This window comes from Thalassophryne amazonica, chromosome 15 (genome assembly GCF_902500255.1).
Source record: "Thalassophryne amazonica chromosome 15, fThaAma1.1, whole genome shotgun sequence".
Lineage (NCBI taxonomy): Eukaryota > Metazoa > Chordata > Actinopteri > Batrachoidiformes > Batrachoididae > Thalassophryne > Thalassophryne amazonica.
The window spans coordinates 60,217,454-60,339,670 of NC_047117.1; the positions used below are offsets into that span (position 1 = coordinate 60,217,454).

The window sequence follows — 122,217 nt, forward strand, 5'->3', positions numbered from 1 at the left end:
CACTCTCCACCACCTCATCTAACACACTCCAGAAATCTTCTTTCTCCTTCATCTCACAACCTACCTGTGGGGCATATGCACTGATGATATTCATCATCACCCCTTCAATTTCCAACTTCACACTCATCACCCTGTCAGACACTCGCTTAACCTCCAACACACTTTTAACATACTCTTCCTTTAAAATGACCCCAACACCATTTCTCTTCCTGTCCTCACCATGGTACAACAACTTGTACCCACCGCCGATGCTCCTGCTCTTACTTCCCTTCCACTTGATCTCTTGCACACACAATATGTCTACCTTTCTCCTCTCCATCATATCAGCCAGCTCTCTCCCTTTACCAGTCATACTACCAACATTCAAAGTCCCCACTCTCATTTCCACCCTTCTAGTTTTCTTCTTCTCCCGCTGTTCGTGGCAATGTTTTCCTCCTCTTCTTCGTCGTCTTCGCCCAGCAGTAGCCCAATTTCCACCGGCACCCTGTTGGGCAATAGCACCGGTGGCAGACGTTGTTAACCCGGGCCGCGACCGATCCGGTATGGGAATTCGATTCTGAGTCTGCATAGTTGGGTTGGCTTGTTTTACGCCGGATGCCCTTCCTGACGCAACCCTCCTCATTTATCCGGGCTTGGGACCGGCACTCAGAATGTACTGGCTGCACACCCCATGTGGCTGAGTTGTGTGGGTAACCGTGCTGTGGAGCAATAAATCACCACTGCTGGAGTCTTTTGACAATTTTTCTCGTGAGCTTCGTTTGGTTTTTGATCATCCAGTTGAAACGAAAACCAAGATCCAACGATTGCTGAATCTCCGACAGGGGCGACGAAGTGCAGCTGATTATTCCGTGGACTTTCGAATCTTTTCAGCACAGTCCGGTTGGAACGCGATTGCTTTAAAAGGGGTGTTCGTAGATGGGTTAAATGAATCTTTGAAGGACGAGCTGGCGGTCCGTGACGAACCCAAGGAGTTAGATGATCTAATATCCTTGGTTATTCATCTGGATGATCGGATTAGGGAGCGTGGACGTGAGAGAGGGCGTGGGTCTGAGTGGGGTTTTGTGTCTTGGGGCTTTTCCCAACACAGGTCCGGACCGCCTCTTCTTCGTTCCACTGAATCTCCTCCGACGGGACCTCTAGCTCCTCCTGCGGACGAACCAATGCAACTAGGCAGAGTTAGAGCAGCCACAGTGCCCCGGTCAGGTGAGCGACGGGAGACATGATTGGTCACTGTCCAGGTGTTTTTTGGAGAATAGTGTGGGAATTTTTTAGGTGGTTGTTGTTTGTGAAAGGTTTAAATTGTAGCACTTGAAGTGGTCTGGTGGAATGAATGGCTGGCTGATCGGAGTACGTTTTTGGACTCAGGTAAGCGTGAGTCTTATTGTTTGTAGTTGTTTATTTTTTGTTTTGTTTTTTTTTTGTTCACTCCTCTAACCCCATCCTCACTCACTTTTGGCTGTTTGTCTTAGGTGGAGTTGGGGGTGCAGGTTGGTTTTGCAGGGTGTCCCGAGAAACCTCTGCATCTAGGGGGGGGGGGGGGGGGGTTGTTGGGTTTTTATGTAGATTTAGTTAATTCCCGGTTCCATTCCAGCCTCGGTGAGCCTCTGACCGTTTGCCAGGGGCGTCACTGAGGTGTAGGGCTGTGGGAATGTACTTCAGTCAGAGCGGTGGGGCCGATCAGAGCCGTACGCCTTTTCCGCTGTCCACCTCTCCCGGTTGGCTGGAGTACAGTCGGAGGGACGACACCGACTGTGTTGCCGGTTTTCCCCTGCCCTTGGGGGGTGGAGCTGGGTTATGTTTTTTCCTGTTTTCTTCCCCGGCTCTGGAGTCCTGAGCCGATTGCCGCGGCGTTTTTGCCGTTGGACTCTGGGGGAGTGTTGGGTCTTTTTTGGGGTTGGGTTTTTGTTTTGTTGCCGCCTGGCCTTCCAGCCGTGTCTTCCTGCCCTGTCTTCTGTTGTGGCCTTTGGTTGGTGCGGTCGCCGGGAGGCTTCCCGTTGACGGGGGGGTACTGTTCTGTGTTGGGGGGTGGGGTTGGATATTGTGTTGGTGTTTGTGTGTTTGTTTTCCTTTCCAGGTGGTTTGGGACTGTTCTCTGGGTAAATTGTGCTGCAGAAGAGTCTCTCACCTCTGATACAAGGATTTGCTGCACCTGTGGCATTCACGTGCAGCGCTTACTCAGGACAATCTGCTGCACCTGTGGCATTCACGTGCAGAGTAAGGACTTTCAGCTGGTGTCAATAGAGAAATGAGGAGCTGCATTTAAGCCAGCGGTGATGAGTGCTGGCTGCCGGAGAATTCAACTTTTCACAGCTCAAAACAACGTTGTGTCGACCGTTTGGGGACGCTGAGGGTCGCTCCAGAGCCTGACCATACGTCTGTGAAGGAGGACGAGGGTGAGAGGCAAATGCTGTCAGCACACGTCAGAGGTGACTTTCTTTGAATGTTTATCTATGAAAATAATGTGGCAATTTTGCGTAGCTAAATTTAAATACTAAAAGTCAGTGTCTTGTTTGCTCCTCGCGGCGGTGGCGCGTGGAGGGATAATCCTCCACCGGCTGCGAGCAGCTGTTCTTTTAAATAACGCTGAGATCAAACTGAACGTGTTGCTGATAAGTAAGCCTCTAATAGTTTTCTGATATTTATATTAAAGGTTATCACCTTTGTTTCCTCCTCACAGAGTATAGTCCAGGAAAGGCCACCTGGGGGGGTGTCGGCGGAGATCCTGAGTCCTAAACGTTCGGGCTCCGGTCAGTCCAGGCGCAGAGAGAGCGCGCCTCCTGTTTAGCCACCACCAGTGGTATTTTATTTTGACGTTTATGTACAGCACGACAGGGTGATAAATAAATTTGTTTCTTTGGAACTGCTTCTAGTTATTTTATGCTGGGTTCCGTCAGGCCTTGGATCGCCCTTTTAACTTTTAACCCCCACATAATACTTTTCTGCAGTATGAATAATGGCTGTGTTGTACATTTATAATTATTGCCCCAGACCTCTGCACAATAGCGTAAATATGGTAAGATCAGTAAGCAATAGAGAATGCGGAGTGAGTTGTGGTCCAGAATGTATTTAACTTTGTTCAGAACTGAAATGCTTCTTGACAGTTTGCTCTGTATATGTTTTATATGAGACTTCCAGTTTATTTTATCATCAGTTATCACCCCAAGAAACTTAGTTTCATATACTCTTTCAATATCCACCCCCGTACTTGTAACTGTACTTATATGTCTTTATTACAATTGCCAAATAACATATATTTTGTTTTACTTAAGTTTAATGATCATTTATTTCCAGTGTTGCCACAGTTACTTTGATAAAGTAATCCAATTACTGATTACTGATTACTCCTTGAAAAAGTAACTTAGTTACTTTACTGATTACTCAATTGTAAAAGTAACTAAGTTAGATTACTAGTTACTTTTTAGTTACTTTTCCCAGCTGCCGACAACAACCCTCTGCCACCTCAACATGACAATGATACCTGTTTTGCCAAAACTTACTTTATAGTCACCCTTTCTTGACTTCAATGAAAATAAATACTTGTTTTATAAAAAGTAAAATAAAGACCTCTTTCTTGACCTCATATTTAACTGTTGACAGCACTGTAACAGTAAAACTTGCAATTTCAAACCTACATTGTTTATAAATGTAACTATTAAATTAATTCTAGCATTTTTCTAACATTTAAATTCTCTCTAAATATTTTACTTGTCGAAATTAATATTATTTTAAGTAGTATTAGTAGTTGTAGTAAAAAAAGGCTTCAAAACTGGACCTTTAATCTAGGGGTGTTGTGAGGGGGGCACATCCCTCCCCCACGCCCCCATTCCATCTGGATTCGCCCCTGCTTTGGCGTTTGAGCACAAAGAATGGATAACATTTATTTATGCAGAAAACAGGACCAGATTTACAGGTAAGAAAGTTTTATTGTGTTTTCACATCATGTGGTCCTCAGAAAGAGAGTTTAGGTGCATTTGAGTGGAAAATAGTGTTAGTTGTTGACGCGTCGCGGAGTATCAGCTGTTTTAACGTGCAGATACAGAGCGGCTCAGCTCAGCTCTAAATAAAGGAGGAAAAAAAGTATAAAAATGTCTTTGTAAAGCTCAGTGCAGGTGTGCTGATCACCGCGCTTTAAGAGGAGACGACGAGTCGAGCAGCTGCAAAAAACCGTGGATGAAAAGCTCACAGCTCACTGAAAGTGGGCAGTTCAGTCGAACCCCGACCTCCTGCCCACAGACCAAGTTTAATGCTGCTATCGACCCACAATGAAAAATAATAGTAACGCACAGTGACATGGAGAAGTAACTTTAATCTGATTACTGATTTGGAAAGATTAACGCGTTAGATTACTCGTTACTAAAAAAAAGTGGTCAGATTAGAGTAACGCGTTACTAAGTAACGCATTACCAGCATCACTGTTTATTTCTGTCAAACAACATTTTCCGCTTTCCCATTTGTGTAGTGATGTTCCTTAGTAGTTTCTGCAAATCCCCCCAGAACAAAAAATACTTGTGTCATCTGCAAATAATGCTAATTTTAATATCTTGGACACATTAAAAATATTCATATAAAGTAAAAAGAGTTTCAGACCCAATACTGACCCCTGTGGGACACCACAAGCAATGGCCAAGCATGATAATGTATATTCCCCCAACTTCACAAATTGTTTTCTGTTACTCAAATAACTTTTCACCCAGTGCAACACTAATCCCCTGATCCCATACCGTTCAAGTTTATTGATTAATATATCATGAGTGATTGTGTCAAAAGCTTTTTTAAGGTCTATGAATATTCCAACTGAATGTAAATTATGATCTATGGCGTTTGTGATCTCCTCAACTGATTCTATTAATGCCAGTGATGTTGAACTATTTGCTCTAAATCCATATTGACTGTCAATAAGTAATTTATGTTTGTTTATAAATTTATCTAATCTATTGTTGAATAATTTTTCTAATATTTTGGAAAATTGTGGAAGCAAAGAAACAGGCCTATAATTTGTGAAGTGGTGTCTATCCCCAGTCTTATACAGCGGTACAACTTTGGCTATTTTCATTTCATTGGGAAATTTACCGGTTTGAAATGACAAATTACAAATATATGTTAATGGTTCTGAAATTCCTTCAGTGACCTGTTTTACAATTATCATGTCAATTTCATTTAAATCAGTAGATGTTTTGTATTTGCAATTATTAACAATATCTATGATTTATTTTTCTTCCACTGCTGTGAGGAACATTGATTTCAGTCTGACTTCATAGACAGATCTTCATAGATCTTCCAGCTAGATGCTTGGTTGTTGAAATATATATAAAACATTTTGGACAGTGTTTTCCTTGATCTTGAGGTTTGATCTTTGACCCAAGTACTCAAAAATCTAATCACCTCTAGATATCTTTCCAAGTAATATCCCCACCAAATTTGATCCAAGTAGGCTTCTTAACTGTTGATATGCAGCGATTAAAATAAGTATTGAACACATCACCATTTTGGCCATTAAATATATTTCTAAAGGTGCTACTGACATGAAATTTCCATCAGATGTTGGTAACAACCCAAGTAATACATACATACATACATACAAAGAAATCAAAACAAATAAGTACAGAAATTAAGTTATGTTTAATAATGTGAAATGACAGGAAAAAAGTGTTGAATGCCTGAAGAAAGAGATGTGCAAAAAGAGTAATTAGAAAGCAGTCCTGTTCCTTCTCAGTGCAAATTAATATCAACTGGTTCGGTCCCAACTAATGGCCTATAAAAAGATCTCATTAGCAAGGTGACACACAAGAAACATCTGATGATGGGTAGATGCAAAGAGCGCTCTCAAGATCTTCACAACCTTATTGTTGCAAAACATACTAATGGTATGTATTACAGAAGGCACTGTTGGAACCCTAATCGGAAAGTGGTAAGAACATGATTTTACCATAAACCGGCCATGACCAGGTGTCCCTCGTAAAACTTCTGACAGAGGACTGAAAAGAATTATTAGAATAGTTGTCCAAGAGCCAAGGACCACTTCAGAAAGACCTGAAATTAGCAGGTACCATTGTTTCAAAGAAAACAATAAGTAATGCATTCAACCAGGTGATGGTCTCTTGGTTAAGCAGTGGGCTTGAAACCAGAGGGTCCTTGGTCAGGGTATCTGCTGGAGCCACACATCACCACATTCATCACATGTTCTCTCTCTCTGGCTCTCTCGCTCTCTGTGCCACTCCATGAAGCTATGACAAAAGTTGCACACCCATGACAACTTTAGTCTGTTACATCACAGGTAATAAAGCTTTATGGCATTTTGGTGGTTTCCCTCACTCATTTTCTTGTACTTGTGAACTGCCTACAGCAGGCAGATCCATACAGAAAAGTGATTGCAAATGTACTAATTTTCACAAACTATTTCTATTTGAAAATAATCCTTAGTTTGTCCAAATGCTTATGGCCTCTTGTAATGGAGACACAACATGTGACAGTAACAACAACGCATGCACCTGAAGGAATGGAAGCAAATGAAAGTGTGGATTTTGATCTTTTTGGAATGCAAACCTGCATATTTGCAGCTTTAATTAACTGGATCATCTCACTGCGAGCGTGATCTCAGTGCTGACTCACTGTGGTATCAACAAATAAACTAAGGAGCCTGGACATACTAATCCACCCTTTTGGTAGTGAGTCATGGACTTCAGCTGTCTGCGCGAGTGTTTTTGCTCTCCGACTCCCACGCTAAGTGTGGCCGTGTTTGAACCGAATACGACATAAAACAGACAAACGTTTGATACCGATCATCAAATTCGGATGGATTTTTGATTGTGAGCTCAGATTTGTCTCATTACACTGACATTCAGTTCAGCTTCATCTCCCTTTTATTTCACTTTTGAGTGGAACATCACAAACATCTGACCTCTGCAATTGCAAACAAAGGTTTCTGTACCAAATAAGGTCTGTTTCCCATTATATCAAATACTTATTTATGCAATAAAATGCAAATTAATGATTTAAAAAATCATAAAATGTGACTTTCTGAATTTTTTTCGATTCTGTCTCTCACAGTTGAAGTGTAACAAAAAAAAATTACAGACCTTTCCATTCTATGTAGGTGGGAAAACCTGCAAAATCGACAGAGGATCAAATACTTATTTGCCTCACGTGTAAGTGGTAAATGGACTGCATTCATATAACACTTTTCCATCTGCATCAGAAGCTCAAAAGGCTTTATAGTTATGCCTCACATTCACCCATACACACAGACACACACACACACCGAAGAAGAATACGGAGAAGTATATTGTGACTGTCCAGAACCAAGAAGATCCAGGCTTTTCTGGACTCAGCTATTACGTTTTATATTTCCAAAACACATGCTACATTCAGCTCTGTAAAAACACACACACACACACACCAACTGGCAGATTCCAACAACTTTTTGTCTATTGCATCAATGAATGGAAAACCAGCTTTTAGAGTTCTCTAGAGCACCTCAAGAGGAAGCCAAACTGCAAAAATACAGATGTACCATTTCTCAACCATTCACTCTCTGTATTCAAAAATGACATACTTAATGTAACAACTCAAATTCGGTTATCTTAAATGGTAAATGTAAATGAATCGCTTTTACATCTGCATCAGACACACAAAGTGTGTCTGATGTGTGTCAAATAATGCCTCACATTCACCCCGATGTGAGGGTGCTGCCATGCAAGGTACTCACTACACAGCAGAAGGAACTAGGGGATTAAGAACCTTGCCCAAGAGCCCTTAGTGATTTTCCAGTCAGGCTGGGATTTGAACCGAGGATCCTCTGGTCTCAAGCCCAACGCTCTAACCACAAGACCATCACCTCCCCAAAATCTTATTAAATCAAATAAATCCTCCATATCTTATTAATAGTACTACTGAGACAACAATGACAATTCTAATTACATTTGTTCCGCAAATCTAATAGGTTCATCGTATGAGATTTCAGACCATAAAATATCAAGTAGACTGTGGCAAAATATTTGACTGTTTCACATTTGATGTATAACTCCGCGCCTTAACCGCGTGGCTGTGCAGGTGTCGCTAATGGCGCTGTCAGATGAGAGCAACAGAAACTAGTGCAGCGATGACAATGCTAAAATAAGTGGATTTAATGGATTTAACTGGATTGATTGATGGATTTACCGTGGATTTAATTCAATGCAGCTGACGAGATGGAGAAATCTGTGGGTCTGCTCACAGAATTTCCAGTTTGGCATGAAGACGCTGTTGCTACGGTAAGCTTTGACGAATCGACCACACCCTTTCACAATTCGCTGACCGAATTGCTTACAGAAAAATAAACAGTGCCAACGATGAAATTGGATTAGAATGGGAATAACCCTGTTGTTTCTGATAATTTGCAATTGTTTATGCTGGATTACGGTCGCAAATATCCGTTTTACAAAACTCAATTTGCAACTGTAAAATCCAGCATGAACGTCCGCAAATTCTCAGACATAACAGGGTTATTCCCTAATTATAATGCACCGGTGTATAGCCCTAGTCGGGCACCCTATACGGCGAATGTTCTGGTAAATTAATTATTTGTATGCGATGTGATTTTACTATAAATAATGATTTCAAAAAATAATAACTGTTGTGGGCTGCCTGCTGTGTTCCTGCTGCTTCTGCTGCTGCTGTTTCTCTCTCTCCTCTGCACAGGTGGTGCGCCTCAAGCTGATCGACACACCTGTTCCACATCTCATCAGCGTCTGCATATCAACCCCGGCTCTCATACTCAGCATACCTTCCACGGTAACTGGCTTCTCATGTATATTCTTACAGAGTATCTCTCGTAATTCTGAGCTTCCATGCTCTCTGTAGTGCGTTCCTACGCAGCATAATTCCAGTTTATTCTGACCTTCCAGGCGCACTGTAGTTATCTGTATTTTTCTGCAAACCAGTCAGAAGACCTTTTTCCAGCCCTGGGTTTTTGCTGCCCTTTTCAGCCACAGCTCTCTCCAGCACGCAGGATTCAGCTAAGACTATCTGTTGCATTTTGAGGCTTTCTGGACACTTAATCAGCGCAGCTCTGACTCACCTGTGTGTCTCCTTCCTCGACAGCGTCGACAGCTTGCAGGTGGCCACCTGGCTCCAAGATCCAACTGCCGGGATTGAAGTCATCTGGGCTGCGGTTCCCCTGATTCCACCGCAGAGTGGGCTGGTCTCCACATGGCTACGCAGTTTGCACATTTCTCCCTCGTAAATACTCCTTTGTAAATAAATCCTCGTTTTGACCTCTGATTTTCTGCTCCCTGCTTTTGGGTTCGTCCTCCACTCACGCCTGAACCACAACAATAACAGTATTATTACTATAATTATTTGAGAAATAAAAGAAGTAAGTCAAGCCTGTTTCCAGTGCCTCCGCCAGGACTGCCCTTTGTCACCGGTTCTGTTCATTACTTTTATGGACAGAACTTCTAGGCGCAGTCAGGGTGTAGAGGGGGTCCGGTTTGGGAACCACAGAATCTCGTCTCTGCTGTTTGCGGACGATGTGGTTCTGTTGGCTTCATCAAATCAGGACCTTCAGCGTGCACTGGAGCGGTTTGCAGCCGAGTGTGAAGCGTCCGGGATGAAGATCAGCACCTCCAAATCCGAGGCCATGGTTCTCAACTGGAAGAAGGTGCTTTGCCCTCTTCAGGTCGGTGGAGTGTCCTTGCCTCAAGTGGAGGAGTTTAAGTATCTCAGGGTCTTGTTCACAAGAGAGGGATGGATGGAGCGTGAGATTGACAGACGGATTGGTGCAGCGTCTACAGTGATGCGGTCACTGTATCGGACCGTCGTGGTGAAGAGAGAGCTGAGCAGGGGGGCAAAGTTCTCGATTTACCAATCAATCTACGTTCCGACCCTCACCTATGGTCATGAGATTTGGCTCATGACTGAAAGAACAAGATCGCGAGTACAAGCGGCCGAGATGAGTTTCCTCCGCAGGGTGGCTGGGCGCTCCCTTAGAGATAGAGTGAGGAGCTCGGTCACTCGGGAGGAGCTCGGAGTCGAGCCGCTGCTCCTCCACATCGAAAGGAGCCAGCTGAGGTGGCTCGGGCATCTTTTCCGGATGCCCCCTGGACGCCTCGCTGGAGAGGTGTTCCGGGCACGTCCCATCAGGAGGAGGCCCCGGGAAAGACCCAGGACACACTGGAGGGACTACATCTCTCTGCTGGCTTGGGAACACCTTGGGGTTCCCCCGGAGGAGCTGGGGGAGGTGTGTGTGGATCGGGAGGTCTGGGCGGCTTTGCTTGAGCTGCTGCCCCCGCGACCTGACTCCGGATAAAGCAGAAGAAAATGAATGAATGAATGAAATAAAAGATTTGAACTACTGTAAAAAGTCATTGTGTTTCTGTTAAAGGTGTTAATATTTGGAATAAGTGCCCTGAAAACATGAAACCATTTGGTAACTTGGTTGACTTTAAAAGGCTCTATAAAAGTTATTTAATTACTAGTTATAGCATGATGAATTAGGTTTATCGATTTTGTTTTGGGGTTTGTGCATGGTGCACTAATGTTTGCATGTTTGTGTTTTGAAATTTTAGTTCAGTAATTAATTTATATTTTGTATTTGTTATCATGGGTAAATGTGTATATTTTTATATACACTCAACAAAAATATAAACACAACACTTTTGGTTTTGCTCCCATTTTGTATGAGATGAACTCAAAGATCTAAAACTTTTTCCACATACACAATATCACCATTTCCCTCAAATATTGTTCACAAACCAGTCTAAATCTGTGATAGTGAGCACTTCTCCTTTGCTGAGATAATCCATCCCACCTCATAGGTGTGCCATATTAAGATGCTGATTAGACACCATGATTAGTGCACAGGTGTGCCTTAGACTGCCCACAATAAAAGGCCACTCTGAAAGGTGCAGTTTTATCACACAGCACAATGCCACAGATGTCGCAAGATTTGAGGGAGCGTGCAATTGGCATGCTGACAGCAGGAATGTCAACCAGAGCTGTTGCTCGTGTATTGAATGTTCATGTCTCTACCATAAGCCGTCTCCAAAGGCGTTTCAGAGAATTTGGCAGTACATCCAACCAGCCTCACAACCGCAGACCACGTGTAACCACACCAGCCCAGGACTTCCACATCCAGCATGTTCACCTCCAAGATCGTCTGAGACCAGCCACTCGGACAGCTGCTGAAACAATCGGTTTGCATAACCAAAGAATTTCTGCACAAACTGTCAGAAACCGTCTCAGGGAAGCTCATCTGCATGCTCGTCGTCCTCATCGGGGTCTCGACCTGACTCCAGTTCGTCGTCGTAACCGACTTGAGTGGGCAAATGCTCACATTCGCTGGCGTTTGGCACATTGGAGAGGTGTTCTCTTCACGGATGAATCCCGGTTCACACTGTTCAGGGCAGATGGCAGACAGCGTGTGTGGCGTTGTGTGGGTGAGCGGTTTTCTGATGTCAGTGTTGTGGATCGAGTGGCCCATGGTGGCGGTGGGGTTATGGTATGGGCAGGCGTCTGTTATGGACGAAGAACACAGGTGCATTTTATTGATGGCATTTTGAATGCACAGAGATACCGTGACGAGATCCTGAGGCCCATTGTTGTGCCATACATCCAAGAACATCACCTCATGTTGCAGCAGGATAATACACGGCCCCATGTTGCAAGGATCTGTACACAATTCTTGGAAGCTGAAAATGTCCCAGTTCTTGCATGGCCGGCATACTCACCAGACATGTCACCCATTGAGCATGTTTGGGATGCTCTGGACCGGCGTATACGACAGCGTGTACCAGTTCCTGCCAATATCCAGCAACTTCGCACAGCCATTGAAGAGGAGTGGACCAACATTCCACAGGCCACAATTGACAACCTGATCAACTCTATGCGAAGGAGATGTGTTGCACTGCATGAGGCAAATGGTCACACCAGATACTGACTGGTATCCCCCCCCCAATAAAACAAAACTGCACCTTTCAGAGTGGCCTTTTATTGTGGACAGTCTAAGGCACACCTGTGCACTAATCATGGTGTCTAATCAGCATCTTGATATGGCACACCTGTGAGGTGGGATGGATTATCTCAGCAAAGGAGAAGTGCTCACTATCACAGATTTAGACTGATTTGTGAACAATATTTGAGGGAAATGGTGATATTGTGTATGTGGAAAAAGTTTTAGATCTTTGAGTTCATCTCATACAAAATGGGAGGAAAGTGTTGCGTTTATATTTTTGTTGAGCGTACATATGTATCCATCTTTTTTTTTTTTTAAGGGGGAGCATTTATAAGCTTTTGTTTCTGCCTCCACCCTTTCGGGCACATGGCTACGTTGTTAAATTGTTTTATTTCTGAGTTTTATTTGCTATTTTGAGTCTGTGTGGTCCGAATAAATTCATTCATTCATCATAATACCATCATAATACCATACCATCATCATACCATCGCACAGCACCAAAGCTCTTCTTCAGTAACACACAAGAGGCTCACAGGATATTCAAGTTGTATTATTGCTCAGTTTCTTTATTTGTAGGCCAGAATTAATGAGTAGGGTTTTTTTTTTTATTACGTTGTCTGAGAAGTGCAGATGACTCCATTAGAAACACAAGTGAAGAACCAGTTTGAAGGAGAACTGGAAGTCATGTTGTGAGTAGATTTTCTATTATTTCAAGGGTGGCAGTAATGAGTACGGCACACACATCGGTGCTGTTTGTATGAGCTCATGATTTGGTGCTGAAGAGATGCTACTAAAATTAAGTTTCATTGTGTCCACAATGACAATAAAGTTCTATTCTATTTTTGTTTTTTTGTTTTTTTATTAAATGTCACAATTTCAAACACAATGCCACACAGATATATCCAATACCATACAAATACAACACGAAGCTAACAAATGCTGCAGGAATCTGGCCTTAAAAGAAGTGCACCAAGTAGATCCAATTAAAACAGCTTCTTCTGTTCAGACAAGATAAGTTCACTTTGGTGTAACCTCTGTGATATTAAAATACTGTAAACATTAAAGTAAGAAATCAGTTTTTGAATAAAACATCTTGGTGATTGACGCGCGATGCTGCCGCCAGCTGATTTTCCAAATTCGTCGAATGTGATACATCAGAAAACACATTTTTTATCCAACCTGATGGAGCTTGAGAGGTGCTCCAAAGAGGAATGATAAAACTGCCCAAAGACAGGTGCACCATGCTTGTGGTATCATATCCAAGAAGTCTTGAGGCTGTAATTTCTGGCAAAGGTGCATCAACAAAGTATTGAGCAAAGGGTGTGAATACTTATGTACGTGTAGATTCTTAGTTTTTTTTTTTCATAAATTTGCAAAAATTAAAAAAAAAAATCATGTTGTCATTATGGGGTATTGTAAGTAGAATTTTGAAGGGAAAAAATGAATTTACTCCATTGTGAAATAAGGTTGCAACATAACAAAATATGGAAAAAGTGAAGCGCAGTGAATACTTTCCAGATGCACCATACTGACTCCAGACAGAGTTGGTAGTTCTCAATGATTGCAGTCCAAGACATATTTGGCAACTTGGAAATTGCGTACACATACATTTCATGTCTATCTTTTTATTTTTCATGATATGACAGCATTTTGTTTTGTTGATGTTCAATAACTGTGGACACTTTAAAAAAAATCTGATGATACAGCAGGAGGAGGTGTTTCATTTCTGGGGACACTCTAAATATCATCTAGTGGAATTGTAGTGCACGGCTTAATAGAATTCTTAGGATGTACACGGAACTGAGAAAGTGGGCTGTGATGGCCCTGAAAGTGGACAAGGAGGCATTTGTTCGAAGAATCTGTGGTCTAGTGACCCTCGACCTGTTTACAGAGGGATCAAAACGCTTTGTTCCTCCAGACCTACACTTTGTCCCACCTCAGTATTGGCAGACGCCTCTGCTGTACTGTCACACTGGGCTGGGTACTTTGAGCAGTTGTGTAAGGCTGATCCTCCTGCTAAGATGTTAGACATTTCTGGCACCGTGGTTCTCAAAGGCATCAAAACAACTGAAGGCGTGGAAAGCTCTGTGGATTGATGGCACTGGAGCTGAGATGAGATGTTGTTCTCCTGGCATTGCAAACAATTTTTGTTTCAATCCGGGAAACAGGTATCATCCATACAGATTGGAAGAAAGGACTTGTTGTACCAAAGGAAAGGAAAGTGTGATTATATAGCCCATAACAACTATATTACACTGCTCTCTGTGTCAGGGAAAGTACTTGCAAGGATCATTCTGAACAGGATTAATTTTCAGCTACTTGCTGCTCCTGACCCGCTGAGCAGTCTGGCTTCACACCCAAGAAGACAACTGTTAACCACATCTCAAACCCACACACTCCAATTTCGCATTCAGCTTCTCAAGTCCTATAATCAGAGTATTCCTAGACTATGCAAAGATCACAGCAAGTCAAGGTCAGTAAACTTTCCTTGCCTAAAAAACACCCGTCACTGGTTTCCACAACCCTACCCAACACCCAATCCATGTAATATTGAACAGTGTAGTAGCCAGAACACACCCCTGACAAACACCAGTTTTTACTAAAAGGAGTGAGCTATTCCTTGAAGCTGAAGGCTAATCCACCAAGTGCACTTTATAATTCTTTATAAAGCACAAATTATGTCCATCATGCCAGTACACCAGCTTTGTGCTGTGAATGTCTTGAAATGAAAGAGCAATAAAAATGGAAATGACAAGAGAAAGGTTGTATCTTGTCATATTATTATGCTATAGGTTACATTATAATGAGCTCTAGCTCCATTGTTTTTAATATGAACTGGCCTCAATTATATTAATTATATTGTTGTTAGTAACCTTAAGGGACTACAGTCATGATTTCAAGGGCATCATTAAAAGCCCCAAATTACCATGACATTGATGCCCATGATGAATGTATCTAAATGTTCAACCACAACTGTAAAAGGATTAATTTTAATATTAATCATCAATTTTACAGCCCTTCTTTTTTGGGGAGGGATTTTTACAAGTCAGTGGATGGATATGGGAACATTTCCAAGTAACTAGATCAGATAGAATTTTATTAATCCCTTGGAAAGACTCCCTCAGGGAAACTGAGGTTCCAGCAGCATTGTATAGCAGCACACGGGGTAAGAAGCACACAGAGTATCAAAAGTGAAAGTAAAAAAGAAAAACAGTTTGCAATATAAATACCAAACATACGGACTGGTTTGCTGGCTATTACTGATCCTCTCATTCCTGTCTTCTGTCTTCCTGATACTCCTGTGAATATCTTTGGCTTTATTTACATCAGTTATTAACCAATAAATAATAATCACAAATAAATAAAATGGTAAATCTGTATGCAGTAAGTGGTACTTCATAGGTGACTGGCCCTGCCGTTAAGGAGACTGATGACAGAAGCCATCAAGACACCCATAACAACTCTGAAGGAGTTACAGACTGTTCATGGCTGTGATTGTAGAACCTGTGCACAGTCTGACTTCTGCCTGCCACAGCACCAGTTCTTAAAAAGAGGACACTAAATTACAATCCGTTTAAAAATAAAAATCCGTTCCATGCTGCACTCCACCATGAAGCTGTGACTGGTGATGCAGCTGGCCATCTGGCTGAAGTTAAATGTAGCGTTAAATTATGTTATTTTCCAGTTTCTTTCATTTCGAAAGCCTCATGTTGGTGTCCACCCAGGCCACGTAAATGATTAAATCATTAGAATAACCAAAGGTGCCATTATTTACAGAATAAAAGAGTTCAGAAAAAGAACAAACAGCTGAAACCTGAAGACGTGTTCTGACAGATGTCTCTGTTTCTCCTACATAATGGAGACAAGCACATGAGGAGCAGATGGGACGTGTTATTTTTCCTCCAATGTTCTCTCTGTAACTGCCTGGAATGATAATCAGGACGCTACTCAAACAGTATTTTCCACGCTCCACTCACAGATTATTTACTTATCACCTCCTTTCCCCTCCTGATTTTGTTCCATACTCTGATTTGCATGCACTGCCCCCACTGGCTGTGCGGGGATTACGTCTCGATAGGCTGCTGGCTGATGATTGGTTGCCGGTGACATTCTCACCCAAGTGGGGATTAAAAGGCAGCGTGCATCAGAGGCAGAGCTGAGTTTTAGAAGCTGAGAAACTAGACAGAGCAGAGTCTGATCACTATTGCCAGACCCGTTCTAATCCTACAGGGAACAGTTCCTGGGACTTTTGGTTTTTATACCCCTATTAATCGAGGCAATTCTTTTAAAAAGTCATGTCTCTTGAGGTGAAGGAGAAGACTCAGGTGCGCCTTGTGTTCCTGGGTGCAGCAGGAGTGGGCAAGACTGCCTTGATCCTCCGCTTCCTGCAAGACACATTTGAAGCCAAACACCGGCGCACCGTGGAGGAGCTACACAGCAAAGTATACGACATCGGTGGCGTCAAGGTCACCGTGGAGATCCTAGACACCAGCGGCAGCTATTCCTTCCCGGCCATGCGCAAGCTCTCCATCCAAAACAGCGACGCCTTCGCGCTGGTGTACGCCGTGGACGACCCGGAGTCGCTGGAGGCCGTGAAAAGTCTGCGAGATGAGATCCTGGAAATCAAGGAGGACAAATACACACCGATTGTGGTGGTGGGCAACAAGGCGGACCGGGAAGACGAGCGGCAAGTGTCGAGCGAGGACGTGCTGTCGACCGTGAAGATGGACTGGAACAACAGCTACCTGGAAGCTTCGGCGAAGGAGAACGCCAACGTGGTGGAGGTGTTCAAGGAGCTCCTGCGACAAGCCAACCTGCCGAGCCACCTCAGCCCGGCGCTGCGCAGGCGCAGGGAGACCTTCCCAAAAGATATCAACTTCAGGCCGCCCATGAACAAAACCAACAGCTGTATTCTGTCGTAACAGGAGAGAGGAGCAAGAGGTGGCGGATGTGTGGTCTAATGGACAGAAAGCACGAAGAGTCGGTGAAAAGACGCTCCAGTTCACAACACTGAAGATCCTGAAGCGGAAGATGATACAGGCTGAACTGACATTAACCATGTCTACGTTAAAGCCTTGATTATTGTTGTTTACGTGATGTTGTTGCTGCTTATTTGGTGACATGCTGCTGGTGTTAGATCATTGCTTAACTATTGTGATTTTAAGATGTTTGGACTTAACTGATTCAGCAAAAGAAAAGTATGTATACATGTGTCGTGCTCAGTGCATCTTTTCTCTTTTGTACATTTATTTTGAAGTACTATTTCTCCTGTAGCATATCCAAAAGTTTACATTTTTGTATTTAATGTCTGTGACTATGTCGTTGCGTATGTTTAAAATTTCAGAAAAACTAAACTTGTAATTGCAAATGCACTTTATGTTAAGAAATGCTGTTGAAATTGTTTGGGTTTTTTTTCTTAATATTGGTAAATCTTTTTGGGGGAGAAAAACTTGACAATTTCACAAGTTTTTATTTTACAAATGTCAGTGGACTGTGGATCAAAATAGTACTATAACATAAAAGTGAAGAAAAAAATATAGAGAGACATATCCCTGTGGTCAATTGTATTTCTTTTTTACACACACACACACACACATACATATACATATATGCAATTATTACTTGAATTTTAAGGGAAATATAAAGCAATGACTTTTTTAAACCAATTTTAAATATTGATTTATTTAAAATATTATCAATATTTTGTAAGTAGGTATTTTAAAGTAGTTCATGTAAATGCAAACCAAACATTGAAAATACAAAACAATAAAACTGATGAAAGAAAATATATAAATGGTATAAAATGGTGTAGCTTTTATGCTGCATCCTACCATCATCATCAAAAAAAAAAACCTAATAAAATTTAATTTAGAAATACATAAAGTCCATGAATCTGCTTGTCTCCTGTTTATATTTTTAAGGTATTCATGGCTACAGTAGTTAGTATTTACAGCTGTTGTGTAGTTGAGTCTTTACATTTGGTGTGCAATCAGCCCAGGTCACATGTGACATCTTTCCTGGTCGACATTTTCAAAGCCACTTAGCCAGAAATGATGTAAACACAGCTTTGATTGTGAAACCTAAAACGATAAAGAAAAAAAAAATAGTCATCAGTCCTCCTTGGTGGCGTAAAGGCGAGGCAGAGACACACGTCTGTTGAATGCTGTGAGGTTTTCACCAGACGTCTAACAACTCAAGTCTTAAAAACCCACATACTAAACAACAAACGAGTCCTCCTTCCTATTGCTATTCATTATAAAGAACTATTATAATTAATTTCAACTCACCAACTGCTGAACGTGTCAAATTAGCTGAAAACTAGAAAACACGAGTGTTTTGTCGCCATCTGTTGTCCAAATAGACACACTACACTCGGTTTGTTGTCATTTTTGACAGCGGTGTTTGAGCAAAGCTTGTCCATATCACAGTTTAAAATTAATTGTGTTAATAACTCTAAAGGGCCATTTAAATGTGTTCTAACTAACAAAAAGTCAGACAGCCCCCCCCCCCACCCAAATCTAAAATGGCCGTCATTATGAAAATATTGCAAAAATGTTCCCTCAATATTGACAATGATTTCAGCAGTGATGCCGGTAACGCGTTACTCTAATCTGACCACTTTTTTTAGTAACGAGTAATCTAACGCGTTAATCTTTCCAAATCAGTAATCAGATTAAAGTTACTTCTCCATGTCACTGTGCGTTACTATTATTTTTCATTGTGGGTCGATAACAGCATTAAACTTGATCTGTGGGCAGGAGGTCGGGGTTCGACTGAACTGCCCACTTTAAGTGAGCTGTGAGCTTTTAATCCGCGGTTTTTGCAGCTGCTCGACTCGTCCTCACCTCTTAAAGCGCGGTGATCAGCACACCTGCACTGAACTTTACAAAGACATTTTTATACTTTTTTTCCTCCTTTATTTAGAATTCTGAGCTGAGCCGCTCTGTATCTGGTCGTTAAAAACAGCTGATCCTCCGCCACGCGTCAACAACTAACACTATTTTCCACTCAAATGCACCTAAACTTTCTTTCTGAGGACCACATGATGTGAAAGCGCAATAAAACTTTCTTACCTGTAAATCTGGTCATGTTTTCTGCATAAATAAATGTTATCCATTCTTTGTGCTCAAACGCCAAAGCAGAGGCGAATCCAGATGGAATGGGGGCGTGAGGCAAGGATGTGCCCCCCCACAACACCCCTAGATTAAAGGTGCCATTTTGAAGCCGTTTTTTACTACAACTAATATTGCTTAAAATAATAATAATTTCGACAAGTAAAATGTTTAGAGAGAATTTAAATGTTAGAAAAATGTTAGAATTTAATAGTTACCTTTATAAACAATGTAGGCTCGAAATTGCAAGTTTTACTGTTACAGTGCTGTCAACAGTTAAATATGAGGTCAAGAAAGACGTCTTTATTTTACTTTTTATAAAACAAGTATTTATTTTCATTGAAGTCAAGAAAGGGTGACTATAAAGTGAGTTTTGGCAAAACAGGTATCATTGTCATGTTGAGGTGGCAGAGGGTTGTTGTCGGCAGCTGGGAAAAGTAACTAAAAAAGTAACTAGTAATCTAACTTAGTTACTTTTACAATTGAGTAATCAGTAAAGTAACTAAGTTACTTTTACAATTGAGTAATCAGTAAAGTAACTAAGTTACTTTTTCAAAGTAACTGTGGCAACACTGGATTTCAGTTTGGTCTGCTGTTGATATCGCAAGTGTTTTTCAAGATATGTGCAGCTAATTTAGTACTACTGAATCAGTGTCACTCAAAGGCAGTGTTGTATAAAGTACCGGAAAATCACACTAAGTAAAAGTGCAGATACCCATTAAAAAATGACTTTGGTAGAAGTTCAAGTCACTGATTGAAATGCTACTCAAGTAAAAGTGTTAAAGTATCTAGTATTTATTGTACTTAAGTATGACAAGTAATGTACAACTAAATGTACTCAAGTATTGAAAGTAAAAGTACAAGTAAATGTTAATAATCAAAAACGGACTGATTTTTTTTTAATAAAAGTTTATCTAGGCTTGTAAATGACTGGTAGTATTAGTCAAAATACTGAAAATTGTGCACATCACACAAAAACACTTCAGAAACAAGGTTTCAAAACCTAAACGAGAGTAGGCTACTCACTCGGTGTTCACAGGAAACAGTTATTTATTTCTATATGTAGTATGTATTTATTTTCATTGTTACATGGTTTTATCTTTTCTGTTGTGTTTTGTTTCATTAGGTTCTTTTTGTCTCTTTCTTTGAAATTGTATTGTAACATTCTTATTATTATTGACTATTATTGTCTATTATGTAGACCATTGTTGTTGTTGCTATAATATATGAATAATAATAAATTTCAAAAATTACAATTTGACTCTTTTACAACAACGAACGCTGAGCCATTAATTATACAGAAAACAAATCAACACAAACATGCAGATGCGAACAGCTTAATGCTAACTTTAACATTGAAAATGCCACAGACATGTTAACGCGTTAGCATCAGTCCCGTTTTTAAGTTATAAAATACATCTATCACCTGTTTCAGAAGACCATAACAGGTCGGTTTAACATTAAAAATATTAAATATTACTCACAGACATATGCTCTTCAGGGTTTTAGCGGGAAAAAATTAGGACAAAGCGAAATAAAATCCATGAATCGTAGATCAAAGCACTGCTTCAACCTTTTATTTTTCGTGTGTGTGTGTGTTTGTGTGTGGGTTTTTTTTGTAACAAGTAACGGCATGGCACATAGAGAATGTATCGGAGTAGAAGTATGCAATTAAGGTCGGAAATGTAGTGAAGTAAAAGTGAAAGTAAACTGAATTTAAAAAACTCAAGTAAAGTACAAAGTCTCCCAAAACCACTAGATGACACTAAATTGTACACACTGCGTCTTTGACCTTCATTCACTCATTCATTTTCTATGCCTGCTTATTCCAACCAAGGGTCATAGGCGGGCTGGAGCTTATCCCAGCAGTCATACGGTGTGAGGTGGGGTACACCCTGGACAGGACACCAGTCTATTACAGGTCCACACACAGACAGACAAAAACATTCACACATACACCTACAGTGAATCCAGAGTCACCAATTCACCTAATCTGCATATCTCTGCTTCCAGAGATATGCAGATTAGGTGAACTCCGAAACGGAGGTGTTCCTTTGTCTCGCTTCATCAGCGAATCGGTTGTGACGCGCGAACCCTCCACGCGGCTTTCCATGACAAAATCTCTTGTTAAAAGTGAAATCTGCCAGAAAATGGCTGATGTCCAGCTCTTGTGATAACCAGAGAAATTGCACACGACGGTCCCGGCTCCACACAGCCATCCGTTTAGAAATTATGTGGTGGTTTCTGCCTCTCGATGGCGGCGCGCCGTGCGCCATTGTGGGCCGTCCTTAAAGCTGTAGTAACACTCCTTATTCTCTGTGAAGCCCATAAAATTTTCACTGAAAGCCAGATACATTTTTCGAATGGTTTCCAGCTGCTTGTCTCTAACAGTTTCTGAAAAAATTCTGATGGAAAAAAAGCCCAAATCATTCCGCCATTTCCTCGCAATGAAATAACGACGAGAGGGGTGGACCAGTGCTCACTCAAAGCCTGCCCACAGGCGAATGACGCAACCGACATGCGTGGAAAAACTCACGCATACACACGAAGGTTCAAGCTTGGCTGACGTAAAAACATATGAATCAAATCCATATAGTTTTTGAAAAAAATAAAATGGTCTGTTACTTTTCTAACAGACCTCGTATTTCATTCTACAAGTGGGTGAGCACCCTCTTCAGTTTTCTTCATGTTGTATTTGTTTCTCCTCTGCTAGGCTGTGTTATTATTATTTATTATTATTTATGTTATTATTATTTACAGGGCTGTTCCTAACTGGCTACAGTCGGAAGAATTTCCACAGCATCTACTCACATAGTAGGATAGCAGCAGGATAATACCAGCTGAGCACTTTGTGCACACAAATCATCATTTCACCCATGAGTGGCGCGAGACATCTGTGAGAGTGCTGGATGGCATTGCAGTGCAAATTAACAGATTATTGCATTTGTAATGGTTGTGCTCGACATTCATGAGAGTATCCCACAGCATTTGAGCAGCACTCAAGTGATGTGTATAGTGCATCCAGGAAATATTCACAGCACTTCATGTTTTACACATTTTGTTATGTTACAGCTTATTACAAAATGGAGTACATTCATTTTCCCCTTCAAAATTCTACTCACAAAACCCCATAATGACCACATCATTTTTTTTATTTTTGCAAATTTATGAAAAAACAAACAAACAAAGAAATCACATCTACATAAGTCGTCACACCCCTTGCTCAATACTTTGTTGATGGCAGCAATTACAGCTTCAAGTCTTCATGAATATGATGCACCTATCTTTGGGTAGTTTTGTCCATTCCTCTTTGCAGCACCTCTCAAGATCCATTAGGTTGGATGGGGAGTGTTGGTGCACAGCTATTTTCAGATCTCTCCAGAGATGTTCAATCAGTTTCAGGTCTGGGCTCTGGCTGAACCACTCAAGGACATTCACAGAGTTGTCCTGAAGCCACTCCTTTGATATCTTGGCTGTGTGCTTAGGGTCATTGTCCTGCTGAAAGATAAATTGTCGCCTCAGTCTGAGGTTGCTCTGGAGCAGGTTTTCATCCAGGATGTGTCTGTACACTGCTGCATTCATCTTTCCCTCAATCCTCACTGGTCTCCCAGTTCCTGCCACTGAAAAACATCCCCACAGCATGATGCTACCACCACCATGCTTCACTGTGGGGATGGTGCCTGGTTTCCTCCAAACATGACGCCTGGAAACAGGATGTACTTGGGCTTAATTTTGATTTCATGGAAAAGGCTGTGAATTCTTATGTACGTGTAATTTCTTTTTATTTATTTATTTTATTTTGCAAAAAGCTAAAAAAAAAATATATATATATATATTTTTCACATTGTCATTATGGGGTATTGTATGTAGAATTTTGAGGTAAAAAACAAACAAACCTTAATTTCATCCATCTGTCTGTGCCCTGCAGAAGTCCAGCCCTATTACAGCCAGAGTGTTGAAATTCACAGGGAACATTCATGGGACACAGACCTCAAACAAGTTCAAAGATGGCTAACCTTGACCTATTTTAAGAGGTATTTTAAGAGGTTTAAAAAGTTGCATTCTGTTATAATATGATCCGTGTAGTTTTTGAGTGAAGTGGGTGACAGCCAGTCAGAGTAGAGATTGCTCTGTGACATCAAAACCACTTCATTTTGTGTGTTTATGTACATGTTTCTCATATATTATGTAAAAGCTAGCGAGAAATGAGCACTTCTAAAACTTTCGCTAACTCAATGCCATCTTTGTATGGAGTTAAATATGTCTCAATACGTGCAAATGCACAGAGGGTGATTTACAAATATTCACTGATTTGCACAACATGAACAAATGATTTGATTTGAACATATACAAATTATACAATTTGTATAAATTATTAACCTCGCTTGCTCGGTCTGTATGGGAATATTAGAACTCGGTGTTTTTCGTATGGACCTTGCTAAGGTTTGGCCCGTACTTACACCTCGGTCTTATATTTTCCCGCTTAGTTAATAATAATATTGTGAATTTCTTTGATCACTTTGTAGACCAAAGCAGAGGGTAAATCCATCATCCTTCATTTGTCTTTGGATGTTTCAGTCCAGCATCATTTCAGGACGGCTTTCCTTCTGTTCTTTGTAACTGTACTAACTTGCTGTCTGTTCGTCCGTGTAGGATGGTTCTGTCCGAGAGCTTCATCCTTCATGTTCTGGTGCAGTTGCCTTCAGCACTGAAGTGCTGTCACAGTCGGCCAGACAAAAGTGTTGTGCTGCACCAGGATTTGAAGCCAGCAAGTGTTTTCCTGGACAAGAACCTGAACATGAAGATGGGCGATTTTGTTCTGGTTGAGGTCCTCCCCAGTAAGGTGCATGTCAGCAGGACTCGAGCTGGGACTCCTCTTTACATGAGTCCGATAAGTCACTTTTCTTGTCCAGAGAAATACCAGAGATTTACAAGTACGGGTCAATGTGGAACATAAAGGGATCTTCCTAAGGAACAGTGGTCTTTTCTCCATCAGTGGATCGTCTGTCTACACCTTTAAACATGGTTGTGGGTGTGGAGGTTTTAGGTTCATTCAGCAGATGTTGAAGGTCCAGTTGTGTTCTGCATGAACGCATTACTGGAGTTAGTGAGTCCAGACAGAGAGTTCAGACTGACTGCTCCTATTAGACAGGGATATTTCTAGAACAATTCGATTTAGGTGCCAAATGTTTCTTTATTGTTCTTAGACCAGTTTTTTTTCCATAGAATCGATTTTCAGTTAGGCAATTTTTGCATATTTAATGAGATAATTTGCATATTTGCAAAGGTGTTTGCCGTATCCGGCAAAATATCCACTGCCTTTCCTTAATTATTCTGAGGAATTTTGCATACAGAAAGAATAAAATGCTTGATCAATATACAAATGAATCTAAGTCCAAATAATCACTAATGTAGTCATAGCTTGTTTTTAACCTTGCGTAACTTGCATAAATTATGCAAATGTAATAAATGTTCAACGTTCATGTATCAATGTCAGATTCCTCGGCTAAAATCATAGAGTTATATTAATGAAATTTCATACAATTCAATTTATTTTGCAGTATATTTCGGAATTTGTGCAAGTATAACTCGTGGAAGTGTTTTTATGCTGATTTGCATATACAAAAATAACACGCTAATGAGCTTGTCAGGATCAGCCAAGGAAACTGCTTTGATAGTAAGAAACACAAGAAAACAAAAATTGTTCAGCAGACTTCAACATTTATATGTTCGCTTACATGACTTTATTATAGTACTATTGCATGCAAATTAATACATTAGACCTGAGATAGTACTTTAATGGCACTCGATGTACTGGTCGTATGACAAAGCATAAATTGACAAAACATTATCATTTGAGAATCTAAGAAATGAAATAACTCCTAAATCTGGCATCAGCTTGAAATGATCAGCTTGAATTGTTCAATAAGTATTTCACTTAGATAACTACAGTTATAGTCTACAGTGTCCAACTATGTCAGCTTTTACTCAGAGTCTTCAGAATAGTCACTCAGTCATTGTTTCTGTGTCACTGAGCATAAGGTCACTGCTGCTGCTGCACTAAAAAAAGAGAATGTTTGAACCAACTTAAAAAGTGTTACAATTTGTAAAAACCTGAATGAATTAAGTTGTTTGAACTTAAGTTTGAAAGTTAAATCAACTCTGACTTAAAAACGTAAGTTCAAACAACTTAATTCATTCAAGTTTTTCAAATTGTAACACTTTTTTAAGTTGGTTCAAACATTCTCTTTTTTTCAGTGTGCTCTCTGATGCTGATGAAACGTCTTCAGCTGACACATGGAACACTGTCGACAGACTGCGTTTTGCAGTTTCCTTTTGTGGCTTTTTCTTTGGTGGTTCTGAAGGAGGATGTTGCTCATTTTCATCATCAGCCTAGAGTGTCTCCTCACTGTGCTTGTGTCCACGAGGCTTTACTACCAGTGAGTACACATCCCTTTTCATTTTTTTGCTGCATGTGAGTTGATTGACCTTGCTATGGTATTGTAGATAACATCCGTTGGGCCGCGGTTCTCTAGTCTGTCGATGAGCTCTTCTGCACTCACAGGCCACTCCTACAAGGGCACAATTTAGAACTAGAAATTTGGAGGGACAAAGTGCGAGTCCTGCAGGGCCGAAGCCCATAGGCCGGGGGTCTGGGGGCCGCTTTAGGCCCCCAGAAGCCAACGGTTTCTAGATAAGCTCAGATGCATTCTGAGCATCCAGACCAGTAATTTTAATGTTTTGAGAAGACCATAAAGTGGACACCATTTGACTTATACAATTTGAAAATGTGGATATAAGTACTTTATTCTGAGAATAGCCAGCATTGATTTTATTAGCATCCTGGTGTAAATAAGGTATCACCACATGTGTAGAACTCAAAAAGAATGATAGGTTGAGTTTTCATTAAAAAACAACAACAACTGCAATGTGGTAAAATGTATTCATAAATATGAAAGAACAGGCTCTTAATAATTAATAACTATTGCATACTGTATTTTTTTTCTCAAGATTTGTTTTTGCATAAGTTTGAAAAAACAACAGATCATAAGTTTAGGATAAATTACTTATCATGAATTTAATTTTCGAAGTGGCACTAATGACAACACTCATACTGAACATCATTTCGCTTGCATAAACTGATTTTGGAGATCAAGCAATAATTGCAGTTGGGCTTTCTGAGGTCCCAGATAGCTTTTCTGATTTCCTTTTCTAACTTTCAGAATTTAGTAAATTAGCATATGGTCCATTGATACTTATGTGTAGACACTAGTCCCTAGAGGCAACTATTTTTGGTTTCAAATCTGGGCAAATGCAGTCCCAGAAAATTCCGAATGTGACAAACAAGTTTCTTGTTTGATTTTATCCAGTGGAAATTCAGTAGGTTTTGAGAAAAACACAATACACACAATAATTAATTGCACTTTTCTACATCTCCAACATTTTATGCAGGACATTTATTCATAAAACATCTTGCAAAGTTAAAATGAAATTTTTAAGTTTCTACCAGTTTTCTTCAGCACCATGAGTCTGTGTGCAGCACCATGAGCCTTTGAACACTTTGCTGTTTGTACATAAGAATGAATATATTTTTTAAAAATCAATGTGTACATTTGATATTTTGTGTTTTGTTGTATTTTCTAGTGGCATCACAGTGGCGTACTGCTTAGCACTGTTGCCTCACAGCAAGATGGTTGTGGCTTTGCTTCCCAACTGATCTTTCCTGTGTGGAGGTTACATGTTCTCCCCGGGTTTGTGTGCATTCTCTCTGGGTGTTCTGGTTTTCTCCCAGTTTCAAAGACATGCAGGTTGGGTGAACTGGTGACTCTAAACTGACTGTAGGTGTGTGTGTGTGCGTGTAACAGTGTTTTACAATTTTAATTTATTTGTCAATAAAATGTAAATAACTAGACAAAATTTCCAAGAGTAATGCAAAAACATAAAGTCTTGTTTTCCACTGTGGATGGAGGTGTGTATGTGATTAACTCCAAAAAAATATCATAAACTACATACTATATGACATAGTGTACAACCAAATACTAAATACTACCATCGGAGCAAAGATATTCATGGCTGCTTCTGCCGTTCTGTGGATTTGTGTCTTTGTGCACAATTACTCGAAAAATGAGAAAGAAGCAGCTCAGTGTATGTTCTTTTATCCTCTTATATACAGAGTATTTTGAAAGATACTTTGTCGCCCCTGTGTGGTTGTTGAGGAGCTCTTCAGATATTTTGAGCAGGATGAAAAATATATCAAATTTTCTTCGGCCATCTGAAAGCCGCTGTGCTTTACACTTGAATGACATGCGGCGCGTTCGTGTATCTCATGTTTGGACTGAAACGGGAAAGAAGGCTTTTAGTTTTACTCCCTCTGGAATGTCCTTCAAACTGAACTGCAACTGTTAGGGTTGATTTTGCTGAACGCATCCAGGGTTTTCATGTATCCCATAATTCCTTGCATGTCAGAGAGTCGCTGCAGTCAAAACAACATAGAGAATCCACATGATGACAATTGTAAATGAATATTATACTACAAAAATGTGATTTTTTATGCTTTTCATCACATTAATAAGAGACTACATGCATGATACCCTGAAAACTTGCTAAAACAATTATAATAATATATAATAATCCGTGTCTGCTACGTTTAATCTGCGTGGAATTTAATAAGCGCAAACTGAATTTCAGACATATTATATACACTCAACAAAAATATAAACACAACACTTTTGGTTTTGCTCCCATTTTGTATGAGATGAAGTCAAAGATCTAAAACTTTTTCCACATACACAATATCACCATTTCCCTCAAATATTGTTCACAAACCAGTCTAAATCTGTGATAGTGAGCACTTCTCCTTTGCTGAGATAATCCATCCCACCTCACAGGTGTGCCATATAAAGATGCTGATTAGACACCATGATTAGTGCACAGGTGTGCCTTAGACTGTCCACAATAAAAGGCCACTCTGAAAGGTGCAGTTTTGTTTTATTGGGGGGGGGATACCAGTCAGTATCTGGTGTGACCACCATTTGCCTCATGCAGTGCAACACATCTCCTTCGCATAGAGTTGATCAGGTTGTCAATTGTGGCCTGTGGAAAGTTGGTCCACTCCTCTTCAATGGCTGTGCGAAGTTGCTGGATATTGGCAGGAACTGGTACACGCTGTCGTATACGCCGGTCCAGAGCATCCCAAACATGCTCAATGGGTGACATGTCCAGTGAGTATGCCGGCCATGCAAGAACTGGGACATTTTCAGCTTCCAAGAATCGTGTACAGATCCTTGCAACATGGGGCCGTGCATTATCCTGCTGCAACATGAGGTGATGTTCTTGGATGTATGGCACAACAATGGGCCTCAGGATCTCGTCACGGTATCTCTGTGCATTCAAAATGCCTTCATTAAAATGCACCTGTGTTCTTCGTCCATAACAGACGTCTGCCCATACCATAACCCCACCGCCACCATGGGCCACTCGATCCACAACACTGACATCAGAAAACCGCTCACCCACGACGCCACACACGCTGTCTGCCATCTGCCCTGGACAGTGTGAACCGGGATTCATCCGTGAAGAGAACACCTCTCCAACGTGTCAAACGCCAGTGAATGTGAGCATTTGCCCACTCAAGTCGGTTACGACGACGAACTGGAGTCAGGTCGAGACCCCGATGAGGACGACGAGCATGCAGATGAGCTTCCCTGAGATGGTTTCTGACAGTTTGTGCAGAAATTCTTTGGTTATGCAAACCGATTGTTTCAGCAGCTGTCCGAGTGGCTGGTCTCAGACGATCTTGGAGGTGAACATGCTGGATGTGGAGGTCCTGGGCTGGTGTGGTTACACGTGGTCTGCGGTTGGATGTACTGCCAAATTCTCTGAAACGCCTTTGGAGACGGCTTATGGTAGAGAAATGAACATTCAATACACGAGCAACAGCTCTGGTTGACATTCCTGCTGTCAGCATGCCAATTGCACGCTCCCTCAAATCTTGCGACATCTGTGGCATTGTGCTATGTGATAAAACTGCACCTTTCAGAGTGGCCTTTTATTGTGGGCAGTCTAAGGCACACCTGTGCACTAATCATGGTGTCTAATCAGCATCTTGATATGGCACACCTGTGAGGTGGGATGGATTATCTCAGCAAAGGAGAAGTGCTCACTATCACAGATTTAGACTGGTTTGTGAACAATATTTGAGGGAAATGGTGATATTGTGTATGTAGAAAAAGTTTTAGATCTTTGAGTTCATCTCATACAAAATGGGAACAAAACCAAAAGTGTTGTGTTTATATTTTTGTTGAGTGTATATATATATATATATATATTAGTCTGGAACAAAGAGGACAAACAGTGTTGTACAGAACAATAATCAAGACGTTAAAGAGCAAACTTCACTTTCCCCCAGAACGACATGATCAGGAAGCGATTGTAGCTCACAGCAGCTCCCATTGAAAATAACGGAGAGACAGCCTGTGATTCTCGCATGTTTACATAAAACAAACGCAATAACGTCTATAAACCCAGAGAATATATTCATGAGAGTTTTAGGCACAATATAAAAATAGTTTTATGTTGCGATGTTAATGCTGTTGTCCGTGTGCAGCGGTTAAAGTGCAGCGTGATCAGAGCGTCTCAATGCAGTTCTCAATGTTACTGAGATCTCGCAGCGCTGCGACCTCTCCGAGGTTTTGCGGGATTTGAAACCTGAAAAGGGTGGATTCCAAACTATTTCAAGTAACAGAGTGGAAATCTTTTAAACAATGCTTGTATTTTTAAGTTTTAAACTGTTTTTACCCCGAGGCCATCGGGTATTGCAAGGGCTTTTGATCTGTCTGTTTGTCTGTGCTCAGCATAAGTCCAGTCCTATGACTGCCAGAGTCTTCAAATTCACAGGGAATATTCTTGGGACACAGACCTTGCATAAGTTTAAAGCTGGCTAACCTTGACGTGTTTTAAGAGGTATTTTAAAAGGTTAAAAAGTCACATAATGTTCCTATTTCTATGATATGATCTTGCAGACATTGACATGGTGATGTCACTTCCTGGTATTGCTAACAATTGTTTGATTATTTGACTGATAGAGGGGTTTTATTGAACATGTACAAATTGTATGTAAGACAATAGGATCTTAATAATTAATTAAACAACTGCAAATTATAAAGCAGACAATGCTCATTCACCTGAGGGTATTTTAGCATTGCGTTATTTTAGGGTTTACAAACATTGTTGACCGTTAAACTTTACTCACTTTGCCAGCAAAAAAAAAAAAAAAAAGTTAGCGGACTGAAAGTTAGTGGCACTAAATTTAAATTTAGTGGATTTAATTGGTCCGCTGATGGTTTTCATAGTTAGCTGAAAAGCTAAGCAGCTGACGAAGAACTTAGATTTGCTAATTAGTGGTTAGCGGAACTGTGCCCACCACGACAAATAACACCTCTGGAGTGATTTATAAGACATTTCATGGACATCAGCATGCACACTAACTTCTGCTAATTCAAAGCTAACTTTCTACAGAGTTAAATTTGTTTCATTAGTATCTGCAAGTGCACAGAGGGTGATCTACAAATATTCCTTAATTTGCACAACTTCTGCTCTTGTTAAAAGCTCATGTACACAGTAAATTTTGCAGAGTAAAATATGCTCTGTCATGATAGCAAATCTGCTTTACCATCTTGTCAAATCACATTTTTCAACTCCAATAAGAGTCAATCACAGCATCTTAGAGTTGATTTTACCCTGCAATAGAAATGATTTAGCACTGTGATACAGTACATTTAACTCTGTTTGGACTGGGACCAAATGTTATCCTGGCAGAGTATATTTTACTCTGCAAAATTTACTGTGTACATGCACACGTAAAGCCTCCTGCAGCAGACGTCAATAAAACTTCAATATTGTTTTTGATTGATTGATTGAGGGGCTTCATTGAACATGTACAAATTGTAAGTAAGACAGTAGGATCTTAATAAACAACTGCAAATTATAAAGAACACAATGCTCAAACAGCTGTGTATTTTAACATTGCGTTATAGTTTTACATTACATAATTTAGAAAGGCACACACCTGAGGTCCCACAGTTGACAGTGCATGTCAAAGCTCAAACCAAACATGAAGTTCAAGGAATTGTCCGTAGGGTTGTCTCGAGGGACAAATCTGGGTTTAGGGTATAGAAACATTTTTGCTGCTTTGAAGGTCCCAGTGAACACAGTGGCTTCAATCATCCATAAATGGAAGTTGTGATAGACAGAACTCTTCCTATAGCTGGCTGCCTGTCTAAACTGAGCAATCTGAGGAGAAGAGCCTTAGTCAAGGAGGTGTCCATGAACCTGATGGTCATACTGTCAGAACCCCAGCATTCCTCTGTGGAGAGACGAGAACCTTCCAGAAGGATAACCATCTCTGCAGAGATCCACCATTCAGGTCTGTATGATATGTCCAGACGGAACCCACTCCTTCTTAAAAGGCACGTGTCAGCCCACCTGGAGTTTGACAAAAGGCTCCTGAAAGACTCTCAGACCATGAGAAACAAAATTCTCTGGTCTGATGAGACAAAGATTGAACTCTTTTGTGTGAATGTCATGCATCACATTTGGAGGAAACTACGTAGGCACCATCCCCGCAGTGAAGCATGGTGGAGGCAGCATCATGCTGTGGGGATGTTTTTCAGCAGCAGGAACTATGAGACTAGTCAGGATTGAGGGAAAGATGAATGCAGCAATGTACAGAAGCATCCTGGATAAAAACCTGCTCCAGAGCGGTTCATCTTTTAGCAGGACAATGACTCTCAGCACACAGCCAAGATATCAAAGGAGTAACTTCAGGACAACTCTGTGAATGTCCATGAGCAGCCCAGCCAGAGCCCAAACCTGAATCCAATTGAACATCTCTAGAGATATCTGAAATTGGCTGTGCACTGAAACTCCCCCATCCAACCTGATGGAGCTTGAGAGATGCTGCAAAGAGGATAAGTGCACCAAGCTTGTGGCATCATATTCAAGAAGACTTGATATTGCAATTTCTGCTAAAGGTGCATCCACAAAGTAATGAGCAAAGGGTGAAAATACTTTTTTGTTGTTTTTTAATACATTTGCAAAAATTTAAAACAACCCACCTTTTTCATGTTGTCATTATGGGGTGTTGTGAGTAGAATTTTGAGGGAAAAATGAATTTACTCCATTTTGGAATAAGGCTGTGACTTCACAAAATGTGGAAAAGTTGAAGCGCTGTGAATACCTTCCAGATGCACTGTATCAAGGCTATCATGGACAGCTATTGTAGCAATTGTAAGGGCTCAAATAAAAGTGATGTGAAAGGAGTGCATTTGCAATGTCCAGTATTGTCTTACAACTTATCACTCTTTTCAGAACAATTTATGCTTCAGTAGGGCAGAATTTTATAAGAAATTCATGGGAACATCCCACTAGCCTGAAGGTTCAGTAGTCAAAAGGTTCAGGCCAATAAATTAATACATTTTGATGGCAAGTTTCAGTTGGCTGCAGTAATAGCTGTGTGTTATGATCTGGCAGTCCGTTTCACCTGGGGTAGCCTGTCAGTGTGCGTAGCGTGCACGCGCTCAATGCAGCCCATTGCAACAGTGATATATGTTTTTATGTATGTCAACGTGATGACAGCAGCAGACACACGCACATCAGAGTGGACAGCTGTGTCCAGAACCACAGATACCCAGAATGTCAGTTCAGTGCACACACCGTGTCGCTCTGTCTGTTTGCAAAGCCACACTCGTGGGGACACAGACAAATTTCACATCCAGCTCGACAGTGATTGTTGTCATGTAAACAGTACGAATGGCCACACATTTTCTAAGTGCCAAGCGAGCGGTGTTAGATGTTTGTGCGTGTCACCTGGAATTTGGCCGACACCTGCCACGACAGGGTTCAATGGGCTCTCACAGAGCACTCTGTCTTTCAGCCACTGGTGTGCACAAATATTTGCAGCAACAGGTGTATGAGGCGTTAGAGACAGCTACAATTTTACATATTGCATACAATTCCTGCTTCATGCGTAATTCAACCAAATTCGCACTGTGTGAAGGGGCCCTAAGGTTTTTGTTTCATATGGTTGCAGATATACCAGTTAACACAACTACTGTGGCCACTGTAGATGAGAGAGAGAGAGAGAGAGAAAACAAAACTGATGATCCACTTTGATGAAGGACTGGAACAGCGGCTGACTTTCTAAACTTTAGCACCACCAACAGCTCTGGTATTGAAATGCAGTCTGTGCAGTCATCAAAGAACGCATGGATTCTGTATTTCCAGGCACACCTATGGACCTTGACAGGTACTCATGATGCATGAACGTGACGATATTTTAACCACCATCAGCAAACATATGAGGTTGCTAACATACTGCTGGTAGATATGAATCCAGAAATCAGGCTTATGGAAACACAGGAATCAGGCTGGAACAATCTGGAAAATGATTCCCAACTGAAGAACAAATTAGAAATACATGACAATTAATTCAGTAAACACTCCTAACTGGATCCAAGCCAGTTGGGTCAAAAGACAAACAAAGAGCACTGCTGTCGAGTGTCACAACTCTTGAATTGTAAATAATACAGAAGTTATCCTGTTTCACACTTTGGACCATTGTGCCTTAATAGACAGTTGTTGTTCTGCTAATACAAACTGAACAAAAATTCCCCCCTCCATCAGATTACTTGTAGATTTAACTAAGTTTCCTGTTTTAATTTAAAGGAAGTGGCTGGGTAAACGTTTGCTGCCTAGTTCCTCTTTTGGTGTCACTTTTAAAGATTCTTCCGCACTGAGCTCTTGTTCATTTTTGAGGGGAAGGAGACACGACAGCTTCCACCACGCACGTGTGTGTGTGTGAATTTCTCTTTCCAAGATGACATCCGAGGAGGACTTAAGCCGACGCTGACATCATTTTTGGTTTTTAGCATCGAGGGAGGCCAGACGTGTGTTCGTAAGGACTCGGGCAGTCAGACGTCTTTGCCTCTGGACTTGGTCAAAGCTCCTCAGCAGATTAACACAACTCTGAGGCGTTTAGAACAAGTTCAGCGTCCTAGACAGAAAACAGCAACGTGATGAGTTACAGATGAATTACTGCCTCCACCTCAAACACACGAGTGCTGCGTGCTATCATCAAATCAAAAACAGTGAAGCAGAAGAAAGTGTCACCTCTGCAGCGATGTAAAACGGGGCATTTCTTAGTTTTGATGAGCTTTTGTCACAATGTATGTCACATCCCTTAAAATTTAATCCACACTGTGAAAACAACACACCTTATTAAATATAGTCGTCTAATTTCCAGTCAGATTGTCTAATTTGTACTTAATATAAGACACAAATGCTTACATTTCAGTAAGATCTAAGAACTGGTTTGTTAGTTAATAAATCTTAAAATATGTTAAGTGAAAGAGTCTTGGAAACATCTTTCTTTGAGTCATATCTGAGAAAATACAAGCTATTTCTTTTCTTTTTTTTTTTTTACTGTGCTGCCGCTCTATTTGTAAAAGATGTCACGCTTCCTAATAGTAGTATGTTAAAAATCAAATTGTTTTCTCAGCTAATTTGAAGACTTTATGAGGTGAAATCTTTGGCAGATTTTCACTTTCATTTATTAGAAGGGTTTTTTTGTTGTTGTTTTTTTGTTTTTTACCTTGAAACAAGTAAATCAAAAGAAAATCTGTCAATGCAACAAATGAAAATTCTCTTAGCTTTTTTTGCTCAATAAGGGGTTGAAATTAGCCAAGAACACTCACTTTCAGCTTTATTTGATGAGTAACAGGACGTGTTACATATTTTACAAATAACGCAACAGTTTAAAAATCTTATGGAGAGTAAAAAGCTTGTTTCATCTCAGACACAAGGTGTTTCCAAAACTCCTTCACTTAAGATTTTTAAGCTGTATAATTTTAAAACAATGTTAAGTGATTATGCAGATAGTCTGACTACAAAGACAAATATAGTTGGTAAGATTTTGTATGTTTGCAGTGAGAAGTTTAGATTTTGCAGGGAGTAAGAGATCAAGAGAAACACCTAATAAAAATCCTTTGAAAACCTCAAATCAACAGAATGAAGGAATCAACCAGCAATACAATCAATAAAATCAGTGAGAATGAGAAACCAAATTCATATGAAACTAGAAAGCAATCAGAGCACACACCCCATCAAGGCCACATATTGCTTAAAACTTATTTTATATAATCCAGATCAAATTCAGAATAAAACCCCTCATTTTCTAGGACATTAACCATCTGCTCACCAAATTTTATCAACATTATCTCTCCACTTTTTTTTAAATGTTACTCTGTGCCCAACACTCATCTGGATCTCAGTTCTAGAATATATTCCAGATCATCTCCAAAATGTAAATCACATAATTCCCAGAAAATTGTCTGATCTGATCATCAAATTTCACTCAACTAAATCCATGACTTTAATTATCTTTCTAACAGACAAACCAGTGCCAGTGAAAAAATATGTTTTTGGCGGCAGTCACACTTCTCTTTTGTGTGTGCAGTCAAAGACAAAACAAATCACCCTGGAAAGATATTTTTAAAAATGATCTTTAAGGTTTTATATGTGCTGTGTGCTAATCTGGTGTGGGCGACCTCAAGTGAATAAGGGAGGACTTACTTTCGCTTACTTTACTATCTTCAACATTTTATAGTTGACAATGCCAAATACAATATACAACATTCAAAGAACACATAGGACTAAAACAACAAAAAAATGACAGTGAATACCCTCCTCTTCATTATCTACCTATGTATCAATATACGTCTGAAAAGCAGAATATAACAGCTGATGGGATCTAAAGCACATAAATAGCCTTGTGAGTATTTTAGTTGAACTTCGCTGTGTGACATTTTAAGACCTTGTTTGAAAAAGTGACCGAAACTGAGACTGAAAGTTTGTGTTCAGGTGTGAAGCACTGAAATGTGTATTTCTGGCACTTCTACTATAACTGTACAAGTTAACTTATAAACGCACACGGTTTGAGATAATCACCTATTTTCCTCCAACTACTCAAATGCTCCTGAGCTTTGATCATTTAAATGTCACAAATCAAATAAGAACAGAAACCTTCTTAACTGGAGAATTGGTTTATTCCACACACCGAGAGGGAACACAGATTTTATTGTACAAAGCTAAGAACTGTGTCATAAGATATCAGAGGAGTTAAACAGATTTCATTAGTAACAGCCTGTTTTGTGGAATATGTTCATTCACCGAAGCACACAGGATGAAATGTGACATCTTGGTCCTTGGTTTGGCAGCATGTATTTGTTCTGAACAGGAATGTATTTGTATTTAAACACACGTGTTTACATGTGTGTTTGTTTGTTTGTTTTTGCCTCAGTCGTCCACGGCAATGTTTCGGAACAGGTAAGCCATGGACTCTCCATTGTGGATTCGCCTGATGGCCTCAGCCAGGATCATACTGACATCCACAGTTTTGATTTTTGGACACTGAAGCTTCTGTACCTCGTGAGGAACAGTGTTGGTAACCACCACCTGGGGGCGCAATACAACAGGAAGTTTCAGTCTTTGTTACAAGCAGCTGGTATTTTTCTTTTTTTTTTTTTTTTTACTTCAGCTTTTCAAGCAATACTCAAACCTGTTATCGAAAATGAATAAATAAAAATCTAAGGTTACAGTTAAATAAACACTTTTATACCTTTATTTTAAGTAATCTCAATACAACCAACATACAGAGGTGGCTTGTTGGGATTGTACAGTAATTACTGCACTAAAAGCTCAATTCCACAGAGAAAACCCCTAACATCTTTTCCACAACAGATTTAAAATAACTTAATTAAATTAAAAGTATAATACTAATTCATACAACACTGCCGTATGTGGCATATTACTCATTTTACTTTATAAATATGAGGAACTACTGTATGTTGCAAGCTGCGGCTGCTGTGCTTTATGTGAGCCTGATTCCATCAAATCTCAGAAACTAAGCAGAGTAGGTCCTGATTAGTAACTGGATGGGAGGCCTCTTAGGAAGACCGGGGCCATGCGTGTTTCTCACGGAACAACCAGAGAAGAGTCAGGAAGGGGATCCGGTGTTATAATCCCAATGCGGATCTGTACTGGGTCCACTGCGGAGACCCTGAATACCTAGGTGCAGCTGAACGACAAACTACAACTCTATGTTGCAAGCCGGGGCTGGTCTAGCATGGTTCCAGTGTGGGATGGTTCATCCTTCAGTGTTTGCTGTAGTTCAAATTACTGAAAAAATGCCAGGATTTTTGTAATGGAGCAACTACAACCTCCCCTTTGCATGCCTCCCCATGAGCAGTAACTACAAACCATACTTTTGGACGTTCCTTGCATGACCCCAAAACACAACCAAATAAAAAAAAAAAAAAAAAGGTATTGTGTCATATTAAAGATGGCGTCCAAAATGATTAATTGTTCAACATTTAATTTGTTGTAATGGCACATTTTAGGGCATTTTAATGGAAAATGGTCATTAAACATTGGCGAATGAAATTATGTAGGCAAAAAAAGTACTTATATTGTGAGCTGAAACTTTTTACATTTTTACATTTGTAGGGGTGGTGGCCAAGTGGTTAGTGTGCTTGGTTTCAGGGCGGAAGGTTCCCAGTTCAAATATTTCTCCATGTAATGTGACGTTGTGTCAGGAATGGCATCCGGTGTAAAACTTGTGCCAAATTAACATGAAGATCCACCTTGGATCTGCTGTGGTGACCCCATGTGAAAATAAGGGAGCAGACAAAGGGTCTTATATTTCAAATTTTGTCTTTTACCAATTAAAGAGAAATCATCACCAGGTTGCTTAAGACCTCATCTGTTTCACACTCACACAGGCTGCAATTTATAACCCCACAAATTGGCAACTCAAATATTTGTTTAAAAATATTTTTTTCTTAAAATCATTCAGTCCTACTGATAACTACATTTCACTTTCAATTAAACATTTAGTGACAGAACTGAATGAAACACAACAGAGCGGACCACATGGTTTTCACCTCGTCAATAGCAGACTCCTCTATTCGCCTCGGTGCTTCAGCAGACAGCAGACCATGTGTAGCCATGATGTAGATTTTGTACGCTCCCCTCTCCTTCAGGATTTCTGCCGCTGCAACAAAGCCCTCCACGTCATCTATAATGTCATCCTGAGAAAGTAGCCACATGGAAAAGAATTAAAGGGGACACCAACAAGGTTAAGAAAATCTTCAAGCAGGTTGAACAGGTGAAATACTCTCATGTCCATGGAACGAACATGTGTGCTTTAAGCCTGAAACCTGAAACATATTCACCGGCCACTTTATTAGGTACACCTGCCGGGTTGGACCCTCTTTTGCCTTCAGAACTGCCTTAATTCTTCATGGCATGGATTCAACAAGGTGTTGAAAACATTCCTCAGAGATGTTGGACCATATTGACATGGCGGCATCACACAGTCATCCATTCAACCAGTCTGCCTATTCTCCTCTGACCTCTGACATCAACAAGGCATTTTCGTCCACACACCTGACACTCATTGGATATCTTCTCTTTTTCAGATCATTCTCTGTAAACCTTAGAGATGGTTGTGTGTGAAAATACCAGTAGACCAACAGTTTATGAAAAACTCAGACCAGCCTGTCTGGTACCAACAACCATGCCATGTTCAAAGTCATAAATCCTATTTCTTCACCATTCTGATGCTCGGTTTGAACTTCAGTGAGTCGACTTCACTACATCTCAATGTCTGCATGCATTGAATTGCTGGCATGTGATTGGCTGATTTGCTATTTGTGTTAACCAGCATTTGACCAGGTGTACCTAATAAAGTGGCCAGTAAGTGTATATACAACCCCTGGCAAAAATTATGGAATCGCCGGCCTCAGAGGATGTTCATTCAGTTGTTTAATTTTGTAGAAAAAAGCAGATCACAGACATGACACAAAACTAAAGTCATTTCAAATGGCAACTTTCTGGCTTTAAGAAACACTATAAGAAATCAAGAAAAAAAGATTGTGGCAGTCAGTAACGGTTACTTTTTTAGACCAAGCAGAGGAAAAAAATATGGAATCACTCAATTCTGAGGAAAAAATTATGGAATCACCCTGTAAATTTTCATCCCCCAAATTAACACCTGCATCAAATCAGATCTGCTCGACATTGACCCTATTTGTCTTTTTGCAAGGAATGTTTTTGCAGTTTTTGCTCTGTGGCAAGATGCATTATCATCTTGAAAAATGATTTCATCATCCCCAAACATCCTTTCAATTGTCCAAAATATCAACATAAACTTGTGCATTTATTGATGATGTAATGACAGCCATCTCCCCAGTGCCTTTACCTGACATGCAGCCCCATATCATCAATGACTGTGGAAATTTACATGTTTTCTTCAGGCAGTCATCTTTATAAATCTCATTGGAAAGGCACCAAACAAAAGTTCCAGCATCATCACCTTGCCCAATGCAGATTCGAGATTCATCACTGAATATGACTTTCATCCAGTCATCCACAGTCCACAATTGCTTTTCCTTAGCCCATTGTAACCTTGTTTTTTTCTCTTTAGGTGTTAATGATGGCTTTCGTTTAGCTTTTCTGTATGTAAATCCCATTTCCTTTAGGCGGTTTCTTACAGTTCGGTCACAGACGTTGACTCCAGTTTCCTCCCATTCGTTCCTCATTTGTTTTGTTGTACATTTTTCGATTTTTGAGACATATTGCTTTAAGTTTTCTGTCTTGACGCTTTGATGTCTTCCTTGGTCTACCAGTATGTTTGCCTTTAACAACCTTCCTATGTTGTTTGCATTTGGTCCAGAGTTTAGACACAGCTGACTGTGAACAACCAACATCTTTTGCAACATTGCGTGATGATTTACTCTCTTTTAAGAGTTTGATAATCCTCTCCTTTGTTTCAACTGACATCTCTCGTGTTGGAGCCATGATTCATGTCAGTCCACTTGGTGCAACAGCTCTCCAAGGTGTGTTCACTCCTTTTTAGATGCAGACTAACGAACAGATCTGATATGATGCAGGTGTTAGTTTTGGGGATGAAAATTTACAGGGTGATTCCATAATTTTTTCCTCAGAATTGAGTGATTCCATATTTTTTTCCTCTGCTTGGTCTAAAAAAGTAACCGTTACTGACTGCAACAATCTTTTTTTCTTGATTTCTTATAGTGTTTCTTAAAGCCAGAAAGTTGCCATTTGTAATGACTTTAGTTTTGTGTCATGTCTGTGATCTGCTTTTTTTCTACAAAATTAAACAACTGAATGAACATCCTCCGAGGCCGGTGATTCCATAATTTTTGCCAGGGGTTGTAGATGCCATGTAGCTGATATCACTTAGACCATGTAATCATCATCTTGGTGGGCAAGAAAATGTCACTCTGGCTGCCATGCTTACCAAATCATTAACTGCATCCTTCAACAGTCTCTCACACTGAAAAGAATTTGGAGTAATATTTACTTTAAAAAACCTAGGAAAGTTTTTTCACTTAGAAATTCCAAGTAAATTTTACAAGGGGAATTCTTAAGTAAATTTTACTTGCATACATTAGTTTTTTCTAAAAGAATAACTCGTGTAACATTTACTAGCAATTATCAATTGAATATTTTCATTGAATTTTACTCTGTCTTTATTCATAAAAAGTTAAATTTTTCAGCTGTTCCCCTTGTTTTCACTCAAGGTTGCCACAGTAGATCCATTTTGGATCTGTGTGTTGATTTGGCACAAATTCTACACTGGATGCCCTTCCTGATGGACCTCCACATTACATGGAGACATGTGGCAGGGGTGGGGTTTGAACCGGGAACCTTCTGCACTGAAACCATGTGCACTAACCGCTTGTCCACCACCCCTGCACTGAGTTTTAAGTCCTTTTGGCTCCTCCCTTGTTTTCACTCGGAGTCGCCACAGCAGATCTTGGATCATTAGTTCATGAATGTGTTCATTATAAAACAACCATCAATGCATCTTGATGTATCTTTTTTCTAAACAGAATTTCTTTTGTCTCACTGTCTGACAAATTTAAGTATTCCATAGTAGGCAGAGGTGTGGCCAGAGGTGTTGCTCAAGATTTGTTGTTATTCCTATCTGATTTTTGCTTGAATTGCATCAGACAAAACTGGACAAAGTCATGTCAATAAGTCTTCATATATATTCATTTGTCCTCTCTCAACAATATTCACCCAGGTTTATGAGTCAGAGAAATCTGGAATTACAATCAATATAATGTCAGACTGCTTCTTGTTAAGGAGCTCTGCATTTATGCATCTCCATGATTCTTTTCTGCGTTTTAAAGTGGGTGCATTTAGCCTCAGATTATTTTGGACCAGATTTCAGTAAAGCCAGGTTACCTTTGGACTGGGCATCTAGTTTTATTAATTAATGAGATGAGATTAGATTAGATTAAATTAGATAGAACTATACTGAACCCTTGGGAAGACTCCCTCAGCGAAATTGAGGTTCCAGCAGCATTGTTTTGCAGCACATACGGTAAGAAGCACACAGACTATCAAAAGTGAAAATAAAAAAGAAAAACAGTTTGTAAATATAAATATTAATACAATATAATTGATTATAAATACAATATATAATATAATGTATCCTCTTTTGGGTTTGGATAGTGTAGACATTAAAATCACCACAAGTGGGACCATATGTACACTGGCAATGTTGATTTAACACTGTCAGTGCTAGTTTTACACTGGTGATTTTACTGTCTATCTACAGGTTAATGTCAACTTGTTTGGAATCTTGACTGTTTTGTTTTATCTTTTTAAGTGATCAGTCAGAATACACGTGGTGACATGCAGAACTGGTTTTACTTGATAATTGTGCATTCTGTTAAATTATCCATGCAGACTGTATGGATCCTGCACTCTGAGCTGCAAACATTTTGCCACATGTTCCTTTGCCTCGTAAGTGTCCAACATATTTAGATGGACAGATGTGAGTTTGTGCTCTGCATGTGGAAAACATGGTGAGACGAGGAAAGATGTGAAAGCATCAGGATGGAAAAGTCAAAGCAATGCGCCTTGAACACAGAAAATCCACAATTAAACAAATGAACATGATGTGAGGGAAACCTGAGATGTGCAATATCACTCTTCACTGATATCACTGTTAAATGAACAAACACTTATGAACCAACATCATTTCTGGCTCTACCATTTGCCCAGACATAACTCAGTTTGACTAAAAACACAAATGTTGAACTTTTTCTGCTGGCGTCACTCTGTGAACAGTTGACCCCAAGAATCATCTACCTTCACCATCTCTACTACTTGTAACCTCAGGTTACCAGCATGTTCCATCTCACTCCTGCTTAGTTTTACTCCCCTTCTCTCCCATGCGTATCTCTGCCTCTCCGGGCTAGTCTCAACTTGTTTAGAAATCTCACTACAAATTGCAATATCATCTGCAAACATCATAGTCCACAGAAGCTGATTTTGCGCACCATCACTGCAAAGAAGAAAGGGCTCGAAGCCGGTAACCCCACCCCCACCTTGAACGCATCTGTCACTAATAAGGAATGGGCAAAAGGAACTAAGGATGAAAAGGGGAAATATTTAAACTATGACAGAAATCATTTAAAGGCGCTATAAATAACTTAGTGCCAAAAGATGTCAACCTAAAACGTGAGCACCTCAGACCAAAACACAGACTTCCCTTTGACCACTCCTTCCATTCTCTTCTGTCCATTAAGAAGGAATTCCCCTTACAACTCAAATTATAGCCCTTTTAAGTAGCTCCAAGAGTTCCACATCTGTGAAAAGCCAGACCTTTGTTGATTCTAGTCTGACCACATTTTTAGCCAGAGGCTTTTTAGCCTCTGAACATACTTTCGTGGAGGGACAAATTTCTTCAAACGTTGGTTCTCTCTGCCATCTTCCATGAACAGTGGTATGTGACCATTAACTCCTGTCTCTTTTATAATTACAGGGAGGGTAAAAGTTTCACATGCACTACATGTGCAAACATGGGTGGCCCAGCTATGAAAAAACTCTGACTGCAACTCTTGTTTTTTGTTTGTTTATTTAAGTGAAAAGGTCTTACAATAAGGATGGCAATTCTGCCTCCTACATCTCCGACAACAGTGATAGGTGGTTTCTCCTTCGCCATCATAACTGGAAAACAGATTAAAAAAAGGACCACATGTTTAGATAAGGAAAAGTTAAATAAATTTAGGCAAAAATCTAATTAAAATCTTTAAATACCATGCAAGATTGCTCTACCTCAACAAGTATCCAGCTACCACAGCTTTATCCAATAGACTGACACAACTGGTGACACTTGAGGGATCTGCACAAGCTTAATGAGGTACTTGGATGTTACTGAGTGGTAGATGGACATTTGAGTGTAGAACTGAGAATCCTAGAAATGACCATACCAGGGTTGATTATCATTTGCAATCTGACCAAATACCAACATTAATAAATAATTCTAATTATGGCAAAAGATCTATGTTTAAAAATGAAATTATCCAATTAGCAGTCTTTAACCATCATTAATCTCACTTAAGTAACAGAATGGAACAGTGGACTCCAAATAATAATCGACCCTGGTCTAAATCCCAGCACATCTGAATTATAGGGTTACCACACAGAAGCCCAGATCATGCCAACAACCTTCCAAATAGCAGCAAGAGCAGGTTCAGATGTCAGTTCTCAAATCCATCTCAGTTCATCCAACAAGGTCTCAGTGCTTTTAACAAGTGTGAGTGATTCTACTCATCTGAGTAAGAAAAGAAGCTGGAAATAAAAGCCATTTTCATGGGTTAAATAAAAGATACTCAGACTCTGCACCCAAACTTCAAAGAGAAAATGAGGAGGAAAATATGCACAGAAAAAACTGCATTCATAATAACAACAACAACAATAACAGTAAAATCCCAGCATGGTTATTCTGTCTGAACCAATGAGTTGATGGTGTTCATTTTAAAGAATTAATTAAAATCTTAAATTATTAGTCACCTGCAGACTAAATAATAAAAATTTCAAGAATTCAATAAAAAAAGCTTTTTTTTTTGCTCAAAATTAAATATAAGTGCATCTCTCAGCTCACGAGTTTCCCCTTTTTCCTTTCCTAAAAGTGGAAAAACTAAAGAAGCAATTCATTACATTAAAAAGCCAACTGCTCAAATGTAAAAGCACATATCTAGTTTCTACTTCAGAGTTCAGACCATCTTAATTTGAATTAGAACAAAAATAGCCTGTGTGACCCAAAAGTTAAGTTGTGAGACATATTTAACAAAGAACACATCTGAAAAACTACAAGGGAACGAATGATGTCGTAGCTCAACACTGCAGCACTGAGGTCAGGATCCGCATTTGACACAAATCAGCTTTGCTTCAGCTCTAGGATGAGACCAGTGAACAAGCAGAAAGCTCAGCACAGTGAAATAAAACTGAAACATGAAGATGCAGTATGAAGATACTGCATTTCCTTCCTCTGTGGCACTCGCTTTCTGAAACGGCAACCATATGCAAGAATCAGTTTTCCTGATTGCTGCACTTGTCCCAGATACAAGTATCCACCAGGCTGAATGGTTTCAGGTCTTTATACAGACTATCACAAGAGGGAGGAAAAAGCTTCTGTCTGCATCCCATTTCAGACTTACTGCACCTAAGTGTGAGATGACACGCAGAAAGAATGGTATGAGGAAACTGACAAACCAGTTTGGATTTTTTTCCCCCCACCATGACACTGATGGAGTGTGTGAATTGGCAGAAGAAACAGCATGAACACAGTTCAATACCATCCTGGGAAGGGGAAGAGAAAAGAAACCTTATTCTGCACCAACCAGCTGAGTAATCAGAAGATGAGAACAGCACATCTGCTGAAATGTCAGTTTGTTTGGGTGCAACCTGTGCAGGCTTTAAAATAGACTTGGGCTGCATCCACATGCTCGGGGTTGCCACAGCTAGATCCAGGACAGCTCTGCATTAGGATTTGGAAAATGTTTTACATGGGATGGCCTTCCTGATGCCACTGTAGATGTTTTTGGAAAAACATGTGCAGCTCTTGGTGTTCCGAGGAAATAAAAAGTTTAGGAACCACTGGTCTATGGCACAATCACTGTCTTCTGAATCTAAACGTTAAGTAATGTACAGTATTTTCCAGACTATATGTCACACCATAGTATTAGTCACATCTGTCCAAAATGCATTATGAAGGAGGGGAACACATATAAGTTGCACCAGTCTATAAGTCACTTTTATTTATGAAACATGGTCTTACTAAACAAAATTAATTTAATCGGTGTATTATTTATTGATAACACAAACTACATGACCGAAAGCTAATGGCCTAGTTAATGTTACTGGATCAAGCACAAACAACTCAAAGCAAATTTTTCTTCTGGCCACTCAAGAGATAACATCTTTTCTGAAATTGTGCATGTTTACCACAATAAATGTAAGTAAATGTAGTAAAAGTCCAATACCTTTTAAAACACAATCATTAGCCTTATCATAGCATAGCTGTCTTGCTCGCTAGTGTTCCAGCTGTCCCACACAATTCATACAAGTTGAATGCTGAGCAGAATGAAGGTTATATTCCCTCTTTTTTCAATGGTGTAGTCATTCAGTTTGAGACCATGATTTATTAATTTCCCTTGTTTTCTAAGACCCCAGCATGTTCCTTTTCAATCAGATCTTGTTTTATAGCAGTTAACATCTACCTCTTTCAGATCTGTTTAGAGCTTATCACATATGCAGATGATGTTGTCTTGTGGCCATAGATGATAAATTTCTTCATATACTGTGTAAGTCACAGGACCAATAAATTAAGTGAAAAACTCACAAACAACATAAAAAACATAAAATATGGTCTGGAAAATACTGCAGCAATTCACCAGCACTGCAACACACCATATCTTTAAGATGCACACTCCCACAGGCAAGTGGAGGAGTGCAAATATATGCGGCATTTAAAAAAAAAAAAAAACATGGATCTGGAGTGTGTCAGGTGGAACTATCAATGACACGTGCACTGTGCGCTGTTTGAACTGGGTGAAAGATGGGTCATGTTGACTCTTTTCTGGGTCTCTCTGTTTGACAAATTTTATAAAGACGATTATGCTGGTTGAAGTGGGGCTTGTGATGCAGATAGGAGTTAATATTTCTCTGAGGATTATTGCATATATCAAGAAACATGAGCTGTTATGGCTGACAGTGAAAATGTCCGCAATGGCTTTTCCTTATGTTTTCTCTCATTGCATTCTGACAGACTGCTCACAACAAACATTTCGAACTTTCATAATATTTTACCTATCTAATGCTATCAAATCAAATCAATTTTATTTATATAGCGCCAAATCACAACAAACAGTTGCCCCAAGGCGCTTTATATTGTAAGGCAAAAGCCAAACAATAATTACAGAAAAACCCCAACAGTCAAAACGACCCCCTGTGAGGAAGGAAAAACTCCCTTTTAACAGGAAGAAACCTCCAGCAGAACCAGACTCAGGGGGGGCAGTCTTCTGCTGGGACTGGTTGGGGCTGAGGGCTCTTAAGGAATAAACACTAAGTTGTATCACCTAAGCAATGCATCTGTGTGTGAATATACTATTTCATACAAAAAAAAAAAAAAATTAACAGTTGGTCTGGCTGACTGCATCAGCTCTGATCTTACATGTTCACCCCTAAAAAAGCAAAACCATTTCATGTAGTTTTCTGTGCAAGTCCCACATCCCTATTTAAAATAAACTGAAAGGCCTCAGATATTCATTCTGTCAATTCATGCACGCGGCACAAACAACCCACAAGAAGCAGAAATGCATTCAAGCAATATGATCATACTTGGGAGCTCGATCCCAGGGAACGGAGTTTGATGTCTGCTGCCTGCATTCGCAAAACAGAAGGTGGTACAAAATAAAAGAAAATAAAAAGTCAGCCATGCGCAGACAGAAATAACATGCAACATATTACACAGGTTTTAAACTCTTCTTTCATGCTTCCTTTCATGAAACTGGGTCCATGAGTAACCGAGTAGCTGTTAGGAAGGAAGAAGTGTGTGTGAGCCATCAATTTGACAGGAAGCTATATTGAGTGTGATCCAGTTCCTGCTGGGAGGAGAAAGGAGGACATGAATATACATCCATGTCAAATGGGAGAGGTGGATGAAAAGTGGCATCACGGTGAGGAGGCAGAAGGTAAAATAAGTAAATCAGACTGAGGAAGAAGCAGGGCAGATGCTCGTCACTGTCTGCAGTAAACAAACCATGACTGGTAAAGAGCTGAGCTGAAAATCAGCTCCGTCATTAATGTGTATGTGATAACACAGCATATGGACACAGTATAGATGAGTTTTTCATGACAAATCACACAATATGCATTATTGAATTTATACACTGTCATAAATCACTCCCGTCTACAACAGACCATAAACTGGAGGATTTCAGTGTTTTCCCAAGAAATATTTTTTAAAAAGTGAAGTACTCAGAAATTAAAAAGCTAAACTTAATTGATGTGCTCATTACTTCAAAATCCTACCATCATCCTGCAAAGCTTGATCATGTGTTAAAAAAAGCCTTGCATTACACAAAAAATGATCACTTTTACAAATGAGTGAGTATATTAGGGCTGGGTATCGATTCAAATTTCAAGAACTGATTCGATTCCGATTTTTAAGACTCAGAATTGATTATTTTGATTCGATTCAAAACAATCCGATAGGTGGGGTTCTTCACTTCCTGTCTTTTGCTCTGCAGCCAGCGCTTCGTTCACAGGTATTATAAACTCCAATATTCTGCTGGGATTCGACAATATCAAGCATCACAAAATAAGGTTAAAGGTTTTGATCAATTAATCTGAATAATTTAAAGAGCTTTACATTGTGTAGCTGCCCTAATTATCGCTCACAAAGTTACTCTGTTCTCAAAATGAAAATGCTTTGTGCCGCACTGTTATTGCAGCGAAGGTTGGAGGAAAGATCAAGATATAACCCAAATATCCCACACATCGGAAATTATTCAGATAAAATATATCTTATTTAAAATTTGAGGTAATAATAAGTTGATTAGCAAAAACGCAAGTGTCAGGCTCTGTACCGGCTCAGGGTTTATGTCTGAGTTCATTCCTTAATTTCCACTGTGGATCCCGGCTTTACTTTTTGGATGTTTATACTTTGTCTTTTAAGTCTCAGTTTGGTTCTGTTTATTGTTTTTCTTTGTGTATGCTTTAGTCACAGGTTTCATTCTTTGGTTATCATTTAGTTTTGCAGTCATTTATTCATGGTCTTCTGTAGTAGTTATGTATTTTCTGGTTTTGCTTTTATCTTCAGTGTCTAATTGTCAGGGTGTATTCTGTTGGTCTGGGTTTTATTTTCTGTTGTCATTTATTGAGTTTCAGCCATTCATTGCATATTCTGTTGTCTCCAGTTTTTTTTTTTTATTCTCTGTTTAACTAATAATTTGTTTTGCCATTTCTATCATCATTTATTGTATTCACTTTTATGTTTCAGCCAGTATCAGTTCCATTCTAGTTTTGGTTACTTATTAGTTTTCTTGTTTTTCCACTTTTTAGACTAGTCACGTTATTTCTTAGTTTTGCAACTTTTGTTTGCTCACGTTATTTCATTTGTCTTGAGCACATTACGTTTTCCACCATTAGTTTTTCCTGTCACGTAGTTCTCTTGGTCCTGTTTGCTTTGTTTTCATTTTCTTTCACAATCTTGCACCTGCTTTAGTGTTTGTCAGTCACGCCCCTTCCAGAATCTTCTCCACACCTGTACCTCATTTCACATCCTGATTAGTCCACCAGTATTTAAGCCCTCACAGTCTCAGTCCCTCACCTGATTGTTGACTCTGTTCACTCTTTTTCATACTAGTCCGGTTTACCCTGTAGTTTTTGAAATTGCTTGTGTGCTCCAAACTCCGCCTTTCCATATCCTGAACTCAGCTTGTTTTTGATTCTGCCTCTGTCTTTGCCTGCTGTATTCCTAGATGCTGTGTGTATGACCCTAGCTCGTCTTTGGACCACGTCCCTGCCTGATACCTCTGCCTCTGTATCTGAATCTCTGTGTACCGAATCCACTGCCTGGTTGCCAGATAAAGCCTTTTATTCATCACCAGTGTTGCCACAGTTACTTTGAAAAAGTAATCCAATTACTGATTACTCCTTGAAAAAGTAACTTAGTTACTTTACTGATTACTCAGTTGGAAAAGTAACTAAGTTAGATTACTAGTTACTTTTTTAGTTACTTTCCCCAGCTGCCGACAACAACCCCCTGCCATCTCAACATGACAATACTTGTTTTGCCAAAACTCACTTTATAGTCATGCTTTCTTGACTTCAATTAAAATGAATACTTGTTTTATAAAAAGTAAAATAAAGACCTCTTTCTTGACCTCATATTTAACTGTTGACATCACTGTAACAGTAAAACTTGAAATTTCTAACCTACATTGTTTATAAATGTAACTATTAATTTTTTTCTAGCATTTAAATTCTCTCTAAACATTTTACTTGTTGAAATTATTATTTTAAGTAGTAGTAATAGTAGTTGTAGTAAAAAAAAAAAAAAAAAACGGCTTCAAAACTGGACCTTTAATCTAAGGGTGTTGTGGGGAGGCACATCCTTGCCCCACGCCCCCATTCCATCTGGATTCGCCCCTGCCTTGGCGTTTGAGCACAAAGAATGGATAACATTTATTTACGCAGGAAACATGACCAGATTTACAGGTAAGAAAGTTTTATTGTGTTTTCACATCATGTGGTCCTCAGAAAGAGAGTTTAGGTGTATTTGAGTGGAAAATAGTGTTAGTCGTTGACGTGCCTGACGCGTGGCGGAGGACCAGCTGTTTTTAGCAGCAGATACGGAGCGCCTCAGAGAAAAAAAAAAAGCATAAAAATGTCTTTGTAAAGCTCAGTGCATTTGTGCTGTTGTCACTGCTTTAAGAGGTGAGGACAAGTTGTAGCTGCTGCAAAAAACCGTGGATGAAAAGCTCGCAGCTCACTTAAAGTGGGCAGTTCAGTCTTCCTGCCCACGGACCACGTTTAATGCTGCTATCGACCCACAATGCAAAAATAATAGTAACGCACAGTGACTTGGAGAAGTAACTTTAATCTGATTACTGATTTGGAAAGATTAACGCGTTAGATTACTCGTTACTAAAAAAAAGTGGTCAGATGAGAGTAACGCATCACTGTTCATCACAACCACCCATGTCTGAGTCTACATGTGTCTCCTACTGCTTCCTGTGTCAAGCCACCATGAGCCCTGACAGCAAGTTTTAAAAGACAGTTTAAGTCAATTTCATTCAGTCAGCTAAGGGAAGAGGAACGCCACACTTTTAACTGAATTTATTTTTTTGTGTGATTTCTGATCCAAAAGACTATACCTTCTAGTCCATTATTTTCTTGTCTGAAACTTGGTGCTAAATTTGCTGTCATTTACACTTCTACAAGGATAAAATTGCTATTTATTGTAATTTATTAAGATCTTATTGCTCCCTGTTCAATTTGTACTTATTTGGTATCCCAGTGTAAATGATTTTATATATATTCTTATTGCTACATGCATTAATTGATGAGATTATAATGTCTTTGCAATATGTACGTTTAAATCAAGCTCCACAATGTTGTCAAGTTTTAGCCTCACATGGACCACAATGGAAAGAAGCTTTTGTTTTATTGTTTCATCTGTGTAACATTGATATATTCACCTTTCTGTGTTTATATTGATTTTACAAAATTAACTCAATCAATTCTGTAAATACTGATGATTTCTGTTTTACTCTAAATACTATTTTATCTGAGGGGAAAACAGTGTGGCTTGAGATCCGCCCAACAAGGCTGTCTACGTTGCCAGACTGGGAACTCATCGACTCGGCATCCAACAGTTTGGTGAACACCCGCAGTGCCAGCCACATGGTCAGCTGGTGGTCTCCAGTGACAGCGGTCACCTGCATCATTCTGTCAGCCGCCGTCTGGTTTGAATGCCGCCTGTGAGGCCTCATGCTTGATCCAGATATCCTGGATGTCTCGATGATCCAAGGAGTCAGATGCTTCTCTAGCAATGTGCACAGTTCTGAAACTACAAAACTTTTATGTCAGTTTAAATAATGTAATATCATACAAAACCATTGGGCTTGCTGGTGATTTTTCCACAGTTTTGGCAGCTTGATAGAAACTGAAGGCAGGTGTCAGGTCCATCATGGTGCCTCTCATATTTTCTTTGATTTGTGTGGACTGAAATAAATGATGCATATTTCATCGTTCTGACTGTGTGATCCTCAGTGATATCGAAATAATTTATGACTGAAAATAAAATGTGAATTGTTCTTAACAGTGAGTTTTGTTGTTCAGCAAAAGAATGTGGTTCTTCAGGATAATATCAGGATCTCCAAGACTGATGCCAGCCAATATTTTTTTGAAATCCTGGGGAAAAAATAAAATAAAAAATTGCTGCAGTGAGGCCTGCAACCTTCTGATATTGCGCACACATCTCTGCATGTTGCTGTTGGACTGACTCAAATCCCCAACCCCGCATAAATAAATAAATATATATATATATATATATTTTTCAGGCCAGAATTTTCTTTTTCCAAAATAGAATTTTTTCAGGTTTGAGAGGTCACTCACATTTTTGAGGTGCAAAAATGCTGATATGACTCAAGAAAAAATTTTTTCAAATAGAGTTGTAACTTTGTTGAACAGCCTCCTTCATCGTGTGGTAAATGCACCAAGTGTTATTACTTTAAAGAAATACTATGATTATTTTTACAGTGTTTGATTTTTTTAATGTGATTGACGATTTTATTATGGAGTTGATATATTTTACTGTGCTATTTTCCAGTTTTATGCTGTTATATTTATGAGTTTTACAAAGATGCTTTTTTTAAATGATGTGTGCTTTAATTGGATTTTTATACACGTTTTATGAATAATTACACGCACGTTTAATGAATAAAAACATGCAGAAACCGTTCTTTACAAGTGTATCTAGTGTTATTGCTGGCAGATGACCAGAAGTAAATTACCCCAACTCTCGCGGCTGAGTGGCTGAAATCTCGAGATCGCAAGCTCACAAACAGAACTCAATGGAACGAGATCATGAGTTGGAATTCCATCTCACTACTTCTATGCTGAGACTGAAATGAATGATGATAAAAGGTGATAGCATGTCATATCACTGCAATGCTCTGGCACGCCGTACACAGCAGGTACATTTTAATTGAAAAAGGGTGGGCCTTAACTCACACCCAGCACACGCTGGCCTGTTCGGATTGTAATTAAAGTGCAAACTAGCCAGCCGCTACTACGTAGTAAGTGTAGTGTGACACTTGCTACCTGACCTGAGTACCACGTGAACTGAAAATTAAGGACTCCAGTGAGTGGGTCGTGATTTAATATATAAGACTCAGGGTTCTTGCCAGCACAGTTGATGATTTGGATCCCTTACGCTGTTTTTCTGTTTTGTTTTTTTCTTTTTTAAAGGACATGTCACATATTATTTAATGTCCGATTTAGCAACACAAAGTTGCCCTCAAAATGCAGGAAATATTGTTTTAAAGGGTTATAAATTAAAAAAAATTTTTCAGGGGGATGCCCCTGGACCCCCCTACAATACTCGCACCTGCAACGCTCATCATGCGGCTATGGCCCACTTACTTCCCCCTATGCTGTGAAAAAATCCTGGTGAGAACCTTGAGGCTGACTGTGCGTGTGTTTACACATGTACGCTTTCAACCTAAGGGCCACAGTGACCTCCCCTTTGTGCTCACAGTCACCATAGCAAATTTGGTGTCGACTGCTTAATTACTGTGGCTGTGCATAGTAGCAAACACAGACACACACACACATGGTCAGCTTTATATATTAGATCATCTATATTGGAAATTTGGACAAATTGTAATCATAATAGCCTGTGATTTTATTTATTTATTTTATTTTTGTGGTTGGTGGGTGACTGACAGGCTCATCCATCCAGGGTGGGTCCAACTGCCTCCATGACACCGGGACTGGTTACAACCCTTGTCATTGTTTCTGTGTAGGCTCTCAGTTGTCCAGGTGGTTTCCATAGTAGAGTAGGTTGAATCTTCGACTGGACTGGGTTGCTTGACACGAGGACGTTTCGCTTCAAATCGCAGAAGCTTCTCTACTAACCCTTGTCATTACTCATCTTCAGTGTGTCATTATTGTTGTCATAACTGAAGAAAAAGACTGCAACTATAAGAGTAAATCACCCATTCTAATTTTCTACAACCAGCTAACAAAAGTGACACTGAGCAAAAAAAAAGAAAAAAAAATGGACAGGGAGTAGAGACAGAGATATGCATTAATGTGCATGGTGTTGTCTTACACGGTAGCTCCAGACCAGTGTGTTCTGCAGCAGCACGGGACCACGGAGGAGAAGTTAGACCATCACTCGTGTCGTACTCTGATTGTTGTGCCTGTCCATGAATGACAGCAAGTCCGAGCCGCAGCCTCTCAGCGTAGGACTGAGCTCTGACACGGACACATGCAAAGATCAAATAAATGGAAAAACACAACAAACGTTCGCAAAATTTTACTTTCAAAGTACTTTCCAGCAGCTTAATCTAAGCAAAGAAACTGGAAAAAAAAACACACAGAAAAGAGCACTGTGTAAAGTCACTTTTACACTTGGCCGAGTATTCCTGAACGGCGCCGGGGGGAAAGTCAGCACGATGCTTGTCGCACATCAGCACAAGACGGGAAAAATAAGTTAAACATGCTGGTTTTCAACTAGCTCAAAATTTCTGCAAGCAAAAGCTCGACACCCAGCAACCACATCAAATTGGTGTCAATCACCCCGAGACATCAAGAGTTTAGGAGGGAATGTATCCCAGCTTCGACAGTTAATCCTGAGGTGAGTCCAGGCAGGGCTGGAGTAAGTAGGAGTCCACGAACAATGTAAGAAAAAAAAAGTATTTCTTACATTTGTCGAGTGGTGTTCCTACTGGTGGTGACTTTCACTGACAGCTGCTTGAGGAAATCAGCTGAGCAGCTCTGAGTTGTAACTGGCTGTGTTAAGGCGAAAAACGGCACAAAACTCGGCCATGTGCAAGAGACGCTCTGGTAACAGGTACGGGTGTAATATTTAACACCGACAAATTAGAAATTGATTTTAAAGTAATGTATACGACGACAGCAATACATCTCTGAAATCATTGACTAGTGAATCAATCTAAATGTATTAGAAATCTGTAAATAGCCCAATTTTAACATCAGAAATCGGTTGGGTTATGCTGCTACTTCTGCATCTTCAAGCTCTCTTAAAAGTTCTCACAAGATTGGTCACAGGAATGGTCATTTTGCAGGGTAAAAATAAATTGTGAATGTAAGAATATAAGCACTTGTAGCTCCTGATAGTTTAAGGTGGTTACCTCTTGGCAGCTGATGGAGACGTTGCAACAATTATAGCATTCCTGTAGTCTGGGATCTGTCGGAAAGAAGGAGATTCTTTTCATGGCGGAAATATTAAGTGCTGCCAAAATAAAACTAATAAAGTTGCTTAACAGTTAAAATTATCCTTGAAATGTTTACATAAATTGCTTTTGTGTTTGTGCTGCAGGAACACTGCACTATGACCTTTTACCCCATGTGCACGTATTGTCAGGAAGCCAAAATGTGGTTCAGCATGTACAACATACAGCAGCCTCACCTCCTCCTGTATGTACTGGATGAGGAAGGGAGAAGCTCTCAGGTTGTCCATTGGGAAGGTGAAAAATCCCTGGATTTCTTTCTGGTGGAGATCCATGGTAATGATGTGCGTCAGTCCTGCAACATCGAAGTAAGACAGACCTTTGATGTGGCCTCAGACTTAACTGGAGAAGGAAACTCGTAAAGTCAGCATGTAGCTAAACCCTCCAAACATACAGAGGTTTGCAAATGTATTCAGCCCCTTGGTATTTCACACATTTTAATTTGTTTATGCTGTTTCAAATACAAAAAGTACGCCAGGATTCTCAGTATAAAAATTTCTAAAATTATCTTCATTAAAATCAAACTCAAAGTAAATCTCTGCAACTTGATATGAATTCATTAAAACTATAAAAGCCAAGATGATGGATAAGTAATGGACCCCTCTGGTAAATTACCTGCAAACCAGAGCAATCTGAGATTTTTGATGTCCCCCAATCCGGATCACCTCCATATACTAATATCTATCTGTGGTGCAAATTTGGTAAGAATTTGTGTAGTAGTTTTGACGTAATCCTGCTAACAGTAATCCTTCAAATCCTATATAAAGTGAAACTTGATCCAGAATAGGGATCTTGATCCAGATCACCTCCAAAGTTGCATGAAGTCTTCATTGGCCTAATATCTATCTGTGGTGAAACTATCGTCAAAATCTGTGCAGTAGTTTTGATGTAATCTTGCTAACAGACAGAAAAAATAAATAAATAAACAAACAAAGATGATTTTATTACGTCCTTGGCAGACGTAATAATCAGTTTTATTGCCAGTTTTATTCAGACAAGTCAGGGATGGATACATGAACATTTCCAAGTCACTGAATATGTCTTGAACTTTATTTACATCAGTTATGAACAAATACAAACAGCATGGCACTCTATGGTAAATCTGTGTGGAGTAGACAGTTCTCAAAAACTGAGTGACTGTGCAAGAAGGAGAAGAGTGAGGAAAGACACCAAGACACCCAGAAGAAGTTATAGGCTTCTGTGGCTGAGAATGGAGAAATTGTGCATCGTGCATGTTTTGCATTTTTGTATCCCCAGTTATACAGCTTCATTTTTTAAATTTAACCCCCCCACCCTGCATATATGGTAATGGTACATGCCAGATTGGCAGAACCACATATATACAATTTGTTCTTGCAAGACAGATAGTATATACAACCCCAATTCCAGTGAAGTTGGGATGTTGTGTAAAATGACATTAAATGTTCAAACTGATAAACTTTGTTGTTTTTGTTCAAATATAGGCTCATTTTGAAATGGATGACTGCAACACATTTCAAAAAAGTTGGGACGGGGCAACAAAAGACTGGGAAAGTTGATGAATGCTCAAAGAACACCTGTTTGGAAACAGGTGAGTGTCATGATTGGGCATAAAAGGAGCATCCCCAAAAGGCTCAGTAGTTCACAAGCAAAGATGGGGCGAGGATCACCACTTTGTGAACAACTGCATGAAAAAATACTCCAACAGTTTAAGAACCATGTTTCTCAACGTTCAATTGCAAGGAATTTAGGGATTCCATCATCTACAGTCCATAATATAATCAGAAGAGTTAGAGAATCTGGAGAACTTTCTACACATAAGAGGCAAGGCCAAAAACCAACACTGAATGCCTGTGACCTTTAATCCCTCAGGTGGCACTGCATTAAAAACCAACATCATTGTGTAAAGGATCTTACCGCATGGGCTCAGGAACACCAGAAAACAATTGTCAGTTAACAGTTTGTCATTACATCTACAAGTGCAAGTTAAAACTCTACCATGGAATGTGAAAGCCATACATCAGCAACATCCAGAAATGCTGCCGCCTTCTCTGGGCCCAAGCTCATTTGAAATGGACAGACGAAAAGTGGAAAAGTGTGCTGTGGTCTGATGAGTCCACGCTTCAAATTGTTTTTGGAAATCATGGACGTTGTGTTCTCAGGACAAAAGAGGAAAATGATGATCCAGATTGTTACCAGCACAAAGTTCCCCTCATGGAGGCACAGGAAGCAACCCCACACACCAGGGGGAGCACAGAGGGCAACGGCGTAGGCCCACAAAAGGGGGAACCCCAGAATCACACCACACGGGCCACGGCCCCACAAGGGAGGAGCGAGCGGCGGTGGGGACGAGGGGCCAAGCAGCCAGCAAGACCGAACCCAAAGCCAGGGCAGGGACCACCGAGGTAACAAGGGCGGGATCTGGCCCCCAGACAAGGCTCAGGACCAAAACCCCTGAGCCGGGAAACATATGACACTCCCCCAACACCCGAGACTCCCCCCAACACAGCCTGCACGACTCCCCCAAGACCCCACCCCAGCCTCTCATCTACTCCTCCCACCCCAAACACCAAACCCCAAGATCAGGAGACCACCCAAGCGAGAGCAGGCCAACACCCTCCCCCGCAGAGATCATGGTCTCCATCCCCCCAGCAGCCGTCCACCCCCCACTATCATCACACGCACAACACCGCACACCTAGGGCTGAAACGATTAGTCGAGTAACTCGAATAATTCGATTACAAAAAATATTCAAGGGAAATTCTGTGCCTCAAAGCTTCGTTTAATGTTGTAGTACATATGCCAGGCCTGTGTGTGGCGCTGCAGCGTCCGTAGAAAAGAAAGAAGAAGACTGGAGGATAACAGCTAATCAAATTAGCAACGATAGCTACCGCTTTCCAACGTGACACATAGGGTAAAATAAAGCCTTTAAGAGAAAGATGGTCCGTGCTGATCATCTGAAATAGGACTTACTGTACATTTAAAGTGAAGCAGTGTGTTTGTCTCTTTTAAAAAACACACGGTCTGCTCTACGTGGGGAGGGACTATTGACCCGGTGGCCGGCTGCTGTCTCCTCTCTGCCCAGTGTGAGGGGCTCTCAGGACCGGGCGAGTCACAGCTCTGTCCCCGGCCACTTTCTTCTGTGTTTCCCTCAGACTCACACTGTTTGACTTTTTAATTTTTGCTTTTTTGGGCAACACACAACACCTAACAAACACAGTAACTTAAATAAAATAATAATAAAAAAAAAAAAAACTGACTGCGGGGCTTGCATGTTCAACCTACAGCTGAAATGCATCTGCTGAATTGCAGAGAAAGAGGGATTAAAAAAAAAAAATCACGCAGGGACCCAGTCCATCAACCTTTATAATAATAATAAAAAACCTTAAAAATGGTTAACTTATACAAGTTGGAGAAAACAAAACAGAAAGCCACATCCCATCGCGATTTCAGCAAAATGCCAACACTTTGGCGCAGGGACATTGTGCCATTGTTTAAGGAGAGCCATGGACTATTGATGTTGTTTAAAAACGCAAAAGTACTTTTATCCGATTACTCGATTAATCGCCAGAATAATCGATAGAATACTCGATTAGTAAAATAATCGAAAGCTGCAGCCCTACGTACCCCCCCCCCCCCCAACATCCCGCGGCACCCTGGGCCCTACAAGCCCCAGAGTAGGGCCCCAAGACCACAGCAGAACAGGACAGACCTCGGCAGGCTGCTAAATGTGAAACGGACCGTAAGATCACACAGCAGGCGATCTGAATGCCACACATGTTCTACCAGACATGCATGTCCAACAGAACACGTGTGTCCAGCATGCGTGTCCTTTGAGCGGCATGCCGCAGGACTATCACAATATGACAAGCCAACAGTGCCACAATTACACCACTTTCAGTCACGTATCACCAAAAATACACCATAGCAAACGCCGTTTGTCAGTTATTATGGCGCTTTTGTTGCCGTAATAAAAGACAATGAAAACTTCCTCTTCCAAACACTGTCTAATTTCTGTTTTTTAAATACATTTATCTCCTTGTTGATTTTAGGCATTTTACGCTCCTGTTATAAGACAGTGATTGTAGCAGAGTGGTAAAATTTCCATCTGTTAATCACAACTTTTGTAAATTGCAGGTTTGAATCCTGCAAGTGGCATTTATTTTTTTATTTAAACAGGGTTATTTGGCAGTAGGGTTCTGTATTGCGTCCCCTTTTATTTATTATGTCTATCAACCCAGTGATTTTAACGAATTATACAGTTGGTTTTATTTTAGTGTTCTCCATATCACAGGTGCAATGTGGTTCCACACGTTCCAGCTGCTCACACTTTGTTCCATCGCAGCGAGATCGTTCATGCCTGCCCGACCCTGTGTCCCGCCCGACGTCGGCTCAGTGTTCGCAAATTCAGACTGTTTCGCTGTGATTCACCCTGATTTCTACTTATTTGTGCTGTGTGTGAAGGGGCCCTAAATAAAGTTCAAGACATATTCAGTGACTTGGAAATGTTCATTCCCTGTCTGAAGAAAACTGGCAATAAAATGTATTATTTATTTATTTAAGTATTATACCAAAAGGCCCATTACTTATGCAATTTTTAACTAATTTATATCAAGTTGTAGAGATGTACTTTCAGTTTGAGTTTAAGGAAGATAATTTTAGAAATTTTTAAATTGAGAAGTCTGATTTACCTTTTGTACGTGAAATGGCACAAACAAATTAAAATGTGTGAAATACCAAGGGGCTGAATACTTTTGCAAGCCAATGTACAGTGTGCACCAAAATGCTGCTGTGATGTGTGATTTTGGAAAACAAGTTTAAGTACAATGACAGAGACCTACCTGCTTTAGCTAACATAGAAGCTAGCAGCTTGCAGACAATGGAGCCTCTCTTCCTCATCTTGCACTGCCTGCTGTACGGGAAGTAGGGAATGACCCCGATGATGTTGTTGGCACAGGACATCTTCAGGGCATAAGCCATCACCAGCAGCTCCATGATGGCAGTGTTGACATCTCTGAACAATGACAGAAATTAAAATAAAGTGAAAACAAGACACAATATGACTGCAGAGAAAGACATCAGCGATGAGCTAATACCAACAAGAATGATGATTCTCACTGGATGTTCAACAAGTAGAAGATCTGACCAAGGTGGTAAACGATCTTCTGCTTGCAATGGATTGCGATACCACTACGGTTCTGTTATTGTTAGATCTTGGCGCAGTATTTGATATGGTGGATCACCATATTCTACTTAATAGGCTGGAGAATCATGTTGTGATTACTGGGAATGCCCTTGCATGGTTGACATCATACCTAACCAGTCATTCTCACTGTGTTTAGTACAACAACACTACCTATAACCTTGGTGACATGAAATATGGGGTTCCACAGGGGTGCGTCTTATGCCCCCTGCTGTTTTCTATTTATATAGCACCCCTTGGGCACATATTGCAGCATTTTGGGATTATCTTTCATTGTTATGCTGATGATACTCAGTTGTATATGCCAATAACTGCTGGTAATCTCATACACATCAAATCTTTAGAGGATTTCCTTGCATCAGTACAAAGCTGGATGTCCAGCAATTTCTTACTTTTAAACTCAGACAAGACTGAACTGATGGTCCTTGGTCCAGACAGACATCTACATCAGTTTGATCAGCTAAGCTAACCTAGGCTCATGTGTCATACATCACAATGACAAAGTGAGGAACCTTGAAGTGATTCTTGATCCCACGTTTCCCTTTGACCTACACATTAGAGATATTACAAGGACTGCTTTTTTTCCACTTGCAAAATATAGCGAAGATTTGTCCCATCCCCTCTATGTCTGATGCAGAGACCCTGCTTCATGCATTTGTCTCTTCTAGACTGAACTACTGCAATTTTATTTTCTGGTCTCCCGCAGTCCAGCATTAGGGGTCTCCATTTAGTTTAAAATGCTACTGCCAGACTCTTGACAGGAAGTAGAAAGCTTGACCACATTACACTCATTTTGGCATCTCTTAACTGGCTTCCTGTCTCTGTGAGGTCGGATGTTAAAGTTCTGCTATTAACATATAAAATTATTCAGAGACTAGCACCTCCCTACGTAGCTGACCTAATTAAACCCAACATACCAGCCTGGGCTCTGCATTCTCAGGGTGCAGGACTACTTTGTGTCCCTGAGGTGAATAAAAAGTCTGCGGGCCACAGAGCATTTCTTATCGTGCACCTGTTGTGTGGAATGATCTCCCTATGGAGATAAAACAGTATGATTCTGTAGAGACATTCAAGTTTATTCTCCTTTTCGTATGGCTTGCACATTGGCATAACATGGAACAATGCGTCCTAACCTTTTAAATTTATTTTATTAGTAATGGAACAGGTCTTGGCCTCAACTGTATCTAAATTCTGGGTCTGTTAGTGAAGCTTAGGGCTAGCGGCTGGTGACCACCTTAGTATTTTCTCAGTTTTTTACTGCTGATGAATTATACACAGGTGTAGTTTTTCCAGGAGACTGATTCTGCTCTTTTCTGTCGGAGGTACGGATAGTGGGACAGCTACTGAAGACAGGGTGTCGTACTGATAGACTGCACGCTGCAGTCTGCATTTGGAACAGGCCCACTGCATGAGGACTGCTGGATGACCCCTGCCGTGGCATAACTGCTTGCGTGGACTTCTTATCAAATACATATTGTTTTGTTATTATGTCATTTTTTTTTCATATTTTCTGTTTCTTCACCTTTGTAAAATATTGTAAAAACCTTGTAACTGTTAGAATGGCCTAAGCAGTGGGTCACCCCTGTGAGTCTGGTCTGCTTGAGCTTTCTTCCTCAGTATCATCAGAGGGAGTTTTTCCTGACCACTGTCACCTGTGTGCTTGCTCTAGGGGTTGATAACATTAGACCTTGCTTGTGTGGAGCACCTTGAGGCAGCTTTGTTGTGATTTGGCAGAATTTAAATTAAATAAATTGAATTGAAGATAAAATTGTGCAGTAGATAACTGAAGCAATCCTGCAAATGGTAACAGAAACAACAAATACTCTTTTGAAAAAAAAAAAAAGAGATTGGCCACTTGAATTTTCAATAGGTAGCCATTACACAGGGGTCAAAATTAAAAGATGCTCCCATCATATTGAAAACTATACCACATTATTTGTCTTATTGTAAAGATTCCAAAAAGGTATAGTTTGGACTATCTATGACTGAATGTTATGAAGTTATGGGGCAAATACAGCAAGAAGTGTGGCAATTTTGGTAAAAAGTGGTGCAAATTATTGGTTGAGCTAATGGGATTAATAAATGGAATACTTTTGACTGTGTTGAATGTTTGGTCTACAAAGTAAAGGTCAAACAATGTCGACATCCATATGTCACCCTGCGTGATAACTAAGCATGACACATGGTGCAAACTATTCTATATTATAATAGCCAAGCGGCCTCTGTGTGCATATATGTGCATGGCTTCAATCACAGTGAAACTGGGGAGAGCTGATATTTGCTGTTTTATATACTTTTGTATTTTGTGTCAAGGATGAATGCTGCAAAGACAGAAAGTTGATAGGACAAATATTTTTTGAGAAATAAGCTATTTTAACTAACCAGTAAACAATGGACATTGCGCTGCAGTGCACCATGGGAGTTCGGGGTTTTGGTGTTTTAAATGTTGTTATTGTGGTTCATGTTAGTTTAACAGTTTTGTTAGTGTTACTGATTTATTGTGTTTTTGTAGTTTAATTGGTTTAGTGAGTTTAGTTAAGTGCCATGTTGCTGTTTCCATGAGCGACTTGAGTGTCATGGTCCCGGTACCATAAGTGAAAAGTGTAGTGCCTTTGATGTCTTCCACCACCGTCTATGTTTGTGTCAAATTAAAAGCACCTGCTTACAGCAGAATGCAGAAAAGACAAACAGAACTGTGTGCGCGTGCAATTTTGCGCACGCACAAACCGGGGAGAACAGAAATTTGTTGTTTGGTATGCTTATGAATACTGGGTCAAGGATGAATGGCACCAAAAGGGAATGTTGATAGGACTCACACGGCATTCCAGCAGGGGGCAGTAAATCATCTATATATTAAAAGCATGAGTGCGTTTGTGCTTTTGCTTAGTATGTTCAATGTAAGCACATAATATACTGTAATTCTAAAGCCATTAATAATACATGGATGACACAAGAAAGCGAAAACACTTATTTCCATTGTGGCCCATTTAAAAATCAAATGACAAAATAAAAGTAAAAATATAATAATAATAATGTGTATATGATGCAGCCGATCTGCTCTGTGTCAGCCTGATCCCATCAGATTCAGAAGCTAAGCAGTGCAGGGCCTGGTTAGTACTTGGATGGGAGACCTCTTGGGAACACGAGTGGCTGTGTATGTTTCTCCAGGCCATGCTGGAGTTGCGTCAGGAAGGGCATCCGGCGTAAAACTTGTGCCAAATGCCAATGCGGATCTGGCCATATCCGCTGTGGTGACCACAAACAAAATGGGAGAAGCTGAATGGATGACAACAACAACAATAGTGTGTATATGATAACAACAAACTAAACAATTTATAAATACATTAATACAGTGAATTAACATTAAAATGATGTAATTAACAGGAAATAATAGGGTTGAGTTCTTCTAAAAACGGTTGCGGTTTCAGGTCGAAGGTTCTAAAAAGCATTCTGGACTCACACACTATTCCAATTCATTATAAAAACTATGCACAATTTATTACCACCCTTGAAAAATGTCAGCTACCTATTTTAGAAACACTACCCAATCTAGAGACCGCAGATCCCCACAGGCAAAACTCTAGTTCCTTTTTTAAACCCTATTAAACCTATTAACTAATTTACATCACTTTTTACCAAAATTAGGGCAATTTTAACTTTGACCCCTGTACAAACTGAAATTGACCTTTGTCAACATTCTTGCTGTTTTACCGTATAACTCCATAACATTCAGTCACAGTTCATCCAAACTATGCCTTTTTGGAATCTTTATGATCAGGCAAATAATGTGGTACAGTTTTCAATATGATTGGAGCATCTTTTAATTTGCATCTTTAAATTTAATTCAATTAATCTTTTAAATCAAATCAATTTTATTTATATAGCGCCAAATCACAACAAACAGTTGCCCCAAGGCACTTTATATTGTAAGGCAAAAGCCATACAATAATTACAGAAAAACCCCAACGGTCAAAACTACCCCCTGTGAGCAAGTACTTGGCGACAGTGGGAAGGAAAAACTCCCTTTTAACAGGAAGAAACCTCCAGCAGAACCAGGCTCAGGGAGGGGCAGTCTTCTGCTGGGACTGGTTGGGGCTGAGGGGAGAGAATCAGGAAAAAGACATGCTGTGGAAGAGAGCAGAGGTCAATTACTAATGATTAAATGCAGAGTGGTGCATACAGAGCAAAAAGAGAAATAAATACTCAGTGCATCATGGGAACCCCCCAGCAGTCTAAGTCTATAGCAGCATAACTAAGGGATGGTTCAGGGTCACCTGATCCAGCCCTAACTATAAGCTTTAGCAAAAAGGAAAGTTTTAAGCCTAATCTTAAAAGTAGAGAGAGTGTCTGTCTCCCTAATCCGAATTGGGAGCTGGTTCCACAGGAGAGGAGCCTGAAAGCTGAAGGCTCTGCCTCCCATTCTACTCTTAAAAACCCTAGGAACTACAAGTAAGCCTGCAGTCAGAGCAAAGTGCTCTATTGGGGTGATATGGTACTATGCGGTTCCTAAGATAAGATGGGACCTGATTATTCAAAACCTTATAAGTAAGAAGAAGAATTCTATTCTATTCTATTCTATTCTAGAATTAACAGGAAGCCAATGAAGAGAGGCCAATATGGGTGAAATATGCTCTCTCCTTCTAGTCCCCGTCAGTACTCTAGCTGCAGCGTTTTGAATTAACTGAAGGCTTTTCAGGGAACTTTTAGGACAACCTGATAATAATGAATTACAATAGTCCAGCCTAGAGGAAATAAATGCATGAATTAGTTTTTCAGCATCACTCTGAGACAAGACCTTTCTAATTTTAGAGATATTGCGCAAATGCAAAAACGCAGTCCTACATATTTGCTTAATATGCGCAATGAAGGACATATCCTGATAAAAAATGACTCCAAGATTTCTCACAATATTACTAGAGGTCAGGGTAATGCCATCCAGAGTAAGGATCTGGTTAGACACCATGTTTCTAAGATTTGTGGGGCCAAGTACAATAACTTCAGTTTTATCTGAATTTAAAAGCAGGAAATTAGAGGTCATCCATGTCTTTATGTCTGTAAGACATTCCTGCAGTTTAACTAATTGGTGTGTGTCCTCTGGTTTCATGGATAGATAAAGCTGGGTATCATCTGCGTAACAATGAAAATTTAAGCAATGCTTTCTAATAATACTGCCTAAGGAAAGCATGTATAAAGTGAATAAAATTGGTCCTAGCACTGAACCTTGTGGAACTCCATAATTAATCTTAGTCTGTGAAGAAGACTCCCCATTTACATGAACAAATTGTAATCTATTAGATAAATATGATTTTAAGGTGCAGCCTCACCTGGCTGCCTACTGAAAATTCAAGTAGCCAATGTTTTGTTTTGTTTTTTTCAATTTAGTAATGTCTAAGGAGTATTTGTGCCAAATTCGGTGCTTCTATCACCAATTGCAGGATTCCTCTGTAAATATTCTGTTATCTGCTGCACTACAAGTTAATAAATTACATTTGACATATGTGGAGTTCAAGACAGCATGTGTCCCAGAGTTGAGCATTTTTTTCAAATCACTGTCTTGTAAAGGATTTCTTTACAGATATAGTCACCCCCGCCCCTCAGCAAAAAAATAAATAAAAATCTAAGAACCATTGTGAAAGTCACCATGAAATAAAGGAAGAAACTGTGACTTTTTCAGATTCTGTACCACTCATTCATGAAAGAGATTCATGTTTGTTTTGTGCACTGCATCCGTCAAACCCTCAAAAACATGTTGCTTTTTGGACAATCTTCATATCCAGTTGACCAATCGACATTCTGTCCAATCATCTATGTGTGCACCATATGTTTGTGTCATTCTTACAAATAACCACCTGAATCCCCCTAATGGAGCCGTCCTTCCCACCTGTACCGGCCACATCTGCCTCTGCACTCAGCAACACATCCATGTGATTTAAAAACAGATCTTTAATCCTTCAAGTCTAAAGTGAATTTTACAAACAATGACTGGTATTTTTTCAGTCAATTTTGGGACTATAAAGTGAGGTAGGCTGTGAGCTAACAGGAGACAAAACATTTAACCTTGACAGTTTGTTGAAAGCAGGGTTTAGTGGTTAGCACTGTTGCCTCACGGCAAGAGGGTCATGGGATCGATTCCCACCTGTGACCTTTCTGTGTGGAGTTTGTATGTTCTCCCCGTCTTTGTGTGGGTTCCCTCCAGGTGCTCTGGCTTCCTCCCACATCCAAAGACACACAGGTTAGCTGGATTTTAAACTTTAAATTGTCCGTAGGTGTGCGTGCGGGTATGTTTGTTTGTCTATATGTGGCCCTGCAACAGACTGGCGTCCTGTCCACGGTGTACCCTGCCTCATGCCACATGACTGCTGGGATAGGATCCAGTCCCCCCCCAAGACCTTTAACTGGAGTAAGCGGTTGAAGATGAGTGAGTGAGTGAGCACAGACTGCATTCATAACTGAATGTTAGATCTTTTTGATTCAAGACTAATCTATCACGGTGATATGACGAAAGGAAGACTGTGTTCACAACTGCATTGCATCACTGATCAGTGATGTTTTTAAAAACAGACATAAAAACATGAATTATTTCTGTTGTCATATCACTGTGATAGATTTGTCTTAAATGAATGAATGAATGAACTGAATTTAATCTGCAAAAAACACACAGAAAAAAAGAAAAAATAATCCTCAAGAAAAACATGTTTACAAAAAAAACAGCGCTTGAAAAAGAGTAGGAAGATGTAAACACTTGCATATATTAAAATAATATATTAAAATAAATAATAAAAATGCTCCAACGTTCAGTTATGATAGCAGTGTCTGGAGAGGAAGGTAAACTTCACGATGAAGCTAGCATAGGAAGCTAATGTGTAAATTAATCCAGGTGATCAGCAGTAATGTTTATAAAGACAGAGTTACTTCTGGAGTTATTTCTGTCACAGTGATCACCCCCACACATACTGAACGAAAACAGGGGAAGCAAAGCCTTTGACAAAGAAGATAAATGACTATTTTGGACTACTTTAACAAATCTTTCAGTTATTCCACCGCAAACATAGAGAAGTCAGGAGACGCCATTGCTGTTTGCCTGCTTACCTTCCCAGAATGCATTAGGCACAACAAATATGGCAGTATCCACAACCAAGTCCATGGAAGCTTCAATCACTGTACAGCATTTTGTGTTGATGCTGGGCTACAAGATGTGTTTAAATTTGATGTGCAGCTGCAGAGTCAAATTATTTATTTTAAACACAAACATTATATTTGGATTACATAACAGAAAACAAGATGCTACTCTAAGCCATGTTGCATTAGCCTACATTGCTAATGTAAGAGAATAACTTTAAGAGAATTTTCACATGACTTGAAAGTCATTCAACTTCAAACAGATCGGATCTGTGTCTTTCAGGTGTGAGGTTGTACTTTGGAATGAAATGGCTTTTGTTTTGTACAAAAATACTACTCCTTGGTAAATAAGTCCCTTTGGCTTTTCTCTTGTTTCACCCGGGGGTCACCACAGCATGTTGATTTGGCACAGGTTTTACACTGGATGGCCTTCCTGACGCTACTCCATATTACATGGAGAATGGACACCACCCCTGTACTCCTGGAATTACTACAGACTGTTCATCTGCTTCAAATGCAAAGTACTCCGACTCTTTTCAAGTTAACAAGCCGAAGAACAACTGTCCGTCTGGTACAAACAAACCAATCAGAATCACCAAAACATATGCAGATGGTGCCAAATTTGTCACATGCCCACAATTGTCAAATGAGCCAAAGAAAACTACAAAGATGGCTGCAGCCATATGCAAAGGCAAAAGAAAATATTGATCACTAATAATGTGAAGTGATGCTTCGGTTTTACAGAAAATAAAATTGGGATGGCCAAAATACTGAATACACAGGATTATCAGGAAAGCTTTCATCACTGCAGAATCCCTGGGATCTGGAAAACATCTCTCCGCCTCACCTGGGAATGGTCTGAATGATAAATATGTCCTGTCCACGCACCGACTCTTTCAAATCCACTTTTGTTTCTAATGATAGAAAACATATGAGACAAACAAAAATAATCCAATACGATTCAATATGCAAAGGCGTGATGTGAACATTTGTCAGCCTTACCTCTGTTGGAGTCTTGGTAAACCACAGACTTACCCAACTCCACACCCAAACGTCTGAGGGAGAAAAAAAAAAAAAATATCAGAAAACAAAAAGGTGTCAAAACACAGGAGCAACTTTATAAGTATGGGCGGGTGAGCAACACCACCAGAGGCGATGCTGCTAACATTCAAACATATATATATATATATAAAACACTTATGAGTGCCATATATATGTTTGAATGTTAGCAAGTAATCTCATATCTCATTTTAATCAAACTTTGCAGATACATCGGTTACAGATGGGAAGAAGCAATTTGATTTTTGTGTGTGATTGAGGGGTGTGTGATTTTTGTGCAGTGGGGGTGGGGGGGTGACCAACAAACTGTAAACTCACTACAGTCTGTCAGGTGAAAATTTGACTTGTTTACTGGCCACAACTTCTCAAATTCATAAATTTTCTTTCTCATCGATGTAAAGAAAATACTTTTTCTCAATTTTGGTTCAGACAGCATAAGCTGTACATCCCCACTTTGACCTCAGCTAATGTTCAACAATTTAAACATGATTATCAATATTTTTCTTAATACGACTTGAATACTAACAAAACATTTCAAATGATCACAAACAAATTATTCAAAGTACTATAATTCATTTACTTCTTGTAAAATAATGTAGCAGTCATCAACAAAAACAGTAACCCTCAAAATTTGCATTTTTATGCTAAGTGTCATAATAAAACAGCTATTCTACAAATGACAAAAAAAATTGAATTAAACGAGATTCTAAAATGTCTTGATCAAGCCGACAGGTTGTTTGTATCCAGTACATCCACACAGTTGTCACTTTGCATCACAACAAACACTGAATGTGCACAACCTTTATGAAAATAGATGTGCTTTGGGCCGATAGTTACATGAAGAGCTTTAAAAGTTAAAGCAGGCCGCATCAAACAATGTGCTTGGTGGCTCATTGAACTCCACAAATGTTTGTAGACTTGGCTGGGTGACAGTAGAGCGCTGCCAACACACTCATCAAGGATCCTGTCACGCAAGACGTGCCTCATTCTGTGCGGCCTCACCCTAAACTGTATGCGTTACTGTGCCACAAGCTTGGACTGCACATTCAAGTGGTCGAGGAACAGCATAATCAAAATGGGTGTGACCTGTGATCATTTCAGGGTACAAATCAACCATTTAACCCATGAAAAAAAAAAAAAAAAAAAAAAACACAAAACGAGTTACATTGTAAGAATTAAAAAAAAAAAACAACAACAACAACAACAACTTGCATTCTCATACAAGCACAGCACGCATGTGCACACAAGTTTCCACATGTGCATTAAGGAGTCAACATTCTTGGTAATAACGCTTTTTGCCATTATTATTAGGGGTGCACCAATCCCTTTATTCTGTTTCAATATCAGTCTGGATAAGCAGTTGAAGATGAGTGATGAGTGTGAATATTGGAAATTAAAAAAATAAATAAATAAATCCAATGCAAGTCTTCTATTGCAGATCTGAGTCATGTTGTGGGCTATGAGTGTTTTCCTTTAGCTGTATAAAATATTTGAGGTTTGAGTTGATGATTTGTTAGCTGTTCTGGTTAGCAAAATGCATCCATGCAAATGTTTAGCATTTACTCTCAGACTGTCTTGACTGGTATTGGCAGATCCTGAAGGTTCTGGTATCGGCATCGTATCGGATATGACGAAGTGGCATGGTGCCATCCCTACTTATTATTTCCCATTTGCATGCAGCAAATCTCTACCTAGGCCAAAAATGTTAAAGAAATCACCCTAATAACATTCTGCAGTGTTGCAAAACACTAAAACTGTACAAACTAAAATTATTTCTACACTGTAATGTGGAAATTATTTAAATTCATGAACTCATGCTTGGCCGAGTGACAAATCTGCAAGACTGGTCCACAACTTTGATCCGCGCACTTGCATGCACTTCGTGACAATCCCATCCACTGTGTTCCCAGCTGCATGCTGTGCTTGTTCAGCTGGACGCTGCGCTTTGTTCTGCTGGACACTGTGTATATAAAATTATTCTGTAGCGGATTCATCATTTTCTCTCAGAGTTGACTGTTAAAAACACCCCCAGTCGCTTCCGGAATCACAGAAGACTGTTTCAGCTGCCGCTTCTCTCTCTCTCTCTCGCTCTCACTTGCGCTGCATGAGGTGGAAAACGTATTTGGAGCTGTCTAAAAGGTAATTATTTGTAATATTTATATTGTAATAGCTTGAATAAACAGTTAAATGTTCATTCCTTCTTATGAGTAGCTGTTAAAGTATGTTTATGATAGATTTAACATCTCTTTATAATTGTTCAGATGAGCTGCACTGTGATGCGGTGCACTGACGCAATCACTCTCACTCATACGCAGTGTTTTTGAATTGTTTGTGCAATGTTCACGTGAATTTCACGTGATTAATGCGTGATGGAGATTTTGAACATTTCAAAAATTTTCTTTGCGCACTTGCACGAAGCCATGCATGGTTTGAGTTCACTCTCCTGCACAGCAGAGTGTATGCAAGTGCGCAGATCAAAGTCGTGCAAATGCCAGGGCACCTTTAGGCCAACAAGAGAGGAGGGTGGTGTTTACAGTGATTATTTAGTTTTGTTTTTTTTCTCATTAATACAGACTACAGTTACTAGCAAGTCCATTTGGTTGCTTATTGTTTTCACTCAAGTTCTCCACAGCAGAGCCAAGGTGGATGTGGATTTGACACAGGTTTTATGCCGGATGCCCTTCCTGATGCAACTCCACATTATATGGAGAAATGGCAGGGGTGGGTTTGAACCGGGAACCTTCTACACTGAAATCAAGTGCACTAACCACTTGGCCACCACCCCTGCTCCAGATATAGTTTAATATTTCCAAAGAGGTTATATATGAGAATTAGAGAGCGCACCTGCACTGAGCCGTGTGCCGGCAAGGAGGCGTGATCGCCATTTTAATTCCGGGAAAGTTAGTGATTTGCGTGCATAGAAGTTCAAGAAGCTGGTGGAATATGCCGGAAAGCTGTTGGCATGTTGGCAAAGCCACAAACGGAGGAACAAGGGAGACAATATTTCCCTCCATAAGTAAGTGGTTTTGGTTCTTCTTGTCACTTTGTCCGTGATATTTGGATGATAAACAGCTGTATGTTTCCTGCCGTACTTGTGTTGCCCGATGACACTGACCATTAACTCTTCACTTAAGTCTAGTTTATATTTCCCACTGCTAGACCAATGTCTAGTTAAAATACTTGTCGTTAGTGATTAAAATTGTTCAACAAGACTGGGGTTTTTTTTAATTTGCACCTTAAAATAATGAGATTATAATGACCTGCGCACTGTGCCACTCACAGTCACACCCACACAGAGATGTGTACCCACACCACTGACTTCATGAATGAAACTTGGTCAATAAAGGATAATTGTGTAAAAAAAAAAAAAAAATATATATATATATATATATATATATATATATATATAGTAATGGTTTTAGGAGCCGCGCTGCGTTGAACACAGCTGCTGCAGCAGGACGCCTCAGCTCAGCAGCTTGAACAGCGCAGATCCGTGTAACTTTCAACACTAATATTTGGGAATGTGTGTGTGTCAGAGTAGGTTTAATACTTTCCTGACATAATTTAATGTAAATTAATTTTGCTGGCTCGATATCCAGGTCAAAATGGCATTTTAACACATATTTTGCGAGCATTTTTCTGAGTGTGTTCAGTCGCGAATCTCCATTGAAAATGCATTAATATCCGGGTACTTCATCAATATTTTGCCCGGTTAGAAGACATCATGTCGCTGTCCATGAAGGGACGTTTTTGTTTAGTGTGCAGCATTGGGAGTGCGCTCTCTAGTTCTCATATACAGCTCCATGAATATTTCTCACATGCAACTCTCTGGCTTGGCCTGTTTTTCTACAATTCAAATCAAAGCACATCCCATTTAAATCCTAAATGACTCATTGGGCAACAGTTTAACCACACAGCTACTGCAAGGTGTGCAACACAGTGCTTTTGCACAAGCACTGTGTTGGTTTCCAAGCCACACCCATTTGGGGTTTGCCTATTATTAAAAAACACACGGTCTACTAGACATGGTGAGTGATTATTGACCCGGGTACCCACAGTCGAAGCCGGCTGCTGTTCAGACTCACACTAAGTGTTTCACTTTTTCTGGGCAACACACAATGCTTCACAAACACAGTAACTTAAAAAAAAAAAAAAACAGTAACTGCGAGGCTAATTTAAAAAAAACCCTCAAAATGGTTACATTTTACAAGTTGGGGAAAAAACAAAACAGAAAGCCACATCCCATCGCCATTTCAGCAAATTGTCAAGACTTTGGCACAGGGACATTGTGCCATTGCTTAGGGAGAGCCCTGGACTATTGATGTTGTTTAAAAACACAAAAGTACTTTTTATCCGATTACTCGATTTAATCGCCAGAATAATTGATAGAATATTCGATTACAAAAATAATCGATAGCTGCAGCCCTAGCATGAAATAAGTATTTGATACAATAGAAAACAGATCGTAATATTTGGTACAGAAACCTCTGTTTGTAATTACAGAGGTCAGACGTTCCTGTAGTTCTTGACCATGTTTGCACACTGCAGCAGGGATTTTGGTCCACACCTCCATACAGATCTCCAGATCTTTCAGATTTTGAGTTTCAGCTCCCCCCAAAGATTTTCTATTGAGTTCAGGTCTGGAGACTGGCCAGGCCTCTCCAGGACCTTGAAATAGTTCTTACAGAGCCCCTCCTTAGTTGCCCTGGCTGTGTGTTTGGGGTCATTGTCATGCTGCAACACCCAGCCATGACCTATCTTCAATGCTCTTACTGAGGGAAGGAGGTTGTTTGCAAAAATCTTGTGATACATGACCCCATCTATCCTCCCTTCAATATGGTGCAATCGTCCTGTCCCCTTTGCAGAAAAGCACCCCCATAAATGATGTTTCCACCCCCATGCTTCATAGTTGGGATGGTGTTCTTGGGGTTATTCTCATCCTCCAAAAACGGCAAATGGAGTTGATACCAAAAAGCTCTATTTTGGTCTCATCTGACCACAACACCTTCTCCCATGCCTCCTCTGGATCATCCAGATGGTCATTGGCCAACAAGCCAGAATTCTTACTGGTTGGTTGGTGATCAAGTATTTATTTCATGCAATAAAATGTGATGGTGATGGTATAGTGGTTAAGGTGTTGGGCTTGATTCCAGAAGATCACGGGTTCAAATCCCCACCTGACTGGAAAATCACTAAGGGCCTTTGGGCAAGGCCTTTAATCCCCTATTGCTCCCGGTGTGTAGTAAGCGCCTTGTATGGCAGCACCCCGACATCGGGGTGAATGTGAGGCATAATGGTAAAGCGCTTTGAGCGTCTGATGCCGATGGAAAAGCGCTATATAAATGCAGTCCATTTACCATGGTACACAGTGTCGCTATTCAGTGGCCACCTCATCTGTGAAATTTTACACTAATTCATACAAAACACAAACTTATAAATTGGTGGTGTTTTCTGTGTAGACTCGAATGCACACTGATTTTATCCGGGGACAGTGATTAAACACAACTACAGGATCTGTACATTTTCACTTTTAGGTTCATTCATTCATCTTAGTCCAATTAAGGGTCACGGGGGGCTGGAGCCTATCCCAGCAGTCATAGGGCGCAAGGCGGGGTACACCCAGGACAGGACGCCAGTCTGTCACAGGGCCACAAACAGACAAACAAACACAGACACACCCACACACCTAAGGACAATTCTAAAGATTCCAAGTCACCTAACCCGCATGTCTTTGGATGTGGGAGGAAACCGGAGCACCCGGAGGAAACCCACGCAAACACAGGGAGAACATGCAAACTCCACACAGAAAGGCCACGGGAATTGAACCCATGACCTTCTCACTGTGAGGCAACAGTGCTAACCACTAAGCCACCGTGTTGCCCACTTTTAGGTTCATATTTTGGAAGAAAAGGGTAAATTAACCAATTCCATTAATCAAATCAAATCAATTTTATTTATATAGCGCCAAACCACAACAAACAGTTGCCCCAAGGCGCTTTATATTGTAAGACAAGGCCATACAATAATTACGGAAAAACCCCAACGGTCAAAATGACCCCCTGTGAGCAAGCACTTGGCAACAGTGGGAAGGAAAAACTCCCTTTTAACAGGAAGAAACCTCCAGCAGAACCAGGCTCAGGGAGGGGCAGTCTTCTGCTGGGACTGGTTGGGGCTGAGGGAGAGAACCAGGAAAAAGACATGCTGTGGAGGGGAGCAGAGATCAATCACTAATGATTAAATGCAGAGTGGTGCATACAGAGCAAAAACAGAAAGAAACACTCAGTGCATCACGGGAACCCCCCAGCAGTCTAAGTCTATAGCAGCATAACTAAGGGATGGGTCAGGGTCACCTGATCCAGCCCTAACTATAAGCTTTAGCAAAAAGGAAAGTTTTAAGCCTAATCTTAAAAGTAGAGAGGGTGTCTGTCTCCCTGATCTGAATTGGGAGCTGGTTCCACAGGAGAGGAGCCTGGAGAGATTAATGCTTCCAAGGTTTCTGATTGGAATAATCCAGTCACTCAATTCAACTGGATGGTTCCCTGTTTCGTCTTTTTGCCTCAGACACACAGACAGAAGACTGAGAGGTTGGCCACATCCATCATACTGTGCAGAGTTGTGCCATGTATTCTGCGTGCAGTTCTGTGCACCAAACTGTCACATGCGTATAGCTGAAACTAGGGCTGCAGCTATGGATTATTTTAGTAACTGAATATTCTATCAATTATTCTGGTGATTAATCGAGTAGTACTTTTGCATTTTTAAACAACATCAACAGTCCAGGACTCTTCCTATTGTTGTCAAATTTAGTGTATCCCTTTCTGTTTTCCTGGGTAATTATTTTTCATATCTTTACAAGTTTTGGAACTTTCCTGGTGTCAGGAGCTCAGCCCAAAGTCTTGACATTTTGCTGAAACGGTAATGGGATGTGGCTTTCTGTTTTTTTGTTTTCCCCCAACTTGTACAATTTAACAATTTCTAAATTGTTTTTGTTTTGTTTTTAAAGGTTGGTGGACTGGTCCCTGATGTAATTTACTTTTTATCTCTCTTTCTCTGCGATTCAGCAGATGCATTTCATCTGGAGGTTTAACATGCAAGCCTCGCAGTCACTTTTTTATTAAAATTATTATTTTATTTAAGTTTCTGTGTTTGTGAAGTGCTGTGTGTTGCCCAAAAAAAGCAAAAATTAAAAAACAAAACACTCAGTGCGAGTCTGAGCAAAGCACAGAAGAAAGAGTGGACTTTTGCTTAGAGGATCTTTCAGAAACTGTTTGTCAGTGTTGCCGGGGACGGAGGTGTGACTCGCCCAGTGTGAGGGGAGTCCTTTGAGCCCCTCACACCGGGTAGAGAGAGACAGCAGCCACCACCGGGCGAATAGCCACTCCCTACGTAGAGCGGCAAGCAGGCAGCGGACAAAACAGTGTTTTTTTTTTTAAACAAACACACTGCTTCGCTTTCAATGCGCAGTAAGCTATTTCAGATGATCAGCGTGGACCGTCTTTTTCCTAAAGCCTGGTTCACACGGTAAGATGATTAGGCCGATATCAGACCCGATCTTCCCCTTCCGACAATCCTAAGGACGCCCCGACAATCATTATGACGCTAAAGATAATCTTAGGAAATATTCCTGCTGTGTGTGGTTTGTTAAGAACACTCTGATCTGCTCGGAAGGACGTCAAGAGCGCTCCGATCGCAAATCGGGGATATTCAACATGTTGGATTGTCTTGGCCCGATATCGCAGCGTGTTGTGTCCCCCAACCACAAACGAGCACGCAGCCTGCTGAATGTGACGTGCAGCCAATCAGAAAGCGAGGTAATGGACGCACGGGGCGAAATCTAAAATCAAAACAGCTGTTATGGCTTACCAGAAGTCCGGGGGTCATGCTGTCTCCACTCCTTTTAAAGAACGCCTTTTCGTTTTCTTTTTGTATCTTTTTTTTCCCCTCTGTTTTAAATAGTCCAAAAAGTGTCTGTTTTTTTACTATGAAGTCACGTTTAATCTTGAGATTTTGCGAGATTTCCTGTCTGACCTGGGAATATTCATGTGTGAAATCTGTTTGTGTGTGGTGTTGTTGTCCTTACCGTGTGGTTGCACACAACACACTGGACAACCAACACTGTTAGATTCATGATTTTTTTTTTAACTCCACGTGTGTGGTCCCTCAGGTTTTGGAAACCAACTGACAATTTTAAAATCCTGCCTCGTGAACCAGGCTTAAAAGGATTTATTTACTCTGTGTGCCACATTGGAAAGCGATAGTTTTGTGCTAAAAGGATTAGCGCTTACACAGCCTGTGCACATGCTCTAGTTTTCTGGGGTTTTTTTCTGGGGACGTTACAGCGCCACACACAGGCCTGGCATATGTACTACAACATTAAATGAAGCTTCGGGGCACAGAATTTGCCTCGAACATTTTTTGCAGTCGAATTATTTGATATTATTTGAGTTACTGGACTAATCATTTCAGCCCTAGTTGATACAGTATGGTTCAATACAAAATACATGTATTTTCTCATCCCTCATCAATAGTTGCATCAGGAAACCTGACAGGAACTTATCGTGACTTGACCCATCCTATGACCTTTAAATTGTGGTTTGTACGAAATTGTGAGGATGGTGTACTGCTGCACCCCTACTGTCTGTGGGACTGAGATCTGCACCTGCTGTGTATTCACCACCCACCACTGGAAACACTGGATTATATGGTTGTTAGCTGCAACAGTTCTGTCATTGCATGTTCTGTCAATCTTGTGCTTTTTGTCTTGCCTTGTTACAATGACAATAACAGGTGGTCGCCCCACTGAGTCTGGTCTGCTTTACATTTCTTTCTATAATCAAAAAACACAAAGAGAGTTTTTTCCCTTACCGCTGTTGTCAATGTGCAAGCTGATGGGATAGGTAAGTTCTAATACTGAGTTAAACTGAATTAACTGAAACTGTAGCTGATTTGTGATTACCTGTTGGGTCTGAAACTTTATATCAAGAAAACAAAAAGATTTGTATAATTTAACTTTGCACAAGAAACCTGACATTTGAGGTTTCAGCCCAAAACCTGAGACAGAATATACACCAAACTACCCAACAAAATCAAATCAAGTCAAATAAACACTGCCTCATTTGAGTGAAACTCCTATCCTTGGGAAACCGCTCTCACCTTTGCACTGTTCATCTGTGCGAAAGAATAATGAAGCAGACATGCAAAGCAGATTTTACTATTAGGGAAGTATAAATATTAGTGACAAAATAAGACCCTAAATGTTGCCTGGGTGAAAGTTAAACTGTTCACTTCTAATGCTGACACAGCGCACATTATTTACTGCAAGCAATCAAACTGTCAAGCTCTTTAATTCTCACACGACAACACCCAGTCAACAAAAATGCAGGGCGTTGTGTTGCATTTTTGGGAGCATTCATGTCTGATGATGCCCATGAAAAGTATGACAGTAACAATAAATACATTTAACGGGGTCATACTATGTCCTAAAATAACCCACAGTCACCACGGTCACACATCGTACAAAACAAAATAAATAAAAATAAAAACAAATTTCAGGTGTCTGAGAAACAACCTGCTTCTGTATTTGTCCCTTTAAATGAAAATGAGCTGTCCTCTCTATACTCACTCACTGTCACTCCCCCACTGTGATTTAGGGCTGCAATGAACAACTGGTTTTCTAACTTATTAATCTTTTCAACAGTTCGTTGATTATGTGATTACAGTTGGTTAATTTGCCAGTAAATCAGAACCACAAATTCTATAAATAATGGTGAACACTGCATCCAAAGCATTCATCATAAAAAGCATTTATTTTACAATAAATAAATAAAAAATCCCAACATATAAAGGATATAAAGTGACAAAAATAACATGGAAGAAAATCTTACACACAGCTTTGCCTGTTCTTGAGACATAAAAAGACATAATATAAAGGAAGTGGCGATTTGCACAGCCGCCGTGTCCATAACTCTCATTTGGCTATTTGCACGGCAAGACGTGGTAAAACTTGGAGCTACTTGTATAAACAAACATACTGCATTAAATGAGAGTTATGGACACGGCCACCATTCGAATAGGGTTGGCCTTTTGCCACCAGAGTCTTGCCGTGCGAATACTGAAATGAGAGTTATGGACACGGCTGAATAATAATAATAAAAAAAAAATCAACAAAATCGAAAAATATTAAAGGAGTTAAGACATCTTGAATGCACTATGTTTGTTTATACAAGTAGTTCCAAGTTTTGCCACCAGAGTCTTGCCGTGCGAATAGCCAAATGGGAGTTATGGACACAGCCGCCGTGCGAATAGCCACGGCCTAATATAAAATTCCTCCTATTCTGGTGTGACTATATACCAAAAAAAAAAAAAAAAAAAAAAATCACATGTAAATAGAACCCAGTTTTCATATCAATTATCATTAAAGTTGGAATTCATCATACATTTCACATATTTATGAATATTTATCAGGCGATCATCATTTGTAATGCTTTTATGGTGCATCAAATGTGCTTAAAACATGTGCACAGTAAGTAATATATATATATATATATATATATAAGGGTGATGCAAAAGTTACAAATACACTTGTGTTTCTGAAATTACATAGTACAGTAAATAAACATTAAACACACATTAGATACTTTGTCAAGGTATATGAAACAAAGTAACAAATATAGTATGGATGTGATTGATTGATTTCAGGTAAAGGAAAAATTATAGGTGTACCTTGGCACATACACTCACCAGCCTCTTCATTCGATACACCTTGTTAGAACCAAGTTGGACCCCCTTTTGCTTACAGAACTGCCTTAATTCTTCATGATATATATATATATATATATATATATATATATATATATATATATCTCATGTAAACTTTTTTCCCCCAAAGTGGTCCTCATACAGATAAAAAATAAAACAAGACAGAATAGTAATAGACACATAGACAAGCAAGGGGGCCATTAATACAGACTACATAACCATAAAAACTGAATAAAAGTTTCAGCATTAAATGTATCCCAAAATAAAAAATATGATTTGACGTTTCTTTAAACGTGCTCTTAGCTGGAGATGGTTTAACAGGATCAGGATCAGTTCACCTGAGTCACACCCAAAGTGGATTTAAACCAACAGCCATTCGGCTGAGGGCTGATAAGTTTGAAGGCTGACTTACTCAGTAATCTTTTTGGCCAGTTCTGTGCAGGCGGCGGTGGAGTTGGCAGAAAAAACACGATATCCAGGTCTTGAAACATTCATTTTGCCGTAACCGTACGACAGCTTTGGAATTTGAGAGACGAGAGACCTGTGAGCTCCAAAGCGCCGAATGGGCATGTTGTAGTGGAAACAAAAATATTTGCCGCAAAATTTCAAAGACTTCTGTGCACAAGATGCACATACATCTTTAAAAAGTTCGAGGAAATAAATACAAACGCTGTGAATGTCGCTGAAGCGGTATAAACTAAGTACACGTGCAGCGCTCCCGAAAATAAAAATAACAATTTAATCAAAAATATTCAAAGCCGAGCTGCGGCTCTGACAAAACGATTTACAAAGTCACACTAACAGTGTCGGCGATGCCACAGAGGCAAAACCCTACTGCGGTCTTCAAATGCGGCAACGAACTGTGGAGATGCAGCAATGCGGGAGAGAGAGAGAAACATTTAAAACAAAACACGCCACGCTACCCCACGGTCAACGAACAGAGGAAGAAGACTGACGTTACAGAGGACCAATCACAGGCATCATCTTCACGCGCAGCGCCCTGCCCTCACACGCGCAGGCTGTGAAGGGGCGGTACCGAGCGAGTTCTTAAACTGAACATCGGGCGGTGAGTGGCTGACAGCGCTTACGTCATCATTGCTTGTTGTCAAACAACGGCGAACGTAGAGATCAGTGACGTGGAGCACAAAAGCGGGATAGTGAAGCTCGCATGCTCCAGACCAGGCTAAAATCCAAGATCTATTTAATCTCATCCCCTATCTCAGCCAGCAGCAGTCACCACAAACAGAAACCAATAGTTATTCCACTTCCCACTGTCATTATTTAAACACCCGTGATCATTCATTTCAATCGTTTTAGATTTTTAATGTAGTTTAACCTTTATGTAACCAGGTTAGCCCCAATGCGATCGAGACCTCTTTTGCAATTGAGAATGGCCAATTATAAAGTTTCCAATTCACATAACCTTCATGGCTTTAAAATGTGGGAGGAAACAGGAGCACCTAGAGGAAACCCACACAAACACAGGGAGAACGCGCAAACTCCACACAAAGGCCACCGGTGGGAAACAAACCCATGAGACAACAGTGCTAACCACTAATCCACTGTGCTGCCACAAGACACATAAATATAGATAAATATAAGATAAACATGAGATAGACAGACAAATTATGACTTTAGATTTCCCATTGAGGCTTTTCAGGTTTCAAATCCCGCAAAACTTCGGAGAGGTCACCATGCTGCGGAGATCTCAGCAACATTGAGAACTGCATTGAGATGCTCTGATCACGCTTCACTTTAACCGCTGCACACGGACAACACAATTAACATTGCAAAATCAAACTATTTTTATATTGTGCCTAAAACTTTTGTGAATATACTCTCTGGGTTTATAGACGTTGTTATTGCGTTTGTTTTATGTAAACGTGAGAATCACAGGCTGTCTCTTCGTTATTTTCAATAGGAGCTGCTGTGAGCTACAATCGCTTCCTTGATGATGTCGTTCTGGGGGAAAGTGAAGTTTGCTCTTTAACGTCTTGATTATTGTTCTTTACAACACTGTTTGTCCTTTGTTCCAGACTAATATATATAATACGTCTGAAATTCGGTTTGCGCTTATTAAATTCCACGCAGATTAAACGTAGCAGACACGGATTTTTTGTTATAATTGTTTTAGCAAGTTTTCAGTGTATCATGCATGTAGTCTCTTATTAATGTGATGAAAAGTATAAAAAATGACATTTTTGTAGTATAATATTCATTTACAATTGTCATCATGTGGATTCTCTATGTTGTTTTGACTGCAGCGACTCTCTGGCGCGCAAGGAATTATGGGATACATGAAAACCCCGAATAGACTACATATAAAATACACATCCCATATAAATGGAAATAAATGTCAAAGACTAACATGACGTACCTTTACTGAATAAGGACAAACTGTGACTTCAGTTTTGAATGGTGCTGATGGTTTACCTGCTTTGATTTGTCCAAAGCAGGTAAACCATCAGCAACATTCAAAACGGTCATACAGTGACTCTACATGATAGAAAGCATGGAATTAAAGCATATTAAACACAAGAACAAATACACATTGAAATGTCTTTAATGCACCCCGCATGTCTGCACACTGTGGAGCACGCACAACACGCAATGTATTGTTCACACATAATTCACCAAGTCATTATCACCTGTGGTTACAGTCCTGCTCTACGTTAAACCTGCTTTGCATGTAAATATGCCACCACTTGCAGTTACACTGTGTTCCCTGCCTTACATATGTTGACACTGCCTCGATTACCATGATTTTGTCACACCCCTGGACGCTCAGCGTCTCTGGGGGTGAATGAATCCCGTTTTTGAGATATACACTGTCACGTGATCATTGGGAACCCAGTCCCATGGCGGATTTTGCAAGTAAAGTCGAAGGACAAACTGCAACCTGTTTCTTGGTATTTGCTTCAAACACATTCATAGTATTTCCTTGTTTCAGCTTAACATAATTTCAACATTTCCTTGTTCGAGTTTAATATCGTTTCGTTAGTTCATTCAATCGTTCATATTGTTGGTTAGGTCGGAGTGAACTAGCCAGGTCGCAGGTGCACACATGATGGCAGACAATGCAAATATTGTTAACCTGATTTTGGCAAAGCCATTTGATAGTTTTCCCAGAAACAGAATTAAACAGCAGGGCAGATCAACACCTAAGATTGATTTGGTGCAAAAAGTGAGGAAACGTAACAGGTCTTTTCAGCTCTCCTGGTATGACAAAGTTAGCTGGCTGACTGGAAGTGCTGTGACAAAGAAAATGCAATGTTGGCCACGCCTCTTGATGTAACCATCTCAGGGATCTCTTGTCTGGTCAGAATTGGGTTTTGGAGATCTGTCTAACTTTGAACGGACATATAAAAGGTATGGAAAGAGCAATGAACATGTGAGTGCATGTGCAAGGTTAAGTTGCCTGAGCAGGGTCAGAGATGAACATGAAATTAATGAAGGTGCTCGCATTCAAGTGGCAAAACATCATGAAACAGTGAAACTAAACAGGGTCTTCCTGAACCGCCTTAGTGATGTGACTTCCTTGCTTGGCTGGCAGGATTCTATCCTTTGGAGGACACGATGAGAGCAGTGAATCATCCAGCAAGGGCAATTACAGGGAGTTCACAGACTCATCTAAATATGACTCTGTCCTGGACAAACAATTCCAGTCATCAGCTGTGTTTTCTGGTATGTCTCTTTCTATCCAACATGACTTGATCTCTGCTCTTGCAGCCACTGTTTCTGATGAAATCAGAGATTAAATCCAGGCTGCTCCTTTTTTGGATGGCAGGTGGATGAAACAACTGATACTGCTTGTCATGCCCAACTTTCTGTCATTGTGCTCCATGTTGATAGTGCAGGCAAAATTCAGGAGTGCTTAATTGCTTTTTTTAATGTTTCTGACAGGCAAGATGCTCAGGCTGTTTTTGAAGTACGAAAAGAAATGTTTTAAGTTCTTGTTTTCAGTTTCTTCAGTTCTGTAAATCTTTGTGAAAACCTTGTACCTGTTGGAATGGCCTAAGCAGTGGGTCACCCCTTGGAGTCTGGTCTGCTTGAGGTTTCTTCCTCAATATCATCCATCAGAGGGAGTTTTTCTTTACGTGTCACCAGACCTTACTTGTGTGAAGCACCTTGATGCAGCTTTGCTGTGATTTGGCGCTATATAAATGTATTCAGTTGAACTGAATTGAAATTAAACCTGCAGGGCTACAATTTTAGGGATAAACTTGTGGCAGAGACATACGGTGGGGCTGCTGTCATGGCTTCAGCTCTCAATGGTCTACAGACCAAAGTGAAGGCGATTGCCACCCAGTGCAATGTTTGTGCATTGTTATGCACAGACTTAATCTGGTCGCTCCTACTCAATGGAGTTTTACATCACGGATCATGAGCACTGTGGCAAACAACTTTGACGGCCTCCTACAGGCTTTTTATAACATCACTGCAGATAAGACAATGGATGATGACACACTGGATTGTGCCAAAGGTTTTGTAATGAAACTGGAGGATTTTGAGTTTGTGTTCATGTTGTACACATATGAATGAATCTTCTCGGAGGCTGAGATTTATCGTTATCGTCCAGCAGAGGGTCATGGATGTTCTCTATTGCAAGAAAAGAATTGCTTCTCTTCTTGCTTTTGTCAAAGAGAAGAGGTCGGGGGGGGGGGGGGGGGGGGGCTTTCCAAGCTATTTATGCCAAAGCAACAGGTCTCACATCTGACCCACGAGATGTGAATAATTACTGTACGCTGCCTAATTTGATTGAAACTCCTATCCTTGGGCAACTCTTCCCACCTTTACACTGTGCATCTGTGCCAAAGCAAAAAGAATAAAGCAGATATGCAAAGCAGATTTCACTATTAGAGATATATAATTAGTAATGACACAAAAAAAGGCCTTAAAATGTTGCCTGGGTATCACAGTTAACCAGTTTACTTTTAGTGCCTGCACAGTGCACATTATTCATCGCAAGCACTCAAACTGGAGCTCTTTAATTCTCCCAGGACAACACCCAGTTAACAAAAACACAGACTAGACCTAAGCTAAAAAAAAAAAAAAAAACATGGGCGTTGTTTTGCATTTTGGATGTGTTGCTGTCTGATTATGTCTATGAAAGGTATCGTGCATCCAGAAAGTATTCACAGCACTTCACTTTTTCCACATTTTGCAATGTTACAGTCATTCCAAAATGAAGTGAATTCTTTTTTTTTTTCCACCTCAAAATTCTACACACATTCTACTTTCATTGGTATATGACAGTGTGATTACCTTTATTCACTGCAGTTAACATGGCCAGGCACCTCCGTTTCCTCAAGATCATTAGAGCCCAACAGACATACAGTACTGTTCAGAATAATAGTAGTGCTATGTGACTAAAAAGATTAATCCAGGTTTTGAGTATATTTCTTATTGTTACATGGGAAACAAGGTACCAGTATTTTCAGTAGATTCTCACAAATCCAACAAGACCAAGCATTCATGATATGCACACTCTTAAGGCTATTAAATTGGGCTATTAGTAAAAAAAAAGTAGAAAAGGGGGTGTTCACAATACGTAATAGTAGTGTGGCATTCAGTCAATGAGTTTGTCAATTTTGTGGAACAAACAGCTGTGAATCAGGTGTCCCCTATTTAAGGATGAAGCCAGCACCTGTTGAACATGCTTTTCTCTTTGAAAGCCTGAGGAAAATGGGACGTTCAAGACATTGTTCAGAAAATTATAGGCTGTTCATCTACAATGACCTCCAATGCTTTAAAATGGACAAAAAAAAAACAGACGCGTGGAAGAAAACAGAAAACAACCATCAAAATGGATAGAAGAATAACCAGAATGGCAAAGACTCAGCCATTGATCAGCTCCAGGATGATCAAAGACAGTCTGGAGTTACCTGTAACTGCTGTGACAGAAGACGCCTGTGTGAAGCTAATTTATTTGCAAGAATCCCCCACAAAGGCCCTCTGTTAAATAAAAGACGTGCAGAAGAGGTTACAATTTGCCAAAGAACACATCAACAGGCCTAAAGAGAAATGGAGGAATATTTTGTGGACTGATGAGAGTAAAACTGTTCTTTTTGGTCCAAGGGCCGCAGACAGCTTGTGAGACGACCCCCAAACTCTGAATTCAAGCCACAGTTCACAGTGAAGACAGTGAAGCATGGTGGTGCAAGCATCATGATATGGGCATGTTTCTCCTACTATGGTGTTGGGCCTATATATCGCATACCAGGTATCATGGATCAGTTTGGATATGTCAAAATACTTGAAGAGGTCATGTTGCCTTATGCTGAAGAGGACATGCCCTTGAAATGGGTGTTTCAACAAGACAATGACCCCAAGCACACTAGTAACCGAGCAAAATCTTGGCTCCAAACCAACAAAATTAATGCCTCACAGATGTGAAGAAATCATGAAAAACTGTGGTTATACAACTAAATACTAGTTTAGTGATTCACAGGATTGCTAAAAAAAAAAGCAGTTTGAACATAATAGTTTTGAGTTTGTAGCGTCAACAGCAGATGCTACTATTATTGTGAACACCCCCTTTTCTACTTTTTTTTTTTTACTAATAGCTCAATTTCATAGCCTTAAGAGTGTGCATATCATGAATGCTTGGTCTTGTTAGATTTGTAGAGAATCTACTGAATCTACTGGTGCCTTGTTTCCCATGTAACAATAAGAAATATACTCAAAACCTGGATTAATCTTTTTAGTCACATAGCACTACTATTATTCTGAACACTACTGTATCAGTTGGAAGATAATGATCCAACGTGAGGCTTTCACCATCAGTATCTGTGTTATTTTTGCTGATATGAAAACTTTTATTTTACCACATTAACAATGCAGAAAAACACTCTCTGTTGGAAATGGTCTCACGTCAATACATAGTTTGTCCAGCAGAGAGCATGCTGATGGCATTCTTTGCAAAGCTGTCAAGCATGGCTGGGAACCACATCACCCTTTGGTCACATTACTACAAAGACAGAGGCTAAGCAGCGAGCTGCCATTCACTTTCAATCAGAGTGGATTGCATGGTCACTATGCTGTTAGCTAGGCATGTCCAAAATGGACGGGAAGTCTAACTTATACAAATACTCAGTGATCCAGTGAACGCAGCCTGAGGTACGCTGGTTATATGATAAAGTTCATGTTTAAACTATAGAACATCAACCTTTACATTTCTTTCTCATAACACTGTTAAACCGAACACTCCATTTTAATACAATAATTAAGTTAATGTAACTCAACCTTTGAAAAAAGTTATAGTCACTCATTTCCATTAATTAAACTAACTCAAAAATGAACTGTCATAACAACTCAGTTCCTTTGAGTCCATTTAAAGTTTTGGGGCATTTAAGTGTTGGTGATGTATTTCCAGTGCATTCCATTCACTCATTTTAAATGAGTTTATGTAACAGAGGCCAGCAGGTGTCGTTGTGCATATGTAGTTAGTAAACCTCACTCCCAACAGCTCAAAAGAATTCTCTGGTCATAAGGCCAGAGCCCTGGGTTTTAGCCTTCTGGTTAGAGAGTCCGACTTACATGCCAGAGATCGTGACTTCACATCCTGCGGGGAGTCAATGGGCAGAGTCATAACAACACAACGCAGAGTCAACAAGTAAACCAAAGAATGCATCAAAAAATCGAATCCAAAATGTAATGCAAATTTTTAGGCAGAAATGAATTTGTCACTTTTTTATTGAAAAACATAAACTAGATTTACGAGGGCTGTCCGTAAAGTATAGGTCCTTTTTATTTTTTTCAAAAACTATATGGATTTCATTCATATGTTTTTACGTCAAACATGCTTGAACCCTCGTGCGCATGCGTGAGTTTTTCCATGCCTGTCGGTGACGTCATTCGCCTGTGAGCACTCCTTGTGGGAGGAGTTGTCCAGCCCCTCGTCGGAATTCCTTTGTCTGAGAAATTGCTGAGAGACTGGCGCTTTGTTTGATCAAAATTTTTTCTAAACCTGTGAGACACATCGAAGTGGACATGGTTCGAAAAATTAAGCTGGTCTTCAGTGAAAATTTTAACAGCTGATGAGAGATTTTGAGGTGATTCGGTCGCTTTAAGGACTTTTCACGGTGCGAGACGTCGCGCTGCGCTCTCAGGCGCCATCGTCAGCCTGTTTCAAGCTTAAAACCTCCACATTTCAGGCTCTATTGATCCAGGACGTCGTGAGAGAACAGAGAAGTTTCAGAAGAAGTCGGTTTCAGCATTTTATCCGGATATTCCACTGTTAAAGGAGATTTTTTTAATGAAAGACGTGCGGACGGGTCCGCGCGTCGGGACGCAGCCAACGCGGCGCGGCGGCACAGGAAAAACACCTCCGTGTTGATAACCATTTGTAAAATCCAGGCGGCTTTTGATGGCTTTCAGTGGAGTGAGTATATGAGAAATTGTTTATCAGCTGGAGATGTTCCAACTTGTCCTCAAGGCTTCCAACAGAGGTGTTTTTCCTGTGGCGGAGCGTCGCGGCGGCTGCGAGCCGACGCTGCAATCCGCCTGCACGTCTTTCATTAAAAAAATCTCCTTTAACAGTGGAATATCCGGATAAAATGCTGAAACCAACTTCTTCTGAAACTTCTCTGTTCTCACGTCCTGGATCAATAAAGCCTGAAATGTGGAGGTTTTAAGCTTGAAACAGGCTGATGACGCCGCCTGAGAGCGCTGCGCGACGTCTCGCACCGTGAAAAGTCCTTAAAGCGACCGAATCACCTCAAAATCTCTCATCAGCTGTTAAAATTTTCACTGAAGACCAGCTTAATTTTTCGAACCATGTCCACTTCGATGTGTCTCACAGGTTTAGAAAAAATTTTGATCAAACAAAGCGCCAGTCTCTCAGCAACTTCTCAAAGGAATTCCGACGAGGGGCTGGACGACTCCTCCCACAAGGAGTGCTCACAGGCGAATGACGTCACCGACAGGCGTGGAAAAACTCACGCATGCGCACGAGGGTTCAAGCATGTCTGACGTAAAAACATATGAATGAAATCCATATAGTTTTAGAAAAAAATAAAAAGGACCTATACTTTACGGACAGCCCTCGTACATAAGTTTAATTAACTATAAATTGCTAAGTTACTAAAACTTTAACAATTACATTTTTGAAAATTATTTTATTTAAGTTGGCAAACTCAAATGGTTTAAGGCAATTGGTTTCCTCAAATGGTTTGAGTTCAACTAATTCATTGAGTTTTACAGTGAAGGGTTTCATATCAAAATGTTAGGAATCAGACATTTTTTGTGGGCCCTGCCTCATGCCCTATGACTGCTGGGATAGGCTCCAATGCCCCTGTGACCCTTAATTGCAGTAAGCGGGAACTGAAAATGGATGGATATTGGGAGATATACTATATCTGTACTGTAAGTTTTTTATTCTTTTATCTGTATCATATCGGCCCCCAAAAATCTATATCGGTCGGGCTCCAGAGATCAAGCATGTTTGTCTTGAATTGGATGTTTTATAAACTTTGGTAAATCTGCTGACAAAAACAGCAAATTTTGTTTTTTCAAAGGTTATGAAACAGTACCAAAATAAAATTTGTGTGTGTGTGTGATTTTCAATATTTGAATTTGTGAATAACGTATCACTTAAAGAACAGCACATACTTAAGGGTGTGTGTTTGTGTGAATTTAAGAAAAATGCTGACAAGACAATGAAGTGGCTGAATAAAAAATGTATATGATAAATGCTATAGTACATGATTCCAAACCTTGAGCTGTTTGTGACTTCACTACAATTAAATGCTGATCAAGAATTTTGTCTTGTCAGCAGAAGTCAGACAGGTAATGCTGATGATGTCACACATGGAAACACAAAGCAGTCACACTCAACCCCTTTTGTTTCAAAGGCAGCAGATGACGAAGCTCCTGCTGGTGAGTGTTTCCTGCTTGGGTCAACCTCAACAACTCACACACCTCACCAAAACCTGTTTCTGTGTTACATAATAGGTAAGATGGCATAACTGGAACTACATAAAGAGAAGATTTATCAGATAAAGATTTTGCTTTATCATGTGGCACAAATAGCTGAGATGAGGCTTCTCTGTACTTTTTTAACGGCCCTGGATGCCTGTTTGTGTATGTGTGTGTTTGTGTGTATTTTGTTGAGTGCACTCTTTCTTCTCTATCACACTTTAGACTTTTCTTGAGTTTCACTTTTCCAGCTGTTTTTATGGCACTGGTTGTTATATGGCTGGGGGGGCCTGGCTGCCGGTTTGTTTCTGTTTTTTGGTTTTCCTCCCAGGTGGCTTGCGTTTGGGACTGAGTGGCTGTGTTGCTGAGGCTGTCAGGACCTCACCCTGATCACCTGCGACTCGTCAGGACTCACAGCTGTGGTGCATCTGGATGGATTGGAACATGTTGGCATTTAAGACTGGAGTGCACAGTGTGTATTTGCCAGAGACTCGACCTTGTGACCAGACGGGTGAGATTGTCGTCTCGGGAGCCATCTCATCAACAGCGGATGCTGAGAACGTCCAGGTTTGATGCACAGTCTGTGAAAGAGGAGGGGGTGAGGTCTCACGCTCGTCAGCACACTTCCTGAGGTACGTTAGATTTTGTGACTAACAGTTATACAGTCAGTAAATGTGGTGTCCCTCACACCTTATTGTATTGAGCTGTTTGTTAGTCATGTATCAGCTTCCACTGCAGTGGAGTTTTGTGAACTGGATGTTCCATGCCTGCAGGTTGAGAAGCTGATCAGTAATCAAGCCAGGAAGTGTTTGCTGTTTGTACACCTTTAAGTGTTCTGTGTGTAGAGTGTGGACTCACATAATGGTTCCTTCTTTCACAGACTCAGTTGTTGCGGCCACCTGGGGGGTGTCGGCGGGGTCCTTGGGTCTGAAACAGCTTCTGGCTCCGGACCGTTAGCGCTGCTGGGAGCGCACCACGCCAGGCCGCACCTTTTTGTTATTATCACTGTTATGTATTAAATTCAGTTAGCCTTTGTACCGTGCTCTGCTTATTTCATACTGGGTCCTTCAAACGCTGGTCGGTTCTCCGAGCTGCGTCCGACACATAACACTGGTCTTATTGTTTTGCCTTGTGCGCGGTAGTGTTTTGGTTTCTCCTTCTATGCTTCATTTATTTAGCTTTCTGTCTGGTTTCCCTTGTGTGCAGTGGTTAGGTTTCTCTTTCTTGGTGGTTGGCCTGCACACTGCCTTGTCACAGTTTTTCTTCCACACCTGCATTTCAGTCCAGTCACATACCTGCTTCATGCTGTCACATCATTCCTCAGTTTCTAAGTCCGTCAGTTTTCACTCTGTCTTTGCCAATTCTTCTGGCATTTATCTGGCATCCTGACATTTCTTCTCACGAGTGCTTCACTCCGTCGTAGCTGAACAGATTATCTTCATCTGTTCAACATTCCTTCTGGTAATAAAGCATTTCACTGTAATTCTTCTCCAGTGAGCTCTGTGCCTGCAGGTGGGACTCAGGTCCTTTATTACCTTTAATATATTTATTGTTTTTAGGGGCCCACTGTGTATTCTGCTGTGATTTCATGTTGAGACTTTTCTGAAGATAACTCTGAGTTGCAATTGGTGCTGTGTCTCTCCATCAGCCTTTCAGCACTTTCTCTTTTAACAAATCCAAGATGACCTGCCTCTCCTGGCTCTCAAGCTCAAATCTCTGCTCCCTCTCTTTCCTCTCCGCTCCCAGACGTTCCCTCTCCAGTGCAATCTTGCCTGCAAAAAAAATAATTTAAAAAATTAAACTGTTTTTATTCAACCCACGACAATTTAAAGAAAGTAACATCCTAACAGTCTCCTTTAAATTTGAGACAAGCATTTTCAAAAGGGAGAAAAAATAATTTACTTTTTTTTCCAATCAATATTTCTGCTACTGTTCCAGTAGAGGTAGATGTCAAACCGCTGTATTTTCCACTGTATTTTCATAGTGGCATTTTGTGAAATGCATGAAACAAAGTGTGATCTAGATTGAAAAGGTTTTCCTAACAACGTGGCTAATGTGGATTCCGCAACTAATGGGGGGCTAATGGGGGAAACCGCAAAATCCTTTAAGGAGTCTAACATCAGACAAGATCATGTTTGTGCACTTCATATGAGTAACTGTTGCTGCCTTCCATTAGTAGATGGGGAAAGCTGTTTAGATCCTCATCCCTGGAAAAGAAGAAACAAACCAGAGAGCACCAAGGTTCCTGTCAATGGAAGATGGCAACCAGTGCAGTGTTGAGTGGTTGTCCACTGGACGGTGGTGCCCAGACCCTGGCCACTTCCACTCCAGTTGAGGGAGCATGGAATGCAGAGCTTTGAGGTCAACAGACCTGAAAGTAAGGGGACACATGTGCTTTTGGTCTGGTCACCCAAATAGTTGGCACATCCGGTTTTCTTAACCCCATATTAGTGAATTTTAGTCCACTGTTCTGATGAATTTGAACAGAGTGATATTAATACAATAAAATGCTTTTGGAGGGCGGTATGCATTTTCAAGAGGCCCGACGTCCATGCCCAGTCGCCCGCAATGACAGCTATTCGCCCTCGTCTAACTCAGGCGAATAGCTGTCATTGCGGGTGATGGGATGGACGGAGGGACTCAGAAAAATGCGTACCGCACGACAACAGCATGTTATTTGCATTATTATCACTTTTTACTGAGATACACAAGACGTAACGCGTACATAAAAAGTTGGCTCACTTTTGTCATGTCTCGCGCTGTCTGGTGCACGCTGCTCTCCCTCATCAAGCTGTCTGCTTTAGCTGCTGTTCATTGTCGTACTATCCATGAGAAAATCATCTGGAATATCCATATCGGGACCAAAACACACTTCTCGCCTTTTCATCTTTTCCTCTACGGACAGTTTGTTTTTTTTCCCGTCTGCGGACAGTTCTTGGGCTGCGTGCGCTATGACGTCATTTGTTTACACACAGTGGGCAGGTATAGCCGGATACCGTCAACGTAAATCTATGATACCGGCCTAGCAACGCCCCGGTAAAGTGATAATAATGTGCTTTATCATTGCAGAACAGATCCTCAAAGCAGTGTCATATTTATCTGTGAACTTATGCCAGGATTTTCAGTGTACTTCTTCCATTTGCTGAAAAACATCTGGACACATATAGCAAGCAGTCAAACCACCAACCTGACAATTTGACTATCTGACCAACCTTTTTAGTAAAATTGTCAATGCCAAACTCTTGGTTTCTTTTATTTTGTTTTTTCATAACTCCACGATGAGGATGGTTGAGATAGCAGACCCAGTTGTCCATTATCTGAAGCGTTGGTGGTTTCATTCCTGTCCAGATGTTCTTGAGCAAGAGAAGGGAAGATAAGGAAACCTGTCTTGAGCAGACAGTGGAAGTGATGCATCAATTTCACACTTTTGAGCATCTGTTCTGAGCACAAGCACATAGCTTGCACTAACCCATGGCACCCTGAGCAAATGACCTTGACCTTTGACCTTCTGACCCCAAAACTGATGGGTTTCCTGGGGTCACCATGCCTGACACACATTCCAAGTTTGAGGACAATAAGGTAATTAAGACATCACTGAGCTCACACAATTTTTTTTTTACAAAGTATGCCCCAGTGACCCTGACCTTTGAACTTTTGACCCCAAAACCAATAGACTTCTTTGGGTCACTATGTGTACTGCATATACCAAGTTGGTGACAATTGAGAGAGTACAACTGAGGTTATCTTGCTCACAAATGAAATGTTGTATGACTGAGTGACATCTATCCCACTGGCTGCGCCCACAGACCGCAGGCTGCGCCGTGGCAAAAAGGTACAATATATACACTTTCAAAAGCATTCTACTGTTATATTTGACAAAATCTGTTTCATAGAATTATTAATAAAAAGCAAGTCAAATAACTGGAAAAAACAAGACCATGTACCATGGTTCTACTTTTGATGCCACCACGTCTCACTATATGTTATTTTTTTAATAGCTAGATACAATGTATCATGGTCAATAAATATCACACTCCTCTGAATCTCTAGTTCCTCCCGGCGCAGTGCAAGCTCCTCCTCTCGCAGCCGCTGCTCAGCCTCTGAACGTTTCTCCAAGAAGATGAGGATCTCTGAGTAGGTCTGGCAGCAGCACTGGCAGGGCTGCTTTGCTGTGGGTGCTGCTGAAGGTTCACTCTGGTCCACACAGGCTTCTTCTGGCTCATCTGTAACAGTGACATTGTGTACAGTTACTCTTTTCTGAAGAAGAAATCAAAAGGAAGTTGGCTACAGATTAACACCTCTGGAACACTTAAAGATTCAAGACCTACTTAAATTTGAAATAGAGGGTCTGAAGAAATGAACTGATACGATACTCCACACACAATCATTCTTAGTTATTATTATTATCATCACCTGGGCTGACTATAGTATTTATTTTCACATTGACAGAACATACAGATTCACAATTAAATGAAAGACTTTCATTTTATGGTCATGTAATCCAGAAGAAAATGAGAGGAATCACATTTAGTATTTCTTCTGTTTTTCTTGTTGCTTAATGCTGACAAATTATACTGTATTTGTTGTCTTTCTGATGCCTGATTCTGTTTTTTTTTTTTTTCCTCTCTGTTTGAGGTGCAGCTCCATCCAGACATGGGTGTGGTATCTGTTTCTGTAACCATCCTGTCTTGTGCACCGGCAACATTTCCTGTATATTCGTTTTGTGAATTGTTTTGTAAATTGTGTAGGTAGCATGGCCCAAGCAGAGGGTCACCCCTTTGAGTCTGGTCTGCTTGAGGTTTCTTCCTCAAATCATCAGAGGGAGTTCTTCCTTACCACTGTCGCCTGTGTGCTTGCTCTAGGGGTTGGTAAGGTTAGACCTTACTTGTATGAAGCGCCTTGAGGCAACTTTGTTGTGATTTGGCGCTATTTTAATGAAAATATATTGAAATTGAAACTTCTCAGCCTCCCTGGAAAGCCTGTGCCAGGGTACTACAGAGGAGATTTAGACTAACAGTTGAGCTTTGGATTCAGAAGGAGCAAGGTGGGTTCAGTCCTGGTTGTGGGATGGTGGACCAGCTCTTTACCCTCACACACGTATTAGAGGGTGATTGTGAGTATGCCCATCTAGTTTACATGTGTTTTGTAGACTTGAAAAAGAGGAGTGGGTTGTCCTGTGGAGGGGGAGGGGTGTGTGTGTGCTGGAGTATGGGGTACTAGACCTGCTGAAACGTGATTCAGTCTCTGTACGACCGAAGAAGGAGCTGTGCCTGTATTCTTAGCATTGCATCAGACCCGTCCCCAGTAGGTACTGGAGTCTAGGAGACTGAATTCTATCGTTCTATCTTGACGTGTCAGAGAGCCGCGCAACGTTTGGAGCTGTGTGAACAGAACGGAGGATGATTCTCGTTTCTTTCTCCCAACAAGACAGGAGTCCCAGTTAGTAACTTTAATCCGCACAAAAGTGAATCACAACTCATATTCGGGGATTAAAGTGGTGAAAAACTAAAAAAGTTGAAACCCAAAATTACCCCCCAACACCACCTGCATGAAAATGTTTGAATTCTAGAAGCTCTGAAATGCAATCTGGGACTATTCCAGACAATAAACTGGAGTGAGTGCTGAATCCATTTAGGTGAGAAAAAAAAATACAACTTTCCTTATTCAAATTCATTCCAGTAGTATTCTGCTCTTACTAGGATGCAGCAGTTTTCTAGTTTGGCAGAAAGTTCTGGAGGAAATCACTGAAGAAATGAACAAACTGAAAATATGGTTTGACCGAAACAAACTGTCATTAAACTTAAATAAGACAGGGATGAAATGGAGGTGTGAGAGTCACTAGGTGTTCACAGGAAACATTTATTTCTGTATGTATTTATTTATTTATGTTAGTTGTTGTGTTTATGTTAGTTATATATTTTCTGTTGTGTTTCTATTCAGGTTCTTTTTGTCTCTTTCCCTAAAATTGTATATAATAATCATTAGATTATTAATATATAAGCAAAAATAAATTTAAGGAATATTACAATTTGAAAACAAACGCACCCGAACGTGATGACGGCTGCAATTGCTAAATGCTAACTTTTAACATTGAAAATGCCATAGACATGCTAACGCGTTAGCATCGCTCTCGTTTTTAAGTTATAAAATACATCTATCAACTGTTTCAGAAGACCATAACAGGTCGGTTTAACATAGAAAAGGTAAATAATACTCACAGACGTATGCTCTTTAAGGTTTTAGCGGGGGAAAATTAAGCGAAAGAAAGAAATAAACGAAGCAATCGACCGAAGCATTGCTTCAATCTGCGAACCACGCTTCGATTGGTTCAAGGTTCAAAGCATAGCCGCGCTGCAGAAAAGTTGATTAAGGACCCGCTGCAGGGTCTGTAATCAGTGTAGAGAAATTATCACATTTTCCTGACAAACACCCGCCAAAACAACGGCCACTCTGAAGGACCGATAACAGAATCGTTAAGCACAAAGCTTATTGATGTCGGTGGATCGAATCATTTCTTAACGATACCCGAAAGGAACCGGTTCTCGATACCCATCCCTAGCAGAGAGTGCCCTCTGATGCACAGGGCGAGTTTGAAGCAGAGTGTGAAGCAACTGGGATGAAGATCAGCACCTCCAAATCTGAGTCCATAGTCCTCTGTCTGCAGACAGATTGGGCCTGCTCCTGCACACACTGTACCGGACTCTGAAGAAAGAGCTGAGCAAGAAGTCGAGGCCCTTGAGGCCTGACATCGATTTACACCCTAGTTCTCAACAATGGTCATTAACTTTGGGTAATGAACAAAAGAACAAGGTCACAGATACTAGTTGCACAAATGAGATCCCGCTATCAGGTATCTGGGCTTACACTCAGGGACAGGATGAGAAGTTTTAACATCCAGGTGAGTAAAGGTTCTGCTTCTTCACATCAAAAGGAGCCAGCTGAGGTGATATAGGCATATGTTGTTTTATTCCCCCTGTTTGTCTCCCAAGGGAGGTCTTTCCAGAACATCCAACTGGAAGGACGCCCCGGGTAAGATCCAGGATATGCTGGAGGGATAATATTTCCTAGATGACTTGGGAACACCTCGGGATCCCCCAGGAAGACTTAAACAACTTGACCAAGGATAGGGAAAAGTGGTATGAGCTGTTTAGATTGATGCCACTGCCACCCGGACCCGGATAAACAAGAGAAAATTTTGAATAAATAATCTAGAGCCCGTGGGGATCCATGGGCTCTAGATTATAAAATAGGCAGCTGACATTTTTCAAGGGTGACAAATTATGCAACGTTTCTATAATGATTTGGAATGATGTGTGAGTCCAGAATGTAATTAGCAACATCCATTGTTCGCTGTTGTTAGCTAAAATACATAGTTTCTCCAAAAGTGTTAGTCCTATCAACATTCCGTTTTGGCACTGTTCACCCTTGACCCAAAATACATAAGCATATCAAACGGCAAATGTCAGCTCTCCTCAGTTTCTCTGTGTTTGAATTTACACGCATGCACACATAAACATACACAGAGGCTACTTCGCTTTTAAGATACAGATGATTTACTGCCCCCTGCTGGAATAGCGTGTGAGTCCAGAATGTACAGTAGTGTTGAGAATAATAGTAGTGCTATGTGACTAAAAAGAGTAAAATTGATCTTTTTGGGTCCAAGGGCCGCAGACAGTTTGTGAGACAACCCCCAAACTTTGAATTTAAGCCACAGTTCACAGTGAAGACAGTGAAGCATGGTGGTGCAAGCATCATGATATGGGCATGTTTCTCCTACTATGGTGTTGAGCCTATATATCGCAAACCAGATATCATGGATCAGTTTGGACATGTCAAAATACTTGAAGAGGTCATGTTGCCTTATGCTGAAGAGGACATGCCCTTGAAATAGGTGTTTCAACAAGACAATGACCCCAAGCACACTAGTAAACGAGCAAAATCTTAGTTCCAAACCAACAAAATTAATGCCTCGCAGATGTGAAGAAATCATGAAAAACTGTGGTTATACAATTAAATACTAGTTTAGTATTCACAGGATTACTAAAAAAGCAGTTTGAACATAATAGTTTTGAGTTTGTAGCGTCAACAGCAGATGCTACTACGAGGTCTGTCCATAAAGTAACGGACCTTTTTATTTTTTTCAAAAACTATATGGATTTGAATCACACGTGATTGCTCCAAATCCATATAGCCAACCACCAGTAGAGGCTTGTTGGCCTCTACTGGTGGTTGGCTCTCACTGCGGTATTGTATCACCTCCTGTTCCGGAGCACAGTGGTGTTTTGCTGTATCTGTTAGCTGTTTAATCTGCGCAGTTAGATTGATCTAGTTATCTAGATTACGATTTGTTTCCCAGTGTAATCTTTACGTGCCTTAACTAAAGCACTCCTTCTGCTGAATCACCTAAATTATTTACACATTATTCACTTTGCGTGTTTTTAGGAATCCGCTAGCTTAGCGCAGCTACTAGCTCTTAGCCGATTTAGCATGGCGGCTTCTCCTGTCTCTCCCGCACTTTTCTGCTCTGGGTGTGAAATGTTTAGTTATTCCTCGGCCTCCTTTAGCAGTAATGGTACTTGTAATAAGTGTAGCTTATTCGTAGCTTTGGAGGCCAGGCTGGGCGAATTGGAGACTCGGCTCCGCACCGTGGAAAATTCTACAGCTAGCCAGGCCCCTGTAGTCGGTGCGGACCAAGGTAGCTTAGCCGCCGTTAGTTACCCCCTGGCAGATCCCGAGCAGCCGGGAAAGCAGGCTGACTGGGTGACTGTGAGGAGGAAGCGTAGCCCTAAACAGAAGCCCCGTGTACACCGCCAACCCGTTCACATCTCTAACCGTTTTTCCCCACTCGGCGACACACCCGCCGAGGATCAAACTCTGGTTATTGGCGACTCTGTTTTGAGAAATGTGAAGTTAGCGACACCAGCAACCATAGTCAATTGTCTTCCGGGGGCCAGAGCAGGCGACATTGAAGGAAATTTGAAACTGCTGGCTAAGGCTAAGCGTAAATTTGGTAAGATTGTAATTCACGTCGGCAGTAATGACACCCGGTTACGCCAATCGGAGGTCACTAAAATTAACATTAAATCGGTGTGTAACTTTGCAAAAACAATGTCGGACTCTGTAGTTTTCTCTGGGCCCCTCCCCAATCGGACCGGGAGTGACATGTTTAGCCGCATGTTCTCCTTGAATTGCTGGCTGTCTGAGTGGTGTCCAAAAAATGAGGTGGGCTTCATAGATAATTGGCAAAGCTTCTGGGGAAAACCTGGTCTTGTTAGGAGAGACGGCATCCATCCCACTTTGGATGGAGCAGCTCTCATTTCTAGAAATCTGGCCAATTTTCTTAAATCCTCCAAACCGTGACTATCCAGGGTTGGGACCAGGAAGCAGAGTTGTAGTCTTACCTCTCTGCAGCTTCTCTCCCCCTGCCATCCCCTCATTACCCCATCCCCGTAGAGACGGTGCCTGCTCCCAGACTACCAATAACCAGCAAAAATCTATTTAAGCATAAAAATTCAAAAAGAAAAAATAATATAGCACCTTCAACTGTACCACAGACTAAAACAGTTAAATGTGGTCTATTAAACATTAGGTCTCTCTCTTCTAAGTCCCTGTTGGTAAATGATATAATAATTGATCAACATATTGATTTATTCTGCCTTACAGAAACCTGGTTACAGCAGGATGAATATGTTAGTTTAAATGAGTCAACACCCCCGAGTCACACTAACTGTCAGAATGCTCGTAGCACGGGCCGGGGCGGAGGATTAGCAGCAATCTTCCATTCCAGCTTATTAATTAATCAAAAACCCAGACAGAGCTTTAATTCATTTGAAAGCTTGACTCTTAGTCTTGTCCATCCAAATTGGAAGTCCCAAAAACCAGTTTTATTTGTTATTATCTATCGTCCACCTGGTCGTTACTGTGAGTTTCTCTGTGAATTTTCAGACCTTTTGTCTGACTTAGTGCTTAGCTCAGATAAGATAATTATAGTGGGCGATTTTAACATCCACACAGATGCTGAGAATGACAGCCTCAACACTGCATTTAATCTATTATTAGACTCTATTGGCTTTGCTCAAAAGGTAAATGAGTCCACCCACCACTTTAATCATATCTTAGATCTTGTTCTGACTTATGGTATGGAAATAGAAGACTTAACAGTATTCCCTGAAAACTCCCTGCTGTCTGATCATTTCTTAATAACATTTACATTTACTCTGATGGACTACCCAGCAGTGGGGAATAAGTTTCATTACACTAGAAGTCTTTCAGAAAGCACTGTAACTAGGTTTAAGGATATGATTCCTTCTTTATGTTCTCTAATGCCATATACCAACACAGTGCAGAGTAGCTACCTAAACTCTGTGAGATAGAGTATCTCGTCAATATTTTTACATCCTCATTGAAGACAACTTTGGATGCTGTAGCTCCTCTGAAAAAGAGAGCTTTAAATCAGAAGTGCCTGACTCCGTGGTATAACTCACAAACTCGTAGCTTAAAGCAGATAACCCGTAAGTTGGAGAGGAAATGGCGTCTCACTAATTTAGAAGATCTTCATTTTGCCTGGAAAAAGAGTCTGTTGCTCTATAAAAAAAGCCCTCCGTAAAGCTAGGACATCTTTCTACTCATCACTAATTGAAGAAAATAAGAACAACCCCAGGTTTCTTTTCAGCACGGTAGCCAGGCTGACAAAGAGTCAGTCAGAGTATTCCATTAACTTTAACTAGTAATGACTTCATGACTTTCTTTGCTAACAAAATTTTAACTATTAGAGAAAAAATTACTCATAACCATCCCAAAGACGTATCGTTATCTTTGGCTGCTTTCAGTGATGCCGGTATTTGGTTAGACTCATTCTCTCCGATTGTTCTGTCTGAGTTATTTTCATTAGTTACTTCATCCAAACCATCAACATGTTTATTAGACCCCATTCCTACCAGGCTGCTCAAGGAAGCCCTACCATTATTTAATGCTTCGATCTTAAATATGATCAATCTATCTTTGTTAGTTGGCTATGTACCACAGGCTTTTAAGGTGGCAGTAATTAAACCATTACTTAAAAAGCCATCACTTGACCCAGCTATCTTAGCTAATTATAGGCCAATCTCCAACCTTCCTTTGCTCTCAAAAATTCTTGAAAGGGTAGTTGTAAAACAGCTAACTGATCATCTGCAGAGGAATGGTTTATTTGAAGAGTTTCAGTCAGGTTTTAGAATTCATCATAGTACAGAAACAGCATTAGTGAAGGTTACAAATGATCTTCTTATGGCCTCGGACAGTGGACTCATCTCTGTGCTTGTTCTGTTAGACCTCAGTGCTGCTTTTGATACTGTTGACCATAAAATTTTATTACAGAGATTAGAGCATGCCATAGGTATTAAAGGCACTGCGCTGCGGTGGTTTGAATCATATTTGTCTAATAGATTACAATTTGTTCATGTACATGGGGAATCTTCTTCACAGACTAGGGTTAATTATGGAGTTCCACAAGGTTCTGTGCTAGGACCAATTTTATTCACTTTATACATGCTTCCCTTAGGTAGTATTATTAGACGGTATTGCTTAAATTTTAATTGTTACGCAGATGATACCCAGCTTTATCTAGCCATGAAGCCAGAGGACACACACCAATTAGCTAAACTGCAGGGTTGTCTTACAGACATAAAGACATGGATGACCTCTAATTTCCTGCTTTTAAACTCAGATAAAACTGAAGTTATTGTACTTGGCCCCACAAATCTTAGAAACATGGTGTCTAACCAGATCCTTACTCTGGATGGCATTGCCCTGGCCTCTAGTAATACTGTGAGAAATCTTGGAGTCATTTTTGATCAGGATATGTCATTCAAAGCGCATATTAAACAAATATGTAGGACTGCTTTTTTGCATTTACGCAATATCTCTAAAATCAGAAAGGTCTTGTCTCAGAGTGATGCTGAAAAACTAATTCATGCATTTATTTCCTCTAGGCTGGACTATTGTAATTCATTATTATTAGGTTGTCCTAAAAGTTCCCTAAAAAGCCTTCAGTTAATTCAAAATGCTGCAGCTAGAGTACTGACGGGGACTAGAAGGAGAGAGCATATCTCACCCATATTGGCCTCTCTTCATTGGCTTCCTGTTAATTCTAGAATAGAATTTAAAATTCTTCTTCTTACTTATAAGGTTTTGAATAATCAGGTCCCATCTTATCTTAGGGACCTCGTAGTACCATATCACCCCAATAGAGCGCTTCGCTCTCAGACTGCAGGCTTACTTGTAGTTCCTAGGGTTTGTAAGAGTAGAATGGGAGGCAGAGCCTTCAGCTTTCAGGCTCCTCTCCTGTGGAACCAGCTCCCAATTCAGATCAGGGAGACAGACACCCTCTCTACTTTTAAGATTAGGCTTAAAACTTTCCTTTTTGCTAAAGCTTATAGTTAGGGCTGGATCGGGTGACCCTGAACCATCCCTTAGTTATGCTGCTATAGACGTAGACTGCTGGGGGGTTCCCATGATGCACTGTTTCTTTCTCTTTTTGCTCTGTATGCACCACTCTGCATTTAATCATTAGTGATCGATCTCTGCTCCCCTCCACAGCATGTCTTTTTCCTGGTTCTCTCCCTCAGCCCCAACCAGTCCCAGCAGAAGACTGCCCCTCCCTGAGCCTGGTTCTGCTGGAGGTTTCTTCCTGTTAAAAGGGAGTTTTTCCTTCCCACTGTAGCCAAGTGCTTGCTCACAGGGGGTCGTTTTGACCGTTGGGGTTTTACATAATTATTGTATGGCCTTGCCTTACAATATAAAGCGCCTTGGGGCAACTGTTTGTTGTGATTTGGCGCTATATAAAAAAAAATTGATTGATTGATTGATTGATGAACCAAGCTTGAACCTTCGTGCGCATGCGTGAGTTTTTCCACGCCTGTCGGTTGTGTCATTCGCCTGTGGGCAGGCTTTGAGTGAGCACTGGTCCACCCCTCCCGTTGGATTTCTTTTGTCTGAGAACTTGCTGAGAGACTGCCGCTTTGCTCCATGAAAGTTTTTTCAGAAACTGTTAGAGACAGGCAATTCTATCGATTCAATTCGATAGATTCAGTTCAGTTGGATATCGGTGAAGATTCTGTCGGCGTCACGCGGATTATGGACTGTTAAAACCTTTTTAAAAATGGCCCACAGCGGCGGAGGGCGCGCGGCGCCGAGCGGCCATCGACAGCCTGGATTGACCAGATCATTTCTAAACTGAACGCTGTATTGATCCGGAACATCATGTGACTACCACAGAAATGGCAGGAGAGCTGGACATAGCACTTTTGCGGCACATTACACTGTTACAGGAGATTTTGTAATGAAAGACGTGCGGAGGATTTTGCGCATCGGCACGAAGCAGCTCAGGACGCGCAGCAAAAAAACACCTCCGTGTTGGAAGTCTCACAGGACATGTTGGGGCATGTCCAGCTGTTACACAATTTCTCGGATACTCACTCGACTGAAAGCCATTGAAAGCTGTCTGAATCTTCTGAATGGTTTCCAACACGGAGGTGTTTTTTTTTGCTGCACGTCCTGAGCTGCTTCGTGCCGACGCGCAAAATCCTCCACACGTCTTTCATTACAAAATCTCCTGTAACAGTGGAATGTGCCGCAAAAGTGCTATGTCCAGCTCTCCTGCCATTTCTGTGGTAGTCACATGATGTCCCGGATCAACACAGTGTTCAGTTTAGAAATGATCTGGTCGATCCAGTCTGTCGATGGCCACTCGGCGCGCCGCGCGCCATCCACTGCTGTGGGCCGGCTTTAAAAAGGTTTTAACAGTTCATAATCCGCGTGACTCCAACAGAATCTTTGAAAAAAATAAAAAGGTCTGTTACTTGATGGACAGACCTCGTATTATTGTGAACACCCCCTTTTCTACTTTTTTTTATTAACAGCCCAATTTCATAGCCTTAAGAGTGTGCATATCATGAATGCTTGGTCTTGTTGGATTTGTGAGGATCTACTGGTACCTTGTTTCCCATAAAATAATAAGAAATATACTCAAAACCTGGATTAATCTTTTTAGTCACATAGCACTACTATTATTCTGAACACTACTGTAATTATCAAGATGATTGTTTACTGTTGTGAGCAAATATACATAGTTTCTCCAAAAGTGGTAGTCCTATCAACGTTCCGTTTTAGTGCCATTCATCCTTGACCTAAAATACATAAGCATATCAAACGGCAAATGTTAGTCGTGTACGCACACACACACACACACACACACACACACACACACAAAACAAATCCACTGTGCTGTCTGGAGGCTGTTAGCAGGAAGAAAGAATGAAAAGCTGGACTCATTTCTGATAAGATTTTTTTTTTCACTGCAATGAGGACTTACACAGTCAACCAACCCGGTTGCATTTGTGTGCGTGTGCGGGGGACAATGGCACGATGATTTGATGAGCTACCTGATGTTGCATTCTTGTAACACACACACACAAAATCCACTCCGCTGTAAGCCGTCTGGATGCATAAAGACCTGTTCACATGAAACAGTGACGTGATTTTTGGCTGGACTGTGGAACTACACAAAGTTTTTATTTTAATAGAAGTCTGAAGTCAGTGCACAGCATCACTGGACAACACATTAAAATTTGGACTTTAGCAGCAGTGGAACACCAAAATGTAAGTCCCTTTTCTGTTGTTTCTAAATTAATAAAATATCAAATGACAAGGATCTATTTTAGGCATTATATAAAACAAATAATGAATGTTTTTACATTCTTTCAATGGAACAAATATTTAATTTGGGGAAAGCTCGAGCATATCATTCAACTCGGCTTCGCCTCGTTGAATGGTATGCTCCAGCTTTCCCCTCATGAAATATTTGTACCACTGAACTCATAAACATTCATTATAGGTATAACATTGAAACCCTAAAGCACTACAAGTCCCTAATTTTGCTAAAAGATATACTGTATAGACACAGAGTGCATTTTTTTTTTTTTTTTTGCATATTGGGAATAATTTTAACATCAATATTGAGATTATACTGCAGTCCAAAAATCTTTTTGAGGGCCTGCTTGTGATGTCATCAGTACTGCACAATAAGAAAATTTTGTATGATTAGGACAGTGATTTCCACTGACTGTGAAAAGCCAACTTGGGGTTTTGATACTATGTGTTTTGTTCTTTGTAATTTAAGGTTAGTTGACATTTGAAGATGAGAAATCATCAGACACTCCAGAAATTTGGGATGTCAGGATTTCAAAAATTAATTCAACAAAGAATTCAAACAATGCACATACTGCATATACAGAGAGAGAGAGAGAGAGAGAGACAGCCACATTCTCTGAAAAGGGGAATGCACGTGTGTGTATATATGGGTGTGTTACTCTTAAAATGAGGTGCAGGTACAGTGTTGAAGTGTTTCTGTTGTGTCGCAGCACTGTACACCACCAAAAACCTGACCTAAACCCAATAGAAATACATTTTTAGTACTTATACAGCACAATATTCAGATACACCTTACACAGATGGGTTCCTGTGGGGTGTACATTCAGCTTGCACACATAATGAAACCGAATTGAAAACAATTAAAAAAAAAATAAAAGTAAACACCAAATAAAAAAATACAAAACTGCACCTCAGAGTTTTTGTGGCTGTTCTTCACTCACAAACTTTGATGTATTGCGCACAGATCTGTTAACTTGACAGAAAACCTGTCACCATCTGAGTAGCAAAGTGGCAGATAACAATGAGATTGGAGTAATTTATGCTGCACCCAAAACACACCCATGACTAATTTAAGTAATAAAATACAACCAAATTGTGCCCTGCAGCTTGTGTTGCGCTGAGAGTATGTGCCGCCTAAATAGCTAAAGTGATTTGGACACGCCCCAAATGCACCTGTGCTATGCGCTTTCGACTGTTCGTAGATCATCAAGACGCGGCTCATATTTCCTGCTTAGCAGAGTGGAACAAGCTTTGAGGTGACCAAATTGAAAGATGAATGTCATTTCCATGAATGTATGTTAATGTTATGTTCATTCAGTGGTAGTTTCAGAGATTAAACATCTGATTTTAATACCTAGAGCAGGAACAGCAATGTTGGGTTTTTCCTGCTCTGGTAGAGTTAGTTCATCCAAGACTCTCTTTCTCGGTTCATCATCCTGCACATGATAAGAGAAGATAAGCAATACTATAGAATGTAAGTTCTACAAATAAGGACAAAATGAACAATAATTTACACATCCAGCATGCAGTGGGTGAGAGAAAGCCAACAGGATGCCCTCTTTTCACTTGGTAATGCCAGAGATGGTTTTGTTGAAGAGGTGGGGGTGTACTGGCTGTCTGACTGCGTGGTAGTATGTGGTACTCCAGATGCACACGGTGCATCCGGAAAGTACTCACGGTGCTTCACTTTTTCCACATTTTGTTATGTTAGAGCCTTATTCCAAAACTGAGTAAATATTTTTCCCTCAAAATTCTACTCACAACGCCCCATAATGACAACATGAAAAAGTTTTTTTTTTTTAATTGTTACAAATTTATTGAAAATAAACTAAGCAATCACATTTACCTAAGTACGAGTATTCACATCCCTTGATCAATACTTTGTTGATGCACCTTTGGCAGCAATTACAGCCTCAAGTCTTCTTGAATATGATGCCACAAGCTTGGTGCACCTATCTTTGGGCAGTTTTGCTCATTCCTCTTTGCAGCACCTCTCAAGCTCCATCAGGTTGGATGGGGAGCGTCGGTGCACAGCCATTTTCAGATCTCTCCAGAGATGTTCAGTCAGATTCACGTCTGGACTCTGGCTGGGTCACTCAAGGACATTCACAGTTGTCTTGAAGCCACTCCTTTGATATCTTTGCTATGTGCTGAGAGTCATTGTCCTGATGAAAGATGAACCATTACCTCAGTCTGAGGTCAAGAGTGCAGAGTCTGGAGCAGGTTTTTATCCAGGATGTCTCTGTACATTGCTGCATTCATCTTTCCCTCAATCCTGACTAGTCTCCCAGTTCCTGCTGCTGAAACACATCCCCACAGTATGATGCTGCCACCACCATGCTTCAAACATGATGCCTGGCATTCATGCCAACGAGTTCAACCTTTGTCTCATCAGACCAAATAATTTTGTTTCTCATGGTCTAAGAGGCCTTCAGGTGTCATTTGCCAAACTCCAGGTGGGCTGCCATGTGCCTTTTACTAAGGAGTGGCTTCCGTCTGGCCACTCTACCATACAGGCCTGATTGGTGGATTGCTGAAGAGATGGTTGCCCTTCTGGAAGGTTCTCCTCTCTCCCCAGAGGAATGCTGGAGCTCTGACAGAGTGACTATTAGGTTCTTGGTCACCTCCCTGACTAACGTCCTTCTCCCCCATCACTCAGTTTAGATGGGTAGCCAGCTCTAGGAAGAATCACAGTGGATCTGAACTTCTTCCATTTATGGATGATGGAGGCCACTGTGCTCATTGGGACCTTCAAAGCAGCAGAAATGTTTTTGTACCCTTCCCCAGATTTGTGCCTCAAGATAATCCTGTCTTGGAGGTCTACAGACAATCACTTTGACTTCATGCTTGGTTTGTGCTCTGATATGCACTGTCAACTGTGAGACATTATATGTAGACAGGTGTGGCTTTACATATCATGTCCAATTAACTGAATTTGCCCCAGGTGAACTCCAGTTAAGCTGTAGAAACATCTCAAAAATGATCAGTGGAACCTGATGTACATGAGCTCAATTTTCAGCATCATGGCAAGTGTATGAATACTTATGCACATGTGATTTCTTAGTTTTTATTTTTGATAAATTTGCAAAAATCTGAAAAAACTTTTTTCACATTCTCATTATGGGGTACTGTGTGTAGAATTTTGAGGAAAAATGACTTTCATCCATTTTGGAATAAGGTTGAAACAAAATGAAATGTGGAAAAAGTGAAGAGCTGTGAATACTTTCTGGATGCACTGTAATACCGTCTCATTCCTCATTTCCCTTCACATATCTGTTAGGTAGCTATTTAGTACTTTTACATTTACATTTCAACAGACAGCTGAAATAGTTTTTCTGATGTAATACCTGTAATATCCAAACTGTCACTCTTCCAGTAAATGTAAGTAAAATGTGTATTATTAATAATATATACACCGTGACCTGTCACAGTGAGTGTGAAATGACTGGGATGAAGCTCAGCACCTCCAAATCTGAGACCATGGTCGTCTGTGAGAAATGGGTGGATTGTCCCCTCCAGGTCAGGGGAGAGTTATTGCCCAAAAGAGTATTAAAAACAACAAAAGTCCAATTACCTCCCCTTGAAGACAGACCAAATTTATTTTTATTCATGCACATCTTCACATTGTATGAAGTTTCACTGAAATCTGTAAAATGCCTTCCAAAGAGCTGCAGTTATGAGGTCAACATGTGATGCAGCAATTAAAAACAAAATTCCAGTCATCACCCCTTGCATATGTTATACATCTTTACAGATTTTGATCTAGATTTTTCAGTGTACTTGATACTCTAAAATCAATCATTTATGATTTTACTACATTCAACTGATGAATATGAAGTATATTTATGTAAAATATTACTGTAGCTGTTGTAAAACAAAAAAATAGTTACATACTGTAGATATTAGCTGCTGTTATCTGAAAGCTGACTTTAAACCACAGGCAGGATGATAAGAAAATGATGACCAGTGGTGGGCACAGTTCCTATAATCCGATAAGCGATAATTATCGAAGATATTGTTTTCATTATCGGATTATCTTTTCAGATAACTTTGAAAACCATTATCGGACTAATTATCTTCCGATAAATTTTTGTCTGATAATTTTTAGACTGTTAATGTAAACAAAGATGAACAGCTACAAACTCTTATAAAATTTAAAATCAGTTGAACACCTACCTGTTAAATGTTTCGTAGCTGATGTGTAGTTCTGCCCTGTGCAAAAAGAGGAAACCTGCTTCTAGAAGAAACCGCTCTATCCTCTGCAGGCAAAGGAGAACTGGTCACAAAAAAAAAACCACCTCATTTTTTTAACCCCATACTGATACAACAGCAATATCACCCAAGTCATCCAGAGGCATATATTTTTAACTTATGGTTCAAATTTTAGCCAAACTAATTTTGGACAAGTTATTTAAATTAACGTCATGTCTGAAGTTTTATAAAGTGAAAATATCAGATATACATTTTAGTTTTAAAGTAATGCGCTAATTTTTAATGTTTTAGTGTGGACATGCTGTGTCCAGGTGCATTATGGGTATCTCAGTACGTTCACGACATGAAAAATGCATTTGAGACACTCTGATCAGGCTCCACGGATAACAGCATTAAACTCTAGTGCCCAAAACTCTTGTGAATATATTCTCTGGGTTTATAGACGTTATTGTGTTTGCGTTTATTAAATTCCACACATCATAATGTAGCAGAGTAGCAGCATGTATGTAAATTATCTTTAAATTTAAAGATCTAAAATCCACCTGTGAAGTAGAAAAACTTATTGCACATCTTCAAATTCCTCTGCTCTGATATAAAGCATTACGAAGCAGCTAAATGACAAGTCTCCATTTAAACTGCATTTATTAAGCTCTTTTTTCCTTTTCTTTTCTTTTTTAATAACCACAGACCCACTTGGTACTTGGTACTTTCATTGGTGTCCAGGAGCCCCTTCTCAGCCTCCAGTTCCAAAACCTCATGGAGCAGATCCTCTTTCTGTGCATAAAGCCTCTCTGTTCCAAACCTGAGAATACCACAAACATGCACCCGCACATGTCAAATCACCCATTCACCACAAATCCATTGCTCCTGTTTTTGAGGGCTGCTGTGCAGTTTGCCTTGACTGATCCTGTTCACAGAACTAACCTGCGCAGGCTGGGAAAGTCTTGTTTTTTGTAGTAGTCCAGCAGCAGCATGGTCCGCTCCCTGCACCTTCTGGCGTCTACTTCAAAGTTTTCTTGTTGGAGTGTGGCTGTGATTATCTCCCCCACACGGGCCCAGATCCGTCCTGATAGGGTTAGAATGCTTTCACACAGAGAAATACAGCTGTATTGGTTTTTGTATCCTGTTACAAAAACCAAAAGAAATGCAATCCATCATCACCAAAGATGTAACATGTCATACATACAGTCCAGTGATGGATGCTGGTTATTTTATATACGGATAAGCAGCAGAAAATGAATGAATGACTGTGCAGTAGGTGAATGAATGACTCCACCCCATCCAGTTTCTTAATGTGATAACTCAAAAATAGTAAAAGATCTCATCTTGTAACTCACCAAATTAAAAGGACATATAATGAGAACGAACTGATTCAACATTGATGAACAGTTATGGCTGAACTTATGTGGCGTTTGAAATGAACTTGCCGAGGGAGTGCTTTCATTTCTTGAGCCTGTAGGTCTGGTGACCACTGAGGCTAATATTGCTTATTTAAAAATAAACTTTGATAAATATTGCTGAACAAAGAAAAACAAATATACACTCCACATGATTTCTTCATTAGTATTTCTTAATAAATTGCTTCCATTTCTAATTATTTGACTCCAAATGATCTACATCTATTGTTTTCAGTCTGGGAGGAACAGATTCTATACTATTCTGGGAACCACCACCTTATCGTGGTGGAGAGGTTTGTGTGTCCCTATGAACCTGAGAGCTGTGTTGTCTGGAGCCTTCATGTTCCTGGTAGGGTCTCCCATGGAAAATTGGTCTCACGTGAGGGCACAGACTAAGGATGGTTCACAATGGCTCCATGGAAAAACGAGGAAGAGGAAAGGTGACCCGGCCAGGAGGAAGCCCAGGGCCCCCATCTGGAGCCAGGCCTGGATGTAGGGCCTGTCAACGCATGCCTGGTAGCTGGGCTTGCCATGGAGCCCAGCTGAGCACAGCAGAAAAAGGCAATGTGGACTTTCCATCTCCACCTTGTGGGCTCACCACCTGCAGGAGGAACCGCTGGGGTCATGTGCGCTGTCCCATGGGTGGCAATGAAAGTTGAGGGCCTCAACAAACCAGATCCAGGTGGCAGAGGCTAGTTCTGGGGGTGTGGAACATCACCTTACTGGGGGGAGGGGGAAGCCAAGCTCTGGCTCCTTCCCGGAGGTGGAGCACGGGAGGTGGAGCACAAGCAGTTAGATCTGGTGGGCCTCTCCTCCACGCACAGCTTCGGCTCAGAACTCTGACTGTTGTTTGTGCGTATGCACCAAAAAGCAATTCAGAGTATTCAGCCTTCTTTGAGTCGCTGACTGGAGTCCGGGATGAGGCTCTGGTGGGGGAATCCATTGTTCTGCTGGGGAACTTCAACACACAAAGCCCCGGAGGTTGATGAGATCCGTCCAGAAATGCTGCAGCCTCTGGGTGTGGAGGGACAGTCTTGGATGAGACATCTCTTCAACATTGTATGGAGGTCTGGGACAGTGCCTAAGGAGTGGCAAACTGGGGTGGTGGTCCCCAAATTGTAAAAAGTTGACCAGAGAGTGTGTGCCAATTTCAGGGGCATCACACTGCTCAGCCTCTTTGGTCAAGTCTACTCCAGGGTGCTGGAAGGAGGGTTCAGCCGATAGTCGAACCTCAGATTGAAGAAGAATAATCCGGGTTCCATCCTGGCCGTGGAACAACCAACCAGCTCTTCACTCTGACAAGGATCCTGCAGGAGGCCTGGGAATATGCCCATCCAGTCTACATGTGTTTTGTGGACTGGAGAAGGTGTATGATCGAGTACCCCAGGAGATACTGTGGGAGGTGCTGCAGGAGTATGGAGGGAGAGGGTCCCTTCTCAGGGCCATCCAATCTCTGTACTCACAAAGCAAGAGCTGTGTTTGGGTGCTCGGCAGTAGGTCGGACTCATTTCCGGTGGGGGTTGGCCTCCGCCAGGGCTGCGCCATGTCACCAATCTTGTTTGTGATATTCATGGACAGGATATCAAGGCATAGTCGAGGGGAGGAGGGTCTTTAGTTTGGTGGGTTCAGGGTCTCATCACTGCTTTTTGCAGATGATGTAGTTCATCGGCCTATGACCTCCGGCACTCACTGGGTCGGTTTGCAGCTGAGTGTGAAGTGGCTGGGATGAGAATCAGCACCTCTAAATCTGAGGCCATGGTTCTCCCATTACACTCATTCTGACACCTCCTGCTTAAAACCCAAAAAGTCAGAATGAATGAGATCTTGTCTCAAGTGAAGGAGTTCAAGTACATAGGGGTCTTGTTCACAAGTGAGGAGGAAATGGAGCATGAGACTGGCCGGAGAATCGGCACAGTAGGGATGGTAATGCATACCGAACTGTTGTAAAGAAAATGGAGCTGAGCCAAAAGGCAAATCTCTCGTTCTACTGGTCAGTCTTCATTCTTACTCTCACCTATGGTCATGAGGGTTGGGTCATGACCAAAAGAACTAGATTGCGGGTACAAGCGGCCGAAATGGGTTTCCTCAGGAGGGTGGCTGGTGTCTCCCTTAGCGATATAGGGTGAGAAGCTCAGTTATTTGTGAGGAGCTCCAAGTAGAGCTGCTGTTCCTTCATGTTGAGAGGAGCCAGCTGAAATGGTAAGGGTTAGGGTTATGCATAGGGTTAGGCATCCTTACCAGATGCCTGCCTCCCTAGGGAGGTGTTCCAGGCACGTCCAGTTGGGAGGAGACACCGGGGAAGACCCTGGACTAGGTGGAGAGATTATATCTCCACATTGGCCTGGGAACACCTTGGTATCCCCCAGACAAAGGTGGTTAATGTGGCCCAGGAAAGGGAATTGTGGGTCCCCTGCTGGAGCTGTTGCCCCTGTGACCCAATCCCAGATAAGCAGTTGAAGATGTATGTATGTATATCAGGCTTGATGCTTCTCTATATACTAAGAGACAACTCTGAGTGAGTGAGTGAGTGAGTGAGTGGGTCCCTCTCTTGTCTAAATGACAACTTGGAATTGGCACACATAGTTTGACATACAGGGAGTGACATAGGGCATTGAGCACTTTAGTAGTAGTAGTGGTGGTGGTGGTGGTGGTAGTAGTAGTAGCAATAATCAAATCAAATCCATTTTATTTATATAGCACCAAATCACAACAAACAGTTGCCCCAAGGTGCTTTATATTGTAAGGCAAGGCCATACAGTAATTACGGAAAAACCCCAACGGTCAAAACGACCCCCTGTGAGCAAGCACTTGGCGACAGTGGGAAGGAAAAACTCCCTTTTAACAGGAAGAAACCTCCAGCAGAACCAGGCTCAGGGAGGGGCAGTCTTCTGCTGGGACTGGTTGGGGCTGAGGGAGAGAACCAGGGAAAAGACATGCTGTGGAGGGGAACAGAGATCAATCACTAATGATTAAATGCAGAGTGGTGCATACAGAGCAAAAACAGAAAGAAACACTCAGTGCATCATGGGAACCCCCCAGCAGTCTAAGTCTATAGCAGCATAACTAAGGGATGGTTCAGGGTCACCTGATCCAGCCCTAACTATAAGCTTTAGCAAAAAGGAAAGTTTTAAGCCTAATCTTAAAATTAGAGAGGGTGTCTGTCTCCCTAATCTGAATTGGGAGCTGGTTCCACAGGAGAGGAGCCTGAAAGCTGAAGGCTCTGCCTCCCATTCTACTCTTACAAACCTTAGGAACTACACGTAAGCTGCAGTCTGAGAGCGAAGTGCTCTATTGGGGTGATATGGTACTATGAGGTCCCTAAGATAAGATGGGACCTGATTATTCAAAACCTTATAAGTAAGAAGAAGAATTTTAAATTCTATTCTAGAATTAACAGGAAGCCAATGAAGAGAGGCCAATATGGGTGAGATATGCTCTCTCCTTCTAGTCCCTGTCAGTACTCTAGCTGCAGCATTTTGAATTAACTGAAGGCTTTTCAGGGAACTTTTAGGACAACCTGATAATAATGAATTACAATAGTCCAGCCTAGAGGAAATAAATGCATGAATTAGTTTTTCAGCATCACTCTGAGACAAGACCTTTCTAATTTTAGAGATATTGGGCAAATGCAAAAAAAGCAGTCCTACATATTTGTTTAATATGCGCATTGAATGACATATCCTGATCAAAAATGACTCCAAGATTTCTCACAGTATTACTAGAGGTCAGGGTAATGCCATCCAGAGTAAGGATCTGGTTAGACACCATGTTTCTAAGATTTGTGGGGCCAAGTACAATAACTTCAGTTTTATCTGAGTTTAAAAGCAGGAAATTAGAGGTCATCCAAGTCTTTTTGTCTGTAAGACAATCCTGCAGTTTAGCTAATTGGTGTGTGTCCTCTGGTTTCATGGATAGATAAAGCTGGGTATCATCTGCGTAACAAGTAACAATAGTAGTAGTAGTAATAGCAGCTGTCTCTTCTTGAGGCAGCTATAGTGACACCCTAACAGTTCTCTGGATTCTGGGATAGGTGGGAGGTGATAGCTTTGTTGGTGAAGATGAAATTTTCATTTCAGTCTCTGAATCAAACCCACCCTGGGTGAGTAATCAGCTAGTGTATCACTATTTCAACTATTTTTCAAAAGAAGTATTTTTAAAAGGAAGTCAACCACACTCCAGCTTGTACAGGAAATGCAGCAGTTTCTTGATTTTTGGACAGCTCATATAATTCTAAGAAAAATGTGTTGGAGCCTACCTGGCTCTTTAGAGGCAAAGGGGTTCTGGGCGATAACCTCCCGCAGAAGAATGATGTCATGCCTTGCTGAAAAACGCACCTGACGTTTTCGTGGCGTTGTGGAAGGACCAGCAAGGGAGTATCCTAGGATTGTAAATATATACATTTTTATAAAAAGATCACATACCTATTCTGAAGCACATCAAGGTCAATTGAAAATTTAATAATTCCAACAAAAAGTGTTCTTAAAAGAGATAAATATAATTTGTCATCAATACTGGATAGTACAACCCCAATTCCAATGAAGTTGGGACGTTGTGTAAAATGTAAATAAAAACAGAGTACAATTTGCAAATCCTCTTCAACCTATATTCAATTCAACACACCACAAAGACAAGATATTTGATGTTCAAACTGATAAACTTTATTGTGTTTATGCAAATATTTGCTCATTTTGAAATGGATGCCTGCAACATGTTTCAAAAAAGCTGGGACAGTGGTATGTTTACCACAGTGTTACATCACCTTAGGGGGGCGGGGTCGTCTTTCCACACTGGAAACATGACGAACAATGAACATAAATAGGTTTATATGAAATTTGGTGGAAAGAAAGAACTTGGGTCAAGACAGAGTTGATTACATTTTGGTGCTGATCTTGTTATGTGTCGACGCGGGTTGAGGAGCGGACCTGCGTCAGACGGAACCCAGCGCTACAAATAACCAGAAAAGCGGTTCCAAAAACAATATATTTAATTCATCCACTAGTGCATAAAAAGTGTAAAAAAACAGAAATAGCGTCCTTCTGGTGGAGTGAAGGCTGGCACGCTCTCCAGCGCCCAAAAGGATCGAAGCCCGGCGCTCCTAGACCCACCACCACCGCCAAACACCCCCCAGGTGGACACGACAAACCGACTCTCTGCGAAGCATAGAAGAGGTGAGGTAAGTTAGCAGTTACAACTAATATCCTTCAAAAGACACACACTATCAGCAACACATACAGGTCTGTATTTTAAGCTTTATGCAAATAAGCAGCTTCTCACAACAGGTGGAGGACCACTTGTCCGCATGCCACAGCAGTGAGAAGCGAGCTGCACAATCATCACAATTCAAGTTTACTGCGTAACAAAATACCAAGTTACTATCAACAATTAGTCAAACACTTAATCACCTTTGATGTGTGCTGACAGCATGTGTCCCTCACCCTTCCTTGCTTCACGGGCTCGATGTGTCAAACCCAGGCGCGGTCCTCAGCGTCTCACAAACAAACATCACAAGGTCGAGTTCCCGGCAGTTCTGCTTGAATCACACATGACTTAAATGCAGAACGCCATCCAATTATCTGCTTCAGCTGAAAGTCTTTAAGGTTGCATGTGAGCACCATTCACAGGTGCTGCACATGATGTTGATGAGGGTGAAGGATTCCTTCTCCACAGACAAATCAGTTCTCATGCCACCTGGAGAGCAAAGAAAAGAAAAGAACACCAAAATATCCAGCCACACCCCCCAACACACAACAGTACCCCCCCTTTAACGGGAAGCCTCCCGGCGACCGAACAAACCAGGCCCAAGAACAGCACCTCCCTCCGGGGTCCTCGTCAGGAAGCAGACAGCACCACGCTCCCAAGGTCCACCACAGACAGCAGTACAGGGCACCGCAGCTGGAAGGCCGGCTGGCATCAAAAAAAAACCCCAAAACAGTCCCTAGTATAATCCAACACACAAGAAAAAACACAAAACCCACCCAAAACCTCCCCAGGGGACCGTCCAATCCAACCCCGGGAAGAAAAGAAAAACACCCAAACGCAAAAACCCAACACAGCCCCACAAACACAATACAAACATAAATGCATAAAAGAAAAATAACAAACAACCCCCCCAGAACGACCTGCAGAGCCCAACCCCCCCCCCCCCCCCCCAGAAGGCCTTTAGCGCCAGTTCCAGGAGGAACAGCCAGAACCAGAATCCCACAAAGGTCCCCAGGTATACATGGAGCAAACGGCGCCCCCCAGAGGACCGTACCATCAACCCCAGGAGGTACCAACCCCGGAACCCCAGACCCGGCCACACTTGGCTAGTTGGCCCCAAGCCAATTCCCCCCCAGAGGACCGTCCCATCAACCCTGGAGGTGGAACCCGGAAGGAAACAGAACAAAATCAAAACTCAACCCCCGGAGGACTACCAAAAACAACCCTGGGGGGATATAAAACAACCGTAAACCCTGTTACCCTCCCCGGCACCCCGAAAGACCCCAGGTCCCTCCCAGAGCCCCTCGGCGGCTCAATCTTGGCGAACGGCTCAAAACATTAAGCCGGGGAAGGGAACAGGAAAAACTAACCCAGCCCCAACCCCAAGGCGCAGCGGAGAACCGGAAAGACGTCCGGTGCCCCAACTCGACCATACCCCAGCCTCTCGGGAGGGGTGGAACTACCGAAATGGCGAACTGCAACAGCTCGGCCCACCCCTCCGACTGAGGTATGTCTCCGCTGCACCACACCCCGGCAACACCAATGACGAACGATACAAAGGCTCACCGAGGCTGGAGTGGAACCGGGCCCTAACCAAACCAAGAAAAACGCCCGACACCCCCCCCCCAGGTGCAGAGGTCTTCTGAGAATGCTCAGCGTGACCAACCTGCACCACCCCACAACCCACAAAACAAACGGTCTTGGGGCAAGTGAGGTTGGGGTTAGGGATGTAGGGAAATAAAAAACAACAAAATAAAACGACCCAACAACCCAAACAGAAAATACCTAAAAACACAGAAAAATTAACAATTAAGTGAGCCCGGACGGGCTTCTAACCGCCTAACATGCACTCCACCAGACACGCCTCTGACTCCCCAAACAACTTATAACCCCATATTTAAAGAAAACAAAACATTAACCCGTACTAGATTTATTTATTTATTTTCTTATTTTCTTATGTGTGTTATTTTGCCTGTCCCAGAACACCTGGAGATACGTCACCATTATTTTTCTTGACGTTTCTATGTCGGGGCAATACAGTAATCTCTGCTCGTCCGAGCTGCATGGGCTCGTCAACAGGAGCAGCCAGTGGTCCCGTCAGAGGAGCCTCAGTGGGGCGAAGAAGAGGCGGCCCAGATCTGTGTCGGGGAAAGCCCCGAGACAAAAAAACCCGCTCTGATGGGCGTCCTCTCTCGCGTCCATGCTCCTTCATCCGAACATCTAGACGAATCACCAACGATATTAGCTCATCTAAATCGTTTGGCTCATCACGGACTGCCGGCTCGTCTTTTAATGACTCATTTAACCCATCTACAAACATTCCTCGTAAAGCTGCGGCGTTCCAACCTGACTGAGCAGAAACCAGAGAACACTGCATCAAAAACGAAGCACAGGCTTCAACGTCTCCCGCATAAGGCTCCGGACGACAAACAATCAGTTCGGACGCCGAATCACTGGGAGACGGAGTTATCTGCACCAGTATCGATGGTGCCGCAGCTGGAGCAGCAGGAAGCAGAACGGCTTGCGCTGCAAGCTCCGTAACACGGGCGTCTGTTTGTTTAATTTAGTTTGCGAGAAGCTGTAATTGCTCCCATATTTTCTCCAAGTGTTCTAGAATTTTTTCGGCAAAAGGAACCGCCTCTGCCGCTGGGTCCATTATGGAATGACCGGGAACTACTGTTATGTGTCGACGTGGGTTGAGGAGCGGACCTGCGTCAGACGGAACCCAGCGCTACAAATAACCAGAAAAGCGGTTCCAAAAACAATATATTTAATTCACCCACTAGTGCATAAAAAGTGTAAAAAAACAGAAATAGCGTCCTTCTGGTGGAGTGAAGGCTGGCACGCTCTCCAGCGCCCAAAAGGATCGAAGCCCGGCGCTCCTGGACCCACCACCACCGCCAAACACCCCCCAGGTGGACACGACAAACCGACTCTCTGCGAAGCATAGAAGAGGTGAGGTAAGTTAGCAGTTACAACTAATATCCTTCAAAAGACACACACTATCAGCAACACATACAGGTCTGTATTTTAAGCTTTATGCAAATAAGCAGCTTCTCACAACAGGTGGAGGACCACTTGTCCGCATGCCACAGCAGTGAGAAGCGAGCTGCACAATCCTCATCACAATTCAAGTTTACTGCGTAACAAAATACCAAGTTACTATCAACAATTAGTCAAACACTTAATCACCTTTGATGTGTGCTGACAGCGTGTGTCCCTCACCCTTCCTTGCTTCACGGGCTCGATGTGTCAAACCCAGGCGCGGTCCTCAGCGTCTCACAAACGAACATCACAAGGTCGAGTTCCCGGCAGTTCTGCTTGAATCACACATGACTTAAATGCAGAACGCCATCCAATTATCTGCTTCAGCTGAAAGTCTTTAAGGTTGCATGTGAGCACCAGTCACAGGTGCTGCACATGATGTTGATGAGGGTGAAGGATTCTTCAGCCAGCACCTTCTCCACAGACAAATCAGTTCTCATGCCACCTGGAGAGCAAAGAAAAGAAAAGAACACCAAAATATCCAGCCACACCCCCCAACACACAACAGATCTGGATAACAGAGTGGAGCTTATCTTTGATTTTTGTTTTGTTATTTTTGTTTTGATTTTGATTCCTTTTGTCCTGATCCTACCTTTGATCCCCCTTACTTGATTCTGTTGATACTTTCATAAAAGTTGCTAATTCGTTCAGCAATTTGGATAAAAGATCAGTTCAAAATCTGCTTCTTGATCCTAGTTTCATGATTAAAACAAGACAGACAGACAAATGTAAATTTAAAAAGAATCCTTGGTGAGTGTCAAAGAACAGTTATCAAGATCAAAGAACAGGATTAATGTTTAATAATTAGTATTTTAGCTTTGATCCTGATCGTTCCATCTTTGATATTGACCTAAGTATCAATGTTCTAAGAACTGAATCAAAGGTTGGTGATCAGGATCACAGGTCATGATAATTGTTCATTAATGAGTATCTTAAGTGGTGATTAAAACAAGTGATCAGGAACAAACATTGATGAACAGAATATAAGGTTGCAATTAGGATCACATGTCAACAATCAAGATTAAAAGGCAGTCTTAAAGGTCATTAATCAGTATCTTAGGTCAATATCAAAGATGAGTGATCAGGATCAAAGCTCAGTGAACAGAATCAGAGGTTGTGATCATAATTACACATCAATAATCAGGATCAAGGATCGGGAACAATGTTCATTTATCAGTATGTCAGGTTGGGATCCAAAAAAATTTTGGGGACAAAAGCTCAGTGAACAGATTCAGAGGTTGTCATTGGGATTACATGTCAGCAATCAGGATCAAAAGGCAGACTCAAAGGTCATTACTTGGCATCTTAGGTCCAGATCAAAGACAAGTGATCAAGATCAAAGCTCAGTGAACAGATTCAGAGGTTGTGATCAAGATTACATGCCAACAATCAAGGATCAAGGATCAGAAACAATATTCATTCTTCAGTATCTCAGGTCGGGATCAATATTAATGTTTCAGGACCAAAGCTCAGTGAACAGATTCAGAGGTTGTGATCAAGATTAGATTTTAGCAATCTGGATCAAAGGTCAGGATCAATGTGCATTCATAAGCATCTCATGTCGGGATATAAAAACAACCTATAAGGATCAAAGGTCTGTGCAGATTCAAAGGTTTGCCATCAGGATCAAAATGTCAACTATGAGAACTGAAGAAAGTCCAACATCATTTCTGCTGTCTGTGGGTTTGAGCCAGTCATGATGAGGCCGTTGGGGTGCGTGCAGTGGGTAACCCTGTGTTTTGGTGCAGAGATGACAGCAGCCTGCCAGCTGCAGCTCAGCTGTTTAACTGCAGCTCTTTCCACAGCACGCGTGAACTCCACCTCTGGGTGATTTTTACACTGAGAAAAGAGCCGTAAATTGCCTTTAAAGAACTGTTAGCCGTGCACACGCTGCAGCGCCGAACCGTGCGTGAGGAGAGGAGAGTTTGCGCGCGCGCATCAACAGGAGGAGCTGCACAAAAAGCTCTTGAGATGTGCGTCGAAGTTGGTTAAAGGCGCGTTGTGTGCACGCGGATGACGTGTCTCACCGTTGTTGATCGGTACTTCCACCACTACCCGCTCCATGTCCGCTTTTAGTGCATCCGGGAACCGCCTGACGCGCACGCTACACGTCCACGCACCCGTACCGGTTCCCGCACACTGACGTGTGGCTCAAAAGTTGGCAGGTCGGAGGAGCTGCGCCGCTCGCCGCCGGCCACAAGGGGGCGCCGCGAACCAACTGATCGCCGACGCAGCAGAGGCGCTCAGAGAAGTTTTTCAATTTCATGACTCGGAGAGCTTTGCCATGGCTCACTGATCCGTTTGATAAGATTTTGCTCCCACAGGGCAAAACCTGAGAAGAGTTATGGATTTAATTGGCAGTCTGTAGCGGTTCTGTTGAAGCAGCTCATGGTTCTGGTTACAGGGAACTTTGGTGGTGTGTTTTTAGGGCGTGGGCCACATTCTGAGCACCACCAGAGAGCCCAAATAAACCAGGAGCTGAAGAACAAAGCTAAAGTTAAGCAAGCTAAAGGCAGGGTTATTGTTCCTGCATTTGAAGGGGCAAAAAGTAAAAATGGCCAAGAAAGCTGTTTAATCCTCTGGGGTCTGAGGGCATTTTTCTCGTCTGGCATAAATGTTTTATTATTGCTGTTAACAGCTCTCCCTGCATCCCACAATCAAGTTTTATGTCTGTTTTTTTTTTTTTTCAGGACAACCTGTGCTTTCATAATATATATGCTTTTGTTGTGTTTTATAAGTGTAATAAAGGTTTACAATCAGAAATAAGAAAGGAAAAAATAAAGTGGAAATAATTATAAATAAATACACAGCAAACTATAATAAACAACTGTTTTGACACTTTATAAAGGTAATTTGAGGTCTTGTGTGAAAGACTGTACAACAAAAAGGTTCAAACAATAAACAAATGCACATTTTGAACAATATATACAAAATGGTCTATGCGTTTTATTTGTCTCATCTCAAAGCAATTTCTGTCTGCTATTACACAAAGGTTACATCACAAACTTCTACTTCTACTGTGTTTTGGAGTGTTCTGTGCTGGCAACAAACACAAACAGCAGCATTCATTCACAATTTAGCTCCTTTTTGTGGTTTTGAGCCTGACCCAGAAAAAGTAGGGTGTGGTTCTACAGCTTTTGCATTCTGATAAACCAACATTTCTCGAGAATGTGTGATGTTTTGACTCACTGGGTGCAATGTTGAGAAATGTCCGTACAGTTGTTGCAAGTAATCTAGAAGTTCAGCCTTTCCACTAAGAGGCTTCTTTCAGTCATTTGAGATGATATCTATCTCTCAAACATTAGTAAATGTTGTTTGCAATCCCAGGAGAGCAGCATCTCCATAGATCTCTGCAGGTCTCCCCCCCACCAGCTGTTTCACCACCTCATAGCTGACTGGTGGATCAGAGTATATGTTTGAAAAGGTTATATTGCAATAAATGTCATTATTTAACCTTAATTTCAAACCACTTGTTTTGTTAATTTTCCAGTTCTTTTGGTTTTATTCAGGAATCTCTCTGTTTCCAAGCATATATTGTATGTATACAGGACAAACCATCTGAGATATCACCCAGAGGTTTTCTGAAGAGCAGGTTTGAAACTCAAATATTGCACCTTTGGGTGTCATCATGTTGGCAGTGATTACTGTGCCTATGTCCTGGCTTAAATTGGTAGAGGTGGAGCGTGGGAAAGACCCTGCATGTCCTTGGTGGGATGAATGAAGCCCGAACACACCTCAAACTCAAGAGTTGCCAAACAAGCTCAAACTAACAGGCTAACCTTGGTTTTGGTGTTTTATTAAAGCGTGTTTTTGCAGACAGGGTGGTGGGTTTCATGACGGCTGGCTTTGGTGCACAAATTAAAAATTCTGACTAGGTTACTGTCTGAATAACTGTTGAGTGATAGTGGAGCTAACATCACCAAGCTACTAGTACCTGTTCAAAGTACTATTGGGGCTAACATACAAGTTAAATAACATGAAAATTGTAATAAACAGAAATGCTGCTGCACAAACTACTTAGATGGTCCTTTCAGGCAATTAAGTACACAACAAGCCATATTTTTCCAACTATTTGGGAAAAAAAAGCTCAGAAGTAATAGCCACAGTTGGTCCACATTTAAAATAATTGTAACCAGGTCAGGGCAATTCCATAGAAAATGTTACCTCAGGGGCGATTTTCCTTTTTAAGAATTGACAATTAATGTCTACGTACTAGAACTACTGTCTGTAGGTCTAGAGATCATGCTTCAATGATTTTATATTGTTGTTCAAGAGGATGTTTATCTGACAGTTGGGAAGATTACTATTAATTCTATAAATGTGAAAGTTAGTCTGTTAACAGTGCATTTATTTCACTACTCATACTTCATAAATGCTTTATGCAGAAGGCATTTGAATGACTGGATCGACTTAACATGAGATGATAAGCTGGGACATATTTGGAATATAAGCAAACATTTAATGAGTGAATGTTGGGTTAAGCTAAAACCACTGTTGCGTCAGTTACATTATATGTTGCATCACACACACATTACACTATGTTTTATGAATTAATAAAAATTTTGCAATGACCAGGTCTTTGATTGCATTACTATTATAAAATATCACAGGCTGTCTTAATATTTCTATAAATACGAAAAGGCTAGGTATTTTACTTTCAGAGATATATGACTTGTAAAACAGCATGTGAAGTTTCATGTCCATTTTGCGTTACATCATTTACAACCATTCAATTGCATATATTGTGATTCTCAATTTACATTTACACAAATTCTCAAGTTCTAGTTGTGGTATCCCCTGTACTCTATAATCATACAGAAATTTTAAAAATCCCTCAAATAAATTCTGAAGGATACAATAAATCATATAGCTAAAATTCTTTGAATGTTGCATCAGTTATGGTGGAATTGCCCTTCATATTATTGTTGTCAATCTTTTATTACAAATTCAATTATGCATTTTACTTCTACAATCAGCACACATACACGTGTTAACTTTCTGGTGCACATGCGCAGGTGACTTAGTTTGTAAGCCAGTCACCTCAGATACTTTCAGACTTATTCTTTTCTCATTTTATCTAAATGCAACAGAAACACACCAATGCAAAACAGTGACAAAGTAAATGAAAGTTTTCTGTGAACATTTATTGAACTTCACGTGGACGTACAGA

The 122,217-nt window shown here is 40.8% G+C and overlaps 3 protein-coding genes and 3 long non-coding RNA genes across 7 annotated transcripts; 3 read left to right on the forward strand and 3 right to left on the reverse strand.

Annotated features, from left to right (window-relative positions):
• Window positions 1-16,059: 16,059 nt before the first annotated feature.
• LOC117526491 (GTP-binding protein Rhes-like) lies at window positions 16,060-17,148 on the forward strand. The gene has a single exon (XM_034188558.1). The coding sequence runs from the start codon at window positions 16,225-16,227 to the stop codon at window positions 16,849-16,851; it is 627 nt and encodes a 208-aa protein (XP_034044449.1). The 5' UTR covers window positions 16,060-16,224; the 3' UTR covers window positions 16,852-17,148.
• A 17,809-nt stretch (window positions 17,149-34,957) lies between these two features.
• LOC117526078 lies at window positions 34,958-36,340 on the reverse strand. Its single transcript, XR_004565209.1, has 2 exons — window positions 35,930-36,340; window positions 34,958-35,892 (listed from the first exon to the last, which is right to left on the reverse strand). It is a non-coding gene; the product is annotated as an uncharacterized LOC117526078 (long non-coding RNA).
• A 34-nt stretch (window positions 36,341-36,374) lies between these two features.
• On the reverse strand, window positions 36,375-79,190 carry LOC117526077 (phosphoribosyl pyrophosphate synthase-associated protein 1-like). Of its 2 annotated transcripts, XM_034188089.1 has the most exons (11): window positions 79,001-79,190; window positions 67,774-67,826; window positions 67,619-67,685; window positions 59,291-59,463; window positions 54,650-54,765; window positions 54,372-54,427; window positions 53,327-53,472; window positions 46,822-46,863; window positions 43,076-43,146; window positions 38,040-38,186; window positions 36,375-36,552 (listed from the first exon to the last, which is right to left on the reverse strand). In XM_034188089.1, the coding sequence occupies exons 1-11, from the start codon at window positions 79,156-79,158 to the stop codon at window positions 36,394-36,396; spliced, it is 1,188 nt and encodes a 395-aa protein (XP_034043980.1). In that variant the 5' UTR covers window positions 79,159-79,190; the 3' UTR covers window positions 36,375-36,393. The 2 variants fall into 2 exon arrangements, with proteins under 2 accessions (XP_034043980.1, XP_034043981.1); XM_034188090.1 differs by lacking the exon at window positions 46,822-46,863.
• On the forward strand, window positions 36,561-37,263 carry LOC117526080. The gene is made up of 2 exons (XR_004565211.1): window positions 36,561-36,971; window positions 37,039-37,263. It is a non-coding gene; the product is annotated as an uncharacterized LOC117526080 (long non-coding RNA).
• On the forward strand, window positions 67,747-79,235 carry LOC117526079. Its single transcript, XR_004565210.1, has 3 exons — window positions 67,747-67,824; window positions 69,432-69,437; window positions 79,005-79,235. It is a non-coding gene; the product is annotated as an uncharacterized LOC117526079 (long non-coding RNA).
• A 10,450-nt stretch (window positions 79,236-89,685) lies between these two features.
• On the reverse strand, window positions 89,686-119,174 carry si:dkey-45d16.4. Its single transcript, XM_034189079.1, has 7 exons — window positions 119,075-119,174; window positions 113,059-113,181; window positions 108,331-108,472; window positions 108,100-108,208; window positions 104,549-104,630; window positions 92,541-92,729; window positions 89,686-90,278 (listed from the first exon to the last, which is right to left on the reverse strand). The coding sequence occupies exons 1-7, from the start codon at window positions 119,109-119,111 to the stop codon at window positions 90,151-90,153; spliced, it is 810 nt and encodes a 269-aa protein (XP_034044970.1). The 5' UTR covers window positions 119,112-119,174; the 3' UTR covers window positions 89,686-90,150.
• Window positions 119,175-122,217: the final 3,043 nt, after the last annotated feature.

Coding starts and splice junctions, on each gene's coding strand:
- LOC117526491 (XM_034188558.1), top strand. CDS start 16,225: ATGTCTCTTGAGGTGAAGGAGAAGACTCAGGTGCGCCTTGTGTTCCTG.
- LOC117526077 (XM_034188089.1), bottom strand. CDS start 79,158: ATGCCCATTCGGCGCTTTGGAGCTCACAGGTCTCTCGTCTCTCAAATT. Junction 38,187..43,075: donor GCAGAATTGCCATCCTTATT/GTAAGACCTTTT, acceptor CTACTTTCTCAG/GATGACATTATAGATGACGT. Junction 36,553..38,039: donor AGGAGTCTGCTATTGACGAG/GTGAAAACCATG, acceptor TTGCGCCCCCAG/GTGGTGGTTACCAACACTGT.
- si:dkey-45d16.4 (XM_034189079.1), bottom strand. CDS start 119,111: ATGGAGCGGGTAGTGGTGGAAGTACCGATCAACAACG. Junction 108,473..113,058: donor CTTTGCCTCTAAAGAGCCAG/GTAGGCTCCAAC, acceptor TAACCCTATCAG/GACGGATCTGGGCCCGTGTG. Junction 92,730..104,548: donor CATTGCTGTTCCTGCTCTAG/GTATTAAAATCA, acceptor TCACTGTTACAG/ATGAGCCAGAAGAAGCCTGT.